Raw genomic sequence first — 104,181 nt, forward strand, 5'->3', positions numbered from 1 at the left:
ATCCCTCACCTACTAAAGATGAATAAATAAAAGAACGGATTGCCTACTCCTCGTCCCAGTAAATGGTTGTGTCATGGAGACGTGTTAGATTTTCATGTATGATCTTCTCTAAATCAAAGTGAAAAGTAGGCATTCACAGTGACACAGATGACTGAATCCCTTCAGTCAGTGTTGGTGAAACAAAAAAAAAATGAACAGGATATTTTATAAAGTTCATAATTTAATAGAGAGTTTGACACAAACAGCAAAATCCTGTTAGCTCAGAATCACTTGTCTATCAGAGATGAATACTGTACAAACACGTCCTCTCTCCCAAACTCGAGTGACTACTAAAAAGGTCATATTGTACAGTGTCTATCATCATATATGTAGATTCTTTTAAAGCGAAGAGAGCCAGGAACAGAGAAACCTGACTGGGGGGGAAGGAAAAGTGCAACCAAGATGTAGTGACGGCAATATAAGAGATTTCCATCAGATGTACAGCAATGCTTTACATTTAGGTTCCTTTACCTCAAATTATTTACTGCATTAGTTAACATACCACCATATCCTCGAGTATGATCGGTCAGAAGTGTTGATTAATTTTCTCTAACAGCAGCTCCAGCTGTAATTCAAATCACAAGTTTATAGTAAAGCTTAAAATCATCTAAAACTAATAATAAATGGATAACAAAAGTTATATAGCAAAGAAAAACTTCTAATCATCGATGTGGTGAAGTTTCTGTAAGGAGAAGTTTATTTAACGTTTATGGAAGGAGTCTCCAGCGTCAGTGCTTTGTAAAAGTCAGTAAGTTTTCCGCTACAGGAAAATCTTCGGGGCTTTCTGGTTTCTCGGTAACATAAGCTGCATTTTTTTCTTATTACCTTTAAGACAGAGGAATAAAAAGCGGGTGGCGAGGGAGACGACTGCTATAATGTAAGTGATCACAGGAACTAACTCATCTTATGGATGTTCCACAACATTAAATCCAACTAGCATGATGTGTCATTCATTAACAAATTAATTGTAATGAATGAATTGGAATTGCTGGCAAATTGCTGTGGTATAAGAGGAATAAAACACTTGAAGTTATTGGTTATAGTGTGTTATTGGAGTGTTATTATCAGTGTAACAACAACAGCATCCCCGCCCCAATGTATTATTCCTTACATAACGAACCATAATACACCTGCACTGACTGTTTTATTCAATCCATGACTAAAAATCCACAGAAATGATCAAAAATTAAATTACAACATCCTCCTAAAGTTCTCTGGGAGTATTAAAACTATACACTTTTTCAGTTAACAACCGCAAACATTCATTACTAATTCGTGTTGTTTATTATGGGCTTTAATTTTACTCATTGATGATATGTACATTGATTAATGCAGGTGTTATTTAGCTTTTTTGGTTTGTTAAAAAAAAAAACATCAATTGACTATATAAAAGTGTCATGTTTTCTTTGTGTTAACTAACACGTTAAATAACGTCAGTTAAGCGAACCTTAATGTAAAGCGTGATCAGATACACGAACAAAAATCAAAGAGCAAAAACCAAATGATCTTCAGTTTAAAGACCAGTTCTACTGACTGTTTTCAGATTAAAACCGGAATCTGAAAATACGTTACAGAATAAACAATATATTTTGGAATATACAGATTGAACATGTGGACAGATTGGACAATGGTGAGCCAGGTTATTATTTAGTCAGAACATGGCTCTGTGCCATTTTAACCCAAATGTCATTCAAAAATATGGCATGAACCATATTAATGATTGTACACACACACACACACACACACACACACACCGTTATCTCACTGCAATGTCTCACTCATTTCTATTTGGAGCTGCAAAGGACAGCTTTGGTATCCAATACCATGGAATTGCAACTGCAAATGCTTAAATTCTAACCTTTTTTTTTTTTAAATTAAACTATGCAAATTAGGCATATTGCTTTCTCAGAATGTTCTCTCCTTCCTACCAAAAACACACATATCCAATTACTGCATTCACATAAACACTGCAAAGTGTTAAATACGGTCTAATTTTCAGAGTGCCTTCCAGATGTTAATTCAAAGACAACTTTGAATTAAATAGCAAACAGAAGACTTTTGCAACTGGTCAAATGAAGGAGGAGATTTTTCAATAGGAAGAAAAGTGACTGGCTTATCATCATTCCCACAATGATAACAGGCATTTACGCATTGGTCCCGGCCCTCAGGACAGTCACACTGCACTTCCTGCTCGTTTTCTTCTACAGGAGCTGCACTCTGTTCACATGTTGCCCACTCTGATATTGGGGTTGAACATGGGGTCCAGGTTGGGGTCTTCGTCAGCAGAAGCCCGGCCCAGCTTGGCCATGATGATGATGAGGGTAAAGAAGCCGATCACTCCCAGGAGCATGAGCATGAAGATTCTCTGCTTTAGTGTGAATGTCCTTCTCTTAGGGCCCAAGCGGTTCCTGGCAGGAAAAACAAAAAAAATAACCATAGATAATACACAGAAACTGAGGTGGCTTAAACGGACACTAAAACCAAAACAAAATATGTAAAATATGTAAGCACTGAGATATCTGATGTAAATATGCCTCCTCGTGTCTAGAGACAGATGTCTCTAGAACAAGATTTCCCGGTTTGAATACTGGGAAAACCTGCTTCTGAAGACACATCCTGAAGGTGGAAGTAAATAAGGCCTACATCCACCTCAGGGTGAATACTTGGGAGTTTCACAACCAGCACAATTACACTAATAACTAGGCTTGTGTGACATAACTGTTTTATCGTCTCTCCACAATACTACACTGTCAGTGATTTTAATTTCAACTATACTAAATTACCAAATATGGCAATCTTTTTGCATAGAAGCTCCACAATTTAAAATTGTACAGGAAATTGTACACTACTACGAGTTATCGTTCAAACAATTCAGAAAAGCACAGTCTTTTTCTCCCCAATTTTTTAATCCCCAAATATTTATAAGAGAAAAGACATAAGCTTGACTATCTCTCTCTCTCTCTCTCTCATATATATATATATATATATATATATAAAAAATGTGTGTGTGTATGTGTATATTATATATACACACATACACATTATAATTTCATACAGTGATCACAATGCTACCAGTTATGGACATAAATACCCATATAACAGGCATGAAACTCTATGGGATTTCTGTAGAGTGTGGTGGAAATGAATGATCCATGCATTTGAACTTCAATTATCATGTTGAATACGAACAAATTTATTCTTAAACATTTTCGGGAGCATTTACACAAGAAATTTGGTATTCATGAAAATCCAGAAAAACTGTAGACTCCTACGAGAGCTGTTGAGTTTCTGATACTTTTACACAACTTCACTAAATAATTGATAAATAATGCTCAGTGTGCATCTCTGTATACAACATTACTGCATGCCCAACTATCACTGTATGAAATTATGAAAGTAGGTATGAACACAGACGCCCAGTTACAGAGTTACAAAACAAACAAACAAAAAACAAAGCTAAGCTGAAGTGTGAAGAAACTCACTTTAGGATCTGTGCAAACCAGCTGAGTGCTGGCCTTCGCCGGTACTTATCGTCATCGAAGTCGATTTGGGTGTCCGAAGTGTGGCCTGATTCTCGTGTGTCGTACACCTTTCTAGGTGAAGAAGCTGAGGAAAAAAAAAACCCAAAAAAAACCCCACACATTTCACATTTCAGTAAGTAATAAAGATCACATACACACTCACAACTATGTTCAGCATGATAGCAACAGACATTTTACACAAGCATGCCAGAAGTTTTATATATATACTCTGGAGTCCATTTTCTCTGCTGCACAAACTGAACTTTTGGCATCACAAACATGCATCAGCTTTGTGGCTGCTCCAGTAACTCATCACTGAAACTACACCTCATACCATTTACACAACGGAAATCAGTAGGGTCTGTCCACTTAGTCAATGAGTTGTGAAATTTATTATTTATTACTCAAACACAATTCATTCAATTAATTTATATGACTTGTTATTTCTGAGACAGTAAACGTATTGTCACAAAAACACAAAGAACTAGAGATGAATGATGTAAATAAAAGAGTATATTGTAGTGATGCAAAACTGAAATTCGGCAAACTCTGGTCTAAATACAAAAACAAAGAGCTCTGTGTATAATAATAATAAATTATTATACATTAGATAAATCATTTGTTAAAATAGCTTTTTGTACTACAAAAAAATGTAATAATTTACTTTGTCTACACTTCTGAAAGATGAAAACCATTAATTAAATAATGGTTAATTGAAAATCTATAAGGTAATAAAAAAACCTCACCTCATTATTACTGAGCTGACATCAAAAGATAAAATATAAATCTATTATAAAATGTGTCATGCTTTTGTATCCTGGTCCAAATTTTCAGCCACCTTTCTTTTTTTTTTTTGGCCAATATTTTTGTATAGTATTATTATTATTATTATTATTATATTGCTAAATATTTGTAATAGGAATATGTCTTTTCAAATATTACGACAAGGTGGTGAATCTGTAACGGGGCCTACTTTAGTTAGACCAAAATTATTATTAGATATATTTTTGTGATCTGGATATAATGTATAGCTTCCATCAAATTTTGAAACAGGGCAAAAGGAAATTCAGATAGATTGTAATTTCATATATATTATTAAATAACAAGAATAACCTGAATCAGTTTTGTATGTGTTTTTAATACACAATAAAATAGAAACAGCTCTCAGACTGTTTCTAATTAATCCAAATGGGCTTAAACATCCAGCTGCCCATCTTACTGTCATTAATGTTAAATACAGAGCTTTCCATACCTTTGTTGATGACGATAGTGTCCGGTGCAGTGGCTGTGATCATGTCGATGACGGAGTGCTCCTGTACCCCCAATCCTCCGTTATTGTGTACGCTGTGGCTGTGCCCCAAGTCCTGATGGGAACATGCCAGAGTGGCTGTCGGCTCTGGGGCATAAGAGAGTGACGGGGCAGAAATGGACGACTCAGCAGAAGGTGCTGGGAATCAGAGGAACAAGATGTTAATATACAGTACAAACAAAGAGAACGAAGAAGGAGCAGAACCGAACCTTCAGTATATGGTACACACGCCTAGAGGAACTGATTTTTATGATTTTTATGAAACAGTAGGCTGGACTCACCATCAAAGGTCCAGTCTGTATAATCAGTCACATCGTGTGTTGTGCTTTCTTCAACCTCAGGCTGGTCTTCGACCTGAAGATTGGAAACTCATTTAAAAGCAGCGGCAAGGAGGAACAGAAACTTCTTGCGTTAAATTATCATTTCATTACAATACTCCCATTTTAGTTTAGTCGGTGTGTTCTGATCAGACGTTACTGTTTATTCTTAAACAGTATCTTTAAATGCCAGTCTACTTTTCCATACACCTTTACTATAAAGACGCATCATGACTCACCCTACTACTCACCAGCGGAAGGCCCAGTCCTGCTCGTGCCCAGTTCACTGAGGACAGTTGCGTTCTCAGCATGTCGGCCACAGGGCTGGCGAGGTTGGTGGGTGGAAAAACAGGTCCCTGGCATGTCGGGCACTGGTAACCCGCTGGCGCTGTATACAGGGGCAGGCGTGATGCCAGTTCATTCAAGCAGGACCAGTGGAAAAGATCTGAGACGGAAAGAAAAGGATCAGCCACCTGACACAAAAGTCTAGCCATCATTTCAAAAGGGCTTGTTTAGATTTCTATTTCACAACCCGCTAACTATCAGATAATCACTTTGTTTTTGACTGGTCCTCACAGTTTTGATTTGTATTTTTTTTTTTATTTTCAATACAATACTGATATCAGTGGTTTTCTTATAGGCATAATTAATACAATTTTGTGCCTTCTGTTCTGTTCAGATAAAAATGACCCATTCTGAAGTCGTACTAAAATCTGAGCAATATTAGATGACCAAACAACTAATAAGCAACTTTTCCACTGTGTGCTTGACAGGGAAAATAAAAGTGAAAATGAGTGGACTGGACAGTAAACAGAGAATAAAAGATGATGGCAAGGACGATCAGTATATATATATAAATTGTTATTCCTCACCATAGCACACTAATCTCACAGTGTCCTGGGAATTTAGAGGCTGTTTACACAGACTGCAGTTAGGATTGTAATCACTGTCCTGGAGCCACTGCAGGTAGGATTGCACAATACACTGCACAAGACAGAAGCAAAACAGTAATAATCAATACAAAGGAGTTGCTTTGTAGTTCATACCTGATCTAAGGAGAAATATTGGAAGAATCTACTTGAAATTAAATGACTAACCTTGCTGTGATTGGACACTAGGCAGTGTTCACACACATTGACACGATGCTCGAAGCAGAACAGGTTCGTCACCTTCCTCTTCGGACACTTACACAGACCCATGGTCTGCCTGTCAAACTGCGCATAAACACACCCGTGTTGCCACCCAAAACAACTAAATGTTCAGTGATTTAAGATGACATAATAAGTACAGACAGACTGCTAGAAAATCTCTAGCAATCCCAAACGACACTGTTGTTAAATACTGATACTTAAAAGCAACCTAATGTGATGTAGCGATATAATACAACAGCTAGCAGCTCTGCTAGCTATCTGTGATAGCTAGTAGCTAGCTATATTTAAACTACACATTTCCACACAAACTGTCAGACATTTAGCCAGCAAAATAAACCCTCCTTACTTACAGGGAATTCAGGAAATCACCACAAGTCAATCTTCTCTCTACTGTGTAAAGTGTGCCAACCTAGCTATTTATCTTCATATTTGAGCAACATTTTCTTCCGGAAAGGATTTTCTTTGCCACGTCTCTTCCGCTATAGTCGCACAGTAATGACGTCACATATTGACATTTTCACGTCAAACTTGAAAAACACCGCCCTCTGTCGAGAAGGACCGTAAAATAAATAAATGTTTACAACTCAGTGCCTGTGTATTGTGGATTAAATTGAAATGACAAATCTTACTCACATTTCTTCGACATTGTATTTGAAATTTGAATTAACTAAAAAAATGAAAGAGTAGGTAAATAGTTGTAGATTCATATATGATAAGTTTAATAATTAAAAACAAATCGAATAATAGCTAAATAATAGCTAAATTTCTTATACATAAGTGCAAATTCTTACATTTAAAGTAATATGTTATGATTTACTTCTTTTAAAAGGGGAGATGATGTATTACATTGATACAATAAGCCCTGCTTAAAACAACAAGCAATTAAAACTGTCATTTGTTTAGATTTTTTTTTGTGTAAATTTGTATACAAGAGTAAAGATATACGGGTTTGTTTGATCTGTTAATTCTACTTGGTGAGATTAATTTAAAATAAATAAAAAATAAAATAAAATGAATAAGTTAAATAATTGTAGCCCCGCCCCTTGTTCCGCCATTTTGGTTAAGGCGGGCAATTTTGAAACATTGTCGGGTGTTGAACTGAACTTAGCGCTCACGGCTAACATAATTACTACTAATTAACCCGAATTAAGATAATATTGTCTATCTTTAGAGTTTAAGTGATTATTAGACCGTTTGTTTTAGTGAATGTCGAAGTAACTACTTAGTTACACGGATTTATTTGCTTTGCAAGATGAGTAGCAGAACAGCGCGAGCAGCGTCCACTGGACACACGAGCAAAAACAACAACCAGAGCAGAAGTAAGTAGAACATTTACTAGTTCTGTGGAACTAAAAAGTCAGAATGAATACTAGTTTAGGTAGTTAGCTCGCATTTTGAGCAAACCTACCACGTTATCGAGCTCAAATAGTCCCTGTTGCCATTTTCAAGAAGCTAAGCTAACGCTAGCTAGACTGCAGTTTTAATACTATGTGTGCCTTTTTTCCAAAAAACATCATAAAAGGATAAAATGTAGATAAACAATCTACAATACCAACAAAAATGTACCGTGTAGTACCAATTTCAACTAATTATTATGTAGTGACAGCAATATTGTTTATGTTTTTAGCTCAGTGCAAAAGTTTGTACTCCCTCGGGTCCTGGGTGCAAAAATAAATTCAAAATCTAAATATTCTCAAGAGTTCTCTGAGAAGTTCACATCCCTCTTAATGCGCCTCATTTCATATGCCTCATTATGTTGTATAGTCATTTTCCATGATACATTTATTACAATACATTACAATCATTTGGCAGATGCTTTCATCCAAAGCTACTTACATCTGAGCTGAGCAGCTGAAGGTTAAGGGTCTTGCTCAAGAGCCCAAAAAGGGCAGCTTGGCAGCACTGGGATTCAAACTCACAACCTTCTGAGAAGTTATCCAAAACCCTAACCACTGCGTAATTTAAAACAGTCCACATGATTGAGTTAAGGTTTATTTACAGCACAGGTTCCCAACTCTGGTCCTGGTAAACCCCCTGACCTTCACATTTTAGGGCTTTCCCTGCTCCTACACACACACACACACACACACACACACACACACACTTCAACTCAAGAAGAGCTGTTGATTGGCTAAATTAGCTTTTTTGGGAAAACAATAAAATGTGCAGGACAGAGGGTTCATGAAGACTGCGGTTGGGAACCTGGGATTTACAGCATCAGAAGTTAAAAAGGACTCAAGCTGTTAAACAGCTTTAAGCTGTGAGGAGTCAGGAATCAGGAAATTCACATGACCTGATTTTACAGAGCTGACATATAAAAATGATAATTCAGAAATGAGTTCTGAAGTGTGGATGCAAAGCATGACCAAAGAGTGAAAGGAAATTACCAAGGAAATGTCAAAACAAAATCCAAAACAAAGGGCAGGAGACCTGAAAAATTCCACGTTTAGTTTTGAATGCTTCCCTTTCAGTATCTTTACATGCACTTTGGCCATTTTTGCTAATTGTGATAATGAAGGAAAGGCTTCAAGACCTAACACACTTCTGTGCACTTAACTGTATCTTGGTTTTGTATTTGGAAATGAATTGTTAGAAAATGTATCTATGCAAAATGTAGCTAAAAATAAAAGAATATATAATGCAGCGTTATTGGCACTTTTATAGGTGGAATCATTACAACAAATAAAACTAAAAGTGTTTACAACAAGGCAAGTGTAACATAAAAAGTTGCTGACATCAAGCAAAAGTTTCTTAATTGCAATCAGAAGAGTAAAAACAGACTCGCATTAAAAAAATACAAAAGGAGCGCTCTGGTTTTAAATATTGACTGTGAAAGTTATAGTTTGTTAATTTTACATGTGTTTTGCCCCAAATCTACTCTCATCCTCTTCAATGAGTAAATCCGATTTTTGATTTGTAGAGTCAGATGGAGGCAGCCCACCACGCAGGAGATCAGCACGCCTGTCCGCGAATGAAGAAAATATACCTCCTAAAGCTGAGGTGAGAAATGGCCATCAGTGTTGGAGACGAGAGGAAATTTGATTGCATACATTTTGTGTGTGAAAATTCTCCACTCTGTTGTGGACACTTTGCTTTGGACACTCATATCTGTTACTGTTTTATCCCCAAGGCTCCATGTGTGCCTGTCAAACGATCGATCACTGTGAGGAAGATTGCACCAAGGAAAACCCAGGTGAATATATTAAAAAAAAAAAAAAAAAAAAAAAAAAAAAAAAACATATACATACACACAGTGTATATGTATGTGTGTGTATACATATATATAATATATACACATGTATGTATGCATGTATATGTATATAGAGTGTGTGTGTGTGTGTATATACACATATACATACACACACTGTATATCTGTATACAGATATAGAAATGACTTTGTTGCTCCTGCAAATGTTTGATTAATTTTGCTCTGTAACCTTTTCACAGGCCACATCTGAGCCTAATAAAGAAAATGTGGAGAAAAGAGTATCTGGTGAAGCGAGAAAAAGGTCCAAGGTCTCAAGTCCACCCCAAGCCGAGACGACTGTGTCCAAACCCGTGATCCTCTCTCCCATCCAGGCCTCTGCGTCCCCCTCTCCCCATACAGGACAACCAGAGCAGGACCCTGTGTGGTCCCACAAAGTACGGCGCTCCTACAGCCGCTTAAGCGTGGGAGACCGCTCGTTTGAGAGCCCCAAGCCTCAGTCTGCCTCGTCCCCCACCCGCAGAGAGACTCTGTTCGGGTTCGAGAGACTCCAGACCCCAGAGGTGATCCGTAAAACCGATGTGTCCAGAGGAGCTTCTTCTTCCATGTGCGTCGGATCCTTCAACCTCTCGGCAGCTGACGACAGTGTTGCTAACACTCCAGAGCCCGATCTGAACATTCCTGGGGTTTGTCTGGTGAAGAAGAACGCACGGAGGAAGAGGGTTCAACAGATAAAGGTGAGGGAAGGACAGAAGTGGACAGTACTTAAGTAATTGTCCTTTAGTATTCTTAGTAGTAGTTAGTATACATTAGTATTAATTGTATATTAGTATTCTTGAGTCTCATTTTATGGGATGTACCTGAATGTACTTTACCTATAGAATATTCAAAACATTTCCATGAAAAAAAAAAAAAACAGTTTTTTTCGATACATTTTCATTCTTCAAGTCTCATCATGATCATAACTTTTACAGAAATAAAGTTCGACAGCAAATTTGCGTGCTTAGTCAAACACAAAGCCCTCCATCCTGAAGATTTCCTGTGTTTTGATAACTTAGTTACAGCTTTACCTCCGACTGTTACAAAGCGCTGACACTGGAGACTCCTTCCATAAATGCTAAATAAATATCTCCTTACAGAAAGCTTCACCATATCAATGATTGAACAAATGTTAAAAGCTGTTTACCACCATATGAGTCCTGGTCTAAGGTGTTGCTATAGAAAAAAATATCATCTTAAAACAAGTGCATTAACATAAACCAATGATTTGCCTTGCATAAGCCCTCTGACTAATCAAACATTCAACATTGTTCTATAGCGCTAGCCTAATGTTCATGCTTTTGATTTTATTCTGCCTCTGTTTATTCTCCTCTTAAGATGTCAGAACTGGACATTCTAGCTGCAAAGATGAATGCTGAGTTTGAGGAGGCGGAGTGCTTTGAGCTGGTGGTGGAGTGACATGCAGGAGCAGCTACAGAGACATTTCATACCCAAGGGACCAGTGAACTGAGACACAATCCTGCTTCAGCGTGAATTGCTTCTGTATAAGAGTTCATAACTGAGGACAGATCAAGCAAAGTTGTTGATTAAAGATCTGGAAAAATGGAATAAGCCATTACGTTTGAGAATAATTTTGCTCTGTAATATGTTTTAGTGTTTCTCTTTCCTTTAAATGTCAATAGAGCAGGTCAGACTATATTATTTGACCCAAGTTTTAAATCTTCTGATGTCAAAACGGACATAAGCAGTGCTACCTGATTTCTACTGTCATTGTTTATTTTGTTTTTCTGTGTATTGTCTGATTGTGTAGAAGCGCTAGTTCTGCTCATTCACGTCATTAGGACATGAAACTTGGTTACTTATTTTTTTTTTTTTTTTTTAGATGTTCTCCCAATGCCTAATGTTGTATTCAACTAACTAAACCATCCAGCAGAATAACTCATTTTGATTGCTGATTTTACTTATTGTTCACTGTTGTCTTTATAATGCGCATTATATTCAGCTGTTCGCTCTATCAGACTTAGTCATTTCAAAGCATATGGAAAATTTATCGCTATAATTAGCAGCTCAAAATGACAGCCTGAATTCAATGAGATTGTTTTGTTGATGTTCTTTTTTTTTTTATATACAAGGGTTAGTCAAATGAAAACCTTAAAAGTGAGACCTAAATTAGAGAAACAGTCTGTTTTTTACTTGAGGCATCCAGGCATTCGTTATGGGCTGGAACACTTGCACTGAACGAAATGTAGATGATGTAGAAAAATTATACTCTTTGGTGACACCTATTTGCAATTACCAATGCAAAGTAAAAAAGGTTTTCAACTGACTCAGCCTTGTGTATGTATGAAGCTCTGATGTATGTTCACTGACCACTTTATTAGGAACACTTGTACACCTACTCATTCATGCACTGATCAAATCATCCTATCATGTGGCTGAAACTGAATCTGAATCTGCCGTTGTAGCCCATCCACCACAAGGTTTGACGTGTTGTGCATTCTGAAATGCTTTTCTGTTCACCATAGCTGTAAAGAGTTGTTATTTCCATTCCCACAGGCTTCCTGTCAGCTCGAACCAGTCTGGGCATTCTCTGACCTCTTTCATCAAGTTGTTTCCACCCACAGAACTGCAGCTCACTGGATGTTATTTTGTTTTTTGCACCATTCTGTGTAAAGTGTATATACTGTTGTATCTGAATAATTTTGTGCATTGTGCTGCCACATGACCAGCTAATTGGATAATTGGATGAATGAGCAGGTATACAGATGTACCTAATAAAGCTTGAAGGTAATAAGACAAAAACAAATCGCAGCTAGTCATGTTACCGCGAAGCTAGAGTGCGAAGTCCTCATTCCCATGGTAGAAAACTTACTGACCGTTACAAAGCAGCCACACTGGAGACTCCTTCCATAATAGTGAAAAAAACATCTCCAGAATCAAACAACCAATTAAAAATAATAATAAATAATCTGTTGTGGTTTGTTATTGAAATAGCTACAGCTTTAACCTTTTGATAAAGAAAATGATATCACAATAACAATATATTGCCACTCATTCCAATATAACCAATGAAAGTGAATTTTAAAAAGAGATGTAGAATTTACTTCAAGAAAATTTGTATTCAGGTTTTTTCTTGTTAAAGTAATCAGACTTTAAATTGTGTTTCTCCAGCAAAGCCAGAAAGAAAGAAATGTCCTTCTTACAAATACATAATAGGAATAATAGGAAAAGGACTGACATAAACATGTTATTTTGTCCATATCTACATTGACAGTTCATGCTGTAGGTTTGTTTGTGTCCTTCCATTCTCTTTGCTGCAGGGTAACATCACTGTCCTGCTGTCATTGATTATCCAGGAAGGATGTGCTGTATTACACAGTTGACCATTGATTGGTTTGTAGGGGACTAAAAGAGAAATGGAAGCTGAGAACCCAATATTAGAACAACTCGCTGCAGCTGTAATGGAAACATTTGTGAGAAAAGCTGTTCTTATAATGATTTTAATTTTTAGATTAAAATTAGCTTTAATCCAATCTACTTGAAAGGGTCACATTTTCTAGAAAATATTCCTTATGTACTGCATATCTTGGCTACGGAAGCCCTGACCCACAAAAAATATTGAATTACTATGTTATTTCTTAATAATGTTATCTCATTATTTTGACTTCAACAATCCACAATGTATTAATATTGGCATATAATACTTATTCCATATGCATCTTCCCCACATAGTAAGTAAGCTAGACATTGCTTTATTGGAATTTATTTGACACATTGTACATCTAATGACTGATAATTCATTCAAATGCGTTCAATTATAGTATATCAAATTCACATGGTCAAAATGGCCACTATGACTTTTATTTATTTATCAATATTTTTTAACATTAATATTTTTTTCCACAAGGGGGTTCAGGGCTTCTGTACTTGGCATGATCATTGCCTTGCAAGTATATACATGTAAAACTCAGTTTTTAATATTCATTTAATGTGAATCGTTTTTGTCTTGTTTTTTTGGTCAGATTCTTTTGCTGTTTCAATTTATTATCTTGGATGTCATTCAGTAAAATATGTAGTGAAATGTTCACAGATGAATAAATATCTGTTGACGAAAATGCATTGCGTCATTGCCGTAATTCAAATTGATTCCCAATGATTCCATCTACTGTATAATTCAACATCCTCTTACAGCTGAAAGTCAATAATGACCTATACAAACCAGCTACACACCACTTACTACAGTGCAATCCAACACCCAGAACAAACCAGCTGGAATAAATACAAATATGACTTGTTACATCTTTACAGTTGGTGATATTTCATTTCACATATTATACATTCATATAATGATGTATATATAGTGACATAAATACCATACAGGTAGTTAACTGATCCCAAAATTTCAGTTAAAAGTGTGACACGTGTAGTGTTGCTAAAGCTGGTTGATTTTGCCAGGGGCAGTTGGCTTAGTCGAGCAGGAATTATTGACATCGGCATGGGCTTGTATTGAAAAAATCACAGACAGGAAAGCGGAGGGGTGGGGTTATAGATCAGTGCTGATAGAAAAGTTGTGATGATAGACGTTTTTTCTCACTCGTCGTGAACCTCATAACTATGCTGCATTGTCAGGATTAGCTCACCGTGGCAGAATGTATCATCATTCTTATATTTACCTATTTTTTTTTTAACCACTTTATTCCATGGTTAAGGTAAGTCTATTGCTTTTTCTCAACAATGATATTCTGGATGCAGTTTATTGGTTTTCCTTTATTAATGTTATTAACATTGAAAAGAAATATTCAAGATTTTATCTGTATGTGAGAATGTAAAAATACTTACTGATTGTTACAAAGAGCTGACACTGGAGACTCCTTCCATAAATGCTAAATAAACGTCTCCTTACAGAGACTTCACCATATTATAAATTTTTATTTGATAAATAACTTTTTATCTGTTTATTATTAGCCTTAGATTATGTACATCGTCCACCATACAAGTCCCGGTGAATTAGTTGTTACTATAGAAATGATATACTATAGACAATGTATTCGAATGAGTTCATTAATATAAACCTATCATTTGAATTACAGCCGGCACTAGAGAATTAAACACAACCTTCTGACCAACTAGGCTAATTAAGACTTAGAGGACTGACAGTTGGTGGAACTGTCAGAACATGAGACACAGCATCAATCAGGGAACAGACCAGAACAATGGCCAATTTACAAACACATCATCATCATAAGTCATCTCATCATCAACATCAACACTGTCATGGATCCCACCTGACTGAGAGGTATGAAGATCTCTGACAAGAAGCATATGATTTTTGTGACTAATGCTACTTACAATAGGGGAGTGGTTTGAGCCTATACCACAGAAATAAATGTGACAATTGTCACATAATGTGCTAAATGTAACAAATATGTACAAAGAGATGACTGGCATAATGGTGCAGAAGGTAATGTTGGTGCCCTGTGGTGCGCTGGTGTTCTGTCCAGGGTGTTTTCTGGGATAGGCTCCAGATTCACCCTGACCCTGGATAAGCAGTTTAGAACAATTTATGATGTAATAGAAAAATGCGCTTTCATAACATAATAATATATAATACGAATATTATAAAACTTTTTGAATAATTTATTTGATTGTTTTGGTCATTCACAGCCATAATGCATCAAAGCGCAAAAATATTGACCATCACCTTCCTCATAGTGTCCAACGATATGATACCCATGAGCATGCTAATAGCCACCTTCACCACAATCCCCACCATCATCACCATAATAAGCAACGTAAGAAACACCACAGAAGCAGTAAGAAGGTCCATCAAAGAACATCAACTATCTCATCAAATGGGTCCATGTCATCTGCTGGTTCTTCCTCCTTCTCATCATCAACATCATCCTCATGTTCTTCATCTTCAGGTTCATTGTCCTCCTCGTCCTCCAATACTTCTGCTTCCTCTTCTTCTAATTCTTCATCTTCCTCCTCTTTCAGTTCTTCCTCTTTCTCATCTTCTTCATCTAGATCATCCTCTTGGTCTTCTGAAAGCAGTTTGGAAAATGCCAAATTTGCTTCTAAGTTCAAGAAAGGCGTTCGCCGTCCACAACATTCTCAGTCCTGCACTGACATCTCCAGGCGAATAAGAGCATTTGAGGAAGATGAAGAAGATACTGTGCCCTTGTTGAATGAGGATGGCCATGTCAACAAGTCTGCAAGTCTAAAAAAGTACTCGTTGAAGAGAAGGTGTAAAGATACTACCATGGGGCCAGAGTCATCCCAGATGCTATCTAGAAAAAGCACCCTAAAAAAGAAAAAGGGTCAGACTGAAATCTTTCGAAAGGCAAAGTCAATGGAGGTGCTACCAATGCAGAACAAACAGTCTGGTGAAGGAGAATTAGATGAAAAAGAAATTGAGAGGAGGAAGGAGGAAGCAAGAAAGAACATTATGAAGGAAAAAATTAAGTTTTCTGCCTTTCTAAATGAGATCACCAGGCAGGTAATAAGTCCCTCCAAGCTACAGACTCTTGGGGTAACAGATGCCCACAGGGCTATAAGCCCTTCCAAGTCTCAAAATTCAGAGGTCAAAGGAAACAAGAAACCGAAACATTCTTCCAAACGGTCTGGAAGTACCAACTCTGTGTCATCTAGTGCAACATCCAACACCAGAAAGCATTCCTCTGCAAGTAAGAAGTCTGGTCAACCTTACCATTCCAACAAGACTTCCAATTTAATCGATCACCATCATCATCACCGCCACCAGCACAAAACCGCACATAGGAATCCCAAGCATCTTAACCATAGTGTGAACAGACACACTAGCAATAAAACTGGATCATCTAAGAGCCATTTGACAAGGTCAGAACTTGGCCATAAGGCACACAAAATACAACAAGCTCAGTCCAGTAGTCATTTAACAAATGAGGCTGTCATGGATACAAAAAGGAATACACAGAGAACCCACTCTCTCTCACCAATCCCTCATCACCATTACAATCATGATCTCTCCCATGGGGGTGATCACCATACTTCATCAACACGCCCTCATTCTCCATCCCATCACCTCCATCATAGAACTTACCAAAGCCTAGATCATCATTCTTTGCATACCAAAAGTCATCATTTCCATTTGGATTCTCATCGCTATCATTCACCCTCTCTATCACACCACCATCAACAAAAAACGCATCATCATGTTCCACATTCGGAAACTCACCATCGCCATCATTCCCATTCAGAATCTCATAACAACCATCATGGTGATGACCGCAGTCCATCTTCATATAAACATTCTCCATCCTCTGAAACTGACCATCATCCCCATTCAGAATCTCACCACCATGTTCCATCTTATCCATTGTACCATCACTGTCACAGTGACCAAAGACACTCATCCCCAGGAAATAATTTTCTACATTTAAAAAGTCAAGTTTATTCCCATCCAGCACCAAATCATCATTCACCCTCTCCGTCACATCAACACCATCATAGTGATGGTGATCACCGAAGTCCATCCCCACATCAGTATTGTTTACACTCAAAAAATTATGATAATTCCCATTCAGAATCTCTTCACCATTCACCTTCACGTCACGCCCAGCATAATGATGGTAATCACAGAAGCTCATCCCCTTCTGCATCACAACATCATCATCGTGGAGAGCAGAGAAGCCCATCCCCACAATATAATTCCTCAGTCTTAAAAAATCAAGACCATTTAGAATCTCACCAAAATCGTTCACCTTCTCCATTGCACCACCTTCAAGACCACAAACATCCACCTCTACATTATTATACTTTGCAGTCAAAATCTCATGGTCTCCATTCCCATTCAGAACCTCATTATTGTGATTCTTATTCTGGATCACATCATTCCTCCCTTCCAGATATTCAATACCATTCCTCTCACGCTGAATCCTCTCATCCTCACCATCATTCCACCAATAAAGATTCCCACCAGTACCTCACCTCTCCCCCTATTTCCCATTATGATAATTCACTCCACTCTTCTTCTGAACTTGATCAGAATTTGCATCATGATTCCTCTCCTCACCAATTTCATGACCAGCATCACTCCTCTTATCCTGATGTTCATCATCATCATTCCCATCACCCTTCTGATGACCATCATCATCACTCTTATCCGGATGTTCACACCCATTCTGAGGGTGGTCTAAAGAGTCCCACTAATCATGAATCTGGCAGACAATCTAATAGTGTTTACACAGACAGACATCACCAACACTCTTCTTATTTAGACCATCATCTTCACCATCACCATCAATCTCATTCTGGGGATCCAAAAACTCCAACACTCAACAGACATCACCATAATCCAGATGGTCATTATTCTCATCACCACCCTCACAACCTACCCCACTCTGTAGGGCACCATCAGAATTCCCATCCAGAATCCCACAATAGTACACACTCTGAATCTTATCACCACCATGATCATCTCCAGGCCCCCCATTATCATTCCCATTCTGAAGCCAAACTTCAAGCCCACAAAGAGTCTGACCACCAGCATCACCATAATAGTCCAGAGCCCCACAAAGATTCACACCACCGTGGTGAACAAATTCATGACCGTTCTCACCAAAACCACAAACACCCAGAATTTCCTAACCATCCCAATTTAGAATCCCCCTACCATCATTTGCATACTGAATCCCAACAGCATCCTAAACATTCTGATCAGACTTCAGCAACACACCGGCCTTCCCATTCTGAATTTCAGAAGTCTTCACACCCTGAACGTCACAAGATGCCTTCCCATATGGAATCCCATCATCATCACCATCACCACAAACATCCAGAATCCCATCATAATTCTCATCCAAAATCTCTCCATCATAGTTCTCATACTGAGATGAATCTTCAGTATAGTGCTCTAAAAAAATCCCACCATCATCATGAGCATCCAGAATCCTATAGCCATTCCCATTCCCACCATTCCCAAGTGGAAACCCAGCATCATTCTGATGTTAAATCAGATCACAATTGTCCAGAATCTTACCATCACCATTTCCACAACAAGGAAAATCACCATCATGGTGGTGATCCCAGTCCTCTTCGCCACTCTCCAGTTGGCGAGAAGGCCACTTCCCCTTGTTCTACCAAGTCAGATTCTTCCAGAAACACAGGAAGTCCTATTAGCCATGATGATCAGTCAATGACCTACAAGGAAACAGCCTTGAATGTCAAAGTAAGAAGTTCAGTATAACATTCAATTCTGCAATGAATAACCTGTTTTGTATTTGATATAGGAATTGCATAATTTAGCTGTAAAATGCTCTCATATATTAAGCTCCAATGTTTAACTAGGCTATCAACAAATTATTATACAATTATGATTGTTCATTAATTCTCGAGTGTAGCTTTTGAAATGGATTCCCTTTTAATTTTGCACAGGAAAAAGGCTCTGAATATGAGAGGATCATGTGAGTTTAATTATAAATTATCTCACAGACAAAAAACACATCATAATACCTCCATCTTTTTTAAACATATTATTATATCCTTGTATCAGAAATGTTGTTCCTCTAGCTACCCATGACCTCCCCATTTTTCATTCTTATCCTTCACCACCCAGGATCCTACAGGAACAGAATGAAGACCTGCATAACACTTTGCGGCAAACAGTGGTGCGTATGGAGTGCTTAGGAGCTGAATTTATCACTGAACATCATCAATTGGAATCAGAGCTACATAGGACTCGTGTGGAACTAAGCAGCATGATGGACAAGTTCATGAGGTCCGGGCAAATTTATAGTGAAATTAACAGATTATCCTTAATTGATTTTACCTTCTAAAATTGTTAAATGTTATTTCTATGAAAAAATATCTGCAACTGTAGCATGCTATTAAGAGCCAAAACATCCTTTTAAATGTAGTTTTCTGTTATATCTGTTCATCTTTTTTAGACTTCAGGCTAATTATTCTGCCATTCAGCAGACTGATGATTTCCAGGAGGGTGAAACACACTGTATGGTAAGGCACAGCATTTGATTTAAAATAGGAATGAACTTCCTTTTTCAAGTCTAAATGAACTTAACTGAATGTTCGGATTGTATTTTTAAAAATTTCAAGACTATTTTTATAATGTAAGTTCATTTTTCCGAGGCCACGAGTTACCAGTCTATTGCAATGGCCCAGGATGAACAAGTTAGTTTTGTTTTTTAAAAAATGTCTTTTTTAAATCCTATATTCACTGTTTTTGTTCTTTTCACTTTTCCCTTTGCCTTATTGAGGATGAACGTATGGATGCTGATCGTGAGAAACTGAACCAGCAGATCTCAGAACTGACAAAACAGCTGTCAGCTGCCAAGACAACCATTCAGAGCCTGGAGACAATTAATGTGAGAGCTTGATGACAGGAAGATGTTAGATATTGTCTCAAACGTCGCAGGCTGAATAGAAGGGGAAATTATGGAGGAGTATATAAACATAGCTTTTTTTTTTATTCTTACTCATTTATTTTTTTAGCTCCCTGATTTTATAACTACCCTGCAGACAGAAAGTTAAGAAATTCATAACAAGTTACATGACTCATATGTACAGTTACAAAGGTTAAGCTACATATGTTAAGGTTAGGGTCAGCTTAGTGTTTGTGCCTTATTGACCATGTTCCTGTGTATGAATTTGTCTTGAGATCAATCAGCATCATAATCAATGACCATTTTAATTATTTTTTGGCAGAAGAACACATTGTAACATGGGCTGTGCTGCATCCCTCTCCCCAGCGTGGCTTAATTAAGTTGCCTAACTTTAGCAAGCTAGCTAAAAGACACTGTGGAGAGAGGGTTATTATCTAATGTAACGTTATCTAATCTATTTTGTTATCCAGTCCACTTTGTGTTCTCTGTGTCTTTTAACTAGCTAGACAGAATTAGCTGCCTAGCTACCATTAGTTCTTTATGAAACTCAGTTTCTTGACAGGGGTATTCAATCTTATCTGCAAAAGACTGGTGTGGTTGCAGGTTTTCATTCCAATCAAGCAGGAGCCACACCTAACTGCACCTGTTTAATCAGTTAATCTTAGCATTCAACAGACTATCTGGTGTGGCTTCTGCATGGTTGGAATGAAAACCTGCACCATCACTGGCCCTTCCTTAATAAGATTAGACACCCCTTTTCATAATAAGCATTAGCAGAGCCAATTTATTTGTATAGCACATTTTATAATATTGACTGATATGTTCTAGGGCTGGATTATCTTTCTTTCCTCTTCCTTTTCCCACAGGTGACATCAATGCTCCAGGAAGCACTTGTAAAGCATTTTAAATCAGATGATCCCATCAAGCCATTCAAGCCAGCTGTTGCACCTCCTCCATTTCAATTTATGGACAGTGACCATTATAACAAAGGCTCAGTAGCTGGAGATGAGCAATCATTGGGTCCTGTCCCAGAAGAGGATGAATCTGATTGGTCAGAAATGGGTGAGGAGGCAAAGCACTATGCCTTGAGTAGTTTGGAAGGAGGTCAACATGGTTGTACAGGCTTTTCACCATGGCATCAGGAGCAGGGTCGTTGGGTAAAGTCGGATCAGTACAGAAGGGGAGATGGAGACACAGAGAGTGAATCAGGAGGGGAAGAAATGGCCTACACCCAGCGCCTACAGATACCCCACCTTCAGTTCAGCATACACCCAGAGACCTTACCAGTGCCTGTGTCCAGCTTGAAACAGCATCTGGATGGCCCTGTAGGAAAGGAATACCATATTCACACTGGACGCCAACTAAGCTCTCCTATTCGCATCCTGTCTGCTAGCTTGGAGGGCATCAACTCCACCGACCTGCAGCAGCTTGAGCATCATGGCCAATTAAAATGCACCAAAGGTAAGATGGACTTCCACCATCCACAACAGGGTGCTGTTGAAGATTGGACTGAAGATGAGCTTACTCATAACTGGAAGAAGGCAAACAAGCAACACACTGGAGATGGAGAGAAAGGGGCAGGAAGCAGTGGCTCGGAGCCAATGGCTAATCTGGAGTCAGCACAGAAGATGCTTAACCACTTCATACAGGAGGGAGAGAAGACAAAACTATGAAACCTAAACTTAATGTATTAACCTAATAATTAATAATTAATTTAAACACTGAGCAAATGTGAATGTGAATTAGAATAGTAGATATATTTATAAATGGTTTATATGAGGTCCCGTTACAAATTAAGCGGTTTTTAAAGAAAGCCATGAAAGTCTGATCAAGGCAGATATCTGTGAATGAGATGTTAATGCTAGCCAAAAAAATTAATAATATAAACTACAGGTATGGATGGCATAACAAAAACAAAAGTATTTGGTCCAAGTGCAGGTTTATTGAAGTAAATGGGATCAGAGATGATAATCGATAGAAAAGCCAAGGTCAAAGCCACATAATGACATGAACACTGCAAAAAATCCAAAGGAGCAAGCCAAACACAGGAACATGAAAACAATCCAAGATTCCAAATACCAAGACATCCAATATGTGAAATAAATGACTCAGAATTGCAAACAGCAATGATGGCAAGACTTCGCAAAGTATAAGTGGAAAGCTAGAGTCTTTATAGTGTCAGTGAATGAGGAAGTAATTGCAAACAGGTGTGCTAGGTAAACCCGGTGGTGTGGTGTGGAATTGTCAGATGAGACCATGAAAGATATTGTATGATGGTTAATTGACTTGTTCCCCCCCTGTCTGGCCAATTATTCTAAGGAATAATTAATTCCCTAGAATCTCTGTTGGATCCCCTGTGTACTGTGGGACTTTGGATCCCTTAGGGAAGGGGTATTCAACTAAAATTCATAAAAGTCCAGTTCCTTAAAATTACTTTCTGGATCTGGTCTGACTAAACAACTAATGGTTACTTTTTAATGTTTAACCATTACTGATTTATTTATGCTATAAATAAGACAAAACATGTTTTGACTAGCAGCACAGAAAACACGCAATGCCATCAGTTCACTAGACCAGCTAGAGTAGCTAAAATGACCACTGTAGCTAGTCCATGATCTCAGGACCTGCATTCAGCTAAATAATTTACATAAATACATGTGATTGGATAAGCCACAATAGATAGATCTGTTACAGAAGCGGAGCTGGTTCATGTTTAGAAAACTGGAGTTGCTGAACTACAGCCAGTTTTTATATACGTTTATCTGCTCTGATATTTTTTCATGTACTCCGTTCTGTCCTCTGATATACTTTTCTTGGTCTGTTTACCAGATGATGACCACTGCCCTCTTATAACTAACCCCACCCATTACAGTTACCACTAAAATCTGATCTAAGCATACCCTCTAATGACCAGACAATAAATACTGCATAATTATATTTCAATATTCAAGAATTATAAATATGTAGCTACTGTGTTTAGGTTATTAACTAATGAGGTAGCTCTAAGCACTCCGTCTGCTGCTCAGAACCACACAAGTTTTGAGTTTGACTTCTGAGTCTGAGTTGTGAGTTAGACTTCTCTATTCACAGTCAAGGATATGTCCACGGGTGACTGGTAGCCCTGCTGAGGTAGATGCTTTGATAACTTCTAAAGGCAACATCAAACAGAAGTGTGGCACTTTGATTTCACTTGGGTACTAGACATGGTTGCCCTTAGAAAGCCCTCTTTAACAGCACACACACATGTAGACTGAGTAGAAATCCCAAAAAATCTTTGGTATGAATCTCACGCACTGTTTTTTTTTTTATCTCGGAGAGAAATTTATCAGACATCAGAAGCTGATTTACATTCAACAACTGTTTAGGGCTTTAGAAACAGCTTAAAGCAATGGACTTGAATTACTTAGTATGAACTGTATATTATATATAATATTTGTAGCTCTTAATGTAATAATTTATTCCCATTTGTCATTCTAGGCTCTTGGCACAATGAATGAGATGTAATAGAGAAATAAATATGTAACATTTGGTGTTCATTCAGGTTATTACTTGATCTTGTGTAAAGGTTACTTGAAAATAGATGTGGATGCCTCTACCCATTGAGTATTTACTTTTATGTTGTTGTATAGCGAAAATCATATAGCGAAAATCATGTAGCCTATTAATGCTTATTTGTTTGATTTCTCCATCAGTGTTTTGATTTCTCTAACATATGTACTGCGTTCTCAAGTTTATAATTTCTTTCAATGTCGAATTAACACTGGTTTATAGAATTCAAGTGTATGTTTGTACATCAGTGTGATTCCTCAGTCTGTGTTGAATTCACCTTCAAAGTAGTGACATTATCTGTATTATTCCTGTTCAATAATATATCTAATGTATATAGTGAACCTGTGCCCACTGTAGCCTCAGATTTCTGTTCATGGCTGACAGGAATGGAACTTCTGCTGTTGGAGCTCATCCACAACAGCATTTGATGTATTGTTCATTCTGAGATGCTTTTCTGTTCACCATGGTTGTAAAGAGTGATTATTTAAGTCACTGCAGCTTTTCTGTCAGCTGGAACAGCCTGGCCATTCTCTCTCGTCAACAAGTCATTTCCACCTACAGAACTGCCGCTCATGGGATGTTTTTTGTTTTTTGCATCAATCTATGTAAACTCTAGAGACTGTTGTGTGAGAAAATCCCAGGAGATCAACGGTTTCTGAAATTTTTAAACCAGCCAGTCTGGCACGAAAAAAACATACCACAGACAAAGTCACTGAAATCCCCTTTATAATGTTTAATGTGAACATTCATCATGTTTATGCATTGTTAAAAAAAAAATCTTATACACATTTCATGTTGTATACAGTGTTATAATTGCATTTCTCCAGCTAGTGAAATATTTCATAGCATAACATACATATATAAGAAAGGATTTACATTCAACATAATTATGCTATTTATTTACTCAAATTTACACATTTATCCATGTATTATATAATTTATTCCTTTATATTGATTTGTCTTCTGTGTACAGCTTAGCACACAATATAGTATGTTATCTAAATTAATTTTCCACTGTAATGTCTTGTCTTCAATAAAAGCAGTGAGATAAATGATAGAAGTAAAACTTGCACCTGAGACTCATTTTGTACACCCAGCTAAACAGTTAAATCATATTTCTCAGTAACTACTGTACTATGAATTATTCTATAATAACAGTGACAAAAGTAGGAAATTATGAATTCACCCGATGGGTCCATTGAGTTCTAACAGTATCAGAAATACATTTTAACATGAAGGTTGTATATAGGAATAAAACAAATGTTTACTTAGTTTTATTTTGTAATTATATTACTTAGTCAAAGACACACTCCTCACCTCTTTTATTAAGGTGAGAATTCTTATGCCTACTGATGCCAAAGGCCGATTCCAAAGAAAAATATAAATATTGGCTACATGTTAAAACCAACAATGAAGAAAGAATGAAAAAATCAGTCCTTCATGTCTGTATATCTTGGCATGAATTCTAGTAAACACATTTACTTTAAGATTCTGCACATTAGTCAACATCCTACTAAGTAGCTAACTTTTTAAAATGTGCCAGTGGGGCTTGTCACAGCCTTTGTCACTGGAGGGGCCTGTATGGGGGTGGTTGCATTAGGCATGTTGCAAGACTGAAGGACGGGCGGGGTAATCCTATGGGCACCGGAGGAGGTGTGACAGCCAGTAATACAGTAGCAGGTCAGCATCTACCTGTGTAATTAATGCTAAGATAGAACAATTATTATCTATCGATCACTAATTATACATGGTTATATTTGACTATTTCTAACCATCGTGGATTAAACACAAAAATACCATAGTTTTTTTGACAATGCGAGGGATTTCAGGTTTGTGTACCCCACAAGTACGCACTTGATACACACAACAGCCAAACATTTACCAAAAAAAAACCTCCATGGTCAATTTTTTTTTTGCAGAATCAGTATTAGGTCAATATTTTTAAAGTAATTGCCATGTTATGGCTATATCACTGCATCTGTCCATGCCCAGTTTCAATCTATCTCAATCTGTGCTGAGCAGACAGTTCTCTAGCCCATTGGAGAGGGCCGTCATAATAGGATAGGTAAAGGATTACAGGTAAGATGCCCCAGATGTCCAGCTTTGGCCATATCTAGCGTGTCTCTCACCCAAGCATGGGCTCAGAGGGGCAAATATACCACTCTTTCAATTGAGTTGGTATATGGACTATTTTTAGCACCTCACCTGGGGAGGGATCATCACATCAAAACTCAGGCCGACCACCACAGAGGAATTTACCACCCAGGACAACACATAGCCAGAACTTTTTGGGCAAAACTCATCTCAACATACTGAGATACAAGAAGATTTAACCTTGGATTTTGGATTTTTGGAGAGCTCTTCTTAGCAAAATACAAAAATTGTCATTAAATCCATAAAACCTTTCAGTATCTTCAGAACCAGAGATCTTCATTGCATTCCTGTAGTGTAACACTTCTCTGCTGCCATTATGGTGTGGGCTAAAATGAAGTTCCCCTTTGAAAAAAGGGTGAAGCTAGCTCAGAGTTTGTGGCTGATCTCCTGGCTGGCCACTTTAGGTGGAGCGATCACCTTCTGTCTTGGATGCTTCTTGAAGACAGAACTACGCAGGAGGGCAGAGGTATCTAAACTGACCATTTGAAAGCATATTTCAATCCTGCACTTTATCACACACCCTTTGAGTCAAATTAAAACTGCTATTTTGAGAAGGTTTCTTGACCAAGCCTGTGTACCCTCTTAGGGCAGAATGAGACTTTTGAACTACTACTGAAAATACCAGAGGAACATTTTATAATTTCACATGAACATCTTAATAACCAATTCATTAATAGCATACTACTCATTTTTGAGACTGAGAATATGTTAGTTAAAAACTGCATGTATGCATGATAATGTAAACCTCAGAGGACACCAGGAACATTTTCAAGTTGCTGAAATATCAGGATTAACCTGTGCAAATATAAATATTGCTTAAGCCGGTTAGAACGGTCTTAGGAAGCTGTCTTCTTCAATAAGCTGTTTGACGAACTGCATGGATCATAATCTAGGTCACAATAAAGAATCTGTCTATTTATTTCCTTACAGTAAACTTAAAATTTTAATTGCTTGTGCTGCAGCTGAACAAAATGTAATAATTGTTCAATTGTTCAATTGCATTGCAGAAACTCTTTGCAATAAGTCTATGCTAATATGCCAAAAAAAAAAATCCGGGGGGGGGGGGGGGGGGGGCTGAATCAGATGCATGCAGTAGTCAAAGTTTGAGGCTTTTAGGAAGAGAAAAACCAGTCAGCAAAATAATTTCTGCCAGATAAAGGACATTCTACTTAAAGTATAAAGCCACATAAATGAATTATTCAAATCATAACCATAGGTAGACAGGTACCTCAATACACCCCATAATATAGAACGTTTGTCTGTGCATAGAAATGTGAGACAAACAGAATCCACTGAGCAGTTAGATGTAATAGGTAACTAATCATTTCAATAACATAGAATCTATTTCATAATAACAGTTCAGTAAACCCAAATGTGCCCTGTAGGTGATGGACAACACAGAGATCCACATTGTCCCAAACACCCTGATTGTGGCTGGACTGGCCTCCATGGGAATCAACTGGTTTGCAGGTCGGATCTGCCAGGATGCCCTGGATGCCAGCCGCTTCCCACGCTGGAAGACTTTCCTAAAGCCCTACTTCTGTTGTGCCATCTTCTTCACAACCCTGCTGCTGATTGGAGTCATCCTAAGTTATGCCATGAAGGGCAGCCTGGAGGGCTCGCTGAAGGTTGGCCTCAAGAATGGCATCCGCTTCTACAAGGACACGGACACCCCAGGGCGCTGCTTCCAGAAGCAGACCATTGACCGTCTGCAGATGGAGTTCCGGTGCTGTGGTAACAACGACTACAAGGACTGGTTCGAGGTGCAGTGGATCAGTAACCGTTACCTGGACTTCAGCTCCAAGGAGGTTAAGGAGTAAGTGACGAGAAATGGGAAGGCTTCAGATCAGCCGTGATACACAAGAAGCTTCCATCTCGCACCCTAAAGTGTTCTTCAAGCTGTCACTCTGGGAAAACTTTAGAAGATTCTATTTAGCACCTGACAGCAGATTCTGTTTCCCTTTTAGAAAATGTTCCATCTAGAAAATTTTAGGAAGCTAGAACCCTTAACCATTCAAAGAACCCTTGAAGAGTTTCCCCAGAGGGACAAACTGAAGAACTCTTTAGGGTTCAAGATGGAAGCTTTTTATCTTCGAATGTATCAAAGCTGACCTAACCCTCATTAACCATCCTCAGAACCCTTGAGGAACGTATTTTCCTAAGGCCATTGTCTTGCTTCTTTACCTTACTGGATTTTGGACTAGACATGCAAGTAACATTACTGTGTCTGTTTTAATTGTGGTCTAATCAGAATAAAAAGCACACTTAGATTTTATTGTTGCCATTTAAAGATTCTCCATTCTTATTCATCTACCCTTTCTCGCCTCTGTCTAACTTCTATCCATCTCATTTATCCAGTCGTATCAAGAGTAATGTGGATGGGCGTTACCTGGTGGATGGTGTGCCCTTCAGCTGCTGTAACCCAAGTTCCCCTAGACCCTGCATCCAGTACAAACTGACCAACAACTCGGCCCACTACAACTATGAGCACCAAACTGAGGACCTCAACATCTTCGTCCGTGGCTGCAGGGAAGCTCTGGTTGGCTACTACATGGGCCTGATGAACAGCATTGGCGCTGTAGTGCTGACTGTCTTTATCCTTCAGGTATCAGTAGATAGGAATAGAGGTTGGTGCTTAAGTCAATTTTTTATTTAAGGTTTATATGACCTATAGACTATCAAAATAAAACCTCTAACCTATGCATCAGTACACCAGTAAGTGATCACCTACCTACTTTCGAAATGTTTTAACATCATCTAGTCCAAATTCCATCATTCCATTGCTCCATCCTTCTTCCCTATCTCTCTACAGATTACAGTGGTTGCATGTCTGAGGTATCTGCAGACCTCTATGGAAGCTGCGGTTGGGCAGGAGAACACGGAGGTGGAAACAGAGGGCTACCTGCTGGAGAAGAGCGTGTCAGAGACCATTATGGAGTACCTGGACCCTGTGATGAAGCTCCTGCTAATAAACCAGGTGGAAGATGGGCAGGTCAAGGCAGAAGCAGGGGCTGCTGGGACATCAGGTGCAACAACTTCCGGGTCCTAAACAGCCACAGCTATCTGGTTCAATGAAATAAATGACCCAGTACAACTGGTACTTGGCAAAGATATCTATTTTCATTTCTAGCAATGAATCTCATATGAAACTACTGTAAATAATTTACCTAATTCACCAAAAAAAATTCTTGTCAAAACACCTTAAAATCAAACCATGCAAAGTCTCAAATGTCAGTCATATCTGTTCACTGGTAATGGACTATGTATTATAATGATTGGCTCAAAATGTGGAGATAAGGCCATTCTGGGTATATTTGTCTACTAAGGTGAAGAACATTTGTGAGAACATGTAAGTCTCTAAGAGCCATGATGCAAGGCTGTTGATAACATATCTGAAGGAACTAAAGGTTAAGGATTGTTTTTAACCCACTTTTCTTATGGAAAATTTCTGTTGTTATTGGATTGTGCCCAGTTTGTATATAAAATAGATTACCCTTTAGCAAGCTCATCTGAAAATTTAGCATGCTGTATATTAGTTAAATATAAGAGTACAAGACCAGCTTGTTTCAGCTGAAAACTGCCCAAATTATGGAAAACTGGAAATGTTATAAACATTATTGTACATTGTGCAAGCAAATAATAGCATTTTAAATGTAAAAATCTGCTGTAGTCAAACCATGCTCAGTGCTCAGCTAAGCAAAATCCAGAACTACAGATTGAGAACAACAAAACAGTCAGACTTAATAAAAACCTTGTTTTAATTGCTTTGTTGTGTAGTGCAATTTTATCTGAATAGATGCGTGTTGAAATATCTCCTATTTGTCTCTGTGTCTTTGACTTTTGCCTGTGAAAGTAAATCACGCTCCCACAGCCACCCACCCACCAACACACACACATGCACAGACAAAACCAGCTTGCAGGCATACCAATACACATGTACACGTGGTCCAACACAGAGTTGCACTTAAGCATGTAGGCGTGACCTGCACTTACTCTATCTCACTCACACATTCAGCACACACACACATAGCTTAATGTCAGTAGGTGGCTGGAATGGGATTATGGAGAATCATGAATAATGTCAGTAATAATGACAGCCTGCATATCTATGCCCTCCTATCTGACATCTTACAAAGCAACTATAATCCAAGCTTTTAATACGCACACTGCTGTCCAAGCACCTGCCCTGCCATATCCTCCCCCTCACTGTATCTGATTAGCCCTTACCACATAAAACAAGACAAGACAGGTGCAACTGTAACATGAAATTAGTTATAAGTGAATCCCAAATTTTTGTAGTGTTACATTTAGGGCTTATTTAAATAGAAAAAATACATTTGGAAATATGAATGTTATTCATTCATTCATTCACCTTCAACCACTTTATCCCGGTCAGGGTGTCGGTGGATCCTGGGAACACTGGGCATGAAGCGGGAATAGACCCGGGATGGGTTAACAGTCCATTGCAGGGAACCATGCACACACATTCACACACTCATCCAAGCTTTGGGGCAATTTGGCATACTCAATCTACCTACTGGGATTTTTTTTGTGAGGTAGGAGGAAACCAGAGAACCTGGAGGAACCCTACAGAAGGAGAACATGCAAAACTGACACAACTGACAGTCACACAAGCTCAGGATTGAACCGGAGACTGTGGAGCTGTGAAGCTATGTTATGGTAATTGTTATTAAGGGGAAAATATAGGTCACACACAAAATACACAATTGGCAGATCTCAGTGCCTAAATTTGTTTGGAAAAATCATGGACCATGCAAAGAATTTAGACATCAAATATAACTGTTGGGGTGGCATGGTGGCCGCTCACGTCGTTACTTGACAGATCTTTATCTTGACGAACACTCTAAGTGTGAATGTGTGTAAATGTGTGTGTGCTGTCCCATCCAGGGTGTGTTCTCACTTTGTGCCCAGCGTTCCTGGGATCGGCTCTGGATCCACAGCAACCCTGAACAGGATAAAATGTTTACTTAACATGAATGTATGAATGCATGCCCTACTGAAAATTCCAGCTTAACTGAGCTGATCAAACTGGTTATTTTCCAGTTTCCTTATTACTTGAATAAACTGATCAATAAATGCTTGAGATTTAATAACTGCCTTAGTGTAGTGTTATTTTCTTAAGAATAGCTTGTCTATGATGGTGCAATAGAAGTAGTAACTTAACAGCTGGTAAAGATGTAACTGGTCAGACCAAGCTGGATTTTTCAGCAGGGAGTGCGAAGACTTTTTTTTTTTTTGGTAGAAATCACAACCAACCATTATCCATCCATCCATTCTCTGTACCGCTTGTCCTACACAGAATCGCAGGGTTGCCTGGAGACTATCCCAGGGGACTCGGGGCACAAGGCAACAGACACCCTGGATGGGGTACCAACCCATCGCAGGGCACAGTTGCACACACATACATACACACACACACATACTACGGACAATTTGGAAATGCCAATCAGCCTACAACGCATGTCTTTGGACTGGGGGAGGAAGCCGGAGCACCTGGAGGAGACCCCGGGGGCACACAGGGTGGAGGTGGGATTCGAACCCCCAACCCCAGAGGTATGAGGCAACAATGCCAACCACTAAGCCACCATGCCCCCCACAATCCACCATTATCACATTTTTAAGTTATTAACCTGTTTGACTGGTTATTTGAATTGAACAAGTTTAATCCAAATATCAATAACACAAAAACAAGTAGGTCTACAGATGATCTGTTCTGCTGGTGGAAAGTTCAGGAACAAAAGGTCTCTTTCACCAATAATTAACAGGAATATTACTGCAAATACTGTTGTATTATTGTAATAATTAACCTAAATATTTGAATCGTTGGATTCATAAAAACCTGTGCTGTAGGATTTTTATTTTACAGTTAAATTTATCCTTGGCTGCAAAAAGTCTGAAAGCCCCTCAGCTATCTACACAACTTTTAAAAACAGCGCGACTTCAGGGCTCAGTCCAAAAACCGCACAGTCTACTACAGTACCGGAAGTACCCCAAGTGGCATAGCTGCTATTTTGGCGCACTATTTAGGACGGTAATTTGCGGTTTCGGACCGAGCCCAGCCCAGGAGCGGCTGTCAGGAACCAGTTCTGGGTGTGAACTTCATGCTACAAGAACTTCCCTTTCCAACCTTCCCGACGCGCCTCTGAAAACATTTCGGCTTCCGTAGCTGAAGTAGCTCATAGTGTAGACTTTTTCCTTCATTTCAATTATTTAATATTTTATTAATTTTTCTTTGGCGTTTTTTTCAGGCGAAACTAAGTTCCGACGCGAAGCGACCGAAAAAACAGAGCGTTAAAGAGAAATGTCATGGAGTTTTAATTAACTGTCAAGACGAATAGAAAACCTGTTAGCTTCCCTGTTAGCTCCTAGGCTACTATGTCTTTACTTAATGCTAATTGTATAGGGCTGTGAATGTTAATGCTAATGTTAATGAACAGTTTCTATGTAATTTAAAGTGCTGAGTGAATGATAAGAAGTAAGGAAGCATGTCCGTGTGGCTGTTTTAAACATTTATTAGCTACATTTGTTAACATTTGGAAGCATAACGCTAGCCGATAGCTCGAAGTAGGAAATACGGTAATAGTGTCCACGTATTGGACCTCAAATAACTGTTTCTTGACTGCAGCCTGTGTGTTTATACTCAAGGATTTTTTTGAGGAAAAAAACGATTTAACGCACAAGTTAGCACTTATTTTATCATATTAGGAGTGATATTTGGTTTGGATCGGAACACAGTGGACATGTCAGAAGGGTTTGTGAGTTGAGGGATTATCAGAAAACACAAAACAAAACAAGCATGTCCTCCATTCATGCCCGGGTCTGATGATCATGATCAGGAAGATTACGCTGATGTTCGCTGATCTTACACACTCTGTGCGGTTGTAAATAAGTGTGCTTCATATAGATGGTTGTACACCGGAAGAGAACTGTGTCCAAATCTGTGCGTTTGCGAGAATACACTGAATTTCAGCAGCAACATGTCCGGAGACAGCAGCGGCAGCAGTGGCGAGGATTCAGACAGAGAGAGCCGCAAGAAAACCTGTACGGTTAAACATGAGATCACTAACGGTGGGTGATCACCTACACCTGCTATCATTTCTAATCCATCTGCTCTTTCAGACACTCTCAGTAAAAAAGTCGTGAACTGCACATTTGCTTGTCTTGTCGCTGGGGTGGTGCCATCAAGGGTACACCTGTCGCACATTTAGCTTGTGTGTATTACAAAAAAAAGTAATTATAGTCACTTTCATTCATCTATCCATCCATCTATCCATTCACCCATCCACCTGGAGTAACTGCTTTATCCTGGTCAGGGTTGTCATGGTCTGTCCATGAGGTGGGGTCACACTCTGGATGGGTACATCACAGAGAACCACACACACACACATTCACACACACACATTCACACACACACACACACACACACATTCACACCTAGGCGTAATTCAAAGTCGCATGTTTCTGAGGACACCGGAAAACCCAGAGGAAACCCTCAGGATCACAAAGCTCAGGATCGAACCACGAGGCGGCAGCGATAGCCACTGCTCCACACCGCTGCCCATTTCGTCCATTTATGCACCTTAAATCATTTTATATCCACAAAGTAAAACGGATACAGAAAAATTAAAGACACACAATATTTACCCATGTGGTACTCCCTCAGCGACAAGGACATTTCTGGAGAGTGTAGCACACAGCACAAACTACAGTCATAACACTCCAGGCTTTGCATCCATGCACAAACTGTAGATGAAAAATTCATATTATTATTTTTTTTTTTTTGAGTTGAGGCTAACAAGAGTGAAAGATGTTTATGCATAGTTCATTTCTGTTCAAGAGTAAGTGTGTGAAGACTTGTACATTGCAGAACAGGTGTAACACTCGTGTTGTGTTACGCTGTAAACAACACAGTCTACAGTATATTATCTGAAAATGAAATCTGACTATTCGTGACATTTAGGCATGAACCACTGGACCTATAATACTGGTCAGATTTTATTTTATGCCGTGGGTTATTTGTGAGATGTTGCTTGACTTGACACAGATGTTGCACATGAGGACAGGACAAAACTCAAAGCAGGCTGCTGTCATGCCTGTGATGTTTTGCATAACGTGGTGTCAGAGTTGGCTCAGTAACTGCAGGATGTCAGTATCAGATTAGTATCACACTTTGGTTGATACTTTGCGCTCTGATATCACTATTATATTAAACATGAAACAATTCTCAGTTATGTTTTGTAGTCCTAGTGAAATGTTTTATATCACAGTACAGTTGTTACCGCCCCAAAATGAATTATCGTCTTACAACAACTAATTCCAAAGTGTTTTAATCCTCTTGTACAACAGTGTTTATAATTTTTTAATTTATTAATCAACAGTGTCTATGAACCATTTAATAGAACTAGTCAGTTCCTGTTATCACTTACGATATAACAGCCATAAACAGTCACTCCCTCACTAGCCTCTGGTGAAAAACATACTGGCACTGGAGACTCCTTCCGTAAAGGTTACATAAACATCTACTTACAGAAATCTTAACCATATCAACAATTAGATGTGTTTTTTTAATTATTATTATGTAATAACACATCTATTATATGTTTGTTATTAGGTTTAGATTATGTCGATTGTCTGCCATTCAAGTCATTGTGTAAGTCGTTACTATAGAAACGAGAGCCGTAATATAGACCTGTGATTTGTCTCACAGCTGGAACTACTGTCACTGTTATAATGTTGTAGAATTTGTCAATTGCAGACCCAACTGCTTCCCAATTTTGTTATTTGTTCAACTGTCCTAATATTTCTATGTAATTGTATTTTCGGTTTTTAGTAATAAGCAGTATAAGTCTATGTAGCTCAGGAATTAACAATGAACCCGATGTCCTTTAGGTCTTTGATAAGAAATTCACTCCAGTTTTGCCAGAGTGGGTTATTCTGTTTTCTCAAAATGGCGGAAAAAACATTTGATCAGTATGATTTGGGTTTCATTTGTTTACTATGTGTTCTTTATTTGTTTTATGCTTTAATGTTAATTTGGGAAAGTTCAAATTTGATTTAAAACCATGATTAGTGTGGAGTAGTCAAGCCAATCTGGCAACCCTGCTCTGTCCCTGACATTGATACTATCAGTGTCAAGATGACAGACAGAGAACGACAGACTGTGTGTGTGTGTGTGTGTGTGTGTGTGTGTGTGTGAATGAGAAAGTGATAATCCCTCTCACAGTTATCCTTTGCTCTCCACAGCGAATCTCACAGGACACACTGAGAAAGTTGGCATGGAGAACTTTGAACTTCTCAAAGTGCTCGGCACTGGAGGTGAGACACCCAGCCAGATTGTTGCTCAACATTCTGCCTCCCGTGATTATTTCCACCCTCTCGTCTGCTGTCTTTCTGTTTTGGCTCGCAAGGTCATTGTAACGCTTTGTGCTGAAAAACGTAACAGCGTCTGAGCTGGTGACCGTCTGGAGCTTTGAAATGGCTCATGTCTAAATGAGATGTTAATCACAGAACACAGAGTTTTAACTGATAAGGAAATAGTTTATATAACAATGTACATCACTATATATATATTTTTGGGCTGCACAGATTAGCACAAAATATAGATTTTAATTATATTGAGCCAGTAATCACATTATCACCTCCACTATGTGTTTATGTTTTATATAAATATATACAGTAGGTTCACTTTACAGTATTTTCAGTTTTATTATATTGGTTACTGTTCAGTTAATCATTGTGGTTTCAGTAATAGGTTTTATATATTTCATTGAATTTTTGCAGTGTAAAAGGCAACAGAAATATAATTTACTCTCATATTTGCTAAAAGACTTTATAAGATGCATAATTACATTACTCTTGAATTTATAATAGAGGAGTGTCAAATTTAACAGAAAAGACAATTAAATTGTTCATCATTCTCTCTCTCTCTCTCTCTCTCTCTCTCTCTCTCTCTCTCTGATTCTCTCTTGGTGTCTCTCTATCCATATCTCTCTCACTGTGTCATCTCTCTCCCTCTCTCTCTCCCTCCCTCTCCCTCTCTCTGTCTTATTTTTTCTTGGTGTCTCTCTGTCTCTCTCCCTCTATGTCTCTCTCTGTATCTCTCTCACTTACTCTGTCTGTCTCTCTGATTTTCTCTCTCCCTCTGTCTTTCTTTTTGTCTCTCTCTCTCTCTCTCTCTCTCTCTCTCTCTCTCTCAAAGTGTCTCTGCCTCACTCCCACTCTCTCTCTGTCTGTCTCTGTCTGTCTGTCTGTCTAATCTCCCCTCTCTCTCTCTCTCTCTCTCTCTCTTGTATCATCCAGCACAACCTGACTGCAAAATGTCAGTCTGTCCTCAGCTCTTATCTCATATATTCACAAATAAACTGCAACAGCCACATCTCTCTCTTATTTACCTCTTCCCAGCCTATGGAAAAGTGTTCCTGGTCCGGAAGATCAGTGGCCATGATGAAGGCAAACTTTACGCCATGAAGGTTTGTTTACTATTTCCCATTCTTTCATTAAATCACACACATATTATTACAGTTATCACCAACACATCAATGATTCTGTAGAAAGATTACTACAGCTCCTTTCGTCACTTTGCTTCTTGTCATTGAGCCATCTTGTGAGGAAGGATGTTGAATTATGTAACAGCAGGACGCGATAGCTGACTGTGATCACTGAACACTTGGAAATGACAGTCAGTGCAGCACATTGTGCTCAGAAATTGAATTGAGAAACACGGCGGACCTGAGGCTTCTCTGAAATTGTGAAAGAGCTGCTATGTTAATAAAAACACCCAGAAGCTCTTAAATTATAGGACATAGCAGAAAGTGTCTGATGAGAAACGGAAATTTATGTTTATCAGAATCCAGGCAAATGTTGCCAGATCGAACGATATCCCTCCCTGTGCACTAGCAATTTAATGTAGCCTTGAACTGAAAAATGTAATTGTGAAATGTTAAAAAAGTGTATTGGATTTAATTGGATACCTATTATATAGTGTATAGGTCAAATTTATCACCACAGCCTAAAATCCATGTCTGTTCAAAAAACGATTTCTCAATACTTTGTAAAACATCTGATTTTTAATGTGTTAATGAGGTCAGTTTGTGATTATGGAATAAGCTTCACAGCTATGGACCAGTCATGTCCATGATTAGAGGATAACGTGGTACCCGAAATTTTGTCCTGCGAGGATCCTGACCAATCTTGTGTGTTCCTGATAAGTTTTCTGTACACAAACGAAAAAGATTTTGATGTGCAGGTTCTGAAGAAGGCAGCGATCGTTCAGAAGGCGAAGACGGCAGAGCACACACGGACAGAGAGGCAGGTTCTTGAACACATTCGCCAGTCGCCTTTCTTGGTCACGCTGCACTACGCCTTTCAGACCCAGACCAAACTCCACCTTATCCTGGGTGAGAATTCTGCCAAATCCAATGTAGCACCATTTCATGAAAGTTTATCAAAGATATTTTTTTATATTTGGTATCAAACGTCCAATAAAATGAAGTCATTTAATAGCTTATATTTATACCACAGCTCTTTTTGAAATCTCAAATCTGATTGGTCAGAAGGTGTTAAGTAATCTTCTGTAACATCAGCTGTGTTACAAGTGTTTTATTTTACATATTGTACAGAAATCAGGAACATGTTTATACCCAAGACAGAATATCCCTGTTTATTTCATTTGTATCATTTGTCTTCTTTACCTACATGTTATTGAAGAGCAAAGGTTGTTTTTGTGATGAGTAAGTGATGCGAGTTGATGTATTCAGAGTTCAAAGGTTTAAAAAGAAAATACTGAGTGATACATAGAGATTGTTATTACACTATTAGAAGAAGACACAGCTTTTAATCAGCCCAGCTATGCTCATGTGTGACTGATTTGTTTGTGTGTGTTTAGATTATGTGAGCGGAGGAGAGATGTTCACTCACCTGTACCAGCGTGATCACTTCGCTGAGGATGAGGTGCGAATCTACGTGGGAGAGATTGTGCTTGCACTGGAGCACTTGCACAAGGTGAGACGTCCGGCCTAAAAGGGTTTTTCTTTCATTTTTGTCTCCAGTTCCGTTTACACACAGACGTCGAAAATTGAAACAGTACATGTGTGCTGATTATGAGTACATGTGTGATTATTGGTATAAAATCCAGATGTCTTATTTGGATTTACTCCTTTTTTCCCCCGTTTCTCCATAATTTATTCTTGGCCAATTCCCACCCACCAGTTAGCGCTCCCCTATCATACGACAGCTATCAGCCCGGGAGGGTGAAGGCTATCACCTGAAGCCAGCCAACCGCATCTTTTCTAACACACTTGGAGGAAGGTCCACATACCTATCTGCCCTCTTTCACATACATGAGCTCACAAACCCTCGTGATTGGCAGGTGTCACTGTGACTGATCGGGGAGAGAGAGTATGCCACTCCTCCCACCCAGACAGCATGACCAGTTTTGCTCTCTTGGACTGCTGGCCACAGATGGCGGTGGCATCACGGGATTCGAACTCGCAATCTCTGGAAAATAGGGTGAACGTTTTCTGTTTGCCACTCGGAAGCCGGATTTAATCCATTTCAAGATATAGAGCGCCGCAGGGATGACGTATTTTTGTAGACCAACCCGGAAGGTAGCATCACCCTGGTTCCCTCGACAAAAAGCCAATAGGGTTTTTCCATTGGCTTTTGGATTATTGCAGAAAATAAGCTCTGTGACCAACAAAAGTTTATGATTCTTACCCGTTTTGCTCATCAAGACAATCTTCACAAATGAACACAGCTTGAATTTTGAAGCCTAAATGCAATTACCAGAAGTAAAAAGCTAAAATTAGGCAATAAAGAACTACATTACAGTCACATGACTGCAACGTCCCCACCATTAAGCTTCCAACAACTTTTTCAGTCTTTATTTTAAAAACATGTTCCCTGATATGGATCCACTGGGCTCTTTTTGTGGCTGAATCGGCCCCCAACTTTTTTGGGAATGTGCCCATGTTGCATTATTGTTGATGACGTTTAATGTCAACCTCTGTAGTCCCACTTAGCCACTTGTTAGCAACCGCCTTTTTCAAGACACCTTTTTTTTTTAAAAGCTTAAAAAAATCACGACTGGGGTATTGCTGATGTATTTTATGTCATAGAATAAAACGTGAAAATATCTTGAGCCTGTGTTAACCACAGTCCTTATTTCAGGCATTTAACCAAAAACCCATTCAAAAAACCCACTAACTTCGGGACGATGGAACTGGAAGTGCTAAAATGCTAACTAATTTCCGGGTTTTAGGACTCATTCCTGCGGCGCTCTCTTAAAAACTGTCGGACAGTGATCAGAATTTTAGTTTGCATGTACACACTCAATATAATTTCAGTATTGACAGTCATTTTTGTATAAATGACTTTTTTTAAGCAGGACACATATTCAGTGTGAGAATGCAGGACTGCGACAAAATTTGCACATATTAAGGATATTAATTAAATCCATCGAGGATTAGAACAAATTGGGTTAATGTGTCTGTCGTGTTCTGATGCATCACTGCTTTTTTTTTTTTTTTTTTTACTATAAGAGCTACACTCTATCTCTGATGTGGGTCAGTGTGTTTTTAACTCTGTTGGTGTGATATTTGCAGCTTGGCATCGTGTATCGGGACATTAAGCTGGAGAACATTCTGCTGGACAGTGATGGTCATGTGGTGCTCACTGATTTTGGCCTGAGCAAGGAGTTTTTGGAGGAGGAGGTGAGTAACGCAGCTTCTGCTTATGTGCAGGACTTCTTCTGGTGTGTGTGGTTGGATGAGGATAGAGTAGTGGTGGGTGGTATATTGAAAAAATGAGACAAGAGTAGAAAGTTGTGAACTGCTAGGAATTTTCTGTTTCTGTTGCAATGTAACAACTGAGGTTTTTGCCTTAAATGGGAATTTTGGCTCAGCAATTAGCTCCGCCCCCAGCTGAGACAGAGTTGCTCATTTCTGCCCCTTTTCCTTAAAAGGCAATTTATGAGGTATACGTAGTTTTAATAGAGGGTTTTAATAGAGAGGTGGATTTGGCTGGGGAAAGCCAGTAACTTCTCAAGTTTTTTATTGCATTGTGCCTATCTGGCAACAGAGGGCTCTAAAATGACAAACTGCTCCTTTAAATCATTACTTGTAGCAAAACCACTGTATTTAAGGCTATGTGAGCTGCTTTCTGCTTTCAGTATTAAATGTCACATGAAAGGAAGGGGTGTGTGAAACAATTGGTGTGTGGCTCCCCATAATTAGACAGCTCCAGTTAGGACATTTTGACACCCCTGTACCAGTGCAGAGCTGTTAAGCATAAATTAGGTAGCACAATCAGCACAAAATTGTGTGTTTGTGAATTTCAATGCAAACACACTTTGTTTTCCCATTCAAGCATAATGCAAGAATTCTCTTGTACAAGCATGTGCACATTGTTTTTACGGATAATGACTCGACATATGCTCTCCTGTGCTAACAGAAAGAGAGGACCTACTCATTCTGCGGTACCATTGAGTACATGGCCCCAGAAATCATCAGAGGAAAGGCTGGCCACGGCAAGGTTAGAGCGAGTGCTCCTGATAATGTCTGCTTATTTGTTTGTCTTTCTTTCTTTTCTTTCTTGCTTGCTTTCCTTTCCTTTCCTTTTCCTTCTTTCCTTTCCTCCTTTCTTCCATCCTTCTTTCGTTCCTTGCTGCCCCACTATCTTCCTTCCTTCCTTCCTTCGTTCTTTCCTGCCACACTAGCTGCCTTCCTTCCTTCATTTCTTCCCTCCTTTCTTCCATCCTTTGTTTCTTCCTTCCTTTCTTTCTTCCAGTCTTCATCCGTTCATTCCTGCCCCACTATCTACTTTTCTTCCTTCCTTCCTTCCTTCCTTTCCCTTCTATTCCCTCCCTTCCCACTTCCTTTGTTCCTTTTCTTGTATGCTTAATTCCCTACTTGCTTCCTCCTCTCTTTCCATCCATCCTTCCTTCTACTCATAATTAGTCCTTCTGTTTCTATAGTCAGTAGACTGGTGGAGTTTGGGGATTCTCATGTTCGAGTTGTTGACTGGTGCGTCTCCTTTCACCTTGGAGGGCGAGAGGAACTCCCAGAGTGAGGTGTCCAAGTGAGTCTCTCTCTCTCTCTCTGTCACACACACATACATATACAATTTTGCGCCACTCTTTTCCTCATGTCCACTTCATTCCTGCACTCTAGTTTCACTCACACACCCCAGTGTTATTACACACTCTCTCTCACACACACTCATTTGTTCTGCCTTATTTTCTCTGTTCACTTATAACATTATCATCTTCTGTATCCCACTCCATAATGCTGTAAAGCCTCTAATGAATTACTTTAGGAAGCACTTAAATTAGCTTGTGGGGGAGGATTGATTCATTTAGAGTTGATGTCTCTCTCTAGTGTCTGCATCTTTCGTTCTGTCTCTTCATCTTTTCCATTTGTCTGGCTTTCTCTGATTTAATCTCTCTAATTTTTTTATCTCTGGATCTCTGCTCTCTCTTCCAGGCGTATCCTACGCTGTGAGCCTCCTTTCCCCTCTATAATTGGGCCAGTGGCTCAGGACTTGATCAGGAAGCTTCTTGTAAAAGACCCACATAAGAGGCTGGGTTCTGGGCCCAGAGGAGCCGAGGACATTAAGAGTCATCCTTTTTTCAAGGTACTGTGCATCCCTCACTTCTTCTCTTCTTTTTGTGTTAGATGAGGTGTTGAATATGTTTGGTTTGGGATTGGTAGAGAATTTCAAAGTCTGCTGGAACACTGCCAAGTCAAGTTGAGTGAATTGAGCAAGATCTTGCAGTCTCACATGGTTCTCTCTCTGCTGTAGGGTTTGAATTGGACAGATTTGGCAGCAAAGAAGGTTGCAAGCCCGTTCAAGCCAGAGCTGCGTAATGAGCTGGATGTGGGGAATTTTGCTGAGGAGTTCACAGGCATGGATCCGGTCTACTCCCCTGCTAGCACACCTCCCAGCACTGACCGTCTCTTCCAGGTACATACACACACACCCACACACACACACACACACACGCACACACGCACACACACATATAGATAAAAAACTTACAATAACCTGGTTGCATAACTGTACACCCCTAAACTAATACATTGTTGAAACACCTTTTGATTTTATTACACCACTCACTCATTACACTTTTGACTAAGAGTCTATCAGCATGGAACATCTTGACTTGGCAATATTTTCCCACTCTTTCTTGCAAAAACATTCTAGATCCATCAAATTGTAAGGGCATCTGCTGTGCACAGCTCGCTTCAGGCAACCCCTCAGATTTTTAGTTGGATTCAGGACTGGGCTCTGGCTTGGCTATTCAAAAACATTGATCTTCTTTTTTTAAGCCATTCCTTTGTTGATTTAGATGTATGCTTTGGGTCACTGTCATACTGAAAGGTGAAATTCCTTTTCATCTTCAGCTTCCTAGCAGAAACCTGAAGGTTTTGCACTAAAATCGACTGGTATTTGTAGCTATTCGTGATTCCACATTGATAAAAGCCCCAGTCCTGTCTGAAGCAGCCCTAAAGCATGATGTTGCCACCACCATGCTTCACTGTGGGTATGGTGTTCTTTTGGTGATGTGCTTTTCTTGCACCAAACATACCTTTTGGAATTATGGAATTATTATACCTTTCAGAATTGGTTTCATCAGACCATAACCCATTTTGCCACATAGTTTGGGGTGATTTAGTTGAGCTCGGATGTTTTTTGGCTTCTGTCTAGCCACCCTACCCCTTAGCCCAGTCATGTGAAGAATATGAGAGATTGTTGTCACATGCAGCTCCTTTAATGTTGCTGTAGGTCTCTTGGCAGTGTCCCTGTTAAGTTTTTGTCTTGTCCTTTTGTGAATTTTGGAGGGACATCCCATTCTTGGTGATGCCACCATGGTGCTCTATTTTCTTCAGTTGTTGATGATGGCTTTTATGGTGCTCCATGGTACATCTAATGTTTTGGAATTTTTTTTGTACCCCTCTCCTGATTGATACCTTTCGACAGTGGGACACTGTACAGGCATTGTAAGCTATTTGTGGACCATGGGCTCAGAAGTCAGATGAAACCAAGAAGATGTGAAGAAAATCCTACAGAAACAGCTGGTGTTTATTTGGGGTTAATCAGAATAATTTCACTGATGACATTTAGACCATTTTATTGTAAGCTTTATTGTATTCTTTCCAATTTATGACTATTTGAGTCAGACTGACTCAAACAGTCACTTCTTAGTCAAATTAAAACCATCTTTTTAAATGCTGAATCTAGGCACAATTAGACAAAAATAGTTAAATTTATATTCCACCAGACAGAGAAAACATAAACTGAGAGATCATATTTTAATGCATAGGTATCTAAAAGCCAACTTAGCACATTTACGCTCATCAGTGTTGCTGTCAATTATGTTTAATTAAATAAGGAAGAATGAGTCTGATTAAATTAGGGTTAATTGTGCAGCACAGCTTTAGCTAAACTCTTGGGTTTTATTTTGACTCTAGTTTTCAAAAGAAAGCTGCATTTTTTCCTCTCATTCCTACAACTAAACCTTAATCTAACCATAGCAAACAAAATTAGAATTAGAAATTACAAATGTGTTTTGTTAGATTTTTTTTAAATGAATGCTGTGATTAGTGTCACCAGAATGCTTTTATATGTCAGAATAATTCATATTTAATAGATTGTTTGATTTGTATATAATAAAATAAAACAGCATGCAGACTCCCCAGTGAACCCTTCCCAAACCAGAGTGCTGCTCCCAGATATACACAAGCCCTATGCTTTCACACACTCCCTCAAATATTTTCTTTTTCTCCTTCAATCCTCTTTCCTGATTGCAGGGCTACTCGTTCGTAGCTCCATCCATCTTGTTCAACAAGAATGCAGTGATGGGAGATTTCCTGGACGCTCCAGTGAGCGTGGATCGGCCTGGCTCTGCTACGGTTCAGCGCAGCGCCATGTTAAAGGTACTGCTATATGCTAACGTCCAAATTCTTAATGGCAGTGCAGAAATAGGAAATTGAAATGTGTTTTCCGTATTATTCCTTCCTCAGCTAGGAAAGAGTACATCTCTGAATACAATTTTTTTTTATCATACATAATAAATGGGAAGATGAGCGTTCATGCTATAAATGTACTACAACGTATAATTGCTACTGATATTACTGTACACAGACTGTGTAGGTTTGTTAATCAAAATTACTGGCACCCTTTATTTAAAATGTTATAAGTGATATTTTGCGATTTCTTTCAAATATTTTTGTTATACCTTTGGGAGCACTGAGTCTCTTCCTGTATCGTCTGACAACGTTGGAGACACTTTCAGAGGGATTTTGGATTTTTTTGTGCCTTTTGGACTGCCATTTTTAATTCAAACCACAGGTTTTCATTTCATTATGGCCAAATCATAACCTCCTGGCAGAGGTTTTGAACTGAAATTGCCAGGTATATAACGTATATATATAATAAGGTATATAATAGGATTTGTGATGCCACCACCACCATGTTTTACAGTGCATATTAGGTATGGGGTCTTTTCCATGTAATCAGTCCTCTTTTTTCATCAAACTGACTGTATGGATGAAAAAAAAAAAATCAGTTTTGTCTCATTTGAATGATTCGAATTGTAGTTCTAATGACGCTTGGAAGTTTAGGTGATGCATTTCGTAGGTTGCTTTCAGGAACATTCATGCAACCCTTTTAAACATAGGTGGTGTATTATAGTGTTATGGAATGTAAATTTTGAAACTCCAGTCTTAGTTCTTTTCCAATCTTTCTGACTATGGGTATGGGAAATGTTTGCAATTTTCATGGAGGGTCCAGTAATCCTGGATTAGCAGGGTAATTCTAATTCTGTTCATAACTGTTTAAGCTCTTTTTATTTCTCCATATTGTTCTCTCTTAGGAGTCCCAGTTTTTCCTGCATTATGAGCTGTGTCTTCAGGGGCCACCTCTGGGCGAGGGCAGTTTCTCTGTCTGCAGGAGGTGCAGGCACAAGCAGAGTGGCCAGGAGTATGCCGTTAAAATCGTCAGCCGCAGGTGTGCAGAGCAAAGCAAACAAGCCTGAGTTTGGAGGGCAGAAACCAAAAAAAACTATTCAAAAGCAGCATAGATACAGTTAGTGCAAAAATATATTATGAATAAAAAGTCTAACTTGAGTGTGAATAACCATTATCAGATGGGAGTCTCAGTCTTTGCTTCAGTATTCTTGCCTCAAGGCCGTGTATGGGATTCTGAGTAAAGCTTTCTGCCCGTGCATAAATAATAAACTGATGTTTGTGGTGTTGCTGTAGGATGGAGTCCATGACTCAGAGGGAGATCGCAGCACTTAGACAGTGTCAATCTCATCCGAACATAGTTACCCTCCATGAGGTCTACACTGATCAGGTATATGACATATTGCAACTTAAACACCCTTCTGCTGTCTGGAGTTCATTATTTACTTCTCATAATCTACTTATCTCTCTGCTCTCAGTATCACACATATATGGTAATGGAGCTGCTGCGTGGGGGCGAACTGCTGGAGAGACTGAAGAAAAAGAAGCTGTTTGCTGAAGGGGAGGCCAGTCAACTGATGAAGAGCCTGGTGTCAGCCGTCAGCTTCATGCATGAGGCCGGAGTCGTGCACCGAGACCTCAAGCCAGAGGTGAATATATGAATAAATACATGGATAAGTGATAGATGAACTGATGAGAGTCCAGAAATAACTTCCATACAAAGATGCATAGAGTGGTAATACCCTTATAAAGGTAATTTAATAAACTCAAAAATGCAGCAGTTATGAACTCATCCATTGACACCACAAACGACATCCTAATTGCTTTCTTTGCAGGAAGGAACAGAGCATTTGCATCTGATTTGCATGTAAATGTGGGAATTTGCCTGATGAGTACGTGTGCAACGTTCAGCCTGAACTAAACATGAGTGTGGTCAGCATTGCAACAATGGCTTAGGGAGAAAACGCTGATTAGATCAAAACGACAAACCTAAAACACAAAAAATGTTTAAAATACACAACTACATAACACAAATTCAAAAGTACAAGCATTGTACTCTAACAAGAAATGTTCAAATATGTCTTGATATTCCTATATGGTATAAAGGAATTCTGGTTATTTATGCATTCCTACAGGTATGAGATATTCCTGTGTGGTCAGGTCAAAACTGAGGAACTTGACTACATTGAGTGTATTAATAACACATAACCACACATAACCACAAACTCTTCTCACTGATGAAGTAGCCCCATCTCTTAGATTTAATGAAATTTATTTGTAAATTACACTTAAATATAAGACATGGAGCTACCTCAGTAAAGGCATTTTGCCAACATGTATTGATGAAATTCAACAGTTAGACTTACATTATAAGTGAATTTGGTGTCAACTGGTTTTCCATTGCTTTGTCAGTATAGGGAGGTTCGTGTCTGTGGTGATCACACATACTGTGCAGATCTGGAAGATAGAGTTTAGTTTGAAAATGCTTGAAAAAGTTTGAAAGAGTTCTCCTTTAGAGCTGGTGAAGGCTGTGTAATCAAGTCCTGGGCTACATTCTTTATATGTCACTTAATAAAGCCATTATAAGATGATGTATGTCACATTTACTAATATATTCCAAACAGGCTAATTTGGTTGTTTTGGTTCAGACCTGACCTGACCAAAAAAAAAGTTTTTATTGATTTGAATAACTGTGGTGCTAAGTAATGCTAAATATATTGTTCCCCTCTTCTTTCGTCCTGCTGGCTCTCTTTCTCTATCCCTCTCTCAGAATGTACTTTTTGGCGATGAGGCTGAGGACTCGTTGCTGAAAGTGATTGATTTTGGGTTTGCGCGCTTGTTTCCAGCCGGCAGCGCTCCTCTGCAAACGCCATGCTTCACGCTGCAGTATGCTGCGCCCGAACTTTTTCACAACTCCGGATATGACAAGGCGTGCGACCTCTGGAGCCTTGGAGTCATCCTGGTGTGTGTTTGTGTATGAGTAGAAACAATGAGGGATTTGTAATTTCTTTTTTTTTTAATCCTTGTCTCTGTGTACAGATATTGTATATAAAATTTATTTTATTGCATATCCTTATATATTAGAATTCACATGGTGGCTGTAATGTGTGGTATTTTTCGTTAGTACACAATGCTCTCTGGACAAGTCCCGTTCCAGAGTGAGAAGAAAGGAATGACCTCATCACATGCTGCCGACATCATGCACAAGATTAAAGAAGGAGACTTCTCATTGGATGGTGATGCTTGGAAAGGCGTGTCTGAGGAGGCCAAAGATCTAGTCAGAGGTAGGTTCTCCGGCTACCACGTCATCACCTCATAATTTGTTTTTATCTGTAAATATAAACTATGTATAATCTACAATTTATATCTATATAATCAGAAGCCCATAGATATAAATTGTAGATTATACAGCCCATATAATCAGCAGCCCATCAGTTTCCCATTTTTTTGTAATACTTTTTGAATGCAGGGCTGCATTAAGATGACTCTATATTAAAATAAAGTTTGCAACTTTATTTTCAGTATGGACGGTCTCAACCCCAGTGTGTCAGACCACACTTATAAATTAGTCATCATGATTGTGACTAATGTTATTAGTCATTAAGTGTAGGTGGAATAGTAATATGTTGAAGAACTGGTAGGTTGGGAACCAATACTAATACAAATATACATATAAATATGGCCTAGTGCTTGGCTTAAAACAGTTTCCTTGAAGAACTCATACAAATGGAGAAGCTCAAAAGTAAGCTATCAAGAGAAAAAAAATTGTTGTCTGTCATTTCTTTCCTAATACTTGGTTACGCCTCCCCTTGCCTTAATGACTGTTAATCCTGTCAGATAAAGATACTACTAGTGTCTTGAGTTCCTATATATTGTGACCCACTGTTACACTGAAAGTGTGTTCAATTAAGCTAGAGTTCGATACCTATTTTGGTGTTTCACCTGCCTTTCCAAATAATCCTGTGGGATTGAGATCCTGTGAGATTTTCACATCCATCCTGCTCATTGACGCAGATTTGTCCCTGTGCATCCTACAGTCATCATCCTAGAATGTGGGAATATCAGCGTCAAACTAACCATCCAGGTTTTTTTTTTTTTTTTTTTTTTTTTTTTCTTTCTTCTAAATACTTAATGTCTCTCTGTCTGTCTCTTAGGTTTGTTAACAGTGGACCCTGAGCGGCGACTCAAACTTTCAGATCTGAAGGAGAACGCTTGGCTGCAGGGCGGAGGCGTGTCTTCTACTCCTCTCTGCACCCCTGATGTCCTGGAGTCCAGCGGCCCCACCGTCCGCACCTACGTCAATGCCACTTACAAGGTTAGCCACCAGCATCATCCTTTAATCATTAGACTTAAACTGGGTTCTCTTTGTGCAATTTTCAGGTGTCGAAGGCAAAAATTGAAAATTATAAAAGATTTCTTTGGGCATGAGTTGCGAGATCAGCGACCTTAGAACACATAATGTGACGTGCTCATCAACAGCTGATTCAGTGCCATCACAGCAAAGGCAGCTGACGACGAATTTCTGGAAGTGTCAGAATATTTTTAATAAAGTTTAAGAGTGTGACTGCTGCTGTGAGCCTATATCTCTGGAGAATATAAATGCTGCCCACAAATACTGCCTCCTGAATAGATATAACATAAGTAGCAGATGACAGCTTTATGTAACACTCGGAGGTGAGCTGAGAGTTAGTGGCCATTCAGGGTGTGATAAGATAGTTCTCCTGTCACCCTGCCCTTTGCTGTAAGGACGCTTCAGCCACAGAGGCACAGTGTGGAACAAAACATTTGTATTTGTTGAATTGTCAGAAAGCAGGAAGTGAATTATTGCTGGATTTATTACTTTTCAATAATGGTGGATTTTTTTTTTCTGCCTCTGTCTCCCTCAGGCGTTTAACAGAGGCAAGCGAGAGGGTTTCTTCCTGAAGAGTGTGGACAACGCACCGCTGGCCAAACGCCGCAAGCTGAAGATGACCAGCACAGGCGTGGAGACGCGCCGCAGCTCTTCATCCTCATCTTCCTCATCTTCCTCCTCAGCTTCTCACGCTAAGACCCAGATCCCGGACGACGACCCGAAACTGTGACCCTTACCGATGATCCATCACCTCAGCTTTGACGCCATCAAAGGCTACATTGACATCTAAATTTGGGAAGAGAGGTCAATGAAGAAAAGCATTAACTGAATGAATTAGAATTAGAGAGACTGAAATGAGAGATGAAGCAGGACAGGTGTGAAGCTTAGAGTCGAGACTGATCACTGGACAGTCATTTAACTGAACGTGACAGCTTGAAAACGCATCGTGTATGAATCTATAAGGGGCCATCAGCGGCAGGATCAAGCGGCGGATTATTGAAGCCAGTTAAAGGCTAAGTGACTCATGGAGAGTCCTTACTTTTAGTGGACTCTGACATCTGATGTTTTAATACGACATGAGCTTTTTGAATTGATTGAATGTACACACATGAAATATTACCTTGTGCAGTGGCGTACAAGGCCTTTTTAGCAAGTAGAGTTTTAGCAAGAAATGTTATTTTTCAAAGGGGAAATGGAGATATAACAAGGCTAGGATGCCAGGACAGAAAAGCCATATGGGATAGAAGGGAATGATTTTAGAATTATTATATTTAAAAAAGAAATCCATATTTGTCACTGTACAGATCCACATCTACAGAGAACAGCTTTATATGAATCATATACTGTATACATTAGGATGAATAGTGAATGTCACTGTACGAGAACGTGCTAAATGGCAATATATGCATGACGTTATTTATTTTTAAAAAGCTGAATCACATGATCTAAAAGATAAGCAACTTGAAAGTTTCACCAACTCTTTAAAAATCTTTAGTTCTGAACCTCAGATGCTTAATCGCTTGATTGGTGCTACTTCATGTAGGAGGATGACGATGATTTGAACATTAGGATGTGGCTGTGCCGTTAAAGCTGCAATAGGTAGGAAAACTTGAACAATACTTTTGCTTCCAGAGGCTGTTTTTTTTTTTTTTTTAATTGACAGTGACCTTATTGTGCTTGATTTGTGTATCGTCTGTAGTATTTGTTACACCTTCGTAGCATTTTTACCAGTCTCTTTAATGAAAAGGGAGCAGTTCGTTTTGGGATTCTTTTAGATTTGAAAACTCCTACTTATTGCACCTTTATGGCCCTTGTCTTAGTTTTTCGCATCTTGTAGTACTGATTTGTGTGTGAACTTGCATGCCAACTCTATAGAATCCTCAAAACAGTGGATATTTTCTTCCCCTCCTTTAACACACTGTACTTGAACAAAAAAAATCCACCACCTCTTCTTTGCAAAAATCTGGCTCCTCTGCCTTCCTTCGAATTTTTTTAAAGGGCTTCAGCACACTTGCGTCTGAAGTGTGTGTTATCTAGCACTGTGAGAGACAGAGAGCGTCAAGAAGCGAAGCTGTCTTTCACTCTTCATTTTTTCCACCCCCAAGTCCTCGCTTTTCAGGAGCTGCTGGAAAGTCAAGACAAGTCTCGGTTTCTCTGGAGTCTGGTGATCTCTTAACAGTGACTGGAGAGATACAGACTGAGAGACTCGAATGGACAGATTGAATAATAGTGTAAGGAAAGGGCATGAAGTCACCGTGAACACTCATTAACCATTCATGAGGTTGGGATGTGATACCGCTGTCTGTACCATGTTGTCCTGAAATGCAGCATTCTTCTCATATTCAATGCCAAAAATAATCCTGCAGGAAGGACACATTCGTAATCGTCATGATGTGATGACAACTTTGTCAAACGCACTTGGCTTTGAAGGGCCCAAATCGGCGTAGAAAGCACTAGCGCTCTGCCGTGTTCGGTTTTCATTTTGCCTCCATGTTGCATACGGAAAATAATGTGAACAAAACATGGCTCAAGTTTTAATTGCTCTTCTGACGGATTTGATCTTCTGATTTTCAGTGTTTTAAATGTGATGATGCCAAACAAGTTTCAGTCCGCCGCATTTAAGGACACTTTTCAAAATCCTGACTGATGAGCACACTGATAACACACTTTAACATGTTCATTTTTTTAAATTTGATTAAATCATTCTACGTTTCTACTTTGATGACGTCGCACAAGTTGAGGTTGAAATTGATGACGTGTTTCCAGCTATAAAAGAAACAGCGGCTCACATCTTTGATATTTATTACGTTTTATTCTGCTGTGTTATTTTGAGTAATGGCTATGGCTTCCTGCTTGCTTTATTTGGGATCTGTGTGATTTTGTGCGTCTATTTTTAGTGATGTACTTTTTTGCCGTAAGGAACATCCTATTCTTTGCTCCTACAAGTCCTGCACACTGCACTAAAAACAAAATAGTATTTGTGGAAATTATGGAAATATTCATGGCTTAGATCACAAAGCGTTTATTTGTTGTAATGATGATTTTATTGTCTTCAGTTTCTCTTGTTGGTGTTTCGAGTCCTTTTTATGTATCTAATGTTTTTAGTTCTGAATTGCATGTTTTACTATTTTACATTTTTATATAACAATTGGTGTTCTGTCTTCTGATACTAAAGTTGTTTTTATAAGAAAAGAGCATTATGAAACTGAAATCAAATGCACTGTTTGAAGGCAACATGAGATAACCCCCCATTGAAAACACTGTTAAATCTTTAACATAAAATATAAATCACTTCACTATTCTTAAATATCCTCTAGTCTCTTATTTGAATCTGTGATATTACACCTGTACAAATAATCTGAAACATTTAATCCTTTCTGTTATTATTTTAAAGGATGTAAGGGTTTAGGGATTTTTATACCAATTTCAGTTTCAGGTTGTAAATCTATGAAAAAAAAAAAACTCACCTAAAATCTATTTGAATTGTATTAATTAACTTGCATTGAGTCAAAAAGAGTCTTTCGCAGCCAAAAAACAAACAAAAAAACAACAAACAAACAAAAAAAAAAACCACATGCATTTATGATTGCACCACTGATCAACTTCAGTTTAATCTGACTATTCAAATATTAGGAAAATGTGTACGATCATATTCATTCATTAACGAAAGTTTATTTTATTTCTGAACCTCTCACAGGATTTAAATCTAATAAATAGAATAAATAGTAACTACAGCAATAAATGTAAAAAAGATTGATAATGAGTTCAGATAGACAGATAGATAGATAGATAGATAGATAGATAGATATTGATAATATTTGCTACTAATAAAACAATAATAATAATAATAATGATAATAATAATGGTGATCCTACTTTGAGACCATACTCATTAGTGGTGTGCATTATTGTTATTTATTTTTTATCTATCTATCTATCTATCTTATTTTTTATTAGCATCTTTTGACTAGGCTATATGTCAACATTTCTTATAGCATAGTGTTTCATTACTATATAGTGTAGTAGGTCATCTGAGGCTAAATCAAAGTGATCCCTATGTATCCCTATGCACTATTAAATAATTATGCCCTATTTAGCGCATGTCATATAGGGAGTCATTTCAGATTCGACCTCAGTTGCTCTCAGCACTTCCCGATGACGTCATGGCTGAGCCTGCAGAGCTGTATTACATGATTTTAATCAGCAGGTGTCAGTAAAACCTTTAAGACAGAGCTCAGCGTGAACACAGTCGTATCGGATAACGCGCGTGTAATTACGCAAATGTCACAGCGACATTAATCAGCGTGATCGAAGAGCGGAATCATTTGCATGGGAAATTGTGATATATTGAGCATGACACAGATGAATATGAGCGGACGGTAAATCAAAACAGTCCCATCAATTACAATCTGCAGTCCTGGACCTGACCCAAGTCTTGGCTTTGGACATGGCATTATAGTGCACTGAGGTGTTAACACTAAACCTATGAGCTTCCAAAGCATCACTTTCACACAGCCAGTTCACACAGCAACTTTTGCACGCCAGTTTCTTTTTATACTACCATTCCTTGGACTGGGCTTGATTTGTAAAAATCAGAAAATCGCACATTCATTCATCAATTTAGTCATGTAATAATACAGGCAGTGTTCCTAGACCTAGTTCAAGGTTATAATTTCAAACTCGGTGTAATCACACATCATTTGTCCAACCAGCAAACGCCTTTCTACCAGCTTGACCAGCTCGGCCCATGTTTTGGCAGCTGGTAGCCGGACAGACCAAGCTGTTTTTTCAGCAGGGGTCAACTAGGCTAATCACTGACAACAACAACAAAAAAAGGACAAGTAATAACAGCATAATTGTATATGCAATATAACATCTGCAACATATGCAAAAAGTGATAAAACATGTTTCATTACTGTAGATCTAATTGTACAACATGGACACTATGGACCATATTTTAAATGTAGTGGTTGTGAATTTGGGTAATATTGCATTTATTTACAGTCTCCTCCGAATGTGTTGAATACTTTTGGGTATGAGATCAAAAGATGAATATGAAACGATAGATCAGAATTTCAGCTTTCATTTCCTGATTTACATCTAGATGTGTAAACAACTTAGAACATGGCACCTTTGGTGGCAGACCGCCCAATTTTTAGGTGAGCAAATGTATAGGAATAGATAGTCTTAAAGTAAATGAAAGTAAATAACATAATATTTGGTTGCATATCCCTTGTTTGCAATAGCTGCATCAAGTTTCAGTTTTATAGTATAGTTAGCAGTCATTGCAGAATATTCAGCGTCTCAAGGAAAACTGTCATAAGACCATTTTGCCTTTATGAAAATATATTACAGTTTATGCTTTTACTCTGCAGTAGCTATGCTTATCAATTTCTGAATCATCATATTACCATGATTTTACTTCATGATAACTACTTTTATTAAACTTGGACTACATTTGACAAACTCTAATACTACCACGTTTTACTATGGTGCTGTTGGTGTTTTAACAATTTATACCACAGCGCTGTTGAATTTTTGATTCTGACTGGTCAGAAGGTTCTTTTAGAAAAGAAAGTTGATTAACTTTTTATAGCAGAAGGTCTGACAGTAGTTCCAGCTGTAATTCTAACCAGAGGATTGTATATAAAACTTATATGGTGGATGCTCAGCATATTATAAGCCTTACTTTACTAAAAAAAAAAAAAAAAAAAGTTTTGTTATTGGCAATGAAAAATATAATCATTGATATGGTGAAGTTTTCTATAAGGAGATGTTGAACATTTAAGTAAGGAGCCTCCAGTGTCAGCATTTTGTAACAGAACAGGAGACTTTCTGCACTTTCTGGTTTCTCAGTAACATGACAAGCTGCATTTCATCTTATTAACTTCAAGAGAGAAAAAAGAGCTTGGAGAGGGAATGAATGTTTATAGCTGCTATAACATAAGTGATAACAAGACCTAACTTGTTTTGTGAATGTTGTACAACACTGAACAGTATTATAAATGGATAAAAACTATATGTCATTCTTTAATAAATAAAATATTGTAATTGTTGGCAAATGGCTGTGGTATAATGGCTGTGGATATGCTATTATTGGAAAATTAACAACTTCAGGATGGTAACAGTAACTCCACTTTACAGGCTGCATCACCATGCTATTGTTGATTATTTTCAGCAAGCTCCTGAGTGTTTTCTTTCTTATTTAACTATGATATATTGTGGTAACTATGGCAACACCATGCTTTACTTAATGCATATCTATAGGATCATATATGGTTATATATATATACAAAGACATGGTCTAATATTAGGTTAATAACTTGATATGAAAAAAAAAAGAACTACAGCTGGTTTATATCCCCAACCTTACAATGGTTTTCTGAACCTTGTTCATTTAACATATGATGCTCCTTTTTTTAAATAATAAAATCTTAAAAATTCTAGGAAGTGAATTGCTAAGCCTCACACAATGTGATATATGCAACATTACTAATAATAAAGTAGTTCTTCTGTAGTAATCATACATTATACCAGTCATTTATCACACCATTAAGATAGCTTTCCTCACACATTCCAACAAATCCACTTCTTTCTTGTACCAGTGTCCCTTTGAATCTATTTAAAAGACAAATCTTATCATTGTAAGACGTACTATAGTTTGCAAACCATGGCTTATATTTGTAACAAAAAAAACATATAGGTGGTAACCAAATTAAATCTCACTGAAAGGGATTAGCATGAGCTACCAGATCTTCAACATCAGTGATCTCATGACTCGTTTTTATATTTATCTCATATTTAGATGCCTAGATTTGGTCAAACATATGTTTAGTGGCTAGAAACCATTTTCACTGTAAAATAATATAAAAATTAATATAAAAATATTTAATGGAGCCATATAGCTTTTATTCCTGAGCTTTCCGCTCACAGAGCATACTAGTTTTGAGTTATTGAGGCTTGAATTAAGTCTAACGACCTGTCAAATAGGCAGTAATAACTATAAGACGTTGATAATAAATGTCATAAAATAAACGTAATAATGTAATGGTGGGTTGTCCTTTTGACCAAAATTTTAAAAAATCTTGCACCCCCTGGCTATGCTTCACAGAACCCCCCATAGCCCACTTAGAGAACCATAGCTTTAGGGCAGGGGTTCTCAAAGTTTTTGCAGCCAGGAAGCCTTTTAACTTTAAACTCAATATCACAGACCCCCTTTAAACATAATCAAACTATTCACATTTTTGCTCATTTTTAAAAGAATACAATAATATTTAGGTATTGCAGCCATCCAGCTTTTTATTCCTGAACTTTCCACAGACACAACACATTGGCATCAAGTTGGCATTAATTATTGGCTGACTTGTTTTTGAATTATTGATGTTTGGATTTAAATCGAGTGATCTGTCAAATAGGCTAATAACTATTAAGAACTCAACAATAAATATACTAACTTTGAGATCCATTGCTCTCATGCCACTTCTCTTAAGAAGTGCATTGTGGGATTTTATTGGATTTTCTCCACTGTGCTTTCAGACAAATTGGCAAAAAATAAAAAAGTAGTGCAGCATGAAGTGAATAGGGTGCAGTTTCTGACATACCAGTGGTCTCCTCTTGTTGAACAGTTTGGTTTATTCTATTCTAACATGTATAAAAAAATAAAGAACTTAAGATATTTTGGAGACAAAATGCAGCATGACTGTTTCTACTGTAGCATATTGATTACAGGTTCATAAGGCCAGTCTAGGAAACCAACCTACACTGTTTTACATCTTTCTTGCTCATAAAGATCTGGATCAAGTAAGTGGGAATAAAAGCCCTGAAACTGTGCAAGGTTGAGCTGAGAATATAGATCATCTGCTGTTTCCTGTGTTTCCTCCTCCCTCGCACATACTGACCCTGGTACTTGCCCTCATTGGAACAAGCTCTGAAGTTAGTTGACTTTTCTTGTGCGTGGACTTTACACTATGCTCGCTCTCCACACTGGTGAATAATTTAAGACGGAGCGGGTGCGTGTTGCTGCTGTACTGGTGTCAGTAAGTGCGCTGAGGCTGATTTCATGGCAGATCTTCCACTTTCTTGTCTTCATTCATCAAAATTTCATCCTGGCTTTCCAAAAGCATCCTCTATTATTAAGCAGCTAGGCATGACTAGCGTGCCATGCAAAGTGGGTGCGTGTGTAAAAGAAAGAGAGAGAGAGAGAAAGACAGAGAAAGAGAGAGTGAGAGTATGAGCAATGTCCTCGCTCTGTCTAGGATCACACTCTCGATTAGTGTCCTTTGGGAAGTATAAGTCTTTGATGCTTTCAGGTAGATTCTGCCGAGAAGAAGCTACAAATATAGCATGGTTGGAAGGACAAGGCCCAGTTTAAGCCAAGATCTCCCTCATAAAAGAATTTATAGTTCTATGTACAAGAAAGTATAAGTACTGTGCACAGTAGGTCATTTGGAACACAGATAATATATTAAAATATTATGTCACCTATCAGTAACAGTATCTATAGCTTAGTATATACTGTATCTATAGTATACATATATTAGAGAATATAGTATATTTATAGTATAATTTGGGATATAACCAAATAAACTAGCTCAGCTACCATTTTTACAACATTGTAAATTGGTATAGACGATCTGCTGAAAATTTAAACGAACATTAGGTGTGGCTTATATGTGTCACGTGCTAGTGGTTGATTGGGTCGAAAAAATAGTGAAAGATCTCTGTAATGATGTTTGCTTTTGCACTCCTAAGGGTTCTCGACATGACCATGGGTGGCTGACAGCATCATCGTCTTCATGATTGGGTTGAGGGCTTGCTGAATACTGCATTAGCCGACTGCTATGCTCGCACACAGAGGGTCTCCCACACATTTTTTCGTTGTCTCGCTCATTCCTCTCCTCCTCTCTCTCTCTCTCTTTCTCTCTCTCACGCTGAGCTCATTTTGTGACATTTACACAAGGCACTTTAATATTGCAACAGTCAACATCTGGGAGTGGATCTGAGACGTCCAACTCTGGCTCTGAGTACACAGCAAGACCCAATCACCCACTCACATACAAACACACACACTCACACACCCACGGATAGCCATTTCTCACCCGGCGCTGTTGTACTGTGTCATTGATCTGACAGTCATACAGTAATAAAAATTGCTTAAGTGAGACAAAAGAACACTTCATTTATTTATTTCTCTATTGAGGAGCTTGAAAGATTAACACAGCCTTTGCATTTTAATAGGACAGTTTATCATTATAGACGGGAATACTGTGTTTGGACTCTTTTGCGACATTTTTAAGGATGGTAAGCTTAGCCAATTGTGATCTTCACGATCATGATTTGTAGCAACTTGTACATATAACGACTGAAAATCTGAAGGAGAACCGTAGTCATCCTGGGTCACAAGCTGCTACAGTTTGACTGCTGGATTAAAGTGAAATAATATGCTATGGCTACATTTCTCACTATTGTAGCCAAAAGATATAACTTCCTGACATTAATTTAATGTGCATCGGAGCAACATGATTGACGTGAAAAAATGTTGTTGTGTCTCTTGTTCTGATATCCAAAAATATTGTGTGCCTGCCATTATCAGGCAAGGAGACAACCAGCATAAAGAACACTGGGTGTGTCCATGTGTCAGTTAGCTCGCATCTGTCTGTAGCAGTCAAATGAAATCAAACCTGTTTGGATCTTTTTCTAACAAAACCAATTGAAAGGGAAGACGAAGAATGAATTTTTAGCCAACAACGATGTAGACAAATATCCTGCCTTTATAACTATTGTAGTGTCCATCACTGATGGCATGTTGTATTGCAGTTTTGCTGAATGTTGTTGTCAGCATTTACGAATGGGACTTTAAAATTTCTTCGGAAATCCTGTCAGGTTAGTTCATGTTAGCTAGCTGACTAGTATTAGCAGTGAAGACTGTGAACATTTATGAATGGGACTTAAAAATCTCCTCAGGAATCCTGTCATGTTAGTTCATGTTATCTAGCTGACTAGTATTTAGCAGTAAATATTAACATTTACAAATGAAACTTAAAAATCCCCTCAGAAATCCTGTCAGGTTAGCTCATTTAAGCTAGCTGATTAGCTTTGGCAGTAAAGACTATGGCCTGTTAGGAATCCTGTCAGGTTAGCTCACATTAGTCAAACAGAAAAAATATATGTGCATATGAATGGCAATGACATCTTTCTTCCCACTCAAAGCCTATACCATCACTCACTCACAGAGTTGCTCTCATTTCCACGTATGGGCTTCAAGATATGCACACATTTCCATACATGAACAAAAAACAGACATTTTTTTACATACAGACACACCAAAATCAGACCCCACAGAGTTGGAGAGAATGTTTAAGGTGTCTTGTTTTAAAATAGCTTTTGATAGCTGACAAATTGCCAAGTAAGAAAACTCCTATTATGTCAGAGTTGATGTTGTTTGACCTTGCTACAGTTTGGTTTTGATGAATTAACTTCACTCCTCTCATGGGAATTTACTGGTAGAATTGGATTGGTTTTGTGTATCTTACTGCTGAGGAAAGGACTCCTTGGGGCTAAGAGTATGCATCAAAGGTTCAATGTGCAACTTATGTGTTTTTTAATCTAAAAATTTATTAATAATTTTAGGTTACTTCTAAAAACAGTACAACTCCATAGATGTAAACTAATGGAAATACCTTCAGTATTTCAATGAATTCTAGAAATCTTGCTCCTTTGTTTAACTCTATTTTAATGTGATTAGTTTTACACATGGGGAGTTCCATCTTTTACAGGTGCTACTCTGTGATTTTATCTCTTTTATCATCCAAAAAAAAAAAAATTCCCACCCAAATTACCTTGTGTTTTCAGTGCTCTCAGCAGTGATCTAATTCTAGTTCCATTTGGTTTGAAATCTCTGTGATTTTACAGGCAGATGGTGCCTTGGGGAAAGAGAAAAGAAAGAATGCAATCATGCAAGTTGATTAAAAATGACAATTATAATGATAGCTACAGTGGATATAAAGCTAAGATAGATAGGCAGACAGACAGACAGAAAGATGTGGCCTGTGTGTGTCTGCAGGGTCAAATATAGATTCCTGTAATTAAGGTTGTTTAAGCAGCAAGTAAAATTTAGGTTGCTAGCTAGCTGTAATATTAGCTAGGTGTTAGTACCTCCGGAGAGAACAAACTTTTTGTATTTTTTCTCATCTGTTTAATTTACAAATAAATAATGATTGCGTTAAATGGGCAAAAATAGACCAGTATGTTGCATACAGAGTTTCACAGATAATCAGTAAAAAAAAACAAACACAGTCTTTGACTTTTTTCTCTCCAACTATATTTTTTGCATTTACATTGATTTTCCACCAGAAAAGGACACATCAATGGAGTTTCATTCTGGGATTAACAAAACACATTAAAACAGAATTAACGACATGCACCTCTAAATGTGTGCACAAAACACATCAGTAATTGGTGAGCCAAATTAATCAGTGTCAGCCCAATCAGACAAGATGGAGAGGAATGCCTGCAGCCAATCAGAAATCAGCACAAAACAAAATAATGCCCCAAACATTAAAAAAATCCCAAACAACTGGCACAAGGTAGATGCACTATTCTTTTTAGCCTTCAGCAGTACTGCTCTTACCTAATATAGAAGATATAACACAACACAAAGACACTCCATTATGATTTAATGTCTTTATAGTGATTCAAATATATAACTGCTCCTGGCATTTACATTCTACTGAAATGCCTGAAATGTATTATTGATGTATGTACTTTTCATTTTCTGTGCATCTGCCATAGGTAGTGCTGTGTCAGAAAGTACCCTAAATACATTTTATCATCAAATCCAATACAATAAACCCAGAAATAGTGTGTTTACTCAAGGTAATATTGATGCCAGCATAGTGGAAACAGTACCAGTCGTTTTTATATGGAGTTCTCAGTCATAAGATGTATAAATACAATGGATATAAAAAGTCTACACACCACTGTTAAAATGGCAGGTTCTTGCGGTTTATCTTGTGAAACCAAGATAAATAATTTCAGAACTTTTTCAACCCTCAATGTGAAATTACAACATATAAAAATTACGTGAAAAACAGAAACATTTTTAGGGAAAAAAGGAAAAATAAAAAACTCACAATAACCTGGTTGCATAATCGTGCACGCTCCTGAACTGATACTTTGTTGAAGCACCTTTTGAGTATGTTACACCACTCAGTCTTTTTGGGTAAGAGTCTATCAGCATGGAACATCTTGACTTGGCAATATTTTCCCACTCTTTCTTGCAAAAATATTCTAGATCCATCAAATTTTGAGGGCATCTGCTGTGCACAGCTCGCTTCAGGTCACCCCTCAGATTTTTAGTTGGATTCAGGACTGGGCTCTGGCTTGGCTATTCAAAAACATTGATCTTCTTTTTTAAGCCATTCCTTTGTTGATTTAGATGTATGCTTTGGGTCACTGTCATACTAAAAGGTGAAATTCCTTTTCATCTTCAGCTTCCTAGCAGAAACCTGAAGGTTTTGCACTAAAATCGACTGGTATTTGTAGCTATTCGTGATTCCCTCCACCTTGATAAAAGCCCCAGTCCTGGCTGAAGAAAAGAAGCCCTAAAGCAAAATGCTGCCACCACCATGCTTCACTGTGGGTATGGTGTTCTTTTGGTGATGTGCACCAAACATACCTTTTGGAATTATGGAATTATTATACCTTTCAGAATTGGTTTCATCAGACCATAACCCATTTTGCCACATAGTTTGGGGTGATTTAGTTGGCCTTGGATGCTTTTTTTGTGAGAAAGGTCTTCTGTTTAGCCACCCTACCCCATAGCCCAGATCTGTGAAGAAAATGTTGTCACATGCAGAGAGTAATCAGTACTTGTCAGATATTCCTGCAGCTCCTTTAATGTTGCCATAGGTCTATTAGCAGCCTCCCTGATTAGTTTTTGTCCTGTCCTTTTGTGAATTTTGGAGGGACGTCCTGTCCTTGGTGATGTCACAGTGGTGCTCCATTTTCTCCACTTGTTGATGATGGCCTTTACGGTGCTCTATGGTACATCTAATGTTTTGGAAATTCTTTTATATGGAAATTCCAACTCCTTATCGATACCTTTCAAAAAGTGAGACAGGCTTTGTAAGCTCTTTGCAGACCATGGCTTCAGAAGTCAGATGAAACCAAGAAGATGTGAAGAAAATCCTACAGAAACAGCTGATCTTTATTTGGGGTTAATCAAAAATAATTTCAATGATGACAGCTGTATGATAATTACTTATGAACATGAGATTGAGCCACATCCCCAATTATAAAAGGGTGTGCACACTTATGCAACTAGGTTACTGTAGTTTTTCCCTACATTTTTGTCTTATTAAAGAATTGTTATGTTATTAAATTATGTTGTAATTTCATATTGAGGGTGGAAAAATTGTATCCATTGTATGCATGAATATGCTAATTTAAAATGCCCTCATGCGCATTCCAAATAACTAGGAAACTTCCAAATAACTAATAAACTAGTTCACACGTGCTGCAGGCTGCCATGGGATTTCACTATCTGAGTCTTCGTTTACTTTATTATATTTTCTGTGATTTATTTAACAGTAGCCAAACCTGTCAAAAAAATAAACCATGACCAGAAGCAATCAAAACAAGCTTGTTAATCAGTAACATTAGCTAGCTACTAAGCACACAGGATCAGCTAAAGATTTTGGGTGAATCAGATTATTTTCTAGAAGTAGTGAAAGAGTCTTAATGTTTTAAATAGAAAGTTGTAACTTTTGTACTGTGTTAACAAATTTGACATGAACTCCAATCTAGTGTATAAAAATCAAATCAGGCATCCAAAGAAGTTAAACGTTTAAAAACCACAGCTTTGGCTCCAGGGCTTATTATTGTGTATTATATTAACTTGAAGCTGTCTGGTGGGCCATTTTAAACATTGTAAAGGGCTGTGTTTGAGACACTGTTAAATAGGCCTTGTTTATAGCCACCTGGTTTCATATAAATCTGTTCTTAATGAAGTGGAACTGAATGGAGCTGGCATGCTTCAGTTTATCTGTTCTCTGCTGGGAGGAATAGCGTAAAACAGAAAACTAGAGTTTACACTTTTATCAGCGTCTTAAGCCTCACTAGTCCGCTCACAGAACACAAGTACATCACTAAGGTTTCCACCTTCATCGTGTGAGAGAATTGATTTGTCTATTTTCAATCAGTGTGCCATTTTAACCCTCTGCTCTCCTCTAGTTCTATTAACCTCGCTTCTGTGTTTCGGTCCCTCACTCCTCTTCTCTCATCTCCATTCCATCTGTCTTTCAGCCCAAGCCCCCCATACTGCACATCCCTTCATTTTCTGGTTCATTTGAGGGATCTGACCCCGTCTGTTTCGTTTGCATCCTCAATCCCTCTGTTGGTCTCATTCTCTCATCAACTGTGATACTACAATGTCCAACCCAATGATCAATCCCTGTAATATTCTTCTGTTCTCTGTTTTTCTTTGCTTCACATAAGCCTCAGTCTGTCACGTACAGATAATGATAATATTTTTAAGCACCATGTCCTTGACTTCCACAGAAGAGGCATGGACCAATGCCAAGTCTCTCTCTCTCTCTCTCTCTCTCTCTCTCTCTGTCTCTCTCTGTGTGCTATGGTGAGAGGAGGGAGATGGCACACTGACCCAAATGGAGTTGTCTGGATTTGCTCTACAAGCCACTCTAACCCCACAGACAAACTAGAAACTATGTCATCAGGATAAATTTAGGTGCAGTGGTGGATCTATAAAGTTTTCCAGAAACTTTAGGCAGTGTGCCACATTCATGTATAAATCTACATGTTTATAATACTGTAGTCATCCTTGTGCATTGTTTTTCTGCCAGCAGATATACGTATTGTAATGTTTTAGGGGCTGAGAAAGTGCGGTGGCAGTTAGGGTGGAAAGCCACATGGAGGAGGGGTATCCCTAGCCACCCCCTGCCAGACTTGAGGATCCACCCGTTTTGTAGAGACTTTACTTGAAAGACCCTTTCAAGTGAGCATGGTGAAAGGGCATGCTAACCTTATTCAATTCCATCATGCTAATTTGCCACTGTTGGCCATGTTAACTTTTTGGTGGAAAACACGTCCCTCCTGGACGTCTCTGATATGACATATCTGGAAAGATCTCACTGTGGCAGCGTCCAATCCACCTTTATCAAATTCCCTTTCTTTCTCTTTCTGTCCCTGTAGGATTGCCGCCAACTTTAATGCGACAATAAACAAATCCTCCAGAACAGTAGTAGATCTTAGAGCACAGACATGCCCAAAGATTTGCTGTGTCAGATCTTAGAAAGATGTAAAAGCATGAAAGAGAGAACGGATGTCAAGGAGAGTGGGAGATGAATAGGAAAGGTTACGTTTTCATGTCAGACATGTCAGAAGCATTTTGGATGGAAAGAAAAAGAGAGGGGGGATGATGAAATCTACACAGTTGTCAGCCTTAAGGAGTAATGTGTTATCTTCTCTGCCTTTATACCATGCTAGCAATATCCCTCTCTTGCTTTCTCATTCCATCCTTCACTTGTTCATTTTTAAGAGCACTTCCCATACCGTTTCACGGGGCTGTGTGCAGTTTATTAAAAAGTCATTATAAATATGATATACTTATACTCTGTCTTTCTCTCTCTCTCCCTTTCTATGGCTCTCTTCTCCTTCCCTGTTGCACTCGAGCCCCACAGGAATGAGGCAGAGTGATGGAGGAGAGCAACTTTAAGACAAGGTTAAAGAGAGAAGGAGGGGGATTGGGCAAGATAGACTGATGGTAGAGAGAGAGAGAGAGACGCTGCCAAACAAATATTTTAAGCTCTCTCTAGCTTGCACAGAATGTACTTGAATACATACTTGAAGGAATTGGACGTGGCTGTGTGTCAGAGGCTGTGTTTTGTATCCCACAGTGCCCAGCGGTTTCCTTTTTTCTGCAAATGTAACCTGACATACTTCTATAAGTGCCTATAAGTGCAGGCTTAATATATTTGCATTTTAGATAGCTCAAACCTATTTCAAGTTGACTCTCTTCTTAGGATCTCAAAACGCTGCAATTAAGATAGTGGATTAATTTATATCATTGGTCTGATGGGAAGCTTGAATAAAGCCATGGTTTTTAAAGTGTAGTCCTGGTGCCTCCAGGCGACCATATACTGGTCTTAATTAGAGCTATTAGTGATTTGTCAACCAGTAGAGATTTCAGTCATGCTTTTTTTAAAGGGTATCTATTTATAACACATTAATAAGCACTGCATAAATATTTCGACTAGCGACTTGGAAGCTGATGATATTGTTGAGAACAAAAACAATCAATTATCATTATGAGTTGACTGATTGAGATACTGTGATACCATTTTTTTTTAATCCATACCTTGAAAGTTATTAGCTTGTTTTTACTACCGGCACATTCACGACACTTTGAGAAAGTTGAAGGTACACATAGTGTCTCATAAGAGTGATTTAAATGTAAAATCGATGAGCACTTTAGTTTGAGGGCATTAAAATCGTTCATTTGGCTGGCATGTGGGCTTCATAAATGAGAAGCTGTATTGGAATTGAGCTCCTTAATCATTTAATAACAAATGAACTGAGCATTCAATTCCATGTTCCTATAAGAAGAAGATATCGTAATAAAATAATAGCAAAAATGTGTCCACCTGCCATTTTACCTTTTGTAAGGTGAACTTACTCTGTCTACTTCTCATAGAAGTATCTGCTTCATACAGGAATGTGGAGAGCTGTAGGAATTAATGGTTTTCACCATTAAGTGTCTCCTGAATGATGACTGGTTCCTTGCACAACGCAATGACTGGCAGCTGACTATGACAGTATTTTGACTCTGTGCCCTCTTGTGCAAATTTGGCATCCCAATCAGCTGCCACATGGTGAAACAGATTTCTGTGGGTCTCTCAAATCCATAGAGCAAGTATCATGGAGAGCTGAATAAGAAATAATTGGTTAGGAGTGATTTATGGATTTAATTTTATTAGGATATTAAGAACATGAGGCGTTTTGGTCTGCCAGCAGAGTGGTTTGCAGCTCAGCACTTCTTCTTTGTTTATTATAATTTTTTTTGTTCTCTGGTTTGTTATATTACAATTTATATGATTTTTTTTCTAGATTATAAGTCTTCAGTGTTGTGTTTGATTTAAACTGAACTTAGGTCTAATAGAGTTTTTTGTGTACATATATACTGTTATGCTGTTATATGTCCACAATTTTCTAAATATTGTGATGTAAAATTTTATCTACATGCTCATCCAGAGCAAAGAACTATGCTAAAAAAGGCTTGGGTGGACAGTGACTCGTCTGGGGTAGATGTAGCTGCTGGTGAAGTTCCCAGTGTTAGCTCTTCCAGAAGATGCAGTTGACAGTTCATTACCAGCCCTACAGTCTATACCATCTGGCTCATGCCGTGTCTTAGAGCCATGACACCAGAGCTAGTGCCAACCTAGGCAGACTGACGATTGCTTCCTCTTGCCTCCTGTTGCCTCACCTCTTTTATGAAAAGTTGTACACCAACATACTAAAGACGACAGCTGAAGGCCGACATGCACATTCGTTCTGCGCTGGTTTGAAAAGAAATATCTCTACACACCAAGAGGGGGCGATAGTTTGTATTTGTGGTCGAAAGAAAGAAAACCAGACATCCCCAAGTATAGCTGAAAAATGCCTCAAATAACATATTACTGTACTAACTAATGTGTCCAACTATTATCTATAGGGGAATATTATTCTGATACACTGATTAGTGGAGTAACGTGATTTGGGAAACAAACTATTCTAGCCAAACAATCTATTCTAGCTACTATTTTCACTACACTGTGAAGCTGTAAAACTGTCTGCTCAGTTCAGCCATTTTGTTGTCAATACAGCTAGATACAGCAAATGGGAAGAGGTTTTTCTGTCTCTTGAAGTTAATAAGACAAAAACGACGCTTCTCATTTTACTGAGAAACTGGAACGTGCAAAGGCCTTCATCCTGTAGACTCTCCTGTGCTGAAAAACCTGTTACAAAGTGCAGAAACTGGAGTCTCCTTCCAAAATGTTAAATGGTTCCTCACAGAAAACTAGACCATATCAGCAATTACACACATTTTTAATCTGTTTATGTGAAGCGTCCACCATACAAGTCCCTGTGTAAGTTCATACTATACAAACAATAGCATATTAACATGAGCACAATAAAAAAACTTGCAGTCGGAACTATGGTCAGATAGCTGCTGTTAAAGAAAATTAATCAACACCTTCCGACCAATCAGACATGAGAATTCAACAGTGGTGTGGTATAATAAGCAGTTAATTTCATAATAACAATACGCAGTGTACTATGTTTAAACACCTAAGTTTATGACAAAAACTCCTTGTAGCATAATTTTGAAGATGTTAAATGTTTAATGATTTGAAATATATTTACTTACATTGTTTAATAATTCACATATTTATGGTTTTATACAATTTAATAGACAGTAAAACAGACAAAACAAAAACAAAAAGCTAAAACAATTTTAAATACTTCCTTTATTTTTGGGTTTTTTCAATATGTATAAAACATATTAAAACTGATTGTAGATCAGCATTCAGAACCTTTACAGAATACACTGCAAGTCCTTTCTGACCCAGAATTGACTACTTCAGGAAGTACCAGTGTCAATTTCTCTGTATATCAAATCCTATTAACACACGCCACTCTGCCAAAGCTAAAAGGATCTATAGATGTCATGTCACATGCCACATGTGCCCTGACACAGTGCATGCCAGATTCAGGTCATGATCATTTGTCTGCGTGAAGGACCGTACAGCAACCAGGCACTGAACAGAGAGAACAATAGATTCTCTTTGAGGAGGATGCTGCTCTTCTGTTAGCTTGTCACATCTCTGTTGAGCTGCAAGGGCAACTGGGAGGGTAGAAATGTCAGGTGGCATCTCAAAAAGCCCCCAACGCTGGTGCTAGAACATGTCACGAGTCCTTTTATTCTTTGCATTGACAGGAAATGACCCATACGCTTGGGAGTTTGTTATGGAGACCATGCAATGTGTGTGTGTGTGTGTGTGTGTCTGCATCCACAGTGGTGTTTCAAAGGCTTTCTCAAAGAACTGTGATGTTAAGTCTATGTGGCTTCCTTTGTTTTGTACACAAACAATGACTCTAAAGACACTGCTGTGTCTGGAGTGAGTCAGCATCTCAGTCTGGCCAACATTCAGACGGCGCATCCATTTTCATCAGAATAAAAATGTAAAAAAAATTGGAATGACAAATGGGGAGAAAACTATGAGATGAATATTTCAAAAACTCTTGCTGAGCTGTTTTTATAGCCTAGTGTAGATAAAGCTACTGCTTTTTTCCCACTCTACATAAAAGCGCCCGGTACTGGAAAAGAATATTTGTCTAAATTGGCACAGTGTGCACGCCTGGCTTTGTAAAAGGCTGAACATTATCTCATCTCTCCGCAGCAGACCCCAGACCAATCCACTCCACCGTAATCATGCCTTTCCATCTCATTTGCATTCCAATTCCTATCTTCAGTCGTTGATTCATAAATAAAGGGAAATGGGTCTGGATGGAATCAGCCTTGGCGACTATTATCAGACAGCAGTGTGTGGTACACAGATGGCTTCAACCGTTTATCAACAGTTAGGTATAAAAAGAGGAGCTTAGCTGGAACATTGAATTCAATTAAAAACTGTCCACCAGTGTGCATCTGTGTCCTCATCTAACATTTAACCAGTGCATCAGTTAAGTGAAAGGACAGCGCTGTTAATTCTCGAATCGGGTGAGAAGGAGGCGATTAACTATCTATAACAGCAGCTATGACAATAATTGCTGTAATTCAAATCAAAGGTTTATATTAATGTGCTCGTTCTAATAGGGTATCATCAATACAATTGCTATAAATGCTGAAGCTTTCTGTAAGGAGAAGTCTATTTAAGATTTATGGAAGTGCCCAGTGTCAGTTTTGTAATGGGCAGTAAGATTTCCGCAACAGGAAAGTCTTCAGCACAGAGCATTCTGCGCTTTCTGGTTTTTCGGTAACATCAACCAAAATCAAGTTCAAGAGAGAGAAAAAGAGAGAGGCTAGAGAGAGAACAAATCCTGTTTATAGCTGTTATAACATAAGTGTTAACAGGAAATAACTTGTCTCGTAGATGCTCCGCAACATTAAATGTTACTATGAGTGGATAAAAGTACATGTCGTTTGTTAATATATTTAAAAAAAATGTAATCTTTGGCAAATTGCTGTGATATAAGAAAGGGATGTGCTATTATTGATTATTGGAACATAATCATCTTTGGGGTAGTAACAGTAAATCTGCTTTTGCATCACACCACCCTGTCATTGATTATTTTCCTATAACAGCATGACCCCGAGAGTTTTATTCTTTAGAAATTGAATAGAGCTAACCTATCAGGCAAACAGCTAAGTTCAAGTGGTGCAAAATAGTGCTACTCATCAGCTGTAAAGAGCACTAGGTTAGTTATCAAGTGGCTGTAGGAGAGTGTGGGTGTGGTTTCAGACTGGGGATTCTGGGATTTGGAGTTCCCGGAGATCTGAGGATGTGACAGGTGCTAGAATTTATTTGTTTCTTTTCCTCTGAAGTGCTTGTTGTTGATTTTTTTTATTTTTAGAAAGCCATCAATATGTATGTTAGGGATTTCTCATCATGGAAAATTAATTTGACCTAAATGGTTCTCGTCATGGTTGCCTAGTTTTAAGATTTCTGGCAGCAGACTAAACCACACAGGAGTCCAGTCCTCCTCTACATGCCACAAAATTAATTAACAAGTTTAATAAGTGTAGTCTGTAGTTTATATAAGTCTTATAAACTATACTGACCTGAGAGATTAAATTACACACAAAATGTTAGTAATGTAAAAGGTTGAAATTGAGGTAGCATTTTAAAGCTGGGGAGCATTTAAAAGCTGTAAAGTGTATTCAGTGAGGTTTATCTAGTGTTAGGCTAATTGTCTCCGGTCCATTTGTACCACCCACAAGGTTTTAAATAGAGAAACTGTGAAATTATTTCTTGCTAACACATGTGGTGTAAGGCTTGCAGGTAGGATAAAGTGCTCGCTAATAGAGTTTCCAGTTGGTGTTGAAACTAGCAGCCTGCACAGTTGGGAGTTTCAGGCTCTAACAGGTCCACTGAAGCCTTTTTGGCTTTTTTTTTCTGTGTGTATATGAATTAGTATGGAAGCTTGTTTCTACCATGACAGAAAATATTATGCAGATCTATCTCACAATAGTCAATTTTATCTCGTCATTCTGAATAAATATCAGTCACTTGCGCCTTTTTTTATTTCATTATTTTTTACATTATTTTTTCCCTATTGTGACTTAATATCTCACAATTGTGACTTTTTTTTTTTATCTTGTAATTGATTTATTTTCCTGCACTTTTTTCTTGCACTTGCAAGTTAATATCACACAATTGTGACTTTACATCTCACAACAACAAGTTAATATTTCACAATAGTTACTTACAATTTTTAATTAACATCACTCATTTGCAACTTTTTATCTTGCAATTACTTGTTAATATTCATAGGCTATGCTTTTAAGATGTGAAATTTAACAACATAAGCATATGCAGAGTTTGTGTAAACAAGGAATGTAATCTAACTATGTGAAGTATTGTTTTCTTCAAGAACTAGTCTGCAGTGTTGGTGTGGCTTGGTTCGTGGTATGGGATAACTTAATAAGCAAAAGAACAAAGTCACACTAACTCTCAAGTGCGAGATAGAATGTTGCATCTGTGAGATATTATAGATATTATCTTGCAATTACATGATAAAAAGTCACAATTGTATCATATAAACTTGCAATGCAAGATAAATCTGCGTAATATTTTCTCATACTCATACTGAGTGAACTAGTTTAATCAACTACCATGATTGTCATTAGCAGGGTGAAAGGTGGTGACAATTCTGTCCACATATATATATATGCACACACACATATATACAGTACATACAGTATGTAATATAAAAGTAGAATTTGGCAACCTGTCCTATATTCTTTCATTCCTAGCTGCATCTTTGCTAACTACCTAATTATCAGTCCCTTCCTGAGTTAAACCAGGTGTGTTTGGACATTAAACTAAACACGGCTCTTAAAGATGATGTGTTTGAAACCCAGATGTTCTCTCTTTCAGGCTACACTATCTATATTCAACTAATACATACATGAATACATGAATTTATCATACATGAATTTATATGACAACCAATCAGAATGGATAATGGGAGGGCTTGTTTGATTGATTGGATTTGTTTGGACGGTTAGTTTCTAGCTCTTACTGACAGAACAACAACAAGGCTCTCATTTAGCTTGGTCTAGCTTCTGCTGTCTTTCCAAAAATCAGACTTACGATCAGCATAAACAACAAAAAAATAACTTTAGCAGAAAAATACAGCTGTCTTTGGTCTGTTTATAAGAGTGATTTTGATTTGAATTGCTAACTCGACCTTTACCACATGCAGCCTCATGTGTCCGCTGCTTAGAATACGAGTGTGTATTTTCATGAGTGCAGGGAGTCGTGTTGTGAATCCAGCCATGGTTAACAGGCTTCCTGAGTGAGAGAGAGAGATACAGATAAAGACGGAGAGAGAGGAGGGACAGAGAGAGGCTGTGCAAAGACGTTGGCTTATGTATTATTGTGTGGCGGTTTCATTACAAGCACGCTGTTTATTACAGCGAAGCCACAAGGGTTCAGTGAGTCATCCTGCAAAGGCCCTCGCTCTCTTTCTAATATATTCCACCCAGATGATGCAGTATACCTCCAACCATACGTATCTATGGCAACTCCTGGATCCTCCTCTGTGTGCTCCTCCTCAGCTCAGGAGATGAAGGAGATGAGGAAAGGGAGGATGGGGACCAAAAGCCAGTCAGGGGGAAAATGAGCTATGCGATTGGGAGTTTTAAAGACAGATTGTGAGATTAGTAATTGCACTCATCTCTGAAGGCTGTGGAGGAGAAGGAAAAGAGTCTGTATTAGCTGTAGGAATAATTGCTTTATGCTTGAGGTTTGGACACTAACTTATTATAACTGCTTCAAGATAAGGAACAGCAAGGCCTTCTCCTTCTTTCACTCATCTTCTTCTGTCTTCAGTATCTTTCTTCCTCCACATTCACTGCCATCACTCTCTTCTCTCTCTCTCTCTCTCTCTCTCTCTCTCTCTCTCTCGGCTTGTGTTGATATATGGGCTACGCGACAGGTAAAACAAACAAGAGAGCCAATCAATGCTGTAAACAGCAGTGAAACGAGGCAGTAAATAAACCACAGGACAGACCAAAGAGGGGCGGAGAACGAGAGGAGGGAAAAGAGGAGTTCATCCTTTCATTTCCCAGCCCTAGTAACTCATTTACCTGTCACTAGCTCCCATAAAGTGGCACCACTCGTGGTTGCACTGTGTGTATGCTGAGCGTGTATAGAAAATGATTCATATTTTTAAATTAATGTGAAAATAATTGAATAGGATATCAAAGTGTTAACTCTGATACTTTTAAAATAGTTTTTCACTACATCATTATTTGTAAATTAACAGTAAGCCTACCCCGATTTCTGAACAAAGTCGGTCCCATGTCATTCAGAGGCTACTAAATTGAATTGTTTCGTATGATAGCAGATTCAGCGGTATCTTCAAATATTAAATTGTTGCCTGAAGAACTGAAATAATATTGTATTGTATGGTACTGATATTTAGCTTGATTTTGCATTTGTTATGTTATCAGTGATCCGTGTAAAAATCCACCGTTTTAGTCCAAATTCCCAATATATTTTATCACTACATATGGAATAATATAACCTACATAAGGCACTATGTGCTGAATTTACAACAGTATGTACAGTAATGTTTGCACTCAAAATTCTCTGTATTTTCACCAAGTTTTATGTTTTGGCACCCTTACTTCATTTAGGTCCCTCACCACCACTGCTGCAGGCCAAAAACACTCACTGTAAATAAACTGTTAAAGTAGTTTAGTTGACTAATCATTAGCCACAACCTCCACACCAGCCACAACCTCCACAGAACTCCTCCTACTTTCATGAGTAATGTTATACTATAGGAAATTGTGAACAGGTTCTTGATCAAAGTACAGACAGTTCTGGTTTCAGATAAGTAAGGCTAAAGTAAAGCGCTAATTGGGTTCTTTCACACTTGACATTTCTCGTACAGAAAAGTGCTGACTGGTGCACTTTTTGTGATGATATAAAAAAAAGTCTCATGTGATGTGCAAACTGTAACCATAACAACACTCTTACCAGTCTAATTTAGTATTGGCTACTTAACTAGCCTAGTTTAGATTTATTGCTAATTATGTATGTATATATATATATATATATATATATATATATATATATATAGTAAATTGTGGTATAATTGTAGTATAAATATTGTAGTAAATATCCTTAAACTCTCTTTTTTTCACTTTCTCTATTTTTTTTTTCTTACAACCTGATTGGTCAGGAGGTATTTGAAAAAAAAAAAGCTTTTCTGAAAACTTTTTCCAATTTCAGAAGCTCCACTGTACCCAAAAAAAACAAAACCCTCACCAATTGTGAAAGTACTCTTACAAAGCTATTCTGGGTGTGAAATGGGATTTATGCAAAAGATCAACACTTTATTTTTATACACCTTGGTCTAGCTGTAAGCCACAGGCTTAATAGGATCTTGTTTACAGTCCCAGCTTAAGCTTCGGTATTCACAGTTCAGCAGGGTTTGCTAGTGTTCTCCAGACTACAAGCCCCAAGGTACTAAAGTTCCTCAAGGGTTTTTGGGTTGGAAATGAGAACAACCGGCATGTATTATTTTAGCACACCACAGGTGATAACACACTCTCATGATTGCCTTCCCATCTCTCCCTCTTTTTCCCTGCCTCCGTCTCCTTGTCTAGGTCCCTTATCACAGCAGTAGCTGTTGCCAGGGGGAGTGGAATAGGCATCACACAGGGAGCGTAGCGATGCACAGGGGTGACTTCGCACCAGAGCACACGCCTCTTGGGGTTCAGAAATACCAAGCAAGAGCAAAAATCATGCCGAGAGAGAGGGTGATAGAGAGAGAGAGAGGGAAGAAGGATGCGATAATGTTATTTAGTCAGGCATTTGATTAATTTGATTCTTTATTCACAGTAACTACTCTAGCCCCCAAGGCATTTACCTGCTCTAATTTTAATCAAAGAATCTCAAAGGCAAATTAGTTTGTCTAGCAAGCGCAAGCGTGTATGTGGGTGTATTTGTGATTAAATATTTTGGCATTGAATCTTTGAATATGGATGTCCTTATGGGAATGTGTTTGTATGAATATTTTGCTATTTATGCCCTACTGAATCTTCATCCTTAATGAATACCTGTATATTCATGTATAGCTCGGATATTTCGCTCGCATGGTGAAGGTTCGTTTGGAAAGAACTGGAAAAGGCCAAGTCGTCTCCACCCTCTTCCTCCCAGTCATGCTTAGTGAGGCAGAAACACACTCATACGCGCATATGCGCGCACACACACACACACACACACATACACACAAACTCACAGCATCGTCTTTCGCCCTCAGGCTAGAACTCTGCAGGCTGTAGATGCTTCTTGTTTCTTCTGCATTTCTGCTCTTCATATTTTCCCCAACTTCTTTCAGTTTAGCTGCTGAAAAGACATGTGACTGAGGAATGACAAAGAAGGACAACTTTTGAAAAGATTAAAGAAGAGTTTGGTTGGCCTTTTCTATGTCTGTCTGAGAATTGCATTCTTTTTATCTCCTTCTGAATGAACGCTGACCCAGATGCTTTTGTGACTGTGAAGGTTTAATGCATCTACATAGAGGCTTTAGCTCAGAGGCATTAGCCTGACAAAAGAGCATGTCATAATGGAGAAAAATTCAATATCGTAATGCATCTTTGCAAAAACGAGGGGCCTTTTTTATCTATGTCAGAATGCACTAAGTGCGCTAAAAATATCAATAGTTGTCCCTTTCAGCGGCTGTCATATATTCAATAAACAAAGCTGAATGAATTGCAATCACAAGCTGTACACAGGCCTTGAGAAATTACAAATTATAGGACTCCTAGTGCAGGTTCTCATGGCTATGTATCTGTACATTAAGCTGATTCTTTCCCCGGAAATGCAGAACGCTTAACTTAGAGGTTTAATCAGGTTTGCTTTTGCCAGACATTCAGTATCCTAGGAGGCTGCACAAAATCTGATTCAGTACTTCAACTTCTTCTTTTTCATTCTGCCTAATAACAGCCAGCACCAAATTGAACTTACCACAGAGGTCCAAATGAATGGATTACAGGGATTCAGAGGGGTTTACTGATGGCCAGAGTGTCTGCAGGTATTTGTTACAAACCTGCACAAAACCTCCAGGTTCCACTAATGAGCCTTTCCTCCTGTACCAAAGAAAGGAAGCCAATTAGACAAAATGACTTGGGTTTGTGCAGAGCTGATGTGAATACCTGCAGGACATCATGACCAAGTTCAGTAACTCAGATCTAATAGTTTTACATTTATATTGATTTATTTGGCAGATGCATGGCACAAAAATTTGTCTTAGTAAATGTCTAAGCAACTACAGTTACTCTTTGCTTTAAGGAAGTGTTCATAGTGCTATATGCAGGGTGGCCAGGGTCACCATGACTAGTTTTGGAACAAAAAAAGCTAGTTTTGGGTGGAAAAAGCAAGTCATTTCTAAATCTAAATCAATTTTGTCAAGCAAAAGCTAGGGCAAAGAAAGTTCAGACAGTGTTTCTATGATGTACAGAACAATTATTGTAAAGATTGGGACAGGGAAAGGGGGATGACTGAGAGGATAATGTCCATACTGACAAAAAGGCAGATATTTGCACCATGGTGAACACTTTTTCCACACAAATACTGAGAAAATGAAGAAAAATATTGTCTCCCTTTTCGATTGACCAAATTTTTTGGGTCAGTTTCACTTCTTCTGTGTGTTTTTAAACTGTAGTTGGGCTGGAAATTTTGCTGAGACCTCACAACCCTAGCTATATGACACCTGTATAAGCTCTTAATTACAACGTATATATAGAGCTATATAAACATTTATAAAGACTTATTCCAATAGGTATCAGCATTCAGCTAACAGTTTATTTTAGTAAAACTTTTTCTAAATGTTACAGGTTTAGGAGCTTTTGTTTCAAAGAATGGTCAACCTGTCAAGTTTCCTATGTGTCCTGAAAATATAATATTACATTTTAGATTGTAGACAGATTTGTATATAAAGTTTGTAGATACAGTAAATGTTGTTAAACAATATTGCCACATCATTAAAGGATAGAGGAACGCTAATACTAATGTTTTCATAATGTTAGCTGTTTCGTCTAACTAGTTAATGTTGTATTAGTGATGTTCTAATAACATTGCAGAGCAAACCATTATTGCACCTTATACCACAGCGCTGGTCAATTCTTGATTCTGGCTGGTCAGAAGTTGACAGTAGTTCACTCTGACAGTAGGTCCAGCTGTAATTAATAATGCATTTTATATTAATGCGCTGTGAGCATTATATTGGCTTGTGATGTTTTTTGTATTTGAATTTGCAGTGCAAAAAAACACTCCTAGGAAGCCATGCACACATTCAGACTGAGAGTACAAATGCTGTTTGCGTACCAATGTTCAATTGCTCTCTGAAGTGCTCTTTAATACAAACAGTGGTTCTCAATCCTGATGTTTTAGACCCCTGCAGTTGGTCCTGCCAAACAGCACCTGGTTCAACTCAGATCGAGTGTTCTAATTAGCCAATGAGTTTTTAAACAGGTCTGTTTAAGGATCCCTTAGGAGTGGAAACAGACTGCATTCTACATGCTAGTATTTGACAGAAAGGTCTGTGCCACCCAACCCTTGCAAATCTCATGCAAAAGTTTACCAATAGTGTAAGATTTTTTATGAATCACATCATCACACACTAATATTAAAACTCTTGACAAGTTGACTCTGCGAAGTTTTACGAATTTACATTCATAAGATGGTGTTGTTAGAATCCATTCAAAGAAATAATGGTCATTGAGAATGAAGCTTCACTAACTGCTTTATCCTGTTCAGGGTCATGGGGATACAGAACCTCTCCCAGGAAAACTGGAAGTAAGGTGGGAATACACCCTGAACAGGAAGCCTTGCACAACTTATTCATACCTAGGAACAATTTAGATATACCAGCATGTTTTTGAGAGGTTGTAGCCAACCAGAGAACCCCATGTGGACACAGGGAGAACATATGAAATGCAGTAACATAGTAACTTGAACTCAGGATCGAAGAAGGACCCTGGAGCTGTAAAACGGCAACACTAACCACTGCACGACTTTCCTTTGGGATATTGTATAGATACTGCTAGACAAAGAGAAGTTGCTAGAAAACAAAATGTCAAGTTATTGTATCCAACTAATCATTTAATATGAGATCTAGATAAATCAACAATCAATGAAGGTCTGACAGAACACAGGGAGGCTAACAAATATGACTTCTATATGTTTTAGGTGATGTGGGAATCTTTATACTTTATTTTAATACATAATCATTCGAATGTTACATTTGTAAACCATTTCACTGCCTTTTTTCTGTGTTAAAATCGAATAAAATTCTGTGCATTATGGGAATCCGCACAGCCATATGCCACTAAGTTTTCTTTTAACGGATCTTATGCATCTTAGAGATTAGAATATCTATTAAAATTGCTGATTTTCAAGTAAGAACAGTAATTAAATGCAAATCTTTGGATCAAATGATGTGTTTCTTTCTGTTAGTTTTATTAGGAAGCTATTTCAGTCTCAGGGCTTAATTTTCATGGTTGTTCTGTGTATATTTGTCATTGGCCTATTGTCTCTTTTCTTGTTTATGCTTTTGCCTCTGTGTATTAGTGTCATATTGGTATATTTGACCCCTTGCCTTTTTTTTGGGCTATGATTGGATTTTAGAATGTTGCCTTTAAAAATAAAAACGTTCACACTTCTATCCAAGACACAACTACAAAAGTACTGACATAAAACATAACACAGAAGAGAAAAATGCATTACCTGTAAGCATTCAGACAGCTAGTGAAATCTGATGTGAAATCCGAAAGGGAAATCTAATTATATGTCATTATGAAAATGTCACTGTGCTGAGCCTCCGGTGTGCACTCGGTTCTTAAAGGAAGCGATTTGATTGAATATTGCCTTGACTCCACCCATTGTTCACTTGTAGCACTCTATACCAGGTTACCACCTGTGTCGATGACCATGAAAAACAACAAGAATATATAGAACACCATTATCAAATGCCTTGGTTTTGTGTTTGGTTCATTATCAGAAAAAATATGGGCCTATTTTGCCCCTTATTATAATGCGTAATTATATTTCAGTGAGTGATTTCAGAGCAACAGAGGAAGAGACAGAAAGAGTAAAACACAAAGAAACTGAAATTCAGACTGACTGAATGATTGAAAAAGACCGAGAGACACACACAGAGGACAGGGGATAAAGGACAAAGCTTGTGGGATTGATGTTTTTTCTTCAACAGTGTGTGTTTAACTCATATTAATTAGACACAGAGGGCACAGTGTCCGGCTGATAAGGACCAGAGAGACGGTGTGAATGGGGTATAAGATTAATCATTTCTCCTGATATGTCGCTTTAGTTCTTCAAAGGCTGGATGTATTTGAGCCTGCATTCCCCACAATAGGGTCAAGCTTGTGTCTAAGCCAATCTTGTTTAGCTGTCTCTTAGTCTAAATACGTGGGTGAGAGAATGCAGTGTGTGTTGAGCCTCTTTTGTATTTGCTATATAATACTTTCCAAAACAGGACTTAAGGCTTGTCTCTTGGCAAGTTTACATCTACATTTATTTATTTGGCAGATGTTTTATCCAGTGAAACATAACAAGTGAGGCAAAAATCAATGCAAGCATCTGTCCATCAGAGGAACTGACAGCGAAACAAGTGGGGCAGAATTAAGTATCCAGAAGATGGTGCAAGATTGCTGTTGAATGAACACAGGGAGCACCTAACATTCGGTTTAATATGGCATCTCACAGGCTACTGAGTGACACAACAGAAAAGTTCAATAAAAAAGTTCACCCTGTCATCTGGCGATCATGAGTTTGAATCCTGGCGATGCCACAGCCAACCATGGCCCAAGAGGGAGGGGTGGCATTCTCTCTCTCCCTGTCAATCACAGCAACACTAGCCAAGCATGGGTGTCTGTGAGCTCTGTATGTTGAAGAGGGTGGGTAGCACTTTCCTCCAAGTGTGTTATGGTGCTTCATGACATTTGAAAAGACGTAGTTGGCTTCAAATGTCATGGAGGAAGCATGTGTTAGTCCGCAACCTAGAGGAGAACTGTCTGGAGGGTGGAATTTGGCAGAGGACCAAATTAGGGAGAAAAAAGACCAAATATGGCATCGTTTTGGTTTAAAAGTACACAGGACATGAACTGAGCATACAGAAAATAAATAATTTCTGTATTTCGGGACACAAATAAATTTTTCCTCTCAGCTTCAAAAAAGCTCTCAACTTAGAAATCACCTCATGTAGAACTCTGAATCAGAATCTGAGGGTGCACCCTGTTCCAGCCAATCACAGAACTGTTTTGATTCTATTTGATCCTTCAAAGCTTTTGGAGGTCTGCCACAGCTAAAACCTACTGTATTTTTTCACTGTTCAATAATATCTGAATCATATGTGTAAACTCATAGCGTAAATGGTAGTACACAGACTACTACAAACACTGGTCACAAAGCAATCAGTCAAGTTACATCAATAGATATACTGAAAAAGTTAGTGAGACTATTTGGTTAAGTTACAGTTTTTTATTGATCCCATGGGAAATTTGGTTTGCAACATTGCCCAACAAAAAAAGACATCACACAATAGACAGGATATAAGTCATCCAGTAAAATCAGCTCTAAAACAATGAAATAACTGCAAAAACAAACAAATAAAACAAAAAATACAATAATATATACACAAAATAAAAAATATAACCAAAAAAGTGCTAAAAAATCTGGATTGTGATTAAAGAATGTGCTAAACTAACCAACAGTGTTGTTGAACGCTCAGTTTTGATTGGTCAGAAGGTGTTAATTTTCTATAACACTAGCTCTGACTAATGCTCGCTGTAAGGTTTATTTTAATCCACTCATTCTATTCTGTGATTGTATCTGTAATGTAAAGTCTATAAACCGATTTTGAAAATGTGTATAATTGTTGATATTGTGAAGTCTTCTGTAAGGAGACGTTTATTTATTATTAATGGAAGAAGGCTCCAGTGTCAGAGGTAAACAGTCAGAGGTAAAGCTATAGCTAAGTTTTCTGTCTTATGAACTTCAAGAGAGAGAGATAAAAAGAGAGGCTGGAGAGGTGATGACTGTTAAAGCTGTTATAATGTAAGTGATAACAGGAACTAACTTGTTTCACAGAGGTAACTATAAAAAAACAGATACAACCTATAAACAGAAGTATGATGTTTCATTCTTTAATCAAAAATATTGTAATAATTGGCACAATAATTTCTGTGGTATAAGAGGAACAAAATACTTCAGGATGTGCAGTAATTGGAAAAAAACAATGTAAGGATTGGTATTTATTGCATGAAATTTGCCTTGACTTGTGACAGCTTCTGGCTTCAAAAAAGTAGAAAGTGTGAGTTTTGCTAGCTACCTTTCTCACATCACATTTCCCAATTGATTTTCTATCATTGACTCCTTGGGTATCATACCAGACTATAAAACCAAAGGTTAAATCTGTTATTGATCCACAGATGCAAGTGTCTACACCTTTAATCACCTTTAAAGTAAGAGAAAGAGAAAAACTCAGGGTGACATTCCTGGAAATAAACACTCAGGGCAAGGGAGCTGTTGGTGTTTCTGCCTAGATATATGGAAGTCTGAGTTTTCAGGTGTTTCTCAAAGGTTGTAAGGGAATCGGTGGAGTAAACAAAGCTGGTGTCTCATTCTACAATAACAGAACTGCCAGAGAAGAGTCTGGTTTAAAATGGGTACCATCAGGCATTGTTTACTTGCAGATCATAAAATACACTCTTAGCCTATGTATTCTTAGGGTGCTTTCACACTTGCTGTTATTTTTACAGAAAAAGCTCTGCCACAGCCATCTCTGGCTAGGAGACAAGGGAGAAAATTGGCCATGCTCCTGTGTGGGAGGGATGGCATTACTCTATCTTCCCTGTCAATCACAGAGACACTAGTCAATCTTGGGCATCTGTCAGGTCATGTATGCAGAAGAGGGTAGATAGTGCTTTCCTGAGTGTGTTACATTACACTGTGTCACAGCAGTTTGAAAAGACATGGTTGGCGGGCTTCACATGTCTTAGAGGAAGCATGTGTTAGTCTTCAGATGTTAGCTGTCTTGTGATACAGTAGGGGAGAGCTGGCTGGTGAATGAGAATTAGCGGGTAATCAACCTGGGAAGAAAACTGGAGAAATTCGAATTTTAACATATTCATTGCCTAGCAAGACTAATTTTGACTGGCACTTTGACTTCCATGTTTCTTTTGCTCTCTTACTTCTCAACCTGCAACCTGATTAGTCAGGAGGTAAGAAAAAGAGCTTGATATTACTCAGGGCTTTTCTGAAAAGTTGAACTTTTTTTCAACTTTGGAAGCTCTGTTATAACCACAAAAACGCACCGTTTTCAGCTGTTTTTCAGCAGAAGTTTTTCAGATGTTCTTCAGGCCACACACATGAATATGAATTTTCAGTGAGAGCTTACTGTAGATTTCTAAAACAGCTTGAAAGCTTTCTGTGTTTGTATAAACTGAGCCCACTTCATCCCTTTTATACAATCTCACTCTCTGTAGACTGGTTTGTTCATGCACTCTAGTCTCGGTTAAGTATATAGAATTCAATTGTACACAATAGAGAGAAAACGGAATGATACTGGCATGACATAATGACATAATGTCATTAGTATGGGAGTGAATATTTGAGTATTTGTGTGTTTATAGAGACAGAATAAGAGCTGTGACTTCCTGGACAGTCTGACGTGGTGATGATGGGATGGGATAGCAGGGTTGGATGAGGGTCAATTTCTTTTTTTACTGCTCATGCACCAGACACACATGTGTGGCCCTACAGGCAAAGACATCCCCACACACATACATGTAAGTGCTCCACAGCTTGATCCATCTTTAATGGAAAACCACTTAAAGAGTAGTGGTAGGCTTGCACACACATGCTTTTCGCTGTGAGATCTCAGTTCACAGTTGGAGATAATCGAGAACATGCTAAGAAGCCTGTGCATATTGTGCTCCACTTCACTTTGAAGGTCTGTTTGCCTCCTCAAAGATGTAGGTAGTGGTAGTCAGCACTACAGGATAACAGATTATTTGGGTGTTTTACTAATCATGACCAGCCCATTGATTTGTCTTCATCAGAAGTGTCTTCATTAGAATCTCACTTTTAGCTATATTTTTTAGAAGCCTCTAATTCCAATGTACATGTACTGCTAGTGAACATGCACACCCATTATTGATCTCATGTAAATGTGATTTTCTGGATGTCACCTGAAATTTGTTAAATTGTCACCCTGGATCCTGCCATTAACATCATTCTTAAAGATTACCCCATTCACTATTAGGCTGTGCTTTGTGATTGGCCTAAATTATATGACTGAGAACACAAAAACTGCAGTATTATGCTACACAGATCTAACTCAACAACCTTTGAGAGACAGGCTGAGAGAGAGTGAGAAAGAGGCACTGTAAATGGTAGCCATTTTGTGAATGCATCAGTATAATGGAGGTAAACTAGTCTTCCATTTCCTCAGGCATTATACCGCTCCTGGCTCTGGGAGTAGTCATTATCAACATCAAAACATGGTCTGTCCTACGGCAGAATTTTTTTAAAGGTAAAGAGTGCTTTTGTGCATTTATGCTTTGGTTTGAACTAGGCATTGGAAAATTCAAGCAATATCAAGGTCTTTGGTATGTTCAAGGCATCTTTTTACACTATGTCCTTTCTGATCATTTATTTGGTTATATAAAGTGTTGGATTATTCTTAGCTTTGTGAACTCAAAACAAAACAGGAACACACTGAGAAGGAGAATTCGTGACACCAAGTCTAGTTTCTGTGAACCTGTGTCCACTGTAGCCTCAGATCCTGTTCCTGGCTGACAGAAGTGGAACCCAAAGTGGTCTTCTTCTGTTGTACCCCATCCATGTCAAGGTTTCACCTTTTGTGAATTTTGAGATGCTTTTCTGCTTACCATAGTTGTAAAGAGTGGTTGAGTTGCTGTAGCCTTCCTGTCAGCTCAAACCAGTCTTGCAATTCTCCTCTGACTTCTTTCATCAGCAAGTCATTTTTGCCCACAGAACTGCCACTCACTGGATGTTTTTTGTGTCTTGCACCATTCTGTATAAACTCTTGTGTGTGAAAATCCTAGGAGATCAGCAGTTACTCAAACCAGCCTGCCTGGCACCAACAACCATTCCCCATTCTGATATTTGATGTGAATATTACCTGAAACTTGTGACTTGTATCTGCATGATTTTATGCATTTCATTGCTGCCACATGATTGGCTGATTGGATAACCACATGGAAGTGCAGGGGTACATTTGTTCCTATTAAAGTGGGTGGTGAGTCCATATCATGCAACTGGTTGATACAGTATTCAACAACTTTGTAGCATGTTGAATGTTGCCAACAGAACAGACCAGGCAGATCAGTGGCATGTTTCCAAAAGGTAAAAAAAGAAAGCAGTAAAAAGCAGCGTGCATGAGGGCTTAGTGGGTTCAATCTGTGCTTCCCTGGGTCGATAGTGCAACGTCCCTCCATTCTCTCTTGCTGTCTTTCTTCTTCACAACCACACACCATGCACACACAAAAACACACACACATACACACACTCAGGCTATGTTTCTCTGCTTCCTTCACTCCCTTGCTCCCTTGCAGTGGGGTGGGAGAGCTATAAATTAAAGTGGGGAATTACTGCTAACTGTTGGAATAAATTAGAGCGCTTTTGCATCTGTAAACACAGTCTGACTGCCTAATTACTGCACACTCCCACTGCGAGTCGGAGAGAGAGAGAGAGAAAGATGGGGTGGCTATAAACATGAGGAAGAGGACAGAAAGTGAGAGTAGATTGAGGAAGTGAGGTGTTAAAAGAATAGTAAGAGTGATTAAGAGATGAGGTAAAAGAGGCAGAGAGTGAGTTAGAGCTGTAAAACCTATAAAGATGCCTTGAAGTGTGCTTTAGTTTATGGCCCCAGACCAGCTGTCTTGGAATAGCATGTGTGTATTGTTGAATGTAAATGATTTGTTGACAGCTGTATTAGAACGTAGATACAACAACATTTGTTGTATGGCTGGGAGTAGGTTCGTGGTATAGTCAATGTTTTTCAAGTCACTGGGTTTCATTTATCAATCTTTTAATAAAGTTGTGTAAATGTTTTCACAGGCCAAACCAAACAAACAAATTCTCAGATTTACAAAAGTTTTGGTAGCACTGATTTCTGTCGTGTTCATGTGCATATGTTGATAAATGCCAATCACCTATAAATTACCAAACACATCCATGGCACTGCTGATTTAAATTCACTGACACCCACAAAACTCCACAAAAGGCAAAAAGCTCACAGAGCTAAAATGACTAAACAGAGAAAAAGAGTTTTAGGGAAGTTGCTTTGGAAGAAAGAGAGGGGTTTCAACATTTGCAAATCAACATTTGCCCAGGTATATTGAACGCTCCAATATTAACTGAAACTCTCTGGAATTCCTGCCCTTCCCCCCGTTTCACACTAGTAACTTCACACTTTTGGCTTATGCTACAGATGCTCGAAAGATGCACTGATGCGACACACTCCTTTTTTATCAAGGAAAATAGAGATCATCAAATTAATCGAAAATAGTCATTTTTTAGACCAAGGTCTAATATTGTGGCCACACAAGTTCTCAAAATCCTGGGAAGTGGGCCTCATGGGGAAAAATCTTGAATACATCTGCTTTACACTTTTAGACATGGTTCCAAGTAGAATCCTTTTACAAAACTAAGAACCCTTGAAAAACACTTCTTTCTAAGAGTGCAGCAAACTTCACTCTAATCATTCAAAGATCAACCCTCAATCAACCCTCGGGCACCCAAAACGTTTCTTCATCTGTCCTTCTGGGGGAACCTTAAGAGTTTCTTTGTAGACCTCTATAACAGTGGGTTTCTCTTTTAGTTTCCAAGTAGAACTTCTTTAGAAAAGATCAAACCCTAAACCATCCAAAGAATCCTTGAACAAGCAACACAGAGCTTCAATTTCTGAATGTTGAATACAATGTTGAAAAGATAACATGTTGTAGCATAAAAGTCGTTGTGTCACTTGTAGTTTGTCTCTTATGGGCGTATACTGACCACTACTTCGCTTGTAATTTTTGCCTGTCCTAAATTGGTTGAAAATTGGTTGTTTGAGTTACATATTACATGCTAGGCGTCATACTAACTTTGTTGGCAGGTTAGCAAAGAAAACTAACCATACTAGATACAGTAGGTACAATCACCAGAGGCACAAACGACATCTGCTACTCCCTTCCAAGCTTTATTTTAATGAGAGGTCTATATGACAGGATAAGATGAAATCCTGAAAATTTTTTCTTCCACTGTTGTACATCCAACTGTAAATGGGAAATAACTGTAGTTGCTAAAGTTGTAGTGGAGAACTGAAGAAACAAATGTCCTAGAATTCGTCTATGGAATCATTTGAACCACTCGTTTTCAATTTGTAGCTTCACAGCTTCTTTCCATAATTTATGTAAATTTACGAACATTGAAATTCAAATGTCATTTGTCACTATGTCGTTTTGTAGCTTGCTACAGTCGCAGAAATCGTGGCTCTGTTTCTGTCACTGTCGTGTGCTAGTTTGGGGTGATTTGCTTTTTGTTGATTTTGGCACTTGCGGTCATATGCTGAAGTGACTGGGATGATATAATGATAATCATTAAATTATGAAATAATACTTGCTGTCTTATTGTACAGTGCAATTTTCAAAGAAAGACAAAGCAAATACCATAGCATGGTCTCATGATTGCACATGACTATGGTTTAACAGCAGAGTAAACTTAGCAATTACAGCTTTTGTCTTGAGTTCCCTCATTTGTAATCGAACTAAATCAGCTTATAGGTAAAAGGTTTTGCAGTCAACATGTGGCTTTTTATTTGGCCATATACTGGGTGTCAGCTAAGTCACAGCTATATAGGCTAATAAGTGAAGAAACGACTCAGGCTATAGTTACGACAGTTATTCTGGGTCAACATCATGACCTCTTAAAGTTGAAGAGCATCAAGGCAATCAGAGGAGGAACGCTATCATCCTCAGACTGCCCAATCAGCAATCAGCTCAAGCAGAGAATTCAAATTGAGGCAATAAATCAGTGAGAAGAGAGAGAGAGAGAGAGAGAGAGAGAGAAGTCTCAGTGAATCAGTCAAATATCCATGGATTATGGAAGTGGAATTTACCAAGGTGATTGTAGGATCAAAACCTTGACAGAAGACCTGATGAGAGACGAATGAGTAAGCAGAAGGAGAAGGAGCGAGCAAATGGAGGACAAGGGAAAGAAAAGAGGGCGATTAGAGGTGCTGGATAGATATATTAGTGCTCTTATCAGAGATTTCTTGATTTAGAGGCTAAGCAGTGAACAGAATGAGTTAGAGCACAGAGAGATGGAGCCAGAGAGGGAGGACTGTGGCCTTGGGGAACGTTGTCATCCTCCTGGTGTCATGGCCCACACCTCCTGCTTTTTCCTCTCTCTCACACACACATACACACACACTGCTCATTAACACGTGCAAACAGTCCCAGCGCTAACTTGACAACACACTAACAAGACTCAGAGGCCTGCACAACAAGTTGTGATAAGACACATTTGCATCGCATACCCCGAGATGGAGGAAGACATATGGCAGGGTGAGCACACACCTTCACATCTCAATTCATTTAGTCCTGCCAAGATATTACACATGGTGTGATACTCAGTCTCAGTTAGTTTAAAACAAGTCAAGCTTAAAGGTGCAACAGTAATTTTTTTTTATTTCTTACTTGCACAAATAACCTGGAAGATATGTAAAACATGATCACATATAAAAGCTGCAGCCTCAGCAAAAGTGTATTAAGTTGCTGAGAAACTCTGTTTGTGTTGTTTGTGTTTGGATGTGCCTCCTGTCAGTCATTTTATAGACACTCTACTGTACAAGCCACTGTAGATCCTTGAGGTGGAGCTTTGTTAACATGGGCGTGAACCCACCTAATGTTAAAAAAGATTAATCTAACCTTATGCACCTTTAAACTAAGCTCTTAGTACAACATTGAAAATGATTGAAAATAAATTTAAATCATTCCTTTCTTTCAAATTGTTCCCATGGATTGTATTTCTTTCTTTCTTACTTTCTTTGAATTTTACACACATTCAAAAGTTTACTATAAGTAGTGCAGGTTCACAGATGCGAGCAGTGTGTATTTAGTTCAGGGGAAGCTATATAAATAAATAGTAAACCACCTTCATTACCTGACCTACTTAACCTGCCCAACATGCTTCTCAGATTGCTTGCTTTGTGTAAATTCTGGCTTGTGATTGGAGCAGAAAATGGAGCCCCTGTGTTCTGTTCAATCAGTCAACACAATTATGGCACATCTGTTTGGGTAGGTAGGAAGTCCCTGGACAGGAGCCACACTCATTAATATCAATCTCATTATTGCGAGAAATGGCTCCATTTTGCATAGGCCCAAGTGCAGACACTCAAATAATTTATACAGTGCACTGTTTAGTCTCACTGTGAAAGCTGAAAAATGATTCTTGTAGGTAAATGGTTAATGTTGGTGCTCCAGGGACCAAATCATTTCAGGGTTTTTAATGACAGGTTAATTTTTCTAACAGCAATGAGTATTTGCCTATAAATGCTGAATATATTAGTTATCTTGACATTAGTGTTATAAATAAATGGAAACGTATTATCTGGTAAAGATATTCTCATTTTTTAAAAATAATAACCATTTCCTTGATTATTACATATTTGTTATGAGAGCTCTGATAGAATGATGCAGTTACATTACTAAAGAGATAAATGGATGAAATGGAGTGTTCAATATTATGATTTGTTGCATTGACCTTGGAACTGCACAATCATTTTTAGCCTCTCAGTGTCTCAGTTACTCAATAATTAACACCAAGGTCCTTCCCTTCTCTCTTCTTTGACTGAAGCAAACACACTAAGGGAGAGGGGAAAATGATAAAAGGAGTCACTGAAGGGTAGGAGTCACTGAAGGTTGTTAAAAACATTATATATTAAAAACTATTAATGAAAACCTTTATTTATATAAAATATTACTGTATTTAAAAGTGCTTTATGAGTGAATGATTTTTTACTATAAAGTACAAGAGTGAAGAATTGATAAACTCCCTAAACTAACAAAATAAATAAGAAGATAATAGTTAATAAGAATTATTTAAAAAAAAATTCTGTTCCTTAATCCTGGTATTGGGAACGGGACGTGGATGTGTCGCAGATTTTTGGTGCATGAAAAACAAAGGGCTGCTTTTATTGGACTTTTTTGGATATTCAGAAATATACCCCTTGATCTTAAATCTCTTAAAAATGTGGAATGTAGACAAATTAAAATTGACTAAATGTACGAAGCGATAAGCTGTGAGAGGTGTACTCAGTAGCTCAAGCTAGCTGCTTTTAAATAAACACAGTCCCTCCCTTCAGTGCTCTCTCTAAAGCCACTCCCCTAAAAATGGGCTGTTTTTGAAACCACCCCACCGAAGATGATCTACCCAGATGATCTACGTGGTCAGAGCTGTTTTTATAGTGTACAGCATCCCACAATGCAATGCAATCATTTCATTCAGCAACCATACAAGAAAAGATCATGGTTATCCTGTATAACATGATTATACTTCAAAATAATGTAGGTAAACATAGCTCATTTACTTTAGAAAACCTGTGAACAATTAGTGCTAATTGACAACTATTAGCAAACAGTGTGTCATAGCATTAAAACTAACAGGCTCGTGTATGTATATAGTGACCAGGAAATAAAAAATTAAAGATTAAAACATGAAGAGGCATGCTATTATAGGGAAATAATCCACTATGGGGTGGTGTGATACGGCAAGGTGTGATGTGAATACACCCCAGAGTAGATAATTCTCCTATAACATTACATTCTGAAGTGTTTAACTCCTCTTATTCCACACTGATTTGCCATTACATGCTGTTTTATCATTTTATCTGGTTTATCTATTATTAGCCTTAGAGTATGTGGATTCATACAGGTTCCTGTGAATGAGCTGTTACTATAGAAGCGATATAAGAAACGTATTAGAACAAGCATATTAATACAAACCTGTAGTTTGACTTATAGCCAGAACAACTGTCAGAGCTTCGCTGCTATAAAAATATTAATTAACACCTACTGACCAATCAGATTCAAGAATTCAACAGCACTATATAATGGTATAAAATTATAATAACACAACTCACACAAGTGAATGCCTTCACAAAGAAGAAAACTGCAAGATAGGAACTCATACAGGTTAGAAATGATTCATTCTAATAAAAAAAAAAATCAGGTGCTGAATGCTGATGGGCTCATGCAAAGGTAGCACAGGTTAGACAAGCAAATTGAGCTTTTAAGAGATTAAGTGAAATTACTCTCAAATACTTTATCATTAAATGAAACTACTTTACACAGGTGCCTTACCACTTATGTCACTTTAATGTCAATGTTTTGGCACCCACTTGTTAGCTCTTCTTCAAAGACCTTTTCAAAACGGAAATCAGAACACTTGAACTGCTTGGCATTCACACAGCCTGGTGAAGAAGAAAGAGCATTTCTGTTACACATTAAGATAATGTCAAGCTCTGGTACTTGCCTGTATGGCCATTTTACATAAGCAGCGATATAAATACCAAAAATTTCTGATGATATAAACAGGTATCTAGACAATATATGCTGTCTAAGGATAGATTGATGGTTAGGTGGTCTGTCAGATACGAGAATTGATGGATGGGTGAATAATTGGATGGATAGCATGTCATGTAAGATGAGGAGCTACCAAGTGAATTCATGATTGATGGATGAGTGGATGGATGGGGGGATAAATGGAGGGAAAGAAGGCTGATCTGTTATATCAGAAGATGAAAATGCAGGTAGATGCATGAATTGTTGAATGGAATGATGAATAGATGGATGAATGGATGGATGGATGGGTGGATGGATGGATTAATCAATTAATTGAATGACAGGTGTTTTTATCAGTGGCCTGTCAGTTGAAAGGTTGAATAGGTAGGTGCACAAATTGATGAATGGATGGAAGGACAGATGGTCTGTCAGTATGAATAATGCATGAATTGGTAACTGCATAGATGGATAATGAATGGATGATGGATGGATTGATGGGTGGATGAATTGTTTGGTGAATGGATGTATAGATGGATGGACGAATAAAGAAAGAATAATTCATAAATTGGTGATATGAATGGATGTTGCATGAATAGTGGATGGATGGATGGATAGATGGATGGATCATAGTATGAATAATGCACGAACTGGTGACTGGATAGATGGGTGCATGAATGGGTGGGTGGATGGATGGATGGATGGACAGAGGGTCTGTCAGATCAAAGGATGAATAGGTACTAAGATTAAATAGGTGCATCAATGGTTGGAAAATGGATGGATAGATGAATGGATGACTGATGGTAATGGAAAGACAGATAAGTAAATGAAAAGCAGTGGAATTAAATGTATATAACTTATACTAATATGCAACGAACCACACAAAATGAACTTTGCAACAAAGCAAATCTAAGTATGAAAACAGAGACAAGATTTTATTACATTATCTGAAATAAATCATGCCTGCTAGATCACCAGATATTCAAAAAATTCCATGGAAGAAAGCACTGAATTAAATTCATTCTTAATCTTGTGTTGATGTTCGGAACCAACTATATAAATGTTGTTTTTTTTTGTTTTTTTTTTTGTTTGTTTGGGTTTTTTTTTAGTTTGATGTAGTAGTGTGAAAGAGGTCGAGCGGAGCCGCTGCAGCTCTCAGCACATCTGTTAAATTTGGTGTGACAAGCCATGTGTCTGTATTGGCAAACAAGGCACTGCAAAGGAATACAAATGTGCTTTTGTAACAAGCCAGGAAAGAGAGAAAGAAAGAAAGTGAGAGCAGAGTAAAAGAGAATGTTTCTGGTGAGCTGGTATTAGCCAGAAAGTTTGATGACTCTTTTTGATGAAAGAGTGATCACACAGGGAAGCACCATGCACTGAGTCAACATGGAAAATACAATGAATATTTATGCACAAACAATATGCATGCTGTGGAACTTGCTGATGCATGACTCTGACATCCACGTTCATACATGCAAATTCATCTGTAACTACCTACCCACACACACACACACATTTTGTGTAGATATGTAAAAGATGATGCCCTGGCACCTTCTGGTTCTTTCCGCTCCCTGCCACATGGTTTGTCTTCACAGTCGGCATATGCAGACACACACATACACACACAGGATTGTGATTATTCTAACTCCAATACCAAGAGCCAAAACGCCCCCATGCTGACAGCTGATCTGCATAAGGCCCTCTCGGGGTCAACGTGAAAGCGAGCGACTCACTGAGAGAAGGAGACACAGAGAGACAAGCTTTCCTGACAGAATCTATTACTGTGAGCGTCATTGCCCTCCGTTTGATGCCTGAGCCTAATTATGACTCTTTCCCTCCCACAGGAAGAGGTGTGAGAGACCCCTTGAGACTTGCCTCAGGGTTCAGCTGCTTCTGCTCTCTGCATGGCTAGCCATTTTTATAAGAATTCGCACAAACCAACTAAGGAGCCAGACAAGAAGGGAGAGAAAAATTGGTTTTGCAATGCCTTGTGTCATTTACTTCTTCCTTTCTTAATGTCACCTTGCCTGATTTCGCCTCCTGTTATTAACAGAGCAACAGACCATGATATGTTGGTATAACATTTCTGCAAGAATTAAAGTAGGCAATGCTTAGCCTCATATAACTATCCCAAAAAGCAAGAACAGACATTGTATGTGGGTTTGCAGTTTTCTTCCAGCATTGCTGCTGGAGTGAGTACTTTGCAGTGAGATCTGCTGTGCTTTTCTGATGGATTATGGGTCTGGTAACAAGTCGATAACAAGATGAAGAACCATCAATAATACTTGTGAAATGTAAAAGCAATTGCAGTGGCTCCTCTCAGAGTATTTTGCTTCGTGTCTATTGGCTAAAATTCAAACCGTGCAAAGCAGATTGGATTTCAGGATGATTTTTGGAGGCTTGGCATTTTTAGATGGTGGTGGTGATGGTGGTATGGGGTAGAGGTGGAGTTAGGAGGTAGAGGCGCCTAGACAAAAAGCAATGCTGTGACCTCTCACTTAATTTAGCTGGAAAATATAACCTCCATCTGCTATCTGCTAGCCCTCAGGCCTCGTCTGCCCTTAGCTCCGGTCACTTGTACAGTAATCATCTGGCTAATAGGTATTGACTCTCAACTCATTTCTAGGCAGCTGTAGACTATACCAGAACCATGACTGGGAGAAACGTTACTCCACATTGCATCCCTTCCCTCCGTAATAACTGACTCTACTCTTTGCTTTGACTATTTCTGTGAGCGAATGATAACGGCGTGTATGGTAATTTGAAGGTGTATTCATGCACGCTTGAATAAACCTATGTGGAAGGGTATGTGTGTAAGAGAGGGAAAGGGAGAGAGAGAGAGAGTGGTTCATGCACAGTGCCACTGCTTTGGAGAAATAACAGAAACTCTGCCACAGGCCTAAACTCAGTCCCAACTCCCAAATCTGATATGCCTACCATTGTTATGAAAATTCTCAGAGGACCTCCAGGTAGATTACTATCCAGACACCAGGTCGTCCAGAATTTCTTCCCAAAATCAAGTGCATTATAGTTTTTTCCCCTAATTCGGAAACATAAATCCGGATGTAGATTTAGGTCTCTAATGAAGAAGCCAGAAGTGACAGTGAAAAGGAGATATGAGAAAGAAACTTTGAGAGGAACTAGACTCAAAAGGGAACCCATCCTCTTCTGGATGTTCAACAGTTTTATAATACAAAGACAAACAGTACTGAGTGTGTTGAAAGGATGTTCAGTGTGAGCACTTTGAGAATAAGAGCTCTGGGCTGAGCAGAGGACAGTTTTTTATGATTACAGCAGCAACTCATAGGTAGAAGTCTGTAGTACCCTGATTAAGATTATCCACTGAAGCAAGGGTGAGACTTGGACATAAATTGCAGATCTCATTACTAAGAATGTTTATCCTTACATTTTAATGTTGAAACCACTGCAGTTAAATACACAACACTCCAGACATGACAGTGAAACTCAAATAACACATATCACAATGTACACCATTTTAAACCACTGTAGAATAAGAGCATACATAATAATTTATTCTCTCTCTCTCTCTCTGTCTCTCCGTTGAGTTGTATGCACACTCCTGATGCCTGATGTAATGCCTGTCCCTGACATACTTATACTGCTGTGGCTCCTTTTGCCCTCAGGACCTGCCTGATTCATCCTGTTGCTCTACTTCTGCTTGCAGAACTAGTCCGGTACTTTTGACTCACCTTCTGCTGTTGTGGATGGTCCCACATGGCTACCCTAAAGATTTGAACTTTGGAAAAACAATTAATCCCAAGTTTTTCCTTTTCTCCAGTGGATAATTTCACATGTATATTGTAGATTTATATTTTAGAACTGAGGCTGTAATCATTTAGTACTTTAAGTACTGATTGTCTTTACTCTTCTTCACTTATATACTGTAATGATTTATAGTCTTACGATTTGGTGTCACTAAGAGGATGGGTTGCCTCTGCAAGTCTTTTTCCTCTCAAGTTTTCTTCCTCAGAGAGTTTTTCCTTGCCACTGTTGCCTCTCAGGGATCTAAATCTACTAGATCCAGATTTCTGTAAAGCTGCTTTGTGACAATGTCAGTGTTAAAAGCCCTGTACCAATGAAATTTAACTGAATCGAAATAACACACAGTCATCATGAATTAAGCACTGTAAAGCTTAATTGTTAACACTTATTTCTGAAGTATGGCAGATTGAAAGATACTTAAAAAGGAACTCAAGTGAGCTCTCAAGATATGGCTGGTGAAATGGAAAACAGTTAAGCAAAGGAACCAGGGAGAGAGAGAGAATAGGGAAGACTACATGGCCAGGAAAGAGGAAAAGGAACCACCGTGCCACTCCAAGCACAGGATAGATTTGCCACAGCAGGGGGTTCCTCCTACTCTGTCTTGTTTGGGATGTTCTAGGATGTGATGTGAATGAAATCATTTGACCTGCTCCAGCAACAATTTATCCACACTTTCTTTTCTCTAGCGATGTTTCAGTTACGTTTCCCCTGAAAGCTCATGTGTGCCCATAAATAAATGGTAAACAATTATTGTGCATTGCATTATTGTGTATTTGTGATATTTTAGATGGATTTCACAAACATACATAAGGTATTTATCCTTTTTGTAGTTCTTCAATTCATTAGTATATTTTATTTCACTTGTGTCTAGTTAGTAGTGTCCAGCTAGTAGTGCTTATGTGTGTAAAGTAAAGCTTCACTACGAGCAATGTTAACACATTTTGAATTGAGTTTGAGGTTTTGGATTTGTCTTAATTTTAAAAAAAAAAGGGGGGGGGGGGGTATGTTTCAGAAAAATTGTTTTAGCAGTTGTAAAAATTGTAATATCATGAAAATATCTTGAACGTAGTCAAATCTATATAGCATTTCAAGCTTGAAATGTTTTTGCTGAGATATGTTTAATCTAATTTTAAGCGTTTCTAGAAAAAGCAAAATTAGCTGCCAAGAAATTTTTTAATGAGTAAAAGCATCTATGCTGGTTGAATAATCTTATATTTGATACTAAGTAATTCAGAAATTCATTATTCATTCATTGAATTCTAGCTAGCCACCAAATTATTATTTACAGTATAGGCTGGAATTGGTAATTGCAAAAAGCATGTAGTAATTGCTAAATCGTGTGTAAAATGTCTTCATTTACATTAGTTTTCAACTGATTACTGCAGCATCACTGAGCATTCTGAATATGATGGGGAACGGACTGATACTGTCCATTTGTGTTAAGTTTTAAACAAAGTTTTGCAGAGATTGAAACTCATTCAGCCATACTGGGCAATAGGTGTGACTCATTCAATGGGGTTGAAGTCAAGGCTCAGGTTCTTTCACTCTGCTCTCAATACATCACTTCTCTATGAACCTTATTCAGTGCCACGCAGTAGAAAACAAACTAGACCAAATTGTGTAGAATGTCACTGAATGCTGTAGTGTTATGTTTTGACACCAATTCAATTTACATTGTCACAACACAGCTTTATAGAAATTCAGGTCTGATCTAGATCCCTAAGGAGCAATCAGAAGTGGCAGTGGCAAGTAAAAGCTTCCTGAGTTGGCATAAGGAACAAACCTTATGAGGAACCAGATTCAATAGTTCAAAATCCCAACCACCTCTAGGCTATAACACATACTGGGATTTTGCTAATTATTGCTAATTAGTATAGGATTTGTATGGCGCAAAGACAAGAAGTACCAAATGTGTCAAAAATATATTGGATGTTACATCACTGGAACTAAGGGGCTTGCTCTGAACCATGAAAAACAGTCACATGGACAGATATATAGACCCAAGGGAGCTCCTGCCCTTTAGCCCTCAGACTGTACAAGGACCTCTTAGCTGGCTCATGTGATAATTGTATTTTATATAGCTTGTTCAAAGAGCAAAGATGAGCACCTGGAGTGCAGCCGTGAGCCACGCAGCTGAGATCTCACCCCCATAGTGCTTGTACACGATCCGCTTTGGCAAAGCACAATTGGCTTAGCCTCAGTGTAGAAATCTAGGATTTTGGTTCCAATAGCTTCATAATTCTTAAGCAACCCCTCTGGTACAACATTTGGTGTGTATGTATATTTTGTCTCAGTTAACTCTGATCTGTCACGCCACAGTATTGGAATGTTTATAAGATATTTAGCCTGATACTTTTTTGCACTGTTTAATTACAAATTCAGATTCAGAGACATCTTTTAAGACTATTATATTAATAGAAATATTCATTTAAATTAGATTGGACCAATTGGCTATAAGTGCATCCATACTAGACTAATCAAATGCAAGCTATATGGCTAGATTATTATCATTAAGAGCAGGTAATTAACATTATCTTCTTTGTCATGCACGACAACTTACCATATTGGCTTATATACAAAGTGATGGATGTAATAATTGTCTTCTTTCTTGAACACTACTATATTGTGCAAATATACACCAGTCCATAGTTTACACATCTTTCTGGGTCAGTGTAACATTCAAACATGTCTTTCTTGAAGAAACCACTGACTGGTTGTTAAAAATGTTTTCTTCAAGGATTAATGTTTCATTAGATGCCAAAAAGTGCCCACGTTATGAGCATATGTCGTGATTATGAATAGTCTGTGTGTGGGTAGGTTGGATGTTAGCATTTGTTTAACCTTGAGCCTTTGCCCACCAAGATATCAGTCCACAAGCAGGGCCCTAGATCATTAATTCCTCCCCTACCACCACACATCATAGACTGAGTCAGGTAATGCTCTCCAAACCCACACTTGTCTGTCTGTCTGCCAAACAGAAAAAAAATGCAACTCATCATTTTGGAAAATGCATTTTACATTTTACATTACAGTCAGTTGACAGTGATTTTTTACACCACTTTAATCAATATTAGACAACTTGGCATTCCACATGATAATCTTGTCTACACAACGGCCATTTACGACTATTACGAGTCAAATTGGAGGAGATGATCCCAATAAAATCTAGGCCAAATTCTATAACAATCTGTGATAATGTGTGTCCTCCATGTTATAGTAGATGATCAAGATCCTCTAATTATAGACCTCCGAGTAAAGAGAATTACTAAGTTTTTGATCCTTCATCAATTATTTTGATCCAGGCTCATGCAGAAAATGAGGTCCCATCAACAAGAACATTCCTCAAAGCATCTTGAGGTAATAAGTATATATTTACTTATATTTATAAGTATATATTTTTGCTCATTAGCATGTTTCTTTTTGCAATTGCTACTATGGTACTAGAGTTTATTAGGGCATTGTAGAAGTCACACTCTGAGATTCAAATATTTCATACCAGAACTTTGTCTTTGGTCGCAATAGTGCTAAATTGGCCTCCGGTGAGCATGTCACATTGTATTCTAAGACCACCAATTTCAAATCACAACCAAAGGATTCCTTTATGATGTGCATTTTATGTCTGTGATAGGAAAATCAGGCTGAAAATCATACATCTGGCTTTAGCCATGGAAACTCCTGATGTGCTTACGTTGTTTTTCAGAGGCAGTGACTGTTTCACAGGAGTCAGACGGTTTCTTCATGCTACACACTTCAACACTCTGTGGGCTTCTTCTTTGAGGTTGGTTTTCAAAATGAGAGCTATTATTACAAAATTAGCTCAATTAAAATGCTGCAACCATGATGCTATGCTTCTTTTGAAAAACTACACACTCCAAATGAGTAGCTTAAATGCAATATAACATAGACATCAGAATGGGGAAAAAAATGTGACCTCAGTGACATTGACTGTGGCATGGCTGTTGGTGCCAGATGGACTTGTTTGAGTATTTCAGAAATTGCTGATCTCCTGGGATTTTCAAGCACAACAGAAAAAAATCCAGTTTGAGGCAGTTCTGCGGGTGGGATGAGATAGGTCAGTGGAGAATGGCCAGATGGTTTGAGCTGATGGGAAGGCTGCCATAACTCAACCACTCTCTGCAACTGTGGTGAACAGAAAAGCATCTCAGCATATAAAATATGTCAAACCTTGAGGCGGATAGACTTCAACAGCAGACCACATCGGGTCCCACTCTTGTCAGTTGCTGAGCCTGTACCTACAGTATCCTCAGTGTTCCTAATAACGTGGTCAGTGAGTCTATGAAAGGTCTTTGTGCTGTGTAGATATTAAATGATTTGACTTTGGAGGTGTCAAATCATGCATGTATTTGTTGTCTTCTGTGTAAATGTGCTTAAATGTTAATGCTGAAAGATTTGACTGTGAATAAAATATTCCCAATTAGAGATACAATTAGAGATTGAATGCTCTATGGTTATTTAAATTTTTACACATTTTTATGGTTACATTTGGAAACCATGCTCACATTTAATAACAAAATAGTATAGCTCTTAAACTGGCTGAAATGTGGGCTCATTCTTAAAAATGTCGCCATGAGACATGGCAGCGTGTCAGTGGAAAAGGGGAAATTAGAAATTAACTGAGATCACCATTGTACTTCCAACGCTTTTTGATATAGATTACATGACTGTCTGGGCAATTTAACACCTGTGTCGTCAATGGGTGGGCGTGAAATAGCCGAATCCGCTGATTAGAATGGCTATCTCGTCCTTTGGGACGTGTGCGTATTGGCTGTGAATGTGTGTGTAAGTGAGAGCGTGACAGCATGAGATGAAGAGAAAAAGAGAGACGATGAACCAAAGAGGGAAACAGAAAGAGAGACAGAATGGCAGAAGGAGGGAAAGCTGAAATCAAACGAATGCGACAGGGCGACATGGAGAGCATCCAAGCTTGCGCACTGTCACCGACTCGGTGAAGGGAACTTGTGGACGAGAGGTAGCCATGGCAACGGCAAGCCCAAAGGCTAGTTACTGAAACTCAGTTAATTATGTGGAGGTGGGCGAAGGCTTTATCTTTCTCTTGTGGCATCCCTTTTTCTCTCTTTATCTCTCACTTCACTGTCCCTGTCCGTTGAGAACATGTATGAACTGTTGCAAGAAGTGACAGAGGCAAAAAGAGAATAAGAGAGAGAGTGCAAGGCAAAGGGGGCAAAAGTACAAATGTTCTGATGGCTGAAAGAAAAAGGACAAGTCCAATGTGGAAGTGTGTGTGTGTGTGTGTGTGTGTGTGTCAATGTGTTAATGTTAGCACCTCGGGCAATGAAATTCAATCTGCCCTGCACTGTGGGGGGAACAGGATTCATCTGGAGAAACTAGTAATATATTTGCTCTCAATGAAGGGCCAAGCCACACGGTGATGTGTGTAGGGGTGGGGTCACTGAACGCTGTTTGATTGATGACCGCTCTTCCAAACAAGTAACAAATTCTCAAATTTCTTCCACAGTGTGCTGGTGAATTTACAAAACAGTCTGAGTTGACCAGTTGATAGCTGTACATGCTGACATATGCACTCACCATCCACTTTATTAGGAACACCTGTACACCTGCACATTCTTGTAGCTATCTAATCAGCCAATCATGTGGCAGCAGCGCAAAAAAAAAAAAAAAAACCATGCAGATACAGGTCAAGAGCTTCAGTTAATGTTCACATCAAACATCAGAATGAAGAAAAAGTGTGATCTCTGTGACTTTGATCGTGGCATGGATGTTGGTACCAGAAGGGCTGGTTTGAGAAGGGCTCATAGACAGCTGATCTCCTGGGAATTTCACACACAACAGTCTCTAGAGTTTACACAGAACGGTGCAGAAAACAAAAAGCATTGTGAATACAGACTTGAAGTATTGAAGTCTGAGTATTGAATTGTTTGCCACATTGTAGAACTGAACATTTCAATATTTGGTGCAACTCTAATTTTGAATATACAAGAGTGCTCTGTTCTTCTGTTCTTGATAAATAATAAGTATTTGAGTTTTCAGCTACCTCTACTAAGCTTTTACTTCCTATTAACTTGGCATATGTGGATTTAAGAAGGAAAATGTTCAGTCTTTTTCTGTTTTATTCCATAAATATAATCCTACTGAGAATTGGTCCAACACCTCTCACTTCACGGCATTTTCTCTTTCCCTCCCTCTTGTCCCTACAGAATACTGTTCCTTTTGAGAAAATGTAATAATTTTAAAACCCAGGCCTTCTTTCCCTCTGCATGTCTCTTGCTATCTCTCTCTTTTTATTTTCCTTTGTCTTTATTCATGTGTACCTTCATCTTCAAGTATAATTACCAGATTGTCTATTTTGCTGATGAATTATTTTGGTTTCTGATTGGCTGGCATGTGTATATTCATTTATTATACACCACTAAACATGTTGGTCTAGAAATGTATCCATTTTGGATGTAACCATGGTAACGTGTATATGTTTAGGCAAGACATTTATTTTTTACTGCAGTATTAGCTTCACTGTTAAATGACAAATTTAATATAATTGCATGGATTTTATCATCACTGTAACAAGGTAGACCTGGAGACAGAGTTAGGATCCATGTGCGAAAAGATTTATTTGGCAGACAGAGTGAAATCATTATCCAAATCCAAAGGTCAACAAAGGGTCAAAACACGAGCAGCAACAGTAAACATGGCCGAAGGATAATCCAAAGAATAAACCCATATACAGTAAATGCAGCAAGGGTCAAAACACAACGAGACAGGCAAAAATAACAAAGAGTCAGAACTTTGTGTGGTATGGCAAGACTTAGCAATAAAGCTATGAACTTGAGTTGCATGAAATACATGAAAACAAGAACGTGAACAGGAAATAGTTGTTAAAGGTTGTGCTAAAACTCAGTGGTTGTGACCTCTGCTGTTGGGGAGAATGTCCTGAGCTCTTGTTAATTTAACTTTGTTTGTAGAGCACAATACTTGCAAAGACATTATCCATGGGCATGGGCAACTGGAAAAAATTGCTAAGTACAATAATAAATCATTCTTTCATTCATCTTCAGTAAGAGCTTTGTCCTGGTCAGGCTTGCGGGGGATCCAGAGCCTATCCAGAGAACACTGGAGTTTGCATTTTCATTTCATTCAGCAAAGCTGTGGCCATGGTTCGAACAATTCCTGAATTGTCCAGATATCAGAAAATAATAATAATAGCAGCGCAGTGCTCTTTGCCTCTGCCATGTTTTTTTGTCACACTGAGCCACTTGGTCATCATCTATTACACAGCTTAAACCTTCTGAAATACATGCCAGAAATGCTTAAAGTGCTTAGAAGGAAGTAGGATAAAGAAGATATGGATAGACAGATTAAGAGAATGCCTTTGTGAATGTAAGGAGGGTGGTAGACAAATTGGAAATGATAGCTGTTCAATAGTGGAGCACAATGATGAAAATATCACTCTTATTAGATGCTGATTTTGGGCCAGTTAATGGGTAACAGTGAGTATTTTGAAGGAAACAAGGAAGTGACCTCAGGATAAAGGGCAACCTCCTCTAATATCCAATACAATGCAGCCTTCGCTTCAACATCCAGCAATATATCACTGACAGCCGCACTGGACTAGCGTAATGGAAATGCACTAATGGTGAAAATGACAAGGCATTTATCATTCTCAAATGTGAATGCCGTCTCACACACACACAAAAACACACACACAAAAACACACACACTTTACGAACATAACACATGAGATTTTTTTCAAAAAAGCATACATTTTCCAGCATGAAAAGGTCACCAAATGTAAAGATATTTCATTATGCAAATAATGAATCCAAAAGGGTAATGTTCCTTTGCCTTTAGGTAACACCCTCTATTTATCCTATTTGCTTATGTCTTTAGATTTATGTGTTGCATGTCTTGCAAATATTACAGCACATGCTTATATATGTAACCAGTTTAGAGGATCATATCTGCAGGTCAAATCATCAATCAGTGGCGTCACCATTATTCTCCAAAGGACCGTTGCTAATACAGTGGGAATTAGAAGCACTGTTATCTGAGTTTTGAAAATGATTTACCACTAGCTTTCGGCTCCGCTACCCATCACACCAGTGCCAAATGGAAAAGAGACTCTTCACAGCTATTACTGTCAGCAGACAGCCCATGCCCTTGGGTCAATATATACCTCCTACTGTCAATAAGACAGTAATTATAAAGCAACGTTAAGCTTTCAGAGTGGCATTTTTGAGCCTGGATGTTAAACCTGCATAAATCACATTATATGATTTTGTCATCAGTATGCAAACGACGCATGGGGGAAAGCACACACTCAAGTGGACTGGTGTTTGAGATTCAAAGGAGGCTCCATTACTGTAATGTTGTAGTCTGTGATCTAGATATATCCATCAGAATACTGTTTGAGATCAATATTTTTTTTATGATTAAAGCTGAAAGTGTTTTAAGTCCCAGCTCAATATTCATCTTCTCACATGCTTGGTAAATGTTAGGCCAAGCTATTGATGATGATGTCAACCCGTTTCCTAGCAGATGTGTAATGGAGCTCCATGAATGTTTTAAGTGTATAACACTTGGGCAGGATAATGGCCTAATGGATAGAGAGTCGGACTTGCAACCTGAAGGTGAACCTGAAGGTTGTGGGTTCGAGTCTCAGGTCTGGCAGGGATTGTAGGTGGGGGGAGTGAATGACCAGCGCTCTCTCCCACCCTCAATACCACGACTGAGGTGAGACCCTTGAGCAAGGCACCGAACCCCCAAAACTGCTCCCCAGTAAAAAAGGCTGCCCACTGCTCTGGGTGTGTGTTCACGGTGTGTGTGTGTTCACGGTGTGTGTGTACTTGGATGGGTAAAATGCACAAATTCCGAGTATGGGTCACCATACTTGGCCACAAGTCACTTCACTTAAGTAATGTTGCCAGGGGATGACTGTAATGATTCGCATATTAATATATGCGATTGATATATGTATGATTCTCACAAGATAAATGATAAATGTAGATAGGAATGTCATTAGTCAGTCACGTGACCGACGTAAGATGTACCATAAGAACTGGTGTGACCATAAGAACTTACCTAAAACCCCTGGAAGCATCTTTTTTTTGACAGGTTCTTTTAAATGTCATCTAGACTGTATATTATTGTTGTGCACTCAGCCAATACTTTATTTCTTTTTGGTTTTGACAAGAGATGTAAAAATGACTGAACGTAAAAATGACTGACATGACAGATTCAGGTGGGACTAAAATCACAGAGGTAATAATTACATTACCACAATTCTCTACATAAAAATAATCCAATCTGAATAGGTCTTTAGTTGAGCTTTCTGTAACTGTAACATTAACACATGGTATAAAAAGCCAAGCATGCTCTGAGCTGTGGGTGAACATTCACACATTGTTTTTTCCTCAATATGTGTTCTCGTTTATTCATATATTCTCATAAATACCCTGAAGTATTCTTGATTCTACCAAAATATTAGCAATGCGTCAGTTGGTGGGTTGCTAATGAGAACAAATTGAGAGCTATAATTAATTGGGCCCACATGGCAATGGTGGTCCAGGAGATTCACATCAGTGGAGTCATCAGTTCAGTTAATTTATTTTAACTAAATGGTGTGTTTCAATTTGTTAAAAAAAAAATTAAATAAAGAAAATTTAAAACAAACTAGCTATACAGTTATTTTAAATAATTTACCAAGCTTGTAAAGATAGAAGCTGTTAGCTCTACATCTCTTAAAGGCATGTTGTCTGCTCTTTTGTCCTTCTGAATTTATTCTAGCAGAGTAACCTGAAAATAAAAATCCTTCCCGGGAACACAAGTATGCTCTTTGCATTATAATATTGAGAGCCCACCCAAAATGGCTTTGACTGAGTTTCCTGAAGATATATCACATTCTGCATTAACAGAGTTAATGAGATAGCTGTTAGATTTAATGATTGCAGATGAGTTTATGATCTGTGCTGTTCATTTGTCTGTAGTTGGGCTAACGGCAAGCAGGACTGAGATCTGGCTTGGCTGTTAGCAGCATGTGGATGGCTGGGAATAGAATTAACAAGGAAATGACTGAACAGCAAGTCTGAGCACAAGAAGTGCTATATTCTGGTGGATACTATTCAACTGTTTTTCTATTTGTGTATGATTGTAGAGCAAGAGGAAGTGAGAGACTGATGATGGTGTGATGAATGCTAGCATATTTATTTTAGAACATTGATTTCCTGAAGATAAAAATGTGATTTTTTTTTCAAATGGTTATCTCTTATTGCATAATTGATTCTGATTATATACTGTAGATAGCAGTTGCATCAAGATTGTATACACAGTGCAAAAGTCACATTTTCCATTTAAATTAGTGACTTTGACAGATAACAACATTGTGGTACATTGGGTAAGCTTCTGTCTGCACTGTCTGTGAGGAGTTTTTCTTGGACTGGTCTCCCTGTATCCATGTGGGTTTCCTCCAGGTTCTCTGCTTTCATCCCACATCCTAAAAACATGCCAGTAGGTGGATTGGATAAGATAAATTGCCCCTAGGTGTGAATGAGTGCGTGAATGTGTATATGCCTGGTGCCTTCCCAGGATGGACTGGCGTCCCATCCAGGGTGTGCTCTCACCTAATGCCCAGTGTTCACAGCATAGTCTGAAACCTAATGTTTATTGGTGCGTTTATTTATTTTCAATAATTTTCAGTTTTTCTATGCATTGTCTGAGCACAATTTCATTTGATATATCTTCTTAAGAGTATTTGATGGTTTAATAATGTGAAACAGGAATTAGATGAATATTATTTCACACTCCTGCCTAAACTCACAATAACAACTAAACAATAAATTATCCAACCATGCTGCCAAATATTGCCAAACAACTAAAATAATGTAATTTTCCACTCTCTGCCAGACATGTACTACCCTATCTTTGGGGCACAGGTACCAATTAAGCTGTTTATGTGACAGAAAAAAAGTCCTTTTAAAAATACAAGTATCACATATTGTAACTGTGGAGAAGGCTAGGTTAAATTAAATAATATTGTAGGCTTAGTGTAATTTTAATTCTGGGGGGTTCCATCAGGCCTTTGGTGTCTCAGCTATATGTGGGCCACATAATGGCCAGAATTCAGCCATAAAAACATTCTGCTTAAGGCTCAAACGTGGCCCATATCAACTCAGCTAATGGCTCAGTTCGGCTAGAGGTGTGGCTGTGTGGTGTCATTGCTCTAGCCGTACAGATTTGAGCCTCATTATATGTTCAGATTTGGCTGACTCCTGGTGGAGGTGTGGATGAGTTATGACATTGTTCTGGCTGTTCAGATGTGGACTGGAATCTCATTCTGGGAGAATTCCCACCTAGCACCCATTGTTCCCGGGATAGACTCCAGACCACTTTCACCCTGACCAGGATAAAGCAGTTACTGAAGATGAGTGAATAAACGAATGAACATGTATTCATAGACTCTCTCTCTCTCATTCTCTTTAAGGAGGGTAGAGGTGAAGGGATTAAGTTGCCCCATGTGTGTGTGTGTGTGTGTGTGTGTGTTTGTAGTGTTCTGCAATGGACTGGAA

At 38.4% G+C, this 104,181-nt stretch overlaps 5 protein-coding genes across 7 annotated transcripts; 4 read left to right on the forward strand and 1 right to left on the reverse strand.

Annotated features, from left to right (window-relative positions):
- Positions 1 to 917: 917 nt before the first annotated feature.
- On the reverse strand, positions 918 to 6,846 carry zfpl1 (zinc finger protein-like 1). Of its 3 annotated transcripts, none has more exons than XM_026921865.3 (8): positions 6,688 to 6,846; positions 6,284 to 6,400; positions 6,059 to 6,170; positions 5,438 to 5,631; positions 5,151 to 5,223; positions 4,813 to 5,007; positions 3,522 to 3,645; positions 918 to 2,447 (listed from the first exon to the last, which is right to left on the reverse strand). In XM_026921865.3, the coding sequence occupies exons 2-8, from the start codon at positions 6,383 to 6,385 to the stop codon at positions 2,261 to 2,263; spliced, it is 987 nt and encodes a 328-aa protein (XP_026777666.3). In that variant the 5' UTR covers positions 6,386 to 6,400; positions 6,688 to 6,846; the 3' UTR covers positions 918 to 2,260. The 3 variants fall into 3 exon arrangements, with proteins under 3 accessions (XP_026777666.3, XP_026777664.3, XP_026777665.3); XM_026921863.3 differs by having other exon boundaries at positions 5,426 to 5,631; XM_026921864.3 differs by having other exon boundaries at positions 5,426 to 5,631; positions 6,284 to 6,437; positions 6,688 to 6,834.
- A 547-nt stretch (positions 6,847 to 7,393) lies between these two features.
- Positions 7,394 to 12,510, forward strand: cdca5 (cell division cycle associated 5). Its single transcript, XM_026922292.3, has 5 exons — positions 7,394 to 7,656; positions 9,258 to 9,337; positions 9,468 to 9,530; positions 9,785 to 10,279; positions 10,920 to 12,510. Exons 1-5 carry the CDS (start codon positions 7,590 to 7,592, stop codon positions 10,998 to 11,000), a joined length of 786 nt encoding a protein of 261 aa, XP_026778093.3. The 5' UTR covers positions 7,394 to 7,589; the 3' UTR covers positions 11,001 to 12,510.
- Positions 12,511 to 18,858: 6,348 nt separating this feature from the next.
- On the forward strand, positions 18,859 to 24,437 carry si:dkey-273o13.3 (uncharacterized). The gene is made up of 5 exons (XM_034300890.2): positions 18,859 to 18,985; positions 19,138 to 19,299; positions 19,469 to 19,535; positions 19,796 to 19,903; positions 20,788 to 24,437. Coding segments are annotated over exons 1-5 (1,146 nt in total). The 5' UTR covers positions 18,859 to 18,983; the 3' UTR covers positions 21,595 to 24,437.
- A 1,139-nt stretch (positions 24,438 to 25,576) lies between these two features.
- Positions 25,577 to 29,421, forward strand: rom1a (retinal outer segment membrane protein 1a). The gene is made up of 4 exons (XM_026922208.3): positions 25,577 to 26,090; positions 27,010 to 27,440; positions 27,983 to 28,229; positions 28,437 to 29,421. Exons 1-4 carry the CDS (start codon positions 25,941 to 25,943, stop codon positions 28,671 to 28,673), a joined length of 1,065 nt encoding a protein of 354 aa, XP_026778009.1. The 5' UTR covers positions 25,577 to 25,940; the 3' UTR covers positions 28,674 to 29,421.
- A 2,200-nt stretch (positions 29,422 to 31,621) lies between these two features.
- On the forward strand, positions 31,622 to 51,266 carry rps6ka4 (ribosomal protein S6 kinase, polypeptide 4). The gene is made up of 18 exons (XM_026921988.3): positions 31,622 to 32,713; positions 34,889 to 34,960; positions 36,047 to 36,114; positions 36,891 to 37,041; positions 37,530 to 37,645; positions 39,247 to 39,354; positions 40,094 to 40,174; positions 40,617 to 40,720; positions 41,125 to 41,275; positions 41,444 to 41,605; positions 43,453 to 43,578; positions 44,517 to 44,650; positions 44,905 to 44,998; positions 45,087 to 45,257; positions 46,379 to 46,570; positions 46,733 to 46,892; positions 47,763 to 47,923; positions 48,495 to 51,266. The coding sequence occupies exons 1-18, from the start codon at positions 32,623 to 32,625 to the stop codon at positions 48,687 to 48,689; spliced, it is 2,337 nt and encodes a 778-aa protein (XP_026777789.1). The 5' UTR covers positions 31,622 to 32,622; the 3' UTR covers positions 48,690 to 51,266.
- Positions 51,267 to 104,181: the final 52,915 nt, after the last annotated feature.

The sequence above is a fragment of the Pangasianodon hypophthalmus genome, chromosome 27 (assembly GCF_027358585.1).
Source record: "Pangasianodon hypophthalmus isolate fPanHyp1 chromosome 27, fPanHyp1.pri, whole genome shotgun sequence".
Lineage (NCBI taxonomy): Eukaryota > Metazoa > Chordata > Actinopteri > Siluriformes > Pangasiidae > Pangasianodon > Pangasianodon hypophthalmus.

Coding starts and splice junctions, on each gene's coding strand:
- zfpl1 (XM_026921863.3), bottom strand. CDS start 6,385: ATGGGTCTGTGTAAGTGTCCGAAGAGGAAGGTGACGAACCTGTTCTGC. Junction 6,171..6,283: donor TAGTGTCCAATCACAGCAAG/GTTAGTCATTTA, acceptor TGTCTTGTGCAG/TGTATTGTGCAATCCTACCT. Junction 3,646..4,812: donor CACTATCGTCATCAACAAAG/GTATGGAAAGCT, acceptor TTTTTTCCTCAG/CTTCTTCACCTAGAAAGGTG.
- cdca5 (XM_026922292.3), top strand. CDS start 7,590: ATGAGTAGCAGAACAGCGCGAGCAGCGTCCACTGGACACACGAGCAAA. Junction 9,531..9,784: donor TTGCACCAAGGAAAACCCAG/GTGAATATATTA, acceptor ACCTTTTCACAG/GCCACATCTGAGCCTAATAA. Junction 10,280..10,919: donor AGAGGGTTCAACAGATAAAG/GTGAGGGAAGGA, acceptor TCTCCTCTTAAG/ATGTCAGAACTGGACATTCT.
- si:dkey-273o13.3 (XM_034300890.2), top strand. Junction 19,536..19,795: donor AGGGTGAAACACACTGTATG/GTAAGGCACAGC, acceptor TGCCTTATTGAG/GATGAACGTATGGATGCTGA. Junction 19,904..20,787: donor AGAGCCTGGAGACAATTAAT/GTGAGAGCTTGA, acceptor CTTTTCCCACAG/GTGACATCAATGCTCCAGGA.
- rom1a (XM_026922208.3), top strand. CDS start 25,941: ATGGTGTGGGCTAAAATGAAGTTCCCCTTTGAAAAAAGGGTGAAGCTA. Junction 26,091..27,009: donor AACTACGCAGGAGGGCAGAG/GTATCTAAACTG, acceptor TGTGCCCTGTAG/GTGATGGACAACACAGAGAT. Junction 28,230..28,436: donor TGACTGTCTTTATCCTTCAG/GTATCAGTAGAT, acceptor ATCTCTCTACAG/ATTACAGTGGTTGCATGTCT.
- rps6ka4 (XM_026921988.3), top strand. CDS start 32,623: ATGTCCGGAGACAGCAGCGGCAGCAGTGGCGAGGATTCAGACAGAGAG. Junction 40,175..40,616: donor GAAAGGCTGGCCACGGCAAG/GTTAGAGCGAGT, acceptor CTGTTTCTATAG/TCAGTAGACTGGTGGAGTTT. Junction 44,999..45,086: donor ATGAGGTCTACACTGATCAG/GTATATGACATA, acceptor CTCTGCTCTCAG/TATCACACATATATGGTAAT.